Source organism: Rhipicephalus microplus, chromosome 3, assembly GCF_043290135.1.
Source record: "Rhipicephalus microplus isolate Deutch F79 chromosome 3, USDA_Rmic, whole genome shotgun sequence".
In the NCBI taxonomy this organism is placed as follows: domain Eukaryota; kingdom Metazoa; phylum Arthropoda; class Arachnida; order Ixodida; family Ixodidae; genus Rhipicephalus; species Rhipicephalus microplus.
Window position 1 is genome coordinate 127,432,805 of NC_134702.1, and position 144,179 is coordinate 127,576,983.

At 46.1% G+C, this 144,179-nt stretch overlaps 1 protein-coding gene across 1 annotated transcript; it reads right to left on the reverse strand.

The window, feature by feature from the left end:
- Window positions 1–15,739: 15,739 nt before the first annotated feature.
- On the reverse strand, window positions 15,740–93,828 carry LOC142802642 (uncharacterized). Its single transcript, XM_075887627.1, has 9 exons — window positions 93,685–93,828; window positions 90,974–91,111; window positions 82,945–83,124; window positions 78,131–78,290; window positions 68,320–68,415; window positions 55,836–56,120; window positions 31,216–31,442; window positions 22,229–22,357; window positions 15,740–17,105 (listed from the first exon to the last, which is right to left on the reverse strand). Exons 1-9 carry the CDS (start codon window positions 93,826–93,828, stop codon window positions 16,770–16,772), a joined length of 1,695 nt encoding a protein of 564 aa, XP_075743742.1. The 3' UTR covers window positions 15,740–16,769.
- Window positions 93,829–144,179: the final 50,351 nt, after the last annotated feature.

Consider the following 144,179-nt stretch of genomic DNA (forward strand, 5'->3'; position numbering starts at 1 on the left):
AGATTTTTTCTCTCTCCACGATATTCACCTCGGGCTAAAGCACCCGCAAACGCAGGGCTAGGCCTAGGCCTACCCGCGCTGCCTCGCCGGGGTAAGGTATACCGCGATAGGTTTAGCTGTGCCTTGGCGTGGTCCGAACTTCACACACACTCGTACAACGTGAAAAAAGTCAACCACCGTGAAAAGTTCAGTGAACATGATCAAAATCGGTGCGTTTCCACCTTCCATGAGCACTCTAAATAGCAGAATTAGGCACGAACAACTTTTACTGCTAACCCCTTGACACTAAACGAAAATGACCTGAAAAAACCTCAAAACCGGGCTAAACCACTTGTCCTCTAGCGAAATACCTTTTACGGGGTTTTTTTTTACCCTCAACCAGCCGAAGTAAACATTTACTCTCGTGTTGATTTTTTGATTGCAGGAAGGATAGTAATTATTTACCCACTGAAGTTTTGAGCGAGTATAGAGAGAGTACATTTTTACTGCCTTAACAAAGTTTTTCATGTGATTTTTGGGATTTATTTAGGGTGGTAAAAAAATTAAAGTTGACGGGTGCATTCGCCAGAAGAGTCGACAAGTTTATCAATTATCAAATGACGGTAGAATTGATGACACATAGATTAACATACAGACAAACACACACATACAACAAATGCAAAATATAACACCACTTCAACAGACTGCACTCGTTATTTTTTTTTCTTTATTTCCGGTAAACTTCACAAACGGATTACTAAGATATATTACAATTCACTACATACAATACAAAAAAAAACTTAAAACTGCACGCGTTACTCGACTGTACTTCGACAATCCGGTATATGTAGGCATGCCTTTTTTGACCTGCCATGTAGTGTCGGTAGGAAAGCTGTTTTTTGCATGGATTATCAATAAAGGCTAAACGTGCAAGCATACACTTCTGGTGGGCTGCAGGTCGCTAGGAGTCACACTGACCTTTTATTTAAATCCACCCAATCTCACCTTCTTTAATATCTAATTCTTAGCTCGCACACCGCCCTATAGGCCCCACCCGTGTTAACACTGCTGATGCACAAGTCCATAAAATATACCTATGTACACACAAACCACGTCAGCTCAATGGTTTTCATTGAGTGGCGGTGCACAACACAGTAGCAGCACGTATTCATGACAACGAGCGTAAAAGAGCGGTGCACGCCTGTATAAAAGCTTGTTACCGACGGCATACTATGCCTTTTCGAGGAGCACGGCTATGCGATGAACGACAGCTGGCGATCACAGAACACATCTCTTATCCGAATTTCGTCGTCATTTCGTGCTGCACGATTCGGGCTGCACTTCACTCCAGCAGACATCGTCTTCTGTGGAACATAACATATGCGATGCTTCTTTTACCTGCCCCGGCGACGCACTCACACTGGCAGGCTTCGTGTCGACGGCGTAGCGAAGCCTTTCGCTTATCGCTTCGGTAACTGGTCGCTATTCAGGAATCAATCACAGACAATGACACCAGCTTGATTTTGTTACCGCTGGCAGCTCTTCGCGTATCAGCACGAAAGCGAGGTATCCACGACGTACAGGTTCGGAGGCTCGCGCTCAGAAGGTCACGGTCGCTAGTTGATGCAAGAAACACGTGAGAATCATCAGCTTAACCAGACATACAGCTCCCGAGCTTCTTCCAACGCCTGTCTCCAGGACCGCCGCACAGCAAAAGTCAACGATTTGCGAAAACGTGCAGGACAACTTTCCAGCAGGCTTTTTTTTTCTTGGAGTGCCAGCCCCACCCTTTTTTTTTCGTTCACAGAATGCTTTCCTCGCTCGTCGTGCTCATGCTGCTCCCAGTTTCAGTGAAAGTGCGTTGACTCGCGGTCAGTCATTAGGCGCAACAATGCCATACCAAACTTTAAAAAAACATCTGTGGTCCTAGCTTACATTCACGATTCAGTGAGAGCGTCAGTGAGGGGGTTTGGGCCAAAAGCCACCGAAGCAGCAGCAGCTTGCCGTCTTGTGGTAATAAACTCTGAAACGTAGGTTACAAATCACGTGATAGAAAAGTCCCCACGAGGTGATTGATTGATTGATTGATTGATATGTGGGGTTTAACGTCCCAAAACCACTATATGATTATGAGAGACGCCGTAGTGGAGGGCTCCGGAAATTTAGACCACCTGGGGTTCTTTAACGTGCACCCAAATCTGAGCACACGGGCCTACAGCCCCACGAGGTGAAACTGGATTTTGACATCCTTTGACTACGCACCTCGGAGCTGGTGGTTGAACCATGTCATGTACCACCTTTTACTCCAACATGAGGTAGTAATTTTAAACGCGAGAGAGTTTTGAGAGGTCATGAGCCATGAAAACCCCAAAATCGGATAGTTTTTGCTTACAGCGTATACATAAGTTAGTTTTATATCATTTTTATGTCCCAAAGTGTATTTAGGCACTAAGTTGTGTTCGTAAACGTTTGAAGCCCACAGATAATTTATATATGAGCGTAAATTGTGGTAGTTTTATTATATGCGTTGACATATTGACAATGTTCTATATAATATACATTGGGTCGCAATGACCACAAGTACGCGACAGTACCCTTGTGCGCTTCTTTACTGCTCTACAAGAAGTAATATGTTTTTGTTGCTGCAGTGTAAATTTTACGTCTTGCTGCATATAAAGTTTACGTTTTATTTTTATTTTTAAGTAATTGGCCCTGAGAGAGTATTGCCACGGCTCAGAAAATTTGCCGATTCCTTTTCATTGCCTTTATGAGTTCAAGGTGACAGAGATATGCGGTCTCCAGTGCATTCTCTGAAATGGATAGTGTGATTTAAACCACAAGTTATTTTACACGTGAATTGTTTTCGAACTTGCTATGCACCCTCCACGAGGTCTTCAGGAAATAAACACCATAATACTTGTCCCTCTTGTAGAGGGGTCAGCTTTAAACCAGGAGGTAGTTATTATCACTTGTTTTGACGACCGATGGCGATGTATGCTTGTACCAAGCAATATTACTGCAGTATTAAATGTTATATCTTGCAGCCTTTACACATGACGCCTGTGTTCGGAAATCATGGAGATTACTTTCGCTGCATTGCTCAACAGAGAGATTTCTTTTCACTGTAATTTTAAGAAGGCACTTATTCGTTCTTTTGTGTGTGTTTGCCACATGAACGGCCCACTTGCGACGCAAACAGAACAGGTTTGATCCTCACTTGGACCAGAAACTTTTATCGTTTGTCTTGCTTAGATCTTTCTCGAATTTCGTTGATAGACAGGATGCTTTTACGATCACAACCAATAACGCCGACGTCTAATTGTATTATAAACAAGCTTTCTACACTAATATTACTATTATAATTGTATTCTTGGTTTTAAAACACTATATAAAAGAACATTTGTCCTGCAAATATTCGAAATAGGTCCTGCGGGTACGCAGCAGGGCTTCGTCGTGTCGCCTATGTTGCTTAAACTCGTCCTCCTTGGCCTACCCGATAAATTAGCGACAATATAGGCTATGTATGACAGCGTTTACGCAGACATCACCCTCTGGGTCCCCGGAGGAGGATGTGATGACCACGTGGAGCGAACGCTGCAGATAAGCATGGACGCGGTGCAGGTATTCTTGAGAGATATGGGCCTCGAATGTACGGTGAAATCGAGCTATTGATATACAGAACCACCAGAAGTGGCCGCAAAACCGTTCTTTCCAGTGGAGGGAGATCAGAAATCGGAGTAGTAACAGCGGACGGCGTTCCCACAGCGAGCGTAGAGAACATGAGGATATGGGGACTACATCTACAGGACACAATGGTGAGACAATTCGAAGACTTAAACGTTCGGTAGACGACACGATTCGACTCTTACCCCACATAACGAACAGGTGCAGCGGTATGCGGAAAAGATGTTCGATCCGCCTCGTACAGGCGTACGCGATGAGTCGCATAACGTTCGTCGCCCCTTAACTAAAATGGCTGGCGTCCGAACGGAACAAGGTCAACTGCATGATTCGCTAGGCGTTCAAGAGAGCGGTTGGAATACATGTCAACACGAGCACCAACATGTTCTTCGAGCTGGGCCTGCACAACACCCTGCACGAACTGATAGAAGCGCACAGCTTTGCGCAAAACAAGTGATTGTCCAAGTCCCAGATGGGTAGGCGCATCCTCGAATCTCTAGGTATAGCATACCACACGCAATGCGGGGAGAAGACTCTGGTTCCTATCGTGGTCAGCGACCATCTCATCGTCTCACCGCTCCCCAGGAACATGCACCCCACACACCACGTCGGGTGCCGCAACGAAGGAGTGAGTGACCTTGAAAGAATTTATGGCAACGGCGACGAAGCGGTGTACGTGGACGCCGCGCGACACCCAAAGGAAAGGCGTGCTCACGTTATCACCGTTGTGAATCGCACAGGCAAATGCCTCGCGAGCGCCATGGTGCGTAGGCAACACACAGAGGTGGCCGAAGAGGCAGCGATTGCTCTTGCACTGGTCGCAGCACCGGAGGCTGCGGTCGTGATCAGCGACTCGCAAGCTGCCATCCGTGCCTTCGCGCGTGGTCGCATCTCGTGTCTGGCGGCCCGGATACTACAATCAAGTAATGGCAACAAGGACGGCGGCGAGCTTCGAGGAGCAATGGCTTCAGCGTCATCGTCCTCGTATCTCCAAACTGAAAGTGCGAATGTCTTTCTCCTGTGGACCCCGGCTCACACAAGCTTCCTGCTCGCAGGTAACCAGGCGGGCCACACCACGGCTCAAGATCCCATTCACCGAGCTGCAGCCGATTCGGTGGCCGCCTTCACCTCCGAAAGAGGGGCGATGGCACTATCCACACAACAACAACAACAACATGAATGGTCGTAGGGTGATCGCCTGACCACATTCGATGACATTACGCAAAATTACAGACTAAACAGACGCAAATATCCACCACCACACAACAAATTGGACAAAAAACAGGCTGTAACTCTGAGGTTAATACAAACAAATACGTACCCCAGCCCGGTGATCCTACGCCTGTGTTATCCTCATCTATACCCAACGGACGCGCGTAAAGCGTGCGGGGAAAGGGCCACGCTTAAGCACATGCTTTGGGAGAGTGCTGAAAAAGTAAACGTCACTGCCGCTGCTACCTTCGCGACGCATGTTAGGCAGGGACAAAATCCGAGGCCAATTGCTGCTGCCACCACCACGCGATGGCAGGGTCCAACCTCCGCTGCGTCTGCGGTCACTGTTGCCGATCGGCAGCGTCAGCTGCGCTGCCGCCGGGAGGTGGCACTCACAAGCGCCGAGCTGGCCGGCCAGCTTTGGGCCGTCCGGCAAGCTGAAGATGCCGCCCGAGTGCAAGGATTCGAGCGGTCACCTGAGGTTCCGCCATCATAATCAACGGAGAGTGGGAAAAGAAAAGGGGTTTATTACCTTCCCCCATTTCGCCCGGTGAAACACCTGGACTTTAAATAAAGTCTATTCATTTATCCATTTCTGCAAAATGTCATTTTTGTCACTGGGCTAAACTACGCCCTGCTCTCTGTTCCCCGAAAAGTCCCTCTAGAATGCCAATGTCTAATATATTGGATGGCGTGCTGCGGCTGAGTAGCATGATATATTAAAACGTCGTGGTACTTTTCACCTTTTCCTCAGAAGAAGCGGCTGTGAAAGATCAACAAAGATCCATGACCCTAAATTCACTCTGCGACTTTCGAGCTTAAAGGAAACGAGAAGAGAGCGAAGACGCCAATCGACACACAAAGGCCCCGTGTTCACGATGACACGTGTTCCTTCCCACTTATGTCCCTTCATAGCTTCGTTCCGTATTTATTTTCTTTGCGTCTTAAGAGTTTTTCGTATAGTAGGTAAGATGTTCCGTGAGCTTTTCTCGCGCAACACTCACCCATCATACTTGCTGTATTGTATGCAGTGCATGCAGGACACCAGCATTCATTGAAACACTGCGCGATGAGCGCGTCGAGGAAGGATAGATAAACATGCCAGAAGAAATCTACAGAGGATCAACTGCCACCAGAGTGCTCCATAAAGAAATCGACAAAATATCCATAAAGAAGAGTGTAAAACAATGCGAAACGATCTCCCAAGTGCCATTTACAGCGTGCTTACAGGAGTTCTTTCAGAGGCCTAAAACTGGAAGACTTAGTAATAAGAATTAATGGAGAGCACATAAGTAACCTGCGCTTCACTGATGCCTTTGCATGGCTGAGTACCTCAGGGAAGGAATAGCAATTCACTATTACTGAATCAGACAAGGAGAGCAGAAACGCAGGTCCTAAAATTATTCTGCAGAACACGAAAGTAATGTACACCGACCTCAGAAAAGAACAGCGCTTTGAGATCGGTGCCAGTGCACTTATGACTGGTATTAACCATGGAGCTGGACCACAATATATTTATAAATAACTAGAATGACAAGAATGATGTGGATCAAACTCTGCAAGCATTCTCATATCATGACTGGTAGATTACAACTATCTCTGCAGAGGGAGAAATAGAACAGCTGCATCTTGCTTGTACTCACCCTACGGAGCAGAAACCTGGAGGCTTACAAAGAGTGGTCATCGTAAATAGAAGACGACGCCGAGAGCTATGGAAAGGAAAGTGGTCGGCGTAACCTTAAAAGATAAGAAAAGAGCATAGTGGGTCAGGGCATATCATAATGAAATCTACAAACATAAATGGACATGGGCCGGGCACGTAGCGCGTAGGCAGGATCACTGCTCGTCATTAAGGGTCACTGACTCGAGTGCCAGAGAAGTCAAGCGGGTGAGGGGAGAGAGAAAATTGGGTAGGCAGATGAGAATAGAAAGTTTGTGGATTTATAGTGGCAGCAGCAAATTTTGTCAACCAAGAAGTCTTGAACTTGCAATCACTATACTGCGTTGTCAGACTCCATATCCTAAACTTTATATGCACAGAGCTGGTCTGGCGGCTTCTATTAACTTTTATTATTACGGCGTACATGAGACAACGGAACATTATCAAATTTCCTGCAAAAGATGTTCTACGTTGCGTAATAATACTTTAGGTACCATTTTCCAACTGCCTAGACAAGATCTTAATGTACCGAATGTGCTTTAGTTTGGGGCCTTGTCCGTGGGCCACAGTGACGAGAAGGTTGCCGATGCCCGGGCGGAGTTTATAAATGTTCAAGGAGAGTTATATTGTTGGGCAAACTCACTCTATTTTCTAAATTGCGTTTATTCTGCTTATTCTATTCTGCTTATTTATTATTTATTCTGCTTATTTATATTATAAATTTCTGCTTATTATGGTAGTATTATTCATTTAACTGGACGACATTTAATCATATACTTAAAATTTTTTATCAAAGCTACCCGGTTCTTGGCCAATCTTCAGCATGGGTGTGTGCTACTGTGCAACTTTTTACTCTTCTCTAAATGCTGCTTTACAAGTGGTGGAGAACGCTACTCGGTCTCTTTGTCCTTTTTCTCCAGTAATTCTTCGTCAGCCACAACTACAAATGATTCCTGAAACTTCAATAGGGTTACCATCTAAACAATCAACCCACGGTCATGTCCCAAGACGAGCACTACAACACGTCTCCACCCACGCGGCCTGCTCCCGTGGTCAAAACTTCTTGCACTGTCACCACCCCTCAAAAAGATCCCTCTGCGTTCACCGGCCTTCGCGGTAAAGACGATAGAGACTTGTTGGAGGAGTACAACTACATGAGTTCGCCTAATCATTGACATGATTCTGTGAAACTGTCACGCGTGTCACTCCATCTGACAGGGGTTGCCAAGACTTTGTTTTTCAACCATCAGCTGGATTCCGCTGCTCCGTCGGATCTTTGTGAACCCTTCTGTTTGCGCGAATAGCAAAACTGAAGCTTCCTTAGCGGGTCCAGCATTCCGGCGAGTCCTACGTTTTATACATTGAAGATGTCTTTGCCCTATGCTGCTGCGTCGACCGCTCGATGGTGAAGCATGACCACGTTCACATCCTGCTCAAGGGCATATTAGGCGCCATAGCATTCAACGCTCTAGGGGAGAATAATTTCACCATAGTCGCGGATATCACCAGTATGTGTCAACGACTCAATAGCCGTCAGCTTAATTGTTTGTAACCTGACGCAGCTAATCTCAGCCCAATGCATGACAGTGAGCTGTGTGCGTTTATATGGTTTATTATCCGCGAGAAGCTGCATCTACCAGCTATCTCGTCTTATTTTGAGCGCCTTCCGACGCCTTCTGCAGGTACAATCCGCAACATTATGAGAAAGGAACTAGCATACATGATCTGTGAGCAAGTCCTGAGCCTTCATACCATTCCAGTGCCCACGTACTCCCAGGTTGCTGCACCAGCATCACCTTCACAGCAATCACCGCTGCATTGGTCAACAATGCAGCCTTCACTGAATGTTCTTGCCCCCTGGGCAACGCCTCTCTCTTTGAATGCCTGGCGTTCACCTTGACTGATTTGCTAATACTGCCAAATTCGTGGCCACATATAAAGATTATACCATCAACGCTAACAATATGAAAGGCGCAGCTATATTGAGTTTGGCTGTGTTCCATAACATAGCTGTTCATACTAAGTTTACCAGCGTAGCTCACTATATCCACAGCATTTCGATGCAGCTGGTACTTTCCGTTCTTCGCGCAGTGACTTCATATTGTCTATGTGCCATTCCTCGTTGCCCAGTGCGGCTTCAGAATGAAAGCTTCATTTTCCGGACTGCATCAAACTTCTCCGTAACGCCCACCGATCTACTTTCGCCGTGCTAATGCGGTTTTTGTGCTGGCATCTGGTGTTTTCACCGCACGAGTCTTTATTGAGGGCCTACTTCACCACATACAGTTCCTCGTTCTGTCTTTGTGTACTACTGCACTCATTTTAAGATGGAACATTTACGCCTCAGCTTCGCCCCGCCGCGGTGGTCTAGTGGCTAAGGTACTCGGCTGCTGACCCGCAGGGCGCGGGTTCGAATTCCGGCTGCGGCGGCTGCATTTCCGATGGAGGCGGAAATGTTGTAGGTCCGTGTGCTCAGATTTGGGTGCACGTTAAAGAACCCCAGGTGGTCGAAATTTTCGGAGCCCTCCACTACGGCGTCTCTCATAATCATATAGTGGTTTTGGGACGTTAAACCCCACATATCAATCAAATTATTACGCCTCAGCTTCAGCCATGAATTATTTCCGTTAAAGGGTCATTCGCATGGCCAATACGGTGCATTCGTCTGATAACATTGTTCGTAGCCAGCGCATCATCACTGCTGATGACTGTTTTATTCCATCAAAAAATGACAATATTTCGACCCTGACATCGGACAAGATAATTACTGGTGATATGTTCCTAGGACCGTGTGGACGCTACATCTATGGAGGAACTACTAGTCCTCCTAGCCCGGTGCACTTTCATTAGGACAATATTAGTTACGGCCGTTGGTTGTCTATACAGATACCAAACCACTTTTTGGTGCCCTTTGAAACAGACTCGCCATCTTCCTTTATAAGTAATGATGACTATGTTAAAATGGCTGCTTTAGCAGGCGCAATAAATTCAAATCTCAAAGATGCGCAAAAGCAAAAACACTTGGGTATACTTAAGGAACACAGCGCTTCATTTCATGTCAATTCCAGGCTTTTCGGCCATAGTTCTCTCACCGTGCATCGCATTGAAAGTGAAGGCAATACAACTGTGTGTCACCACCCATATCGACTGTCTTCACTAACCTTGTCAAGGACAACGTTAGTGATATGTTTAAATGAGATGTTATCCGGCCTTTGTACAGCTCATGGTTATCACCAATAGTGCTGGTCCGGAAGAAGGGCTGTTCAGTGCGATTCTGCGTTAATTATTGAGCACTTACTGCCACACACTAAGACGTGTACCCGATGCCACGAATCGCCGACGCACTTGCCTCTCTACAAGGCGCTGAATTTCAGGGGCGAAACTCATTATGCCGTGTGTCAAACGTCTCATGTCGTCATAGAAATCCCCACTCGTTTAGTCTTTAGAGTGTCCTCTGAATGACGGTGCTTGTATATGATGAATACGTGATGAAAAGATGCGAGATGGCAGTACATGAAGTATTCACTAGATGGACGGATGGACAGACAGATGGACGATTGGACGGACGGAAAGGCAGACAGACGCATGAACGAACGGCCGCATGGATGGACAGGTGACTGGACGCATAGACGCACGCACGCACGGCTGGCTGGTCGGACGGATGGATGAAAACAAGGATGGACGCAATGACGCGTCGCTCCACTCATCATCCTTCACTCTGTGGATATGCTGTCATTTTTCCCCAGTTTTAACTTACAGTCTGGTTATTCGCAAATACTAAGAGTTACTTGTGAGTGCCTTTTCTAGTATAAAGGCAGACATTGATAACATCGAAGCGTTCTTGTGGCACTTCAGATAGGCACAAGAATTGCTTTTTTAATTGACAATCGCACAAACAGACAGACAGACACACAGACAGACAGACAGAGAGACAGGCAGGCAGACAGACAGACAGACAGACAGACAGACCAATTTTTTTTTTCCGTCGAAGGTCCCCAAGAAACACTATCGTCTTTAATACTTCCTTTGCAACGTCAGATGAGCCCGTTATTTGTTATGCCCCGCCGCGGTGGTCTAGTGGCTAAGGTACTGTGCTGCTGACCCGCAGGTTGCGGGTTTGAATCCCGGCTGTGGTGGCTGCATTTCCGATGGAGGCGGAAATGAATGAGGCCCGTGTGGTCAGATTTGGGTGCACGTTCAAGAACCCCAGGTGGTCTAAATTTCCGGAGCCTTCCACCATGGCGTCTCTCATAAACATATGGTGGTTTCGGGACGTTAAACCCCACATATCAATCAATCAATAAATTCAACATCAGATGAGCCGTATGAATTCAACGTCATATCGTTTGGTTTATGTAATGCTCCTACCACGTTCGAACGCATGATAGACACAGTTATAGGTGGCCTTAGGTGACAAAGATGGCTCTGTTATCTAGATGACATCGTTATTTTCTCCTCTTCTGTTCTTCGGCATCTCGATGGTTTGCACAAATTTAAGACGTGCAACGCAGGAATCCAGCTAAACTATAATAAATACCATTTTGCCCACAAGCACTTGAAGGTGTTGCGCTACCTTTTCGGCAAAAATGGCTTTTGTTCGGATCCTGGCAAGCTTGCTTCCGTTATGTGTTTCCCTTGAGCAGAAAATCGGAAACACGAAGTTTTCTGGGCCTGGCCACTATACCTCCACCGCTTTATCAGTCATTTTGCTACCATGGCGTCGCTACTGCACAAGCTGCTGACATCAGGATGTGCCTTCGCTTGAACGACGACTGCGAGGATTCCTTTAAAGCACTGAAGCATGTTTTAACATATTCGACCCTGTTCTGTGTCACTTCGCCGAGAACGCATTGACATGTCTGCACACCGACGCGAGGGGCCATGAAATAGGTGCAGTTCTTCCACAGCGCGATGCCACTTCACGAGAGAGAGTTATTGCGTACGCAAGTCATGTTCTCACTGCTGCTAAACAAAACTACTCGGTAACTGAGCAGAAGTGTCACGCTGTGTTTCGGGTCATACAGAAACTTCGACCACATCTTTACGGACGCCACAGCACAATTGTAACAGACCATCAAACCTTATGCTTGCTAGCATCTCTGAAAAACTTTGTCTGGTCGCCTGAATCATTGGGTGCTCCCTCTGAAAGAGTAATATTTTGATGTCATATAAAAAATGGTGAAAAACACCAAAATGCAGGCGCTCTCTCTCGCTGCCTCCCTACCACTCTATTGCCGAGTACGTCTGGTGATTGCTCGTCACGATGGCAGGGCACTTCGTCACCCCACACATTATCCAACCTAGCGGCTACTGATGTATTGTATTGATGATGGTTGTATTGTGACTGCTTTCGATTACCTCACAAAGTACACAGAAACTGCTCCACTACGCACACGTTCTGCTTCAGGTGCAACCAGTTTTTAGCCAATGTCATTGTATTGCAAGACGGTGCACCTCGCGTCCTCCTGAGTGATCGTGGCAAGACGTTCTTGTCCAACATCATCAAAAACCTGCTCACAACCTATCCCGCAGTACGTAGTACGCCGTCATTCTACCACCTCCTATATAATGGCATGACTCAGAGACTTCATTGTACACTAACAGACATGCTTTTGATGTATATCGCACCGAACAACTGGCATTCAATATTGCCTTCAGTGGTGTTTGTCCGTAGCATCGCTGTTCAAGAAATTACAGGCAACTTTTAGATGCGGAAGCATCTTATACTCGCGCCTTGTAGTGCGCCGTCCGCGCCGTCCGCACCGCTTCTCGAACATTCGACAGCTGACGCGCGCGCATGCGCCGTCGCGCCGTCGCCCACCATCTGTGCCGCGCGCGCTTCTCCTTCGAGAACATTCGACAGCTGACAGCGCATGCGCCGTCGCGACGTCGCCATCTGTGCCGCGCGCGCGCTTCTCCTTCGAGAACATTCAACAGCTGACAGTGCATGCGCCGTCACGCTGTATCGCTGTATATATACTCAAGGTCGGCGCTCGCTCGCTCAGTTGCCGCTCGTCGGTTGGTTTGTACGGCGCGTCGACGTCCAAGGTCGCGGTGAAATGAATTCCAACGAATCCACAAACACAATGATCGACGTCCCTTCGACCAGCGCCGTCCTTTCGCATACGTGTGTACGTGTTCACTCATTTAACACCCCCTCCTACAACCACGTTAACCAATTTAGCCATCGACCCAAGTAAGTCGCAATTTAACACCCCATTTCACAACCACGTTAACCAATTTAGCCATCGACCCAAGTAAGTCGCACTTTAACACCCCGTTAACCAATTATATGCTCCGCATCCTCCTCAGTGTTCCCCTGAGGGAAGCTGCGGGCAATTTTTTTTCTAACTCGTGATGGCCGTTCCACGACACTCACCATCGACGTCTCAATCTTGAATGTTCTAACTGATATCTCGGCAGCCATATCAGATCATTTCATATCAGGGCTTGAGGAATGTCGGCAACAAGCTCGCCTTATTACAGACGTCAGTAAGGGAAGATCGCAAGCAAGGCTATGACAATCGTCATCGCGATGTATCCTTCAAACTTTGGGATAAACTGTTGCCCATTCGTAAGAATTGTGCGACAAGCTACGGTCTTTCTTCAATGTAGCCTATATAATCAATGAATAAACGTCAACTGTTAACTATCGTGTCACTCTCACCGAGCTTTGTTGCTTTCTTCGGATCGTCAATGTCGTGGTTAGGAGGTTGTCCGTGTAGCACGCATGAAGTATTTCGCTTGACGCTTTGTTTCCTAAAACGCGGCCGGGCTGGCCGCTCGCGTGAGGGGGGGGGGATTAGCATGTGCAATAGTCATAGCTGTCGTTTTCTCATATATATATATATGCTCATCATCACGAGCCTGACCGGTATTGTGGGGCAGAGTCTCGGCGAGTAAAGGAAGTGTCCCGTGGCCCAAACGCTGCTTTACAATATTATTAATAAATGCGAAGCATTTCATAGCGAGCTTCGACGACTTCGAGCGTATCTATCTATCCATCTATTTATCTAGCCCCCTACGACATTTGTCTCTCCTGGCCGTTTCGATAATGGCATATATATCACACTTAGTGTGGCATAACATGACTGTGTGCAGATCATATTTGATTAGTCATAACATGAAAATCATGACATGCATGTTATGTATATCATGATTTACATTTCGAGGTCTTGCAGCTCTCGCGGTGGTTTTGTTCACATGGCATGCTGCAAAACTGGTATGGTAGGGCATGATTGCATGGCGAACACAAGCGAGAGACCCTAACATGAAAATCATGAGATGCGTGTCATGTAACAATGTGACTAGATGCCACGTTCATTATGCGCTCGCGGCCGTTTCAATTGGGATACATATACCAAATTTGTTATTACAATACGTGAATGAATGACGAAGGTATGCGAAAGGTGCAAACTTGATAATAATGAGATGCGTGTCATGTAACAACATGAGTACAAGCCACGCTCATGATGCGCTGGCGGCCGTTTCACTTGCTTCACTTATACCAAATTTGGTATTACGGGACGTGAAAGATTGCCGAAGGTATGATAGTGGTGCAAACATAATAAACAAGAGATGCCTGTCATGTAACAAGAGTACATGCCACACTGATGATGCGATAGCGGCTGTTTCGCTAGCTTCACATATGCGAAATTCGGTATTACGTGACGCCAATGAACCACGAAAGTACGTGACTGGTGAAACGTGATAATCATGAGATGCGTGTCCTGTTAGAACATGACTACACGCCAAAGTCAAGGCGCTAATACACTTCGGCGTCACGTGGTGCGCTTGCTCGCAAGCGTTCATTGCGTCGCGTCACGCAGGCGCGTGCCACGTCAGACACCATGGTGTCTGCAGTCCTGCCATATACTCGCAGGCGCGTGCCACGCTGCGTTGCTTTGAAGCATGCGCATTTCAGCGCGCACGGCGTCCTTCCATCACGAAAAGAGGGAGACGCAGTGTTGTCTGGGTAACGAATCGGCGTGAAATGCAGCATGTCGCATTTCACGACGGTTGCCATCGGGCCGCGCCGACGGACGCTGGTCACGCCTGGCGTCTCGCGACGCTAAGTTAGCAAAACGCGAGCACGCCTGGCGTGCTCGCATTTTGCTAACTTAGCGTCGCTGTGCCCAGCGTGCGCGCGCGTCAACGCTACATTGGAGTATATTGGGCCGACGCCTGGGCCCTTCATGATGCGCTCCCGGTCATTTTGCAAGCTCCACATATACCAAATTCGGTGTTACGTGACGTCAATGAACGACGAAATACATGACTGGTGCAAAGATGATATTCCTGACACGCGTGTCGTGTAAGAACATGAAAGCATACCACGCACATGCGTGCTCGCGGCCGTTTCACTAGCTCAACATATACTAAATTTTGTATCACGTGACGTGAATAGATGAGGAAGGTAAACGGCACATCCCAACATGATAATCATAACACGGAAGTCATGTACGGCGTCATTTACCTCAACCTCGTAACGTTGTGCTGATTTTAAAGTGACATATCAATATTTCTCATTCGTGATTGGCATATCATCGATTCCGACTGCATGTGGGATCTGCCAATATTTTCTTATTTTTCTGATGGCGTTATGGACGCCAGGGGCGGTTCACAACTACGTACCTCGCTGTTGTTGTGATCAGATAATGGCTTTCGCTGCAAAACTCAGATAAACTACCTCAAACATAGTTACAAAGCTGTTGTGGTCAACTGTCATGGCAGCAAACACACTCTTTGCTAAAATAAATTACTCCATGGAGCATTCATAAAACGAAAAAAAAAGACCATCAACGATTTGAACACTTGAGCATAATATGTCACCATGACATCAGTCCACAGTCAATTTGGATAAAAAACAAAACTAAAGTGCACCTATGGACGAACGTTGTTTTTATCCCAGTTCTTCAATTTGTGCTCAGAAGTACGAGTTTCTTCTATTTCGAGAAATCCTGCATCTATAGCGTCTACGGTTTCAGTCAGGCCTCGACTTTATTCAAAACGCTGGTACGTTTGTGCACCATATCTGAATAACAAACCCTGTTTTATTTGGTGGTAAGCGGAGTATACTGTTTGAAGGGAGTTTAGTGGTATGAAGCTTTTAGCTGCATCTGCTATGACTAATGTAAAGAAGCACTAGGAGGGTATGATTGATTACAGCTAAACTAAAACGTCCATCCTACATACACCTATGGCTATCCGTTCAAGCGCTGATTGGCAAAAATGCTCCGGGCAATAACACACACTCATTTTCAAGATGTCAATTACTTTTCCAGTCTTATTTTATTATACAAACACAAGTCATCGACGCTCATTGTAAGCCGGTGACTTGGACTGCCTGCCACAGTAACTCGGAAATTGTGACATCTTCGTTAATCGGAAAATATCATTTCATCTAATAAAGAAGATCTATAATTGGTTTTATGCAAGACATTTACGCACAACGAGAAAGATTACATAGGCTGCAACAGAAAACATGAATCACAACTCTCCTTCGTAGATCCAGGGCAGATGCCCTCATGCTTGTGATACGCTGGAGGGTACCAACTAGCCCCCATTGCTACCTTATTGGCAGATGCCCTGCTGTTCTTTGGGGGGTGCGTATTTTTTTTCTAAGGCAGCAATGAGCAATTGCAGTTTTTAGAAGAAACAACTTTTTTTGCAAACTACTTCAATCACTGTACCACACATCCTGCTATTTTTCAGAGCTTCGTTGTAACCTAAAGTCATTATTAGTCTATTCGGCCTAAAACGTGGAAGAGAACCACATACAACTTGGCTAAACATCAAAATTCAAACGCGTTGTGCGCTACCGAAGCGTGTAATTTTCATCTGAATCCATCAGTGTTCCTGCCGCACAGCCCAATGCGCGCGAAAAGGTCTGTAAATTCAGGACATCCTGCATGGAGTATACGGTTTCGGTCAGCGTTTATTTTAATTCGAAAGGCTGGTACGTTTGTGTTATATATCTCAATAACAAGGCCTGTAATATGAGGAAACTGACGGGTCAGGCTATTTTGCCGGATTTTGGTTGAATGAAGAAAAGTATACAAATGCACGGATGATAACAACCCAAGCAAAAGCGTTGACTCCGCCCAGTCATGACGGTCCGTCCAAGAGCTGAAGTTCACAAATTCTTCACCCTTCATCACTTACTCATTCTCAGCATCTCAATTACTTTTCAAGTTTGATTTAATACATATAGACACATATCGTCGATGCTCATGCACTACCAAAAAGTACACCTGTTATTAGGATTCATCGGTGTCCCTGCATCACAGCCAAATGCACGGGCGAATTCAGGCATGTTCATCAGTGGCACTATACACCGTGAACGGTAGGGTGAGTAGCGCTTCGGTAGACTGGCATACCGGGCGCACCATCCCACGCAATAGTTCATGAAGAACAGCTGACCAGATGACGCAATAAAGCCAGCAAGCTTAACCCTCTTATCCTCTTCCGGCAACGAATCGTAGGCGGCATAAGCAAGCTTGGTTCCCACAAAGTCAGCTAGGTTCTCCGAGTCCAAAGTATTATTCAACGCTTCTTGGCCACCTGCAGTTAGCTGCGAAAACAGTCACATTGCATATTTATAAGGTTATTTAGTGAAGCGCTGCTCAACATACAACCAAGAAGGCGATTTGGCATGATCGACGTTATTCTAGAACTAAGTGCACCTTTATTCTGAATTAATACTGGCACAAGCAAGGAATTGAGTGCAAGAGCGGCTCTCCCCCTCGAAACGAAGATCGTGCACTGCTTCGCCACTCGATAGCATACCGCGACGGACGCACTTTTCGAGAGCTGCCTGCACCATGATAAAAAAACACTCCTGCACTGATGAAGTCTCGTGAAAGTATTTTTGCCTTGCGCTGTCGCGGAGTCGAGAAATCTGGCAGGTATGTAATTCCTTTGCACATCCGCACATGCTTGTTCTGTTCATGAGACGGATGTTGAAGCACCATTTTGAATGCCTTCTCTGGATGCTTCAGTTGAAAAAAAAAAATCCACAACCCGTCGTTTCCGCAAAACAAACGGAATCTCTATTAGCATTGTCATGGTCGAATAACATTCCTCGTGAGAATCTCAGCAGTGGACCTACGGAAGTCGTCCTACTTCTTGAAACATTCGCACGTTCAGATATATGCCTCTTACGCTAACGCCATGACGCACTGGGCTTCCGGACACTCCAAAAGCCAGTGACAAGGCACTCTAGAGAAAGCCATAAAACGCATAGAAATTTGTCACAAGTACCAGACTTCAGGTACTACTAGATAACTTTACATCCGACCAGCTAGAATAAAGTAGGGCACATTATCTTCAGCACACAAAGCAGCTTCCAAGTTAGCTTCGAACACTCGTACTTCGGGCTTCGCAAGCTGCACGCCCTGTGACTCGGCTGCAACACAAGTTACACACATGCTTCACGGCATCACCAATCGTAGGAGAGGTATCTGTAAGAAGGATGTCCTCCGTTTGGTACAAGCACTAATGTGTTTTCGGCTCACTTATCCCGTTCCTTACATAATTTTACACCAGCCCGAACCGAAAATATGAGCATCCTTTTATAGATGGAGTTTAGGGTGGTTATTGGCTTACTTCCAGGGGCACCTGCGCAATACTTCCTTCAACATATGTCCACAATGCTTTAATTAAACTAACAACTCGAGGCCCAGCAAAACTCAGCTCCAGTGCCCGAAGCAGACGCATCAGGGATGGGTCATTCTTTTTTGTCTTGGCAACGCAATTCTTGGAAAACCTAATGAGGCATCATGACATAAACTTGCTGCTCGTCTTGGCGCTGTAATTAAAGTGGCTCCGATTCAACGCAACATGAATCCCCACAGCCATGCAGGTCATCGATGTACCCGTATTCAGATTATGACATACATTTTGTTGATGACACCACAGGCGTGCAAGTCTTCTACACTGCAGTGCTATGATACTCAGAGAAGCCAGTGATGTGTTTACAGGTGACCGAAAACACAGGTGCCTTTTTGGCATCCGTCACCCTTCGAATGACGTGTAGTGATTAGGCATAAGCCATACCTCCCATAATGGCAATTGCACGCTCTACGACATTGTCACCTGATGATTCTGTAGCAATATTGATAGACTCACAGGTCGCTTGCTGTGTCATCACTGAGACTTGTGGCAGCGCATACGAAAAATATCATGTCTCCTGTGTCGCTTCAAGCACAAAGTTCAGTGTATATCGTCTGCACACCTGGACGTGAATCTAAACTTGGAAATCACCCCGTTCATGCAGTTGCCTGAAAAATGACCCCAAGGGCACCAATTGAAGAAATATCCTACCCACACGACACACCAACACTAAGCTACTGCGCTACGACCTACTACTACTGACCATGCCGTTAGACATATGCTCGTGATCTTGCATTGTACATATCAGATATTTTCGTTTGACGGTAAGTGCAAACTAACTCATTTGCTTGCGCCTACATGCTAAATATCGATCATCTAACACAATGAGCCTCCTCTAGAAACTTTATTGACCTGCATCAAATCGTACTATTGGACGAGGGAATGAATGCCCTGACGCACAGGGCGTCAATTCCATCCACAACCTCTGCCTTCTTCTAGAGAGTCGGCACTGGTCAGCTTATGCGGACAGGGACAGCAGCAGCTTGTCCAGCACACGCGAAGTGTCGTACAAGGCCAAAGAGGCCTGGATGGAGCGTTCCACCAAACTGAAGTTTGCTGCACGTTAACAAATATACGGACAGTATCTTTCTCTATTGACTGTATAACAGCTTATCGCTTGATACACTGCCGAAAACCTCGTGCTTTTGAAGCTCTGACACTGGAATGCCTTCGTAAATCGTGCCCGTATGTTCCGGTGCACAGCCTGGCGTATCCCCATTTGCTTCCAAGCATTGAATATTCAGGTGATTTTCGAGTTGTCTTGTAAATCTCGTTGTCTTATACGTGCGGCCAGCGAAATTGCGAAAAAAAAGAAGGAAAGTATTGTGTAGTGTCACCGAGGCCATCAAAATCAGATGCTCTGATAACACGCCCTTTAATTCACCGATTTGTAGCGCTAGCGTGGGATTGTATACTATTAGCTGCTTTCAAGCGGCAATCTGACGTTTCGTCGATGTACCACATTTCATGTTGCCGCACATCATGGTTTCCTGAAAATGAACGCACGACACTCTCTCTTGCCAACACGAATCTAAGTGTTCTGGTACAAATCTGTGTATGACCCTTCAACTTCTGAAATGTAGCAACCACACTGTCAGTAGGGGCTATGTTCGATCCGCTAAATCCTTTTACTGCTGAGTGTCAAGAATTAAAAACTTCGAGCAAGCCAGAAACGAAATGAGTGCCGCATTTATTAGCAGCTCCGAAGTGCTCACAGGGAAGGTGGCTTTCAGCATGAAAAATGTGGCACCGTCTAGTGGAAGGTATCCTATGGTATAACCCTTTTTGTTTGTAGCTGATGGCAAAGAACGTGAAGCACGTGCAACAGCTTTCACTTCGTCCTGTGTGTAATCGGTAACGTAAGTAGTACAACAAAGAATTTTGTCTGTTTGTTGTGTAAACACCCAAGATGGACCAGAGGACTCGTTCCGTAGTTTTCTAGCACGTCTTCTGTTCCAGGGCCCTCGCTTCTGTCTGATATGGGGAATTTGCTACATGTTTAAATGTATGCATTAAAGTAGAATTTTAGATAAAGTAAGTGCAGTATCAAGGGAAGGTTGCTTTTGAAGTTCGTAAAACAAAGACAATTTTTATTTTGCTCCGCTTTTTCAAAATTCCACCATCAAACTAACAAAGAAAGATGAAAACACTTTGCTCATAATGTTTTCAATAAAGCACGACCTCGTAAACTTTTAATTAACAATTGAGCTATTCGAACTCGATCATTTACTGCGCGGTGCACACCATTTTTTTTTTCACTTTCTGCCTCACATTGAGCATGTTTGAGGCCGCTTCTTCTTGACGCGTAGTGATTCCTAAATATTTGCAAGATAATGAGACATCTCATGAAATATGAAGTAAATAAAGGTGACTAGATTCGAGGGCGCATCAAGAAACAACGTCCGAAACTATGCTCACTGGGAGGTAGCCTGTATGAAGGAATGTGAAAAAATGATTCACCCACTGTACCACTCGCCAGCATAAGAAACACGTCTTTTTGTTCTTTTAATGCCACCTGTAATAAGGACAGTGACTTGGTTACATTATCAATGGCAACAGTTGGCCTGGAGGTGTGGATATCAATAGTGCAGTACAACAGAGTGGGAAGACTTCGTGTAAAATGCTATGCATGTTGTTGCGTCTGGTTCCGTTTTTTTTTTTTGTGAAGAGTGCAACAATATCACTGGCAACGGAAGCGCGCAAAGTTCTTGCTAGCGGTAAGCTCACTTCAGCGTGATGCTCTTTTTTGTAGGTTGGAAGCAGTTACATGCATTTGTCAGATTTCGCGAGCCTACTTTCTCAACGGGGAAAAAAATAAGCACGACACGCAATCCTGAAATAAAATCATCAATATTAATAAACGTTTTTAGTCACTCCAGCCCACCACTACACAAAAAATACTGAGCGTGTACCGAGTGTTTTTTTTTTCCTGTAAGACATGGGTGCGCCGCTGAAATCGATTGCTTTCGACCTCGAATCTATCGAGTGGCCTTCGCGCGCTTTGTAGCTCGATAGCTTCCAGTAGATGCTTTCACTTGCTTGAGATTCATCACCTTATCCCCGTATTCACAAACTGTCCTCGACTCCACTTTCTTCCTTCACTTGACAGAGTTGACTACTGCGCCAGCACTCAGCTGAAAATGACGTGCGGATCCTGAGGAATCGCAGCAGGTTATCTCTGATATGCAGTGAATTGCCGTGCCTAGAGATGGCGCTTCCACTGGTTTTCTCAAGTGAAGGTGAAGCTTGAGTGAAGGGATGTTCTAGAAAACAGGGGTTAGTCTTCGACAGTGAAGTATTTGTGTCGATTTGGCAATGTTTTCAAGAAATTTACTGAAGCAACCATTGTTGTAGGCTTAGTCAGTTATGCTCCCGGAATCTCAGAGGTGTGAAACCACGTGTTTATTAGTTGTCTCCTTTCATCTATACAGGGCGCTGCATGGCGTGGTGGCAGCTACGGGACACGCTATACAGTAATACGTCCATCCTTTGCGTTACCGGAATACCGGACAGACAAAAAACCTCTAATGTCACCCTGTTACGTTTCTTCTCGCGTCGACCATAATTTCGAAGTCTGGGTGTCGTTCTGCCAGACCAACATATCGAACACTCACTATTGCGTACCGATGACATCACCAGCTACCACCCTGCTGTCATCGTCACAAACTCTAATCATTCATTATCCAACACTACCGTTTTCGTATAGAGGGTATCTGAATAAATAAAACTAAATATTTGTTGCATTAATAAAACAGCGCAGTTAGGTGTCATTTGAATATGCCTACATATGACTCAATGACATTATAATATTTAGACAAGTATTCATGCAAGTACATGCATAATAACGACTAATTATTGAAACACCCTTGGCAAAAACTTTGTAGTAGGTACAGTGCGGTATGTTCCATGCTTTCTCTGCGTAACCCCGTTACATTGTTTTCAGATCGCGCTGCGCGATAGTTGGAACATCCTATGTTTGCGTATGATGGTGTAAAAGCATATAAAAGAGGTAAAAATGCTTACAACTGATCTATGCGATCTCCGCAAGCAGAGCGCTCTCCTCGTGTATTCGTTTTTCACCTCTTTAGACTCCCAGAAATCTTTGCGCAAGTGTCCCACGTCAAATGCGTGCATGAACTCGTGGCCTAATGTCTGCAATGTAAAAATATAGAGGTAATTAAAAGTCGCAGTTAAGCCCGACATGGTATCGTTATAGCAATTCATCAATGCCCAATGAAAATATCCCTCCAGTCATCAGTGCTGCGAACTGCAATAACATTCATGTAGTTTGTACTTAAAAAAAAGAACACCCTGCCCCGCCGTGGTGATCTAGTGGCTAAGGTACTCGGCTGCTGACCCGCAGGTCGCGGGTTCGAATCCCGGCTGCGGCGGCTGCATTTCCGATGGAGGCGGAAATGTTGTACGCCCGTGTGCTCAGATTTGGGTGCACGTTAAAGAACCCCAGGTGGTCGAAATTCCTGGAGCCCTCCACTACGGCGTCTCTCATAATCATATAGTGGTTTTGGGACGTTAAACCGCACATATCAATCAATAAAAAGAACACCCTGTGCGCTTAGAGCAAACGGGGGCACTTCTGAGTGCATGGCTTCAAGCACTGGATTTCAGAACGCTTAGCGTCTTCAGTAGCCGTGCTTAGCGACTACAGAAGCTGCAGCGTAGCGTGTCAGTTCAAAAAGATACTAGTGTGAAATCGAAGCGGAGACAACCACTCCGATAGATAAACTCGGTACCCGTGTCACTGAAGCCCTGGTATCGCGTGATAACAGTCAGAAGATAGAACGGTGGTTGTGGTTGACGTCCGCTGTGCTACACATGGACGCCTTTTATCAGAACTTTCAGCTGTGCAGACGTAATAATTACAAGACGGAGGCACGATCCTTCCTTGTGGTGCTCTCCCGCCCTGCCCTTCTTATTCTGTTTTTTTTTTTACTGGGCACGCTCCGGATTTCTCTGTTTCCTGTGTTCGTGTTGAAAATTTGCTCTCATTCATGCCCCTAGAGGGTTCTTCAGCACGCTGCATTATAGCATGATAGCATCATGCGTACAATATTCCTTGTGTGAACTAGGACTTTGATGCGTCCCTAAATTTCAGTGTGATATCATTTTGTTCTCGCAATTCAAAAAAGGATTTACGTATAACTAGGGATCTGTGTTTGCGAGGTTTATTTTTCTTGAAAATTGCGGGGTGTTCTTCAGATTTCACTTATGAAGAGGAGATTCAGCGCTTTCTAAGTTGTAAACTTTGTAAGTTTAGCGCTTTCTAAGTTGTAAACTTTCTGAGTTGTAAACTTTGCACTTATTATTCTATTTCAATGAAAAAACATTCCAATGCTGCCGATTATTCCCTTTTTTGTGATTTATCTCGTACTTGTAATTTATAATACTCTTAACAAGGCTGTATTTTACTCATGAAACACTGCTCGTAGCTGCTGTGAACTCCACCAAGTATACATTTTGGGGGCAAGAGCTAAAAAAGCTGCTTTTCTTTCCTCATCTTGATAAATAATAAAGCACCCGTTAATATTTATGTGTTCCATAAGGAAGAAACTAAGGCTTTTCGTGCAAAAAAAATGGAAAAGCGGCTACTTTATTGCCTGGGCCAAAGTTACGATGCTTCCAAATCTCGCCGCCAGTCTCATCATTGTTCTTTTCGTCTACTATTTTGAAGATTCCATACGACCAAATAGTATATAAAATTGTATCAAAATATGACAACATGACAACACACTTAATAGATATTTTAAATGGCTAGAAGGTTTCAACACACAAAAACATGTACAGAAGCACACATACTTGAATACAAAACACCTACGTTTGTTAGCCTCTTTTAATGGACGCTACGATATTTTACAAGGTTGCTGCCACTGATGGATGTTTGCTATATTCAACCGATGAACATCAGATTGGAAAATGCTGTTTGTAATTAGAAAACATTATTTTAAAATCAGAGCTTACCACATTATTCCGAATGCTGACAAATTTTACTGGCGAGTGTTCATTGGACATTCTTTTAACTCTTCCGGAAAGGCGAGGTCCTACGTTAGACGAAGCAAGACGGGTAGAACTTTCAAGTAATCTAAGAGAGACGGTTGTATTTCTTTGCGTGCAATAGACATTCTAGTTGATTTTTTTTTAATAAAAGAAGATGCTTGAGAGTTTCTGATGATAAGGAATGGTGCATGCCTTCACTTTCTCGTTCTCACACACACTCACCACACAATGCGTTTATATGTAAATCAAAACGTAACACGGCCCTTATAAAACCCTGCCATTGCATCACAAAGGTTATAACACTAAAAAAATGCATTATATGTTTCTCGCCTTCAAATATTGAGAGCCAAGCTAAATTACACGCTGCCAGACTGACGACATTGGTTAATTTTTTTGAATTATTGTGGATAAATTACATCCAAATGGTTGCCTTTCTTCACTTCAGGTTTTGAATAATGTATCCGATTTATTTATCCAAGAATATTGTTACACAAAGTAAGGTAACTTAATGGGAAGGTTTTTATGGGCCCTGAGTCCGCGATCGCAGTATAATGATGATGATCTCCACCGCCATGGCTCGTACCCACTCAGGGGAATCGCAGTTGAGGCAACGTCGTCTTCCTTTTCTATCCGCGCTTCCCTTGTTTTTCCTGGTAGTGATACTCCGTATCATTCCTCCCGTCTCAGACGAAGCCCTCTGGGCGAGTCATTCTTGCATCCTTCGTGTAAACGGCTTCAGGTGGGCAACATGCGTCACCTCCATCTTGCATGAACGTCGGCCACTAGTGGTGACGCGTGCAATTTCATATTTGACCTCGCTGACACGACGGAGTATCACAAAAGGACCGGCATAGTGTGCCAGTAGCTTTTGGCTCAAGCCTCGTCTGCGTATTGGGGTCCACACCCACACTAGATCACCGGGGGCATAGGTTACATGCCTGTGTTGACTGTCGTAGCGAGTTTTGAAGGACTCTTGCGCTGCCAGTGTACGTAAGCAGGCAAGTCGACGTGTCTCTTCCGCACGACACAAAGTTTCCGCAATTGTTAAATCGTCATGGACGACAAAAGGAAAGATAATGTCCAGCGTATGTCGAGGTGAGCGAGCGTAGAGCAGATAGAAAGGGCAGTAGCCTGTCGTTTCGTGTTTCGACGTGTTGAAGGCATACGTGACGAATGGTAATACTTCATCCCACGTTTTGTGGTCGGAGGTGACGTACATTGACAACATGTTGATCAACGTTCGGTTTGTGCGCTCAGTGAGGCCGTTAGTTTGTGGATGATATGCAGATGAGTGTCGGAACTTGGAGGCACACGAACGAAGTAATGATTCGACAATATCAGCGGTAAATTGTCGTCCACGGTCACTTATTATCACGCGAGGAGGTCCGTGTCGGAGGATGACTGAATGCAGCAGGAACTCCGAAACCTGGAATGCCGTGGCGGAACGTAAGGCAGCCGTTTCGCAGTACCGCGTCAGGTAGTCGGCGCATACAATTATCCACCGGTTACCTTTTGAGGAGCGTGGAAATGGTCCCATCAGGTCAATGCCAACCTTTTCAAAAGGGGAACCGGGAGACTTTACCGGTTGCAGGTGACCAACTGGACCCGAGGAGGGCCGCTTGTGGCTCTGGCACTGCGTACAGCTGGCCACGTACTTCTGAATTGTTTTGCTCATTTTCGGCCAATAGAACCGCTCTTTCGTGCGACTAAGTGTTCGTGCGGTGCCTAGATGGCCAGAGGTGGGGTCATCATGCATGAGACGCAGAACAGACGTTTGGAGGGACGCAGGAACAACCAGCAGAAAGCGGGCGCCCGTCGTGGACAAGTTTCTCTGGTAAAGAAGACCATTTCGGACGCAGAATCGGCCTTCGCCTAATGAATTTCTTGCTCCAGGAAAGAGAGCTTTTAAGCTTGGGTCATTACGCTGCTCAGCGGCGAAAGTCACGGCATCGTGAAAACCAGACGACAGAGAAGCGATAAGGTGGTCAAAATTATCGGCTTCACAATCTGTTGATGGTAGCGGCATCCTGGAGAGGCAATCCGCATCAGCATGTAGACGGCCAGTCTTGTATGAGATGGTGAAGACATGTTCTTGCAAACGAATGGCCCATCATGCGAGGCGGCCGGATGGATCACGAAGGTTGATCAGCCAACACAGGGAATGGTGATCTGTGACGATAGTGAACGGGCGACCATAGATGTATGAGCGAAACCATTGCACGGCAAAGACTACCGCTAGGCATTCCTGTTCGGTCACTGTGTAGTTGCGTTCAGGCTTGCTTAAATACCGACTTGCGTACGCCACAACGTGTTCCTTCTTACCAGAACGCTGAACGAGAACGGCACCGATACCAATGACACTTGCATCTGTGTGAATTTCCGTGGGCGACGAAGGATTGAAGGGCCGAAGTATTGGCTGCGAAGTTAACAAACACTTCAGCTTGTGAAAAGCGGCATCACACTCGGAGGTCCACTGAAACAGGCTGTTCTTGCGTAGAAGGCTCGTCAGGGGGTGAACCACATCCGCAAACTTGGGTGCGAACCGGCGGAAATACGAGCAGAGCCCGATGAAGCTACGCAGTTGTTTCACAGATTTAGGACGCTCGAACGATTCAACGGCCGCTGTCTTTTGTGGGTCAGGTCTAATGTCATCTTTGTCGACGAGATGTCCTAACACCAATGTCTGTCGCTCGCCAAAGTGGCACTTTTTTGAATTCAATACAAGGCCAGCTTTTTCAATGCAGCTTAGCACGATGTCTAGGCGAGTGTTGTGCTCGTCAAACGTACTTCCAAAAATTATGACATCATCAAGGTAACACATGCATATATGCCATTTTAAACCACGCAATATAGAGTCCATAAATCTTTCGAATGTCGCAGGAGCATTGCATAATCCGAATGGCATAACGTTGAACTCGTAAAGTCCGTCGGTCGTAACGAATGCCGCCTTTTCTTTGTCAGCTGCGTGCATCGGAATTTGCCAGTAACCTGATCTCAGGTCGACTAATGAAAAGTAGGACGCGGAATGCAGGCAGTCTAGAGCGTCATCGATGCGCGGCAGTGGATAAACGTCTTTCTTGGTAACAGAATTCAGTCGGCGGTAGTCAACGCAAAATCTCCACATACCATCTTTTTTCCTCACTAGAATGACCGGAGCAGCCAACTGACTTGCCGATTCCTGTATTATTCCCTTTTCCAGCATTTCTTGGACTTGCTCGTTGATGATCTTGCGCTCCGATGGTGCCACTCGATAAGGTTTCTGCCTAATGGGATGCGCCGACTCGGTGTGGATCTGGTGGCGTATTCGGGACGCTGGGATTAAGAGCCTTTGCGTGTTTTTAGAAAAATCGAACACTTTCGAGTGCTTGGATAGAACGTCGAGCAGTGTATGACGTTCGCTTTGGTCAAGTGACTTGCTGACCATTTGTAGCAATAGGGAATCTTCTGATCCTTCTAAGCCTAGATGTTCATTTTGGCTTGTAGCATCAAGAAGCGCAACTAGCGTCGTACATGATTTGGGTCTAAATACTGCAAGTTTCATGCCGCCTGGCAGAATTGCAGGCTCCATGGACCTGTTCATTGTCCACACACCGGCCCGTCCATCAACGACTCGTCCTATACAATGGGGAATGAGAATGTTCTTTTTCAGGCATGCCAAGGGAATCGGTTCGAGCGTCGCGTCAAACGTGCCACAGTTGTTGCTGGAACATGTCACGGGAACACACACAGCAGAAAATGCAGGAACGACTGTGTCCATGGAGACGAAACAGATGCATTCCTCCGGACGGGAATTTTCCAAGAGCGTCGTTGGGAAAGTACCATGTATAGAAAGATGCCCACTTCTGCAGTCTACAGTTGCCCCACGCTCACACAAGAAGTCAATACCTAAGATAATGTCATGAGTAGACCGCGGAATAACCGCAAACTCTGTGCAAAACACCTTGCCACACAGCGAGACGTCCACAGTACAATTTCCCACCGGACACAACACCTCACAACTTACACCACGAAATGTCACCCCACGGTTCAGGCAAAACATCACTTTTGGTCCCAGCAGGTTTTTAAAATTTACACTCATCACCGAGACTGTCGCGCCTGTATCCACAAGTGCCACAGTAGCCACTCCATCGACAACTACATGAACTTTGTTCTTCAACATAAATGCTGACGGGGGTATACCTGTAGATAGCACCTGTGATCTCGCGGCCTCACCCCCACTGGCCGCACCGACTAGTTTTCCGGCGGCGGTGTACGTGCGCGTCGCCGTGGCGATGGCGATCGTGGAGCACGGGGAGCTGGTGGTGGTGTCAAACTTCGATCAGAGGCCGGTGAGGGGTAGCGTGATCCGGTAGGTGCGCGTGGTTTCCATGACGTGGAGAGCGGATGGTCGAAAGGTTGGTGAGACATGTGCCAAGACTGTCGCTGATATGGGCCGTGGTCACAAAAACGTGCGATGTGACCCGGGACACCACAGTTGTAGCATGGATATATTTCAAGTGTCTTAGATGAAGGAGTGAAGGGGAGAAGGCAGGTGAACTCCTATTTGGTATATTTGTGCGCTGTGTGTGTACACACATACTGTGGTGGTGATCTAATAAAAAAAGTCAATATGGGTCCATGGGTCATCAGGCTCTGAAACACATAACTAGTAATATCCGTGAATCATTTTGCTATCTTTAAGGCAAGTCCAGCCCAAAGGACGTTTACCCGAGAGTAAGACGCTGCGAATTCGTGTGCTGGAAGTAAGTGCACTGAGGAGCGGGCCAAATAATGGGGACCAATGCAGCAGACGACGCACTTCTCCACCCTCGACAGAGCAGGGGCGATTGAGTGCATCTATGCACTTTATTAGACAGTAATGTCACTATATATTTTGTTGGAAAGTGCCGTCATTTTTTTAACCGAGCCGCCACGCCATGCACCTCGTCTCCTGCATCTCGCTTCTCAGGCCGCCACTCGAGAAAGGTCACGGACATTACACGTGTTATAAGCATGACATTGCATTCTTCTTAGGAAAGTGGCGCGAGATGGGTTACAAGGTCGGCGTCCACATGGTGGCCGTTAAGGAGAGGATAAGAATACGTCTGGGACACTAGGATACTTTGCTGAAGTTATGAAGGAAAGTGTCACTACTTTCTATATACTAGGAAACATTATCTTACAATGCAGTGCAGCGGCACTAGCGGTCTCCACTCATACCACAACATGCGGAGGAGTGGAGTGAGCGCTCTACCGACGAGCCACCTAGAAGGAGTAAGAACTTTCATTATACCTAGCAGCGAGGCACCGCTAGTGGTCTCCACTTATACCAGACCACGCGGTGGAATGGAACGAGCGCTCTACAGCAGAGACACCAACGAGGCGTGAATACCTTTATGATACAGTGCAGAGCAGTACCGCTGACGGTCTCCGCTCATGCTAGAGGATGCGCCCGAGTGGACGTGCTCTGGTAGAGTTCTACCGCAGAGTCATTTAACGAACACTCCGAGGTTCGGGTACACGTTAAAGAACCCCAGGTGGTCGAAACTTCCGGAGCCCTCCACTACGGTGTCTCTCATAATGATAGCGTGGTTTTGGGACGTTAAACCCCAAAAATCAACCAACGAACACTCCGAGTACAAACGTGGGTGCGACGACGGATAAGAAACAAGCCCTGACTATCAGCTGCTTTGATTTAAAAAATTAGGTGGACGAGGCATGTCCGCAGTGCTATCTCTTGGCTGTGGTCCGGAGTCATCGTAGGCGTAGTTCGCTCACACTCGGTATTGTCCCGGCACACGCACTCATCTGCGTTTACTGGAGCCTTAAAGGGCCATTTACCGGGCCCCATACAGAATTTTAGTTAGACAGAGAAAGCTGTTAGGTGCCCGATGAGGAACGTTTTGCCACAAAAACTTTTTGAATCGGTTCATTACCAGCGGAGAAAACAGGTTTTTTGAAGTGGCGCGAAACGAGGGTGAGAGGAGGCGAGCTCGAAATCCTTGGTGCTACACCGCTTAGCCTTCGCAAGCCAAATTTCTTCCCCACCCTCTCCGGCATCCGACCAAGAGGTGACGTGCGCATGACGTGCCGAACAAGCCCAGCCCCCGAGCACGCGAGCAGCGTTGCTTTGTTGACCAGTGTTGTTTTGTGGCCTTCTGCCTGTTTCTGCGGGATGATTTGGAAACGCTGGCTTAGACGCGGTAGAGTACATGAGCACAATGAGTGCGTGAACGCGTAGGAGCGTTCCACGGCGGACGTCTGCTCAATGCGCTGACCGCGGGGAAACGAACGCATGCGCAACGGTGGCACATTAGCCCCGCATCTCGTAGCATTTCACGGGAAAAAATTGAAAGAAAAACGCGCACAGTTTTTACTGCGTCTCATTATTCATTTCAAGTTTTATTTATCTCTTCAAGCAGCAAATACATAAACTACGCGTGTTGTGTTAAATAATTTTTGACGTGCCACGTGGTATACTGTTGATAACGTCAGAGCAGACTCGTCTACGTAGAGGACCAACGTCCCTGCATTGCCGTGTACGTAGGGCCATTCCTACGCCTACGTCATGCCCTCATTCTCTACGCGTGCGCCGGCAGAAGGGAGGGGGGCAGCTTTCATCTTGCTATTTGACCCATTTCCGTGGCGCGTAGCGTTGCAAAGTTTGGCAGACGTGATCATGAACGCCTCGTCTACGCATTGCACTTGTCAGCTCAAAATTGTCAAACCTGGTGAGTGGCCCTTTAACCATAACCGATAGCTGCACGTTCCTGATGGCTGGAAGGTGCACTTAGGCGTCAAAATATATCCGCGCAAAGCGAGGTTTACTCCGAGAACGAACACTGAAGAGATTTTTCAGGAATGAAAAGCGGTCCTTCTTAACAATTTGTTTTTTGTGAATGTAAAAACCAGCAGTTGATTTATCCCTAGTATACGGTAGCACTGGTTAGTAAAGTGAGAGGAATGAGCCAGAAGTTCAGCATGCTTGATGCCTAATAGAAAAGAAAATGAGTGCTTACCATCCCTATGCCAGCATAGTTGAGTGCGGGTGGTCCGTACTCGTAAAAGATTGGTTGATGCACATGTCCCGTTGGAATTACAACCGTACTCCCCGTGTAAAAGGCACGGGCGCTCTGCTCGTTATAAAGCCAACTTTTCTGTTCTTTCCACTGATAGTGAGTGTTAAGACGACGACCTTGTATCCATGAGGGGAAGAGTCGGTCGACTGGTACGTCGTGAAGGGGTTCTGCGCATACAAATGACAACACATTGTTATGTGAAACACTCTTAATGCATGGAAGCTTCAGGAAAACTACCTACGAGTGATTCATGATAAAAAGTATAACATTGTAGCAAGACAACTAACGTCAGCATGTGTCATGGGGTATGCACAAGTTTGCCTACAATGGGATGAATATTGTGGACGTGCGTGGGCAGGATCTCTATGACGGATGGCGAATTAGCTAAGGAAACAGATCAGGGAATGATTCATAGTACATTTTTTTGTTTCCGGAAAACTGGAACAATATTACGAACTTTTATTTTCACCCGAAACATATTACCCGTACAATTGTTTTACCCGAAACATAACAAATGACCTTTGAACACTTGATTGATTTGTGGGGTTTAACGTCCCAACACCACCGTATGATTATGAGAGACGCCGTAGTGGAGGGCTCCGGAAATTTTGACCACCTGGGGTTCTTTAACGTGCACCCGAATCTGGACCTTTGAACACTGCATACGCGTACTGAAAAAGAGTAGTTTGACACAGCGGGAGCAATATCACCTAAATGACCAACGAAGTATTAAGGTAAAATGATTATGTGTTTAATGAAATGCGACAGGCTGCCTTTAAGTTTGTTGTTAATCATAGTGCAAATTTATGTATGGGTTTAACTGTCTTGTAAATAAGTTTATATTCTCTGTACAGTCTTTGAGTTTAGGTGTACTCATTCTGTATGACACTTAATAATAAAAATTTAGAAAACACCTTTTTATGTTTCTTTTATGGAAACCCCATCGTATGTCATCAATTCCTAATCAAAAATAGCAAAACGTAAGAGCCTACACGCCTCTCATATTATCTCAAAGGACATTGAATGGAAATTACGCTCGTATATTAAACCTCTGTTGCACGAAAGATTAGTGGCACATTATTCTTATTTCACAGTGGTTCGCAAGCTACATTGCACCACTAGTGTTCATCATGCAGCTGCGTAAAACACGTGTGGAAATTGCGAGAAAATCGGAGTCCAAAAATAAAGAGAATATGATCAGATTGAAATGTTAGTGCTACTTTTCACACACAAAAAATCAATTTGTCAGTACTCGCTTGAGTACGACGCCGCAGAAAGCCCCGCCGTGGTGGTCTAGTGGCTAAGGTACTCGGCTGTTGACCCGCTGGTCACGGTTTCGAATCCCGACTGTGGCGGCTGCATTTCCGATGGAGGCAGAAATGTTGTAGGCCCGTGTGCTTAGATTTGCGTGCACGTTAAAGAACCTCAGGTGGTCGAAATTTCCGGAGCCCTCCACTACGGCGTCTCTCATAATCATATAGTGGCATTGGGACGTTAAACCCCCACATATCAATCAATCAACGACGCCGAAGGAAGCAAATATTCCGCCTTCTATATTTAAACACCTGTTTCAATATCTGATGCCGTGAGGTAGATGATCAGATGTGTCCGATTTGCGTCTCTAGGCATAGCGGATGGTAGCTTGTGGAAACTAAAAGCTTAGTTCTTTTCTGATAAGAACGACTGAGTTGACTGTTTACGCTTAATAAATGCAAAACGTTCACACGCTTCCATGAAACCGCACGTTCGCGATTATACACGAATTTATCAAGAAGCTTGCGGCAATGATCTATTCTACTACATCATACTGCATTGTATATTTCTTATTGTGAGCTTTGTGAAGTGTATTACTACGCTCAGTTATTTCAGTGACTGCATTGAATGCCCAGAATTGTGACGCGCAGAATCACCTCGGAAACTTGCCATATGAGTATTCGGTGCCACAAACACTTTTACCTTGCCTATTCCGTTCAACTTATTTGTCCTTCATATGGTAATTTCCATGTTTTATGTCACTTTGCTCACTAGGAGTAATTTTAACGGTGGATGTTTAACGTCTAGAGAGCTGATGACAAAACATAGAGTGTACTGACCGTAAATTCTTTCGACGAACTCGGGTTTTATTCGATCTCCTGGGCTTCCTATTAAAACCTTGATTCCGTCCAGCGTGTTCTTGAAACGTGTTCGAAAAGTGGAAGTCAGCCAGCTTGAGGAGTTGAGGGCCTCGGAGAAGACTGCCTTGACTCGAAACACCATGTGCCTCACCTCGTCTAGCATCGCTGGTCGTACTGTTTAGTAGATAAATACGCAAAAGGCATTCTTCCTAAATGTGCAGGCATAATAGCAGTACAAGGGTCAATTACATTCAGCTGACTTATAATAGGGTGAACATTAATCAAGTGAAGGTTAACACTTTACACCGGCTATATTCATCTTTAGTTAACAAGTTGATTTCTTTACAAGTGACCTAATTCTTGGGTAATGTTCAACAAAAATGAACGCAGTTAATTTACTTTCAACAAAATGGTCAGAAAGAACGAAGACCCTGTAGCTCGTATGGTTTTTATGTGCAAGTTGGTCAAATGAACAATATATAAGAAATAACAAAAAATCACAGCATATCCACACAGGAAACGATAATGAGTGAGGCAAAGCGTCAGTCAGTCCAGCCCATTGATCTCTACTAAGGGGAGCTAGATGGGGCATCGAGCACGGGTGGTTGAAGCCACCGGAAGACTCCATCGGTGTCCCGAAACCCACCACCATGAGCAGTCGCCTGCTGGAGGCGCGAGGGCTTTTATTGCGACAACAATATAGTCCCTCTTGGCTGGATTTTGCCCCTGGCGTCGGCGTCGACGTCGGCGTGGGCATCAGCGTCAATGTCACGCACCGTATATGTATACGTATTTATATATAAGAAAACTTATGAAAGGAAAGAAAAACACATCGGCGCGCGATGTCGAACGTGGGACCTGTGCGTCGTGAAAGCGAGGTGATAACCACTTAGCCACCCCGGACCACATCCTTCACCATTTAAATGGCAAGCTACTTATACCTTCCACGTACCGCTGCTCACGAGCATCTCGGGGGAAATTGTGTTTTCAGCATCACCCGCGAGATGGCGCGATGAGCGCGCGTCGCGATAAAGTTCCTCTACAATGATTGATATTTGGGGTTTAACGTCCCAAAGCCACCATAGATTATGAGAGACGCCGTAGTGGAGGGCTCCGGAAATTTGGACCACCTGGGGTTCTTTACCGTGCTCCCAAATCTGAGCACACGGGCCTACAACATTTCCAGCTCCATCGCAAATGCAGCCGCCACAGCCAGGATTCGATCCCGCGACCTGCGGGTCAGCAGCCGAGTCCCTGAGCCACTAGACCACCGCGACGGGGTAAAGTTCCCTTATAGAGAAAGTAGCAACACTGTCCTCCATATCCTCTCAAAAGTGTCCAAACCTCCTCTCGAAAGTGTTCATCCCTCTTCTCCCAAGTGTCCAAACCATATTAGTATCCTCTCCCAAACGGCCACCGTGCGGGCGCCAGCCTTATAACCCAGCCCACGCTACTTTCCTATCGAGAATGCCTTGTGATGCTGATAACGCACGCACCGTCACGCACAGCACGTTCATTATCAGTGTGACACGACATTCTTGATAGAATAGTGGCGAGAGCCGGTTACAACGAAAAAAAACATAAAAAAGAAAGAGTTTCGTGCGTATTTCCCGGGCGACAGCGCGTGTAGCGGAGAGGTGGAAGGTGGGAGAGGACGGTGCTCAGCGTGGCGGCTCCAGTTAAAAGAAACACGGTACTTTCCCAAAAATATCCAGAGCTTTAGCGTCGCTACATTGCGCGGCGGTGCCCGATTTAATCTCTTACGCACACTTTTCCCGGCTTAGAGAAGAACGGAGCTCCGTCACGCGCTCTTATCTAGCTGTGGCGAGGAGGGGAAAGTCGTAGGCCTTGGACGGCCTTGGGCTTTACCTGGAATGATTATGCTGTAGTTACTTGGTGTACAAAGGTCACTCCAATCATTGCTGTCTCCGTTCAAGAAAGCACGTGTTTTCAGAGTCAGCGAAGTAAGAAATGAGACGCTTATTCGCGTGCATCCGTACCTGTCAGTTTTGTCCGTCATTTGTGTGTGAGGAACGTGGGGCATGCTTCGGTTTGCTTTCCATTCTGCGCGTGACCTTTCAATTTGTTGCTATCGCGTTCATTGCTTCATCTTTCCGGTAAAGCTGTGAATTTTGAATGAAATGCTGGCCTGTAGATTCCTGTGATCTTTGAAAATCGGCCGGAATCGTCAACACGAAGACATTTTACACATAAGTACATCAAAACTATATTCAATACATTGTGCGAGCATTTGGTGGTATTTTACCGCCTATTTTTTATGGAGGTGCATTGAAGTGGTTCACCCAAATCACGGATTGTGTGACGAGTCACTCACAAAAGACAAAGCTTTGCGTGCCTGGCTACCATTGCACTCATTCCTTTTTTTAAAAAAAAGAAAGCCGTGACAATTTCTTTCTCTGACACCTGACTAATGAGTGTAACGTTGTACGTAACAGCACTGAGTCATTATCAAGCGGCGTCGCTACGGCGTCTATCGTTTCTTCTGTCGCGTTAGTCAGCGTTCCAGGTGAAGCCTAATCGTAGGGTTCGTTGCATGGACTAGTTGTAGATCACAGCACACCACCATTTTGGACGGCGTCGCTACGGCGTGCGTTTTTTTGTGTAGCGCTGGATGACCACGTGATTATCATGTTTGGATGTGTCGTTTACCTTCGCCATCTATTCACATCATGTGATACCAAATTTAGTATATGTGGAGCTAGCAAAACGACCGCGAGCCACGCTATGAGCGTGGTATGTTGTCATGTTCTTACAAGACACGCGTGTCGGGATTATCATGTTCGCACCAGTCATATACTTTTGTCATCCATTGAGGTCACTTAACACTAAATTTGGTAAATGTCGAGCTATCAAAACGGCCGCGAGCCCATAAAGAATGGCTCATTATACTCCAATGTACCAATGACGCGCGCGCACGCTTGGTACAGTGACGCTACGTTATCAAAACGCGAGCACTCAATAGACTAGAGCACGCCTATCTTACACCTAGGCGTTTCGGTGGTATACCCTCGCTCCCAGAGACGCCATAATTTGTTGCAACTGCCAAGGCGCGCCTCGCTGGCCTAGAATGCAGTGGCTCTTAGAGCTTAAAATGCAAAAGAGCACCTGTTCACGCTGCGCCACCATTCACGCTTCGCATCACGCTTCGTCAACGCTTCGCATCATCTGATGCGAAAAAATCAGCGCAAGTGGAAAAGATTGCTGAGCACCGCCTGTGAAGCTCACAGCGCATCGGTTGAATTGTGCCAGTAGGGTATTTTGCGATGACACAGATTTCCATCCACAACGAAAAACGTCGAGTTCCGCCTCCTTAGGATATATTCCCCATCAGCAGGAAAAACTACGAGCTCAGTGAAGTGTACAAGTTAGTACACTAATTGCGTTTATTCAAGCGTTGCTCCAGCTGTTTCACTTTAGAGCAGCGATTTGCGTGCAGTATGAAGGTAGTACGAGGTACAAAACTATTACCGTACTCTTTCGCACGCCGCATGTCAATAATATATGATATACTTATTGCGACTCACGCGTAGATGCAAGCACCCCACATGCTTGATACAACCGTAACGGCCAACTATCACGATGAAAAGAAATGTGAACGGTGCGGAAAACATGACTTTCGACTCGGTTGAAATACGACATGCCTTGACTGTCACTAGGCGAATTTACACGAGCTTTCGGCTGGCGTCACAGTAGCATTCTAAAACCTTGTACTGGCTGGCACTTTTGCAGCACGTGTGTGTTCCGAGTGCCCCGCGGGCCTGGCAATAGGTGACCGGTAATATGGGCAATCGCAAGGAACTGTGGAATAGGACGGCTTCTGGTACGACGCAAAACGTGGGTTAGCAGTGGCACACACGCATTTTTGTACGGCTCTGTTAAAGAAAAGCACCTCTCCGTGCAATGTTAGTGTTTTAGAAGTAGTTTTTTTTTGTTTTTGCTAACCCTGACTGTGACTATGTCAAGCTACGAAAGCCATGAACGGTAAAGAAACCTATTTATCGCAGCGAAATGATCTGGAGTGCTTTTCTGCTCCTCGGGGCTGCTGTCAGTTTTGCTAGCAGATCAGTTGATATAGAAAACAGTTTCCATTTTATGACACGTTACTGCATATATAAAATCACCATTTCAAAGATCTCAGTGAATGGCGATCACTGTAGCAGTGTGCTACGAATTTATTTTGGGACCGCTGCTTCGGCCGACATCGTCGGTCGATCGGCATGAAGCGCAGGAATTATTGAGCGCGTTGAGATATTTTTTTATGGCGAAGCTCCTCAGAGCGGCCCCCGTTCGTCCCTCGTAGTCGTAGTCGTAGTCGCAATGTGGAACCAGTGTTACATTTTAACCTGTAAGGTGGTGTCGGTGGGAGATTTCTCCTGTGCTTTGTTGAACAATAAAAATTTCGTGGCGTCTGCGTTAACTAAAAGCCGAATGCTCCTGTCTCTTATTCCTGATTAGCAGCCATTGGCATGTACATTAAGCACTATCTGACAAGAAAGGGTTGCTACGTTATACTCACTGGGTGTAACCTCCTTAGATTTAGAAAGGTTTAGCGAGCGTTGAGACGCAGTGTCATGATTACAATGAACTAGTATATACCATGAACTCGATCTGGGTAAAGGTGGGAAGTACACAAGAGGCGCAAGCCGTATAAAGAAAGTAAGCGTGTGCCACCTCTAGTTTAGTTCTTGGATTGTCCACTGGATGGCGGTGCATATGCGGAATATATGATGAAAAGATGCGAGATGGTGGTACTTGGAGTGTTGAATAGATGGATGAACGGACACACAGACAGATGCATGGACGGGCTCACGGATGGGTGCACCGACGTATGGACGCATGGATGTGCGTACGCATGAACAGACGCACGCATGGACGGGCGAATGGACGCACGGACGGTCACACAGACGGACGCATGGATGGACGGATGCTTCGCCCCACTCTCCATCATTTACTCCGTGGATATGCTGCCATTTTTTAAAAACTTTTTCGTTACCACGTATCACGAGAACGTTGTTTTGGAGACACTCGCGATGCTCCGCGTCACCCTAATATCATCACTGAAGGGATGGTGTATTTTTAGGTGCAGAGCTTTTTAAGCCATGGGTCGTGCATCCCCGATGTGTGTATGCATTATCTGTAGTAGTAGTAGTAGTAGCATTCACAGTAGTGGTAGTGCGGTAGTAGTAATAGCAGTAGAAGGTGGCCACCTCTCGTATAGTCCTTGGAATGTCCGCTGTATGGCGGTACTTCTATATAATGAATACATGTTGAAAAGATGCGAGATGGTGGTTCTTTGAGTGTTCATTTTACGGGCAGACAGTCAGACACATGGACGTAGGGACGGACAGAAAGACGGATAGACAGACGCACAAGTGGACGGATGGACGAACAGACAGCGGGACGCACGCATGGAAGAGAGACGTGTGGATGGACGAATGTGTGGTTGGACAGGCGGACGTACGGATGGACGGAGGCATAGACGACCAGCAGCACGGACGTACTGACGGATGCTTCGCCACACTTCTCACTATTAACTCTGTGGACATGCTGTCAGTTAATGCATGCGGTGCGATTTTTTATTGTTCAACAGCGTACAAGACAAATGTCCTACTGGCACTGCCTTGGAGGTCCACATACAGTGGCTATAAGTACGGAGTGGCCAGTAAACAGTTGTGCAGCGCGAGCTGTCGGTTTCAAGGGTGAAGCTTCATTAGGCCGTGTCTCGAGCGTTACCGATATATGTAGTAGCTGTAGTAGTAGTATTAGTAGGTAGCCATCTCTCGTTCAGTCCTTAGAATGTCCGCTGGATGGCGGTACATGTATATGATGAACATATGAAAGAAATATGTGAGATGACGGTTCTCGGGGAGTTCAATAGATGGAAGGACGGCCGAAGAGACGTGCAGACAGATAGACGGATGGACGCACAGAAGAAAGCACGAAGGAATGGACAGAAGCATGGACACTCGGACGGCCGCACGGATGAACGGAAGCAAGAACGAATGGATGGATGGGAGCACGGATGGTCGAATTCACTGACGGTTGTTTCACCCCACTTATCATCATTCACTCCGTAAATAAGCTGTGCATTTTTTTTCAATCAAAAAGCTCGCTAACAGACGCTGCCAGCGTCGTCTTTGCGAGACGCTGTGAGGAGGAATGACTAGAGGAGAGGGAGAGCGAGCGTAGGTTAACAGACACTCCCTGCATCGGCGTGGCGAGGTAGGAGAGGGGAGCCTAGAAGAGAAGAAAGGAGGGATCGCATGCGCATTGGCGTTGGTAACGGCACTGCGAGGAATGCCTAAGAAAAGGTGTAGCGAGCGCAAGCAGGTGAGGCATAGAGTTTATTAAAATCAACTAGAGCAGGGGGTCGAAATTTCCGGAGCCCTCCACAACGGCGTCTCTCATAATCATATGGTGGTTTTTGGACGTTAAACCCCACATATCAGTCAAAATCAACTAGAGGGGACTCTGGCGCTGCAGTCGTTCAGAGACAATAGTACTGTAGGGTCTTACATGACTTTGCCCTGTCTCCGTAACTGTGGACGGCGAATGGCACTTGTGGCTTCGTCTATCGCTGTGTTTCGTTTTTTTGTTTTGAAGGAAAGGACGAACCCTATTGAACTTCATGACCCGATTTAAAACAGTAAATCTACAATATTAAGGTCGTGAAGTGCAACCGCTGAACATTTGCCGATTTTTGTTTTGTGCGAAAAGAGCTCCCAGCCACACGATAGAACACGGAGCCAGAGTGAGTGAGTAAAAACTTTATTGAACATGTCCGGCGTCATTGAACGGGCTGGGGCTACAAGCACCCCGGCCTAGGTGACGGCCTCGAGTCCTTGGACCCGGGCGGCATCCTGTGCTTGCGGGACGGCCCACAGTTAATCGGCAAGTACGTGGCTGAGAAGAGCCGCCTCCCATCGCGCCTCGCGGTTCGAGACTGCCATGTCTACCGGGTTCGTAGGGGACTACTACGCGTTACCGGTACACTTCCACAGCATGTGCTGCAGCGTCGCTCTGGCTCCGCATGCCTTACACGCGTCGGACGTATAAATGCCTGGTTAGCAGAGGCGAAGGATCACCGGATTCGGATACGTGTGTGTCTGTAGTTGTCTCCAGGCAACCTGCTGTTTCTTGTTTAGTTTCGCGTGGGTTGGTGGATATTTGCATCTGTTCAGTCTGTAGTGTTGCGTGATGGCTCTGAAAGTGGTTATGCGATCCCCCCGCGTCCATTCCCGCATCGCTGTCGAAGTGTGCGAGACATCGGGACTGTCAGCAGGCGTCGCAGCTCGGCGTGTAAGTCATCGAGCCGCGGCGTGGGCAGTCGCGTTGCCCGCAAGCGGAGGGTCCGTGTGGGCGGGGGTCCATACGAGGAAACTCGTTTTTGCTGGAGATGTTGCGTTCGTGAATTTGGAGAATGCGGGCCGCTTCGCGGGAGATCCGGCCGCTGGCGTAGTTGCGCATCGCCGCCTGCGAGTCGCCTAGTATCACCTCGGCGTCCGTGGTGGCTATCGCGAGGGCTATGGCAGCTTCTTCGGCCGCCTCCGTCTCTTCCGTGCCTATCGTCGCACTCGTGACGCAAGTTCCTACATGATCCGTGATCGCGACCGCGAAGCCGCGGTGGCAGTCGTAACGGGCCGCGTCCACGTAAACTGTGTCTTTGCTATTGCCGAATTTCTTTTCAAGGTCTTGGGCGCGCCTGTTGCGCCGAACGATGTGATGTGTCGGGTGCATGTTCTTAGGCAACGGCAGAACGACGATGCGCTCGCGAATACGTCTGTTTATCCCGACCTTTTCGCCGCGCTGCGTATGGTAGTTGATACCCAGTGTCTCGAGGATGTGTCGACCAGTTCTGGTCTTCGCCAGACGTTCGTACTGGGCGATGTTGTGTGCTTCGATTATCTCATCTAGAGTATTGTGCAACCCCAGCTCGAGAAATTTTTCCGTGCTGGTATTGACCGGTAATCCGATTGCGCATTTGGACGCCTTGCGGATGAGACAATCTAAATTGGTGCGTTCAGTCGCCTGCCACTTGAGGTAGGAGGCGACGTACGTTATATGGTTCATAACGAAAGCATGTACCAGGCAAATGGTATTGCTTTCCTTCATTCCGCTATGCCAATTTGGTATTCGTTTCAGCAACCGGATTGTTTCATTGACCGTGCCCTCTAGTCTGCGAATGGTTTCGCCGTTGTGGCCGTTGGCAGACAGGCGCAAGCCCAGTACCCTAATGGTCTTAACTTGTGGGATGACAGCACCGTCTGATGTGCGTACATTAATTTCTCTATATGCGCACTCAAATGCGCCATCGGCGTTCTTGGGTTTACGGCCCCTGCGCGAGGGTCTATAGAGCAGGAGCTCCGATTTAGCGGCGGAACATTCGAGGCCAGTGTCGCGAAGGTAGTCCTGCACCACGTCGACGGCTTCCTGCCGCGTTTGCTCTACGTGGCCGTCATTTCCCTCGGCAACCCAGAGGGTGATATCATCGGCATACAAGCTACGACGGAGGCCTTCTATTTCAGCCAGTTTTCGTGGTAATCCGACAAGCACGAGGTCAACCCATGTATATGTCTTGCGATTCTAGTCCGCCGATCGCTAATCGGGCCCGGTGGCCCGTAAGAAAATTCCGTACATAGTGGTACGTTCTCTCGCCCAGTCCCAACGCTCGTATACTTTCAAGTATCGCAGCATGGCTAACGTTGTCGAACGCCTTTTTGAGGTCGAGCCCGAGTATCGCTTTGGTGGATCGTGTGGGATTGTCTACGATATCGTGCTTGAGTTGAAGCATAACGTCCTGCGTGGAAAGTTTACGACGGAACCTCAGCATCGTGTGTGGGAGCCTGTTTCGGTCCTCGAGGTAGTTGGTAAGGCGAGCGAGAACCACATGTTCCATGACCTTACCAACGCAGGACGTCAGGGATATCGGTCGAAGGTTGTCATTCTGTACTCGTTTGCCCGGTTTGAAGATCATAATTATGCGCGCCGTTTTCCACGAGTTCGGTATAGCGCCCGCTGTCCAGCACTCGTTCATGTAAGCCGTCAGTTGTTCTATCGATTCGTCGTCCAAGTTACGTAGCGCTTTGTTGGTTATCCCGTCCGGGCCTGGCACCGACTTTGTGTTGAGCCTGTGCAGCACCACCCTCACCTCTGCAACGCTGAAGTCCTCGTCTAGCTCCGCGTTACCCTCACCCTCCCAGGCGTATGCCGAGTGCGCGAGGGGGCTAGGTGACTTAAAGAAACGGCTTCGCACGTCATCTAGAAAGTCCGCGTGGGTGCCTTTGTAGTCGTGCAGCAAGTTGTTAAGTTTATGTGCGTGCGATGTTTTCGTCTCCTCCGGATCCAAGAGGTGCCGGAGGAGATGCCAGGTCTTCTTGGCCCGCCCCAGCTGATTCTCCATCCCATAGCAGATTTCTTCCCATTGCGTTTTGCATACCAGTAACGCGTGCTCTTCCATGTCCCTGCTTAGCCGTGCTATGCGTCTGCGCAGCGTTCGATTGTGGCGTTGGCGCTTCCACCTGTCTTGCAGGCTGCGCTTGGCTTCCCACATTTGTAGGAGTTTGCTGTCTACCACTTCGAGCTGTGCTCTGGCGGAACTTCCCGCGTCGCCGTTTCTAAATCCCCCTTGAGCGTCACAGTCTAGCTATCTATATCCTGAATAGCCGCACTGCCACGATTCTGCTCTTTCCGGACTTTGCGAAACGCGTCCCAATCCACCAGCCGGTGGTTCTTGCCCTTGGTACCTTCCCGATGAACGCGGTGGTGAGGTTCAGCGTCGACCTGGATCTCGATCACTGAGTGATCGCTACCCAGGTCTTCCTGTGTATTGTGCCATCGCGCGCTAGCAACGTTCTTGGTAAATGTGAGGTCGGGTGAGGTGTCTGCGCATACGCTGTTGCCCCTGCGCGTACGCTGTTGCCCCTGCGCGTAGGCGCGGAAGGGTCTGTGATGAGCTCGAGGCCCTCATTCTGCGCATCGTCCCAAAGGCGCTTACCTTTTGGCGTTTCGTAGCCGTACCCCCACGCCGCGTGCGGCACGTTGAAGTCGCCCGCGATGAGCAAGGGCCCGTCGGCAGCTGCCTTGCGCGCCTCTCGCAGTAACGTGCTAAAGCGGTGTCTGGCTTTGGGTCTGCTATACACGTTCAGCACAAACAGGCCGGGGCCGCACCCTTTCGTCGGGATGAGCTCTATGAGTACATGCGGTATGCTAACGTTCATAAGTTCGCGTTGCACCACGGTGAGGTTGCGTCGCACTAGCGTTGCAGCAGCCGGTGGGGCTCCCGCGGTCACAGCTTCGTCTATAGATTTGTACCCCGCCAGCTTGACCGGGTCATTTGTTTCCTGCAATAGTATTACGTCCGGTCGTTGCCGGCTCCGTAAGAATTGTTGGAGAGGCACCCGTTTCCTCCTGTACCCCCTGCAGTTCCACTGCCAGATAGTAAACATGTTTCGTGTGTTATGCTGTTGTGGGCGTTGTGTTTGTGTGGTTTCGTGTCGAGCCATGCTGACTGTACATGTTTTGATTTGCCGTCCGGCTGATCCTGCGCCTCTTCGTCGGGCAATGGCCTAAAGCACGGTTTCCCAGTCGTTCGTACTGGGCGACCCATTGCGCCCGGAAGTCGCATTTCGATATTGTCTATGCGCGTTTGCAGCGTCGCGACCATTTTTGTGAGCTGAGATATTGCAATGCTCAACTGTTCGGTTTGTGCGGTTTGCTGAGCAATTGCGTTGTTAAGTTGCGCGGTTTGCTGCGCGTATTGAGTCATCATCGCGTCTACCTTGTCGTGGAGTCTATCGACTCGTTCGCGGAGTTTCTCCTCGCGTTTCTGCGATTTGACGTCGAATTGTTCCGGGTGAAGTGCCTTACGTTTAGTGCGTGCGGGGTGCGCGTCTTGAGCCTCCATGACTCCCTCCACACTCTCGGCTGTACTAGCAGCCGCGTCGGCTGCGACGGGTTTAATTGGAGGAGGAGGAGGAGGAAAGGGAACTGTCGGAGCCTCCCCCTTCAACGTGGCAATTTCGTTTCTTAACTTTGCATTATCCTGCTGTAGTTTTTGGATTATTGATTCGAATTGATCCGATCGTTTTTGCATTAGACTTTTTGGGTCGCTGTTGCGTTTGTAAGCAGAGCTGCCGCGTCTGTCTACATCTGGGTTTCTATCAATGGCAGTCTCGGTTCGCGTTAGCGGTGCGCTGGGCGCGCGTCCGGAGGCGACGTCCACCCACCTCAATTTATGGGGGTCAACCTCTCCTCCGCCTTTGGCTGCAGCTGTGTGGTTGGCTCGGGCCGTCGACGTGCTGCGAGGCTTCGCTGAACGGGGTCGGGAGACGCTGCGAGAGCGGCTCGAGAACGAGTACGGGAGCGAGTGCGGCTCCACGCGCGGGTCTCCCTCGAGGCCGATCGACTGTTGCCGCTACGTCGTCTCGGTGCGTGGCGTCGTCCGCAGTCCTCCTGCCCCCTCCTGCCCGTCGTTGACGGTGCTGCTACTGCTGTAGGTGGCCTCAGTCTCCTCGCGCATTCTGCGTTCCCACTGTCGGCGCTTGACAAGGGGGGGGGGGGGTTATGTACTTGGCGTTGCACTCGCGGTCTCCGGTGAGGCGATACTTGCCACACAGCAGGCACGTGGGCTCGCACCGACGATCATTGGGCGGGTTGCCGCATTCGCATCTACGGCACTTCTTGTCGTTCGGCTTGGGGCACACGTCGGCTCTGTGTCCAAGACGACCACACTGGTAGCACATGTCAAAATGTTTTTTGTACAGAGTGCACCTTAGCAGCATTCCTCCATAGTTCACGTACCGGGGCCCGTAGTATCCGTCGAACAGGATTATAACGTTCGTCATGCTTCTATTGCGCTTGACATGCAGGACGTTCGGGTTACGGTAGTTCACTAGACTTCTGTCACAGAACGAGCGCTAAAAAGAGAGCGCGCCGCCAAATCCTTGCGACAACGGGCGGTAGAAACGCCGCGAGGTAAAAAGAAAAAAAAAAGAAAGCAAACATCCAAGGCTCCCGGGCGCGCGCTCTCCCCGCAGAAGCACGGCTTCGCAGACGAACCTCCTCACCCCACAGCGGCGGCCGGGCAAGCGCTAGAAATTTCCAGAACGAAGGAGGCGTGGCTACGCCGAGCTGAGTCACCCGACGCGGAGGGCTGACAAACCGTCTCGCCTCTCTCCAGCCTTCGCTGCGTATCGCGCCGACGAAAGGACGAGAAAATTCTGGAAAGTGGCGCGGAAGGTATTTAATCGAGCGGCCGAGACGAGAAAGCAGGTGGTGACGGAAGTTAACGCCAGAGCGCGTAGGAATTCCGCCGTGGAGTCGGCGAAGGTTCTGCCCGTAGTGACAGAACAGGAGGTGACGGAAGTTAACGCCAGAGCGCGTAGGAATTCCGCCGTGGAGTCGGCGAAGGTTCTGCCCGTAGTGACAGAACAGGAGGAGACGGAAGTGAGCGCCAGAGTGCGTAGAGAGTCCGCCGTGTAGTCGGCGAAGTTTTGGTCCGTAGGGACGGCTCGAGCTACAGGCAAGAGCGTGAGTTTACCGCTATCGAGCGAAGACGCGGGCAACAGCTGCGTGTGTGAAGCCGACGGATTTCCGGCGAAGAAGTTGAAGTTTGAAGAGTGGCCAATTGAAGACGGGAGGTTTCCTGGAAGAGAAACTTCAGGGCTGCGGAACGACAACAACGCTGGACTTTGAGTGAGTGATTCTCGGAAGAGTATCATTCAGACTTTTGTTCCAAGGACTTTGGACTGAATAGGTTTTCTATCTCTTTAGTCCTTAAGTGTCTTGGTTGTTCAATGCATGTGACTGCATTGTAGTGCGTATTGTTGTCTGTGTCCGTTGTTTCAAGTGTGGTTGATTGTACTGTGTAGTACATTGTCTGTTTGATGACGTATTGTATGTAACTATTGTGGAGTGTGCATACGTGTGTATTGTTTTTGATCTGCCGTTAATGAGAATATAATTTTGTTTGTTTATCAACTCTCGGCTCTGTCTTGCTCTTTGGGCCACAGCCGGCGTCCGCTGGCGCACCAATAAGGACCACTTCTAAATTGTCCACGCTTTCGTGGTGCGGTTCGGGGGGCCGATACTTCGGCTCTTGGAATTAGCCCGGCGATCGCCTCCCTAATAAACGGGACAGGTGTGACAATTAATCTGGCGTCCGCGACAGGACCTTTTGGTGCACAGTGTGTCCAAAGTAGTGAGAAAGAGCCTCGAGTGGTTGATAGTGCTATCGGAACGACTTGGTGTGTTGTTCAGTGTTCTCGTTAACGAGTGCAGGGGAGTGCTCCGATAGACTGATCTAGGCAGATACTTTTTGCACGCGGCAAGGTTTTATTTGCGAGACACCATGGATCTCGAAAAGTTAGTTGCTCTTGGTGAAAAGATGGGTCTTTCTGGCGCCGAACTACGGAAGTGGGTCACCCAGAGGGAAAAAGAAGAAAAAGCAGCCGAGCTGGAAAAAGAGAGGTTGGCGGTCGAAAGAGCCAAAGCGGAAAAAGAAGCTGAGTTGGAGAGAGAAAAGCTGGCAGCTGAAAGGGCGAGAGAAGAAAAAGAAGCAAAGGAGCGACAGCTGAAAGAAGAAAGAGAGGCAAAAGAGCGACAGCTGAAGGAAGAAAGAGAGCAGCAATTGAAGTTGGAGCTGGAGAGAGAGAGGTTGGCAGCTGAAAGGGCGAAAGAAGAAAGAGAGGAAAGGGAACGGCAGCGACAGCACGAGATAGAACTCGAGCGGCTCCGTTTGCAACAGCGAAGTGAAACTCCGGTCCAAGCTAGAGTGGAAAGCAGCGAACGAGAGGATCACGGCTTCCGCTTGAACCCAAGCAAGCTGCTCGTAGCGTTTGATGAAAGGAAGGACGACCTAGACGCGTACCTCCACCGATTTGAGACGATTGCGAAGAGCCAGAATTGGCCGGAACATCAATGGGCAACTGCTTTGAGTACTTGCTTGAGTGGTGAAGCGCTCAGTGTGTACGGTAGGCTGACGCCGACCGATGCAGCCAACTATGCAAAGGTGAAAGCTGCTTTGCTGAAGCGATTTAGATTCACTGTGGAAGGATTCCGGGACAGATTTCGGACAGGAAAGCCAGCTGATGGTGAGACGGCTACGCAGTATGCCGCCCGACTTTGTCATTATTTCGACAGATGGATAGAACTTTCAGGGACAGCCCAGGAGTACAATGAACTTAGAGAGCTCCTAATTAGAGAACAATTTCTTACTAGTTGCCACCCAAGCCTGTCGCTTTATCTGAAAGAGAGGAGAGCTAAGTCATTTGAAGGAATGCTTGAATTGGCTGATCAATTCTTAGAAGCGCAAGGAGGAACTAATTTGGCCAAGGTCAAGAAGGATTGTCCCGATGATTCGAAGAAATTGGCTCCTGAAGAAAAGAAGCGTGCACCAGAGAGCATGCAGCGATGTTTTCTGTGCAACCGAGTGGGTCATCGCGCGAAAAACTGTCGAACGATCTTTACGAGCCCTACGGTAGTAAAATGTTTTAAGTGTGGTCAGACTGGGCACAAAGCAGACGCTTGTCGGAACGGAGTGAGTCAAACTCACCAGGTATCTTGTGTGCAAGCGGCACCGAAATCTGATAATAATGCCGTCACCGATGGATTCGTAGAGTTGAAGAATGGGGAGAAAATTCCTATTGTGGGGGCTGTAATGTCAAAACAGCCAACCGGTGTTACGAAGGGAATGCCGACGCTTCCTGGAAAGATTGCAGGCAAGAAGATTACGGTTCTAAGAGACACCGGTAGCTCCACGGTTATCGTGAGGAGAAATTTGGTACGGGAAAGAGAGTTGACAGGCAGAACGAAACCGGTTTGCCTAATTGACCGTACGGTCCGGATGCTTCCCGAAGCAGAAATTGAGGTTGAAACCCCGTACTTCAGCGGGAAGGTTACTGCGTTATGCATGACGACCCCCCTTTACGACCTTGTCATCGGAAACATCGACGGGGCGCGAGGGCCGAATGATCCAGAATGTTTGGGAGAAGACCCGAAGATAGAGCCCTCGCCAACACAACGGCCGCGAGATACAGTGGAGGAGCATCCCGTGACGGATCTCACTAGAGCACAAGGTGAAGCTGCGGCGCAAGAGACAGCGAAGGAGAAGCCGATCGTGTCGAATAAGTTCGCGGGCCGAGCAACCGGACTTACGTCGGCACGACCTCAACCGACCGACAGTGTAAAGGAGACGGAGTTGGCCAGCCGGGCAAAATGTAGAGGCATTATCAAGCGGGTAAATAAACAGACAGGACCCGTCGAATGTAATGACGCGTTAACGGTGTCGGAAGAGACAACGATGGCTGAGACGACGCCTCAGATATCGTCGTGGGAAAGGGCTCGCCGAAAAAGAACGTGGAAACACAAGAATAGATCGAGCGAGCACCGCAAAAAGGGGCGCAAGCGCTGTTCGAAGTACTCAAGATAGGTGCTGAGGTGGAATCAGAATGTGTTCGGCAGGGCTGAGTGACATATGTTGAGTTAATGTTCTTGTTATCCTGTGTCTCAAGTGTATGTCGAGTGAGTCAGTGTTCTGTGCGATGGTGTGATGTATAGTGTTGTATAATTGTTGGATAGACAGAACTTTGTACGTTTGTATTGTTTAGAATGTGTGATGAAGTGTTGTAGGCATGTACCTGTGGCTATATTTCATGTGTTGTGGAATTGAACTACAATGTAAGATTGTATTGCGTGATCTATTGTGAATGTGAAGTGTTATGAGCGACTGATGGTGTTACAGTCTGTGAGAGTGTGTGGTGACTTTCGCGCTCGTTTGTGTGGTTTTGAATATTATGAGATAATATTCTTAAAGTGGGGGGCAGTGTCACAGAACGAGCGCTAAAAAGAGAGCGCGCCGCCAAATCCTTGCGACAACGGGCGGTAGAAACGCCGCGAGGTAAAAAGAAAAAAAAAGAAAGCAAACATCCAAGGCTCCCGGGCGCGCGCTCTCCCCGCAGAAGCACGGCTTCGCAGACGAACCTCCTCACCCCACAGCGGCGGCCGGGCAAGCGCTAGAAATTTCCAGAACGAAGGAGGCGTGGCTACGCCGAGCTGAGTCACCCGACGCGGAGGGCTGACAAACCGTCTCGCCTCTCTCCAGCCTTCGCTGCGTATCGCGCCGACGAAAGGACGAGAAAATTCTGGAAAGTGGCGCGGAAGGTATTTAATCGAGCGGCCGAGACGAGAAAGCAGGTGGTGACGGAAGTTAACGCCAGAGCGCGTAGGAATTCCGCCGTGGAGTCGGCGAAGGTTCTGCCCGTAGTGACAGAACAGGAGGTGACGGAAGTTAACGCCAGAGCGCGTAGGAATTCCGCCGTGGAGTCGGCGAAGGTTCTGCCCGTAGTGACAGAACAGGAGGAGACGGAAGTGAGCGCCAGAGTGCGTAGAGAGTCCGCCGTGTAGTCGGCGAAGTTTTGGTCCGTAGGGACGGCTCGAGCTACAGGCAAGAGCGTGAGTTTACCGCTATCGAGCGAAGACGCGGGCAACAGCTGCGTGTGTGAAGCCGACGGATTTCCGGCGAAGTTGAAGTTTGAAGAGTGGCCAATTGAAGACGGGAGGTTTCCTGGAAGAGAAACTTCAGGGCTGCGGAACGACAACAACGCTGGACTTTGAGTGAGTGATTCTCGGAAGAGTATCATTCAGACTTTTGTTCCAAGGACTTTGGACTGAATAGGTTTTCTATCTCTTTAGTCCTTAAGTGTCTTGGTTGTTCAATGCATGTGACTGCATTGTAGTGCGTATTGTTGTCTGTGTCCGTTGTTTCAAGTGTGGTTGATTGTACTGTGTAGTACATTGTCTGTTTGATGACGTATTGTATGTAACTATTGTGGAGTGTGCATACGTGTGTATTGTTTTTGATCTGCCGTTAATGAGAATATAATTTTGTTTGTTTATCAACTCTCGGCTCTGTCTTGCTCTTTGGGCCACAGCCGGCGTCCGCTGGCGCACCAATAAGGACCACTTCTAAATTGTCCACGCTTTCGTGGTGCGGTTCGGGGGGCCGATACTTCGGCTCTTGGAATTAGCCCGGCGATCGCCTCCCTAATAAACGGGACAGGTGTGACAACTTCGCACCACGTCCACTGGCTTTTCGTCAGGTGGTACGCCCTCGAAAACGCCCTTAGATTTGTTCTCCGGCGCCGGTCTGTAGGCATTTACTTCCAACCCGCGATCACCAATACGCAGCTTGCAAATGCCACCGTAACATTTCGCACGATCTTCTCACGGCGTGTTTACCACAATCAAGTTTTGAAGCTTGTTCACACAAACGCTGTCCTCCTCGACGTCGCGCCCACCCCTGCCGCATTGCGTATGCAGCAGTGGACGTGGGCCTTCTGGTACTGCGATACGTTGAAGCAACCCGGGGTCGTATGATGATCTTGTCATCCGTCGGCAGGTTGGGCGTTCGGTTGGTCTTGCTGAGTTTCCTCACATGCTGCATCGCTCTCAGCATGAACGTGGCCTTCTTAGAACTTTCTCGCGTTGCTCATGGTCCGTCGCTGGGTCGGCGTCTCCAGCCACTTTTTTTTAGTTCTAGCAACGCCTTGGTTTTACGCTTCATTTCCCACCATCATTGCTCTTTCACGAACTCCGTAGCTGATAGCTCCTCTCCATCGACTTGCACGACGTATATTTTAGAAGCCATCACAGCGGATGGGTAGCACGAGTTTGCGACGCCGCCACGTCATGCCTACCGTGCCCGTGTACTGGCTTGTCGGGAATGCGTAGTGGCACAAAAAATCTTGCCGCAGTAGCCGAATTACGGGCTCACCAGCCCAAAGCTGGTATTGGGAGAGTCCGCAAAACTTTCCCAGTCACTTGGAAATATTTCAACAGAATAGCAGGCAAGCCTTGCGTTGTAGAAGAATAAAAATTGCAGCGTGCAGGTTAACTGAAGTCGGCTGTAGGTTTCAATGTTTAATCGAAGTCTTCTGTCTCCCTAATGTCCCATTCCCTACGATTGACATATTGTATTTTAACAGGAAAACACCTGTCCATTACTTCATGCTTGGCGCCTCCCCAGACTTCTCTTCTGCGCAATGACGCGATGACCGCCAGCGTAAATGTCACCGTCAAATTAAGCGTTAGCGCCCGCTGCTTCACAACTATACATGGTTTTCTTTAGCGGAAGTTGGTGTTATAGTGCGACGTGAAACGATCAAGAATGGGTTGAATAATGATCAACAAGTTGTTCACGTACCACAATTAGTCGATAGAAACCCATTTTCAAACTGTGTAATACGACATTGCTTGACAAGCTTTTAGTAACTGGGTACCCTTACGTGTTTCTCTATTACCAGAGGTGCCGCCTCGCATGGTGTACGAGACGAAGCGCATGGTGACTCGAATCCGCCACACATTCGTGAAAGCCATTGAATCATCGACTTGGATCAGCCCCAACGTTCGACATTATGCCATCGAATTATTGTACGAAATAACGGCACACGCGGGAAGTCCTGGACGCCGACTAGATCCAGAGTTCATCGCAGATATTAAGTGTGAATACACTTTATAAGCGACCTCAAACCATCCACCGCCGTCGGCGGCGTCCGCAGTCTTCTCTATATCTTTAAAAGAAAGAGGACTTGGCGGGCCGCAGCGCGACACTCTACCGAATAAGCCACGAACGCGACGCTGATATCGGTGTCAGTAACGCGCCTTATATCTTTAACGCCGCTGCGCGCGTCCCCCTCCCCCTTCGCTTGCTCCTCCGCTCACCTCGCTCGCCGCAGCGGCGCGCGCACCCCTCTCTCTCGCGCGCCCGCCTTCTCTCTCAGTTTCCCGTTGAGAGCGGGTCGTGCGATGAATGTTCGGAGGCAACGCTACCATCAACAACGAATGCAGTACAACCGAATGCCAGCACTGCACCCGTCGTTGGAGGTGACGGTACCGCGGTGGTTTCACCGACGTTGGAAGACAAGGCGGCGCTGCGAAGGGCTCGTGAGACCGCACGTAAGCGGGCGAAGCGTGCAGCGAATGCCGAACTGCGTGCTCGCGAGGCCGAGTGCAAGTGGGCGAAGCGTGCAGTGGATGCCGAACTGCGTGTTCGCGAGGCCGAGGACTCCCCGATCTGAACCCGGTGGAAGAGCGCCTCATCTCGCCTCGACTCCCCTTCATGAGCATCAGGCGGCTCACGCGGGGCAACGGTCAGTACGGCATTAAGGGACAGATCGTGAACGTGCCCATCGACGTTCCGAGTGTGGTGGAGTGTCTTCCGCGGCTGGTTCCCGAGGACGTTGTGATAGACGTGCATGTGAAGCGGAGGCTGGTGAGTCCGGCTACGTACAGGCGCGGACTGGTGAAGCGCGGTAACATCTTGGCGTGGTTGAAGCACCTGGAGCATGCGCCGTTGTATGTCAGTTGGAACTGTACAGTCCGCTCCGTCTTGCCGGATCCGCTCACCGTACATTTCTCGGATCACAAAGCGCTGGTACTAACTGTGAGCTACAACGATAACACGAATAGGTGCTAATCTGCAGTGTAGTTTGTGTGTGTGTGTGGACGCGCTCGCGATGTGTGCATTCAATGCATCGTACGAAAATTGTGAAGTGTAAATAAATAATACTTCGTATATAATGTATCTGTGTACAAATGCTTCATGACAAACAACACTTAAATTCATTATTACACTTTAATCATCATCATCAGTAATAAAACTCCCAAGCATTTCCCCGAGGGTGAACATGGTCAAGTGCGAATGCACGGGTTGATGCTATGAGGTGGAGTAAAGTTAAAATCCGTTGGCATTTGCCAATGAGTTAACGTAAACTTCCCCGTGTGATCAAATTGCGATTCCTAGGAACCATTACACCATAAAGGCACCATGGTGGAATTAATAAATATAATAGTGCGAATTAATAAATACCCCTCATAGCATCACCCCGTGCATTCGCACTTAACCATGTTCTTCCTCGGAGAAATGCTTGGGAGTTTTTTACAGTCAGTGCTCACGACTCTCTTTATATGCCGTATCAAAAGTAGGCACAGAAAGTGTGTAATTTTTTTTTTACACAAGACGCCCAGCGCTGTGAATCAAGAACCAATGATAACTATAAGTAATCTTTTCCGAGCGTACACGTGCTGCCCACTAAGCTAAACTCCAACTCTGGAAGCAGGTTTAATGTACTAGTCCTGTTCAAAAATAAGTGTAATCTGTTAATATTCAAGTATCTGTGTGTCAAAACAAAGATTTACTTGCGCAGTGCCATCTCTTCATCCTTCTGTAAGTGCTAAAGTTATTGTTGTGGATCAGTAGTAGTCTGCTTGACAGGCAACGGAGGTGGAACTGTGTGCGAGAATTGGGTTGGGAAGGGCAAGCTGTAAACCGATTTCCGAAGGGAAAAGAGTCCTCCACTTCTCCAAATTATGAGGAGAGCATGCTTATTTTATGAACTTACAGTAAAAATGAAGGAAAGGTCATGAATTGGTGCCAATCAATGCTTTACAAACGGCCTGACAATTTGCATGACCAAGGGTGGACGGCTGGGCTAACTATCAAGACCAAGTAAGCTGTTCCACAAACAGACCAAAATTTGCAATTATGTTGACGACTAACACTAAGTAGTTTGTCGAATAGATTCCCTTTTGTTGTTGACCGCTCTACAAGTTATACAGTAACTCAAGAAGTTCGTAAATTGCAAAGTGTGTGCAATCTGGATATCGAGAATTCTTTACCGACCAACTTGAACGGAAGAAAATTACCAGGTGACGAACTATTTGCAGAGAAACTAATGAAACATATGCAGGGAAACGAGAATTGCTAAGAGTGTCGCTGTGCTTATTGAGGAAACTAATTGAGACTGTGCGAAACTAAACACTCTCCTATAAACTTTTATTAAGGAATACTTGATTGTCGGATACTAAGTGGTTCTCACTTTGCGTGTTTGTGTCGTTTGTCTCGTTTGGTTTCGCTACCAAGTTGCCGTAATGAATCCATGCCAACTAGCCAGTCTATCAACTCTTAGGCTCTTACATATATACACACTATAAAGCCGAGTCAGTCCTCGTGCATCAGTGGCTACAGTACTCGTCTGGTGACCCGAAGGTCGTGAGTGCGATCCCTGCCGCAGCACTCGCACTTCAATGCGACTTCCGATGCGAGAACGTTGTACAGTGCGACGTTAGTGCACGTTACAGATCACCAGATGGGAAAATTTCCCGAGCCATGTATTGCAGAATTTGTAATTTAATAGCTTATTGTGCGACGTAAAACCTGACCCAGTTATTTTATACGCCCTAAAGGTACATACTACGGACACCAAGTCCAAGCAGCATGGGTGCGAAGCTAAGTACAAGACACGGAGCCAGAAGTACGAAGAATAATAAATCCGTGTACGGCATTTATTCCCATGACTGCTGAAGTGCCCTGCTTGGCACCTCCCACAGACCCTAACACCAGAGTTCCCTCTAGTGTATATTTAGGAACCTCTATAGGTTGTAGTATAGATGTGGAGAGAGTAGCGCGTTCCTTTTAGAGAGCGGAAAAGAAGAGTCGCGCAAGCATATATTGTGAGTGCGGACGGTGGTTGATGTGTGAGATACACGAGAGAAAGAGATTTTCCGCATCTAAAACTGTTGGAAGCTGGAGGGTGAGCCCCCAGTAGAGAGCCAAACACGCCTCAGGTGCCCGCCATGCCTGGTCAAGGAGTGCCACATGGGCATTGTTTCACTCAAGGACGAGTATGGTTTCCCACTGCTCCGTCCTGATTGCTACATTAGAGTACAATGGCCCCTTCATGATTTACTCGCGGTCGTTTTGATAACTCCACATATTTCAAACTTGGTGTTACGTGACGTCAGTGGATGACGAAAATTATGACTGGTGCAAATATGATAATCCTGACACGCGTGTAATGTAAGAACATGACAACCTATCACGCTCATAGCATGCTCGCGACCGTTTTTCTAGCTTCACATATACCAAATTTAGTATCCCGTGAAGTAAATAGATGACGAAGGTAAACGACACATCCAAACATGATAATGATGACACAGAACTCATGTACAGCATCATTCACCTTTACCTCGTAACGTTGTACTGATTTTAAAGTGGCATATCAACATTTCTCATTCGTGCTTCGCATGTCATCAATTCCCGCTGTACGTGTGATCTGCCAATTTCATTTTTCACGCTGACGCGATGATTCTACCAAAAAAGACTATCACGAGAACGGCTGCCAGAACTACCAGTTTGTAGTCTGCTCATTCTCTCTATTGGGGTTCTCCTGACGTCAGCTTGGCTGTCTGACAGTTTATAGACATTCGGGTTTCATCTGCTGCACGCTCTCGCGATCTTAAGTGATCACAACTACTTTAGTTATGAAAAAGATGCCACCTCGCTGCATTTATGGTGTTTGCTGCACAGCTGAACGCATTTTCGGAATGACGAAGATGATTTCGTGAAAGATTGGCAGTGCATGTACTTACCAAACTCGAAGAAGTTGCTGAGAATAGCAAAATTCATGACATTCTTGACGTGCACGAGGCAAGCTTCATCGACCTTCCTTGCGCCGAGGAATATGTATGGGTCGGTGAATTCGGCCAGCTGCCTATAGATGCTCCAGGCGACCAGGTATTGCAGACCGGTTTTGCCAACATATTTGTCATCGAAGAGCTTCTTGATGATACTAGTACTGCGTAGGAAGTTATAAATGGGCTGGGGACCCGTATATATACCGTCGGTGTACTTGGTAAAGAGACTGGTCCATTCCTCTGTTAAGACATGAATCAATATGGTAAACAATGATATAGTCACATCAATACTTTATCGGTGGAACTAAAATGCTGTATATCTGTTATAACTTCACATACTAAACAATCATTTTGCTTAATATGATGAAGTTTTCACCGACAACATTATTGACTGCCTATTACTACAATGTAGTGAATTTCATCGCACAAAGAAAAAAACATCGTGCACGAAAAATGCCCGGTGAATGTGAACAATTGTATTACGAAAACCTAATTTTAGCTATCAAGAGTGATGGTGCCACGATGAAGAAAATGCGGCTCTTGCGCTGCAGAAAATTATTGTACTTTTTGTGAACTACTGTGGTAAAACATTGACCTGGAGACTCTGTCTCACCCGTATCTGTATTGGTTATTTGTGTGCAGGATCGATTCTCTGCTTGTTATCGGTGTGCGGTGGCGATTTAACGTACGCTGGAATCACCGGGATGGCGATAATGAACAGAAGAAGAGCGACTACGTGCGCGTTCGTGCGGTGGTCTCAAGGCAAGTTTTCGGGCGACGGGGTCGCACAGCTTACGGCAGAGAAGCGTTGGTGTTCGGGGTTCGGGCCTCGCCTCGATTGCTCGTCAACGACCCTGTGGTTTTTTCATGGCCTGGGTGTTGCCCCATCTGCTTCTGGGTTTGGTTTGGAGCGACGTCCCGCGCAGCGGGCCGGTGTTGCTGATGCGAAGCGAGGCTCTTTCCAAGGGGCTGTCCAGTATCTGCTCGCGCCGGCCGTTAAACAGCTATTCCCATCGTGGCACCAGGCGTGAGACTAGGCGGTGACTACCGAGCGGCGATGTCTCTGGCAGTTACTTGCTAGGCCGGGCAATGGACGCGGGAACCACGACGCGCACCACCTCCTGATGTCGAAAGAACCCCGGTCGACCGCGAATTTCCCGCTCTAAGGGTTAACATTAGGGTTAACGAACGTTAACACTAACCTAATCCCTCCCACATATGACCGAGAACGCGTATACTTATGAGTGAGTTTAGGTGGTGTGTATTCCCGTGTTCGTCTTCGTGTACATAAAAGTCTTGATTTGATCTATGCACTTTCATTTGAAAAACTGCGCGAATCCTGTCTGTGTTTCAGATTTGGGCGCACGTTAAAGAACCTCAGGTGGTCAAAATTTCCGGAGCCCTCCACTACGGCGTCTCTCATAATCATATGGTGGTTTTGGGACGTTAAACCCCACAAATCAATCAATCAATCCTGTCTGTGTTTTCATAAACCACCATAACAGATGCAATTTTCGGTGAGCATGCCACCGCATTAGAAATCTGGCATTTGTATTTGCCGCATAACGTGCTCAGTGCTTCATCCTTATTTTTTACCATCACTATTGAGATACCCAACGATATTGTCACATTTACAAATAACATTTCTTCTCCCCCACCACTATTATATAAGTGTTATGGGGAAATAAGTTATGACAGTGTATTATTACCACAAAAAATGTTTTTAGCGCCCTTTACTTGAGTAATTATTATTCGGTGCAGCCATTGCACTAGAGTGAAAGGCACGCTAGTAAAATGCGTCTGCGATAACACACCCCCTCGCCTGTTTAAGTGTTCCGCACTGGCTTATGCTCCGTGCTGTGCGTGAACTTGTGAGGTGCTTTTTTTTTTTCTTTTTGCTGGTCAACGTCTTCACTGCAGTATCCGATGGGCAGTGGAACGTGGACGATTACATTTAACGCCGAACGCTTGCGTCTGTACCTGCAAAAACTGTGTGCTGTACGAGGATTCAGCCACGACAAATGTATGCCTAGCGACCAATGTCTTCTAGATAAGCAACAAGGGCATTGGTGCGCAATAGAGTGCTCACTGGGTTTGCATGACTCAGTATTCGTGCTGCCCAGTTTCTTTACTTGACTCCCAGTGTCTGCTCTTATCGCGTTATTTGTGAGCTGATCGCCAAGATATCTATCACGCTACAAGTCGCATGCCTGCATTCGCTTACATGTAACGTTTAATTTATAGGAGCATAATGCAAAACAAAGCACATATATGGCCTTCAGACTTTTGTGCTTCTTACTATTGCGTGCAGTGTGATAAATTTGAGGACATATTGCGACCATTGAATAAGTCGAAGTGTCATAGAACTGAAGTACACAAGTGCTGTACTCGCTAAAAAAGTACGTATGTGAGACAGACATGCAGACAGAAAAAGTTTATTAGCAAATGTGTTTGACATCTCCGGGGTCCCTGGACCACCGCATGGTCGCAGATCACGTCAACACGCAATGGGCAAGGCGGATGGTACAAGTACACCGTTGATTGCTTTTATAAATCTGCGAAAATGCCATGAACGCTCAATGAAAAGTCCAAGACGTGGTGTCACTGTGAAACTGAAGCAAAATTAACGGTAGTAAACTTAACCATCACTATCGAGTTATCAGTAGATATTGGATTAGCTGAAGTTGACCTAAAGCGCACTCGTGTAGAACTCGCCGGCTGTCACCTCAGCTCGAACTCTTAACTAACCGGTGCCTACGACAAGTACTTTGAGATCGATTTTTGCGCTTGTGACAACCAACTGACGTCCCTTGTTTATCAACATTGCGTCACACCCGCTTTGGTTTTTTGTTCTACCGGAAATGTTCTCTCCTCAAAGAGATGGTACTAAGCCCAATGAGCTTGATCAGCTGCCATTTTCTGCTACGTATGGGCTTTTACTGAACCTTCGCTACCAGTTACATTTACCTTGGGCGCTTCACACCAGTTTAATACAAAATACGCATTAGGCTTTGAATTCCTTACAAAGGAGACTATAAGTAATCGAGACGAGGAATTTATTACTTATCCTAATGATCTCTTTCATTCATGTTGCTTTACAGTACGTTTATCTTCACAACAAAAAGCCGCCGAGAAGATTCTTATCCCCCAAACAGGGGAAGCCAGTTAACATCAACCACTTGAGATTCATCTCTAACTTCATGCGTGCTCAAACTTATAAAACAGGCCTGTTTAACCCGACTAACGGAATACGTTAATGACAAGCACATTCTCCCATGCACCACGTTAGGTTTTCGAAGGCACCTTCAAGTTAGCACACCATGCATGCTCCAATAGAAGCACCAAGTCAGAGATGCCACACACGATAGATAGATAGATAGATAGATAGATAGATAGATAGATAGATAGATAGATAGATAGATAGATAGATAGATATGTGGGATTTAACGTCCCGAAACCACCATATGATTATGAGAGACGCCGTAGTGGAGGGCTCCGGAAGTTCCGAACACCTGGGGTTCTTTAACGTGCACCCAAATCTGAGCACACGGGCCTACAACATTTCCGCCTCCATCGGAAATGCAGCTGCCGCAGCCGGGATTCCAGCAGAGAGATGCCACACACCCAGCCGAACCTATAGTAGGTTCAGATCTACAGGAAGCGTTGGATAACGTTGCACGTAGTACAATACTCTAACGAGTTTGTGACGTAAATCTGGGATTGATATTTGGGAATTAACATCCAAAAAACAGCGTATGATTATGAGAGACGCCGTAGTGGAGGGCTCCGGAAATTTCGACCACCTGGGGTTTTTTAACGTGCACCCAAATCTGAGTACACGGGCCTACAACACTTTGACCTCCATCAGAAATGCAGCCGCCGCAGCCGTGATTCAATTGCGCGCGTAAATCTGGGAACGGAAACGCATAGGTGCATTTGCAACTTTCCCACGAAACGACAAGATTTATTCGAAGTGGCCTATCTAACATAACCTACGATACCCCCATGAATCGCGGGAACACCGCAGAGCTCCGTGATAATTCCTATGCTATAACTTCGATCTTCTTGGTTTTTCCTCCAAGGTGTTCGTGAAATCACACAGGTTTTTGTTAAGAATTGTGTATAAATATCTGTCTCATTTGAATTCCCTGAGTTAAAATTGAACGGTTGTTGTTTAAAAAGACTAGGTATCTCTACACATTTCTTGTTTTGTGTCTGAAAAAAAAATACTACACATGCAGTTATACTGTAAATTATGTCTTACAAAGAGGTCTCGAAGCATCAATATTTCTAATGATGTTTTATGAACTGTTATGAAAAGTGTGAAGCTGTCGCTTCTTCTTTCATCTTCAGTGTTTTAACACATGTACAGGCAGGTGCACTGTTAAAAGAAGCACTTGCGTGCATGGTATGTTTGGACTTCACTCTAAGCGAAAATACAGCAGCTTAGATTTGCGTAAAGCTAGCGCTGATTGAGAGTTCTGACTTCCTTTGACAGACTATTGTCATGCATGAACACTGTTTGCTCTTGCACTTGCTGTTAGAGGGCCGGTAATATCAATGGTGCTCATTGCAGTGTTCCCCTTAAAAGTGGACCGTACTGTACATCGAATAACTCACGTACGTCGAATAACGTCGTACGTGAATAACTCACGGCCCTCAGTCCCCAGCAGCTGCGAAGCAACTGACCACGGCGGCGGTCAGATCTGCAACGCAGCAGAGGGTGCTAAGAATCTCTGGATCCGGACAGGCCGCCATCGGAACCTGAACTTGGCAACGTTTAATGCTAGAACCTTATCTAGTGAGGGAAGTCTAGCTGTACTATTCGAGGAGCAATAGGGTGTTAAATGGGATATAATAGGGCTCAGTGAGGTTAGGAGGACAGATGAGGCCTATACGGGGCTACAGAATGGGCACGTCCTTTGCTACAGGGGCTTGGCAGACAGAAGAGAACTAGGAGTGGGGTTCCTAATTCACAGAAACATAGCTGGCAACATAGAGGAATACTATAGCAATAATGAAATGGTGGTAGATATCGTAATTAAGCTGAATAAAAGATGAAGGTAATAAAAGGAATAAAGATGAAGGAATAAAAGATGAAGGTTCAAAAGATGAAGGTAGTACAGGCTTTCGGGCCTACATCCAGCCATGATGACGCTTCAGTTGAAAGCTTCTATAAAGACGTGGAATCGGCAATGAATAAGGAAAAAAACACAGTATACTATAGTGATGGGCGACTTTAATGCAAAGGTAGGGAAGAAGCATGCTGGAGACCAGGCAGTAGGAGATTATGGCATCGGTACTAGAAACGCCAGAGGAGAGCTACTAGTAGAATTCGCAGAACGCAATAATTTACGGATTTTGAATACCTTCTACCGAAAACGAGAAAACCGCAAGTGGACATGGAGGAGCCCTAATGGCGAAAATAAGAACGAAATAGACTTTATAATGAGTGCACACCCTAGAATCGTGCAGGATGTGGAAGTGATTGGCAAGGTACGATGCAGTGACCATAGAATTGTACGGTCTCGAATTCGCCTAGACCTGAAGAAGGAACGACAGAAACTGATACGCAAGAAGCCAATCAATCAGCTAGCACTGAGAGGGAAAGTACAGGAATTCAGAGTGTCGCTGCAGAACAGGTACTCGGCTCTTAGTGAGGAAACCAACCTTAGCGTAGATACAATGAATGATAATCTTACGAGTATCGTTACGGCGTGTGCAGTGGAAGTTGGAGGCAGGGTAGTTAGACAGGACACTGGCAAGCTTTCTCAGGAAACGAAGAACCTAATTAAGAAGCGTCGAACCATGAAAGTGTCAAGTACAACAGACAAAATAGAACTGGCAGAGCTTTCGAAGTTGATTAATAGACGTAAGGTATGCGATGTAAGAAGGTATAACATGGAGAGAATTGAACACGCTCTGAAAAACGGAGGAAGTGTCAAAGCATTGAAGAGGAAACTTGGGATAGGCAAAAGTCGGATGTATGCACTAAGGGACAAAGAAGGCAAAATAACTACCAATATTGATAGGATAGTTAAAATAGCGGAGGAGTTTTACAGAGATCTGTACAGTAGCCGAGACAACCACGACCTTAATACTATAAGAACTAGCAGTAACCCAGATTACACCCCACCAGTAATGATAGAAGAAGTCAGAAAAGCTTTGGAGAGCATGCAAAGGGGCAAAGCTGCTGGTGAGGATCAGGTAACATCAGATCTGCTGAAAGATGGAGGACAGATTGTGTTAGAAAAACTAGCCACCCTGTTTACGAGGTGTCTCCTGACGGGAAGAGTACCAGAGTCTTGGAAGAACGCTATTATCATCTTAATACATAAGAAAGGAGATGACAAGGACTTGAAGAATTACAGGCCGATCAGCTTGCTCTCTGTAGTATACAAGCTATTTACAAAGGTAATTACTAACAGAGTAAAGAAAACATTAGAATTCAATCAACCAAAGGAACAAGCAGGATTTCGAACAGGCTACTCAACAATTGACCACATTCATACTATCAATCAGGTAATAGAGAAATGCTCAGAGTATAACCAACCCCTATACATAGCCTTCATAGATTACGAGAAGGCGTTTGATTCAGTAGAAATATCAGCCGTCATGCAAACACTGCGGAATCAGGGCGTAGATGAAGTATAAATAAACATTCTGGAAGAAATCTACAGGGGATCAACTGCTACCATAGTGCTTCATAAAGAAAGCAACAGAATACCAATCAAGAAGTGTGTAAGGCAGGGGGACACAATTTTCCCAATGCTATTTACCGCGTGCTTACAGGAGGTTTTCAGAAGCCTAGAATGGGAACAGTTAGGGATAAGAGTCAATGAAGAATACCTTAGTAACCTGCGCTTCGCCGATGACATTGCATTGCTGAGTAACTCGGGGGACGAATTGCAACTGATGATTACGGAGTTAGACAAGGAGAGCAGAAAGGTGGGTCTTATAATTAATCTGCAGAAAACGAAAGTAATGTACAACAACCTCGGCAAGGAGCAGCGCTTCGAGATAGGTAATAGTGCACTTGAAGTTGTAAAAGACTATGTCTACTTAGGGCAGGTAATAACCGCAGAGCCGAACCACGAAATTGAAGTAACTAGAAGAATAAGAATGGGGTGGAGCACATTCGGCAAGCACTCTCAAATTATGACAGGTAGATTGCCACTATCCCTTAAGAGGAAGGTATATAACAGCTGTATTTTGCCGGTACTTAGCTACGGAGCAGAAACCTGGAGACTCACAAAGAGGGTTCTGCTTAAATTGAGGACGACGCAGCGAGCAATGGAAAGAAAAATGGTAGGTGTAACCTTAAGAGACAAGAAGAGAGCAGAGTGGATTAGGGAACAAACGGGGGTTAAGGATACCATAGCTGAAATCAAGAAGAAGAAATGGACATGGGCAGGGCATGTAGCGCGTAGACAGGATAACCGCTGGTCATTAAGGGTAACTGACTAGATTCCCAGAGAAGGGAAGTGGGTTAGGGGGAGACAGAAGGTTAGGTGGGCAGATGAGATTAAGAAGTTTGCGGGTATAAATTGGCAGCAGCAAGCACAGGACCGGGTTAACTGGCGGAACATGGGAGAGGCCTTTGTCCTGCAGTGGACGTAGTCAGGTTGATGATGATGATGATGATGTACTGTACATCGCTTCGCTTCGTGTGCCTCATTGACTGGAACGGGTAGCCGCACCTTGCCATGCATTATTTGCCTATTCGCCTACACTGTGCCTTGCATGTCGGTGTGTACGGTTTGATTTATGATTGCATTAAAAAAGTTTTTTTTGGTAGAGAGAGAGAGAGTGACAAAGAAAAAAATATCAGAAAGGTAGGGAGGTTAGACTAAGGCCAGTTTGCTACTCTACACGGGGGAGAGGAGAATGAGGGAAAAAGAGATTGAGAGAGGTGATACACATTGCACATAACATACACACACACCACACACACAGTTGCTTCGGTAGAAGCTTACAAAGTTTCCATGACAGCCGGGCTTCATCGCAGCATCTATGCCAATATTGCCCTCGAGACAGGTTACGGCAGCGACGACTCTAAGGAAGAACAACTAAAGGAAGCGGTTGACGTGTGGGAACAATGATTACGTGGAAGAGTACTTTCTTGTTCGACAGAAAAGGCCAAACTCTTTCTTTACAACTTTACACTCAAAGGCAGACACCAAAAAAAATGATGTTCAACATGCTTCTATCGAGACATTACCCTGACGACGGCTGACGGGTGTATTATACCAACCGTAGATAAAATACGGGGTTTAGAACTTCTTATTGAAAGCAAAAGTACAAGTAGTGGCACAAAGCGCAAATTGGAAGCCAAGATTGCGTAGACGATGTGACTCAATAATATATTCACTAACATCAGGCAACGAAGGAATTGAGTATTCTTTAGCTTATCCACTCCTTTCTGCCAAGTCATTTTACCTATGTCGTTACCCACCACCGATGGTCCGCGGCAGAAGAAAAACTACTGAACAAACCAATTAGAAGAGTTTATAAACCAGCGCTAGTCCTTCGGCCCAATAAAAGCATAGAACTCATTGAACTAAGCCTTCAGGACATGCTTGACGAAATAATTGAAGCGTCATAGCAATACTAAAGTTGCGAAATTCTCGGAATTCTCGGCATTTGTTATCACTCTCAACTTGGTATAATTATGACAAACCACGTGAAATCCGCGGTAAGCTCTTCATACTACTAGGGCCAAGCAACATGTATCGTGAGAGCAGTGAAGGCAGAAGAATTAGTAGAGCCAGAGCTTTGCTCCAATTTTTAGGATGGTATGAGGAGGCGGTCTTCGATCAGCGCTTCGATCAACATATATCTCGTACAAACGGTGGATGAGGTCGTATTCGCGCTGGCCATTGCTCACACCAATGCACGAGATATTATCAGTGACTCAACAGCAGTTCTAAATTAAGGAAATAATAGACATTGAAAAACCTTGCTAAATACAAAACCCAGTGGAGCGACCGAAATGCATACATCTTCAGGTTTCCCACCCACACAGTCATCGACAACACGCAGACAAGTTTTAACGAGTTGGCTCATGACCAGTCTCAAGGTCTAACGTTCCGATCTGCGTCTGCTGTACACACCATGGCAGTAGGTACTTTCCTGTGGAGGAGTTGAAGGGGGATAGACTGATCAAGCTCCGCAATGTCGTATATTACTCTGAATTTCAGCAAAGTGAATACTTCCCATCTCACCTTAAACTAAGCAAGACCTAGCATGTTCAGTGGCAACTGTTACAAATAGGCATTTACGTAATACCGCAATTATGAAATACATTTACCCCGATTGTACATGACTGACTCGTGCAAGTATGGCAGTAGCAGGGCCACACTAGAGCAAATACTCTGGGAGTGTTCAGCAATAAGGGAAAGTTAAGCTTCCGGCACTCAATGAGTAGTTTGGGGTGCGTTGTCAGAATACGCTGCTCAGCTCAGAACTTGATAACTCTGTGCAATCAAGCAGACCAAAAAATTTGCTGAGAGACACAGCCTCTCGGCCAACAACTAGGTCGAAACACAACCGGGTAACCTGCAGGAACACAATTAAGTTAATCACTCACTGACTCTTTCACGCACCATCTGTTGCTAGCTGCGGAAAGAAAAAAAGCGATAAATTATGAAGCCTTGAGGAGAGTACCTGTAGCTAATCTTTTCTGAGGATGAACGCTATATTTGTACTTGTAATAAAACGTTATTTCGAATGGAGCATGTGATTCGACCTACCGTTGTCACTGTGAGGGCTAACAGATGCTACTGTGAGGGCTAACAGTGGTCCGATGAGGCGTAAATATGAGGAATAAATGTTAGTATTTTGAGGCAATACGTGGTAACTAATTGTGAGATCCAGTGCCGTTAGTCTTCAAAGGGTGTAAAGGTTTTGGTAGACCCATTAGTCTTCAATGAGTGAACCAAACACTGTTTAACGCATGTGGCTAAAGTGGCCAAGTCAGTGTCATGCTATTGAGAAGAGCAGTTGTTGTTTGGCTTAGAGGATGCAGTGCTTCAGAGTTTGTGGAGTGGCTGTCGATCTGGCTAACAACCTGGCAAGGCTTCTGAGCCTCATGACAGCTTCGTTTGAGTGGATTCTAGGGAGCCTAAATTTCTACGCTTTTGACGATCAAACGCGAGTGACTCGCGCGAAAATTCACAGGAGCCTCATTGTGCTTCGGGCCAGGATGTCACTTGGAAGAAGTCGGAGAGTGTTACGGTAAACAACCTCAAAGTTTGAATGGCTGATGTTGCGGTGAAGAGGGCAGCTGCGGGAAGAGGATCGCCAAGGAGCTTCATAAGTCTTCAACGAAGAATGGATCACGTCGAGGCAACCAACCCCGCAACAAGACTTTTTGGAATGTCCTTAAGACAACCTACCACGGAGAAAAGACGCATTGGAGGGGCCTGGCTTGCTAAACCGGATATACGCATTACATTTTTAGAGTACTTGAAAGTGGTGCCCTTGTAGATAGCTTCCAGAACAATTACGTGCTTCACTTATTACATCGTGTTGTACATGTAATTCATTATTGATGTATTAGGAGAAGCAGGAGTACAGCTAGTTAGTTGGCGCTATTACATGCGTCTGCCTGTGTACTTTTCATTTCATGTTTGTTTTATTCAAAAGAAGCAATGTTTTATTCGCTACAGTAATGTTTTGTTTCAAAAGAGCCGCCTCACACCTCTCTGTGCCCGCGCAAGTAGTCTCGAGACTCGCGATGGCCCACATATGCCAGCAGTTGCTCTGCTGGCGTTGTGTAGTGCAGTTAACTAACTAGTGGTGGGTTAGTGCGCGTCCAATGTGTGACGCGGATTATATATTCTAGGGTGCTAAGGGACATACATCAATGCTACGGCAAACCACCGCTACAAGACACCCAAATGCAAGAGTCACGCCTTTAAGCCTTTTTTCAAGGCAATGTTTGCATGATACGTATAATCGTTCCATCGTAAAACTGGCAAAGTTGCTCGAGTATTCGCTGTAGGCTGCTTGGAAGAGAAGAATATGCAGTCTGGTTTCTTTATAGGGCTCGTTATATTGCGTGACCACTTCTGTATATATTTCATTATATAAAGCAAATGCACGAATCAGGAGGCCGACGGACGCCTGGCGCAGTGAAGTGATTTTTTCTGAACCTGACGAAATTGTTCTAGCATAGACATGAAAGCGTTTCGCCTCAATTTTTTAGTAGACATAAAAGCTTAATATTGTGTGGCACTGGATGCTGTCTTAAAGAGAAGAATAATCTTGATCTATCTTACTTATTCATCTATCTAAGTGTTTCCTGTTAAATTTTAGAGGCGAAGCTCCTTGTGACGACACCTGGCAAGTGTTCGAGTGGGGCTGGTCATCGACCATCATTTGTACCCGTTAGGGCTGTACGCGTTGCATTCCATTTCTCGTCTCGTTTCTAAGAGGACGCTGTGAGTTATTTTAAATGGAAAAAAGAGAAACGTGAGCCCCGTAACCTTCTATCAGGGGGAGGACACCTCAACAGTAGCTCACGAGGGGTGGGGGTAAAGGAAGTATTAAAAGGACAAAATTACAAGGTAACGAGTTAGAGAGGAAGGAGAGAGCTAGGTGCAGGGACAGCGAACGACAGAAAACGACCGAAGTAAAGAGGAGATAAGAAAGATGGACACGGTCGCAGAAGTCCGAGGACGGGGCACCACTGGTCGAGAGCACTTGTCGGCGTCGGGAGATGGCGTAGGGCGAGCCCAGTTGACCAGAGCTGCGTTGTCCTCGGAGATCACGGGGGCGCAGCCGGTCAGCACGAAGTCTAAAAAGCGAGTCCTGCACGCTGCGCTATAGACATGCGTACAATATGACTGTGCGGCGAAGATACACTAGATTGCGTTGGCGGGGCAGCTGCTCTGCAATTGGCTGCCGCGAGGGGCTCCGATGGAGCACCCGTTATCTCTTATTCTTCTGGATTGTCACCGTACGAGTAAGCCTGCAGCATCGTGCAGCTTGGCGAACCATGGACTAGAATGAGAGTCGGGTGTGGAAGCCAACTGTCACTCGTTCTCGTCGGTCGGATTCAGAGGTGCGAATGGACGTTTCCATGGACGGGCGCACGGATGGACGCACGTACGAACGAAGCAAGGGACGCTTCGCCCATCCATAATCAGTCACTCGTTGTATACTTTGTAATTTTTTCTGGTTTTATGCTAAGGTATTGTTCGAGTACTAAAATGACACCTAAAAAATCGTGACACATGACAATAGTCTGTATGCTAAATTGATGAGACTCCCGTGTTGTGATATATGCATGTAATATAAACACCACATAAAATAATCTATGTGCAAGAAAGAAAACCACAGTGACAACTTTTTCATGCCTACTCTCAGAATGGTTGAGCCGAAGAAAAGAAACTGCTGCATAAGTACAGTGAAAGTACTCAAATATTTCACCTACTTGCAGTCACGTATGGATCCGTGCGTCGGCCCAGACCATAAATGCGAACGAACTCGTTCTGGGTCACGTTGGCTGTTTCTTTCTCTATCTGTCGTACTACAGAAAGATGAAAAAGATAATTAGTGATCATCCCCGTAAGAACATCTGGGTATTTTACATGCCGAATAATGACAAGACTGAGAAGCACACCTTAGTGAAGGGCTCAGAAAATTTAGGCCGCTTGAAGAATATTGCCTTCATACAAATGCGACTACCACCACCACCTTTCAACGCACGGCTTTCTGGTAACCAGCCGTACATCAAACCAATACACAAGAACCCAGTAAAAGAAAATTCACTTCATTGCTTCGAGCTCTACACAAGTTTCACGTCGCATTCTGCAGTGTTTGGATTGACGTCACATTTCGATCAACGCGTCCAACATGTACACACGTTATGCATAACATAAGAAACACTTGTTTAAGCTATCCAGCGAATATGCTTGCCATGAAGCCAGACTTTTTTCGCTAAGTTTTGGAGAGTGAGGATATGATGAAATGTGTACGCTTCCATCAACACAAAAAATAAGACGATCAGTGATGCACAACTATTGAAAGTGCTATCAACACTACCAGTAGATAAGTTACTACCGAACTGTCAGCGCTAACAATCAAAGTATAAATAGTGCTATTCATAGTTGATTCGGCAGCACTCCAGAATATATGAAACTTACCACGCGAATTTATTCAAGCGTAATCTCTGGTGCTGGAGTGTTTGGTAAATGGTGGAGAAGGAACAGAGGACTGAAGGGCAAGAAATTCGACAACCTCGTGTTTCTGCGTGAGGCCTGATACATAATCAAGGTGACATATTGAGCTGTATTGGGATGGAAGCTGTTTAAAAATCGGAACGGCACGGCTTCAAATTGGTGTTATATTTTATGATTTCGAAATTGAAATATGAACGTTTATGCTTGTTATTAGCAAAGGAGGAGTGGTTGCTTTTGAATATTTGTTGCATGAATACCAAATCCATCATTTTCACTCCAGGCAAATTTATCTCAGGAGAAAAATTGCACAAGAACTAAGCGAATAGGCTACTGCAGATATCAGGCTATTTCATATGTGCTTTTTAATATTAACGTTCAGCAATGGCATAATTTTGAATTACGCGATAAGATAATTGCCGTTACTAATATTAGGGACTGACTTTCTGACTGCCCTACGCATATTTATGGATACAAGTATACTTTAGCGGCACAGGTAAGATCAGCAGTTTCCTACTCAATCGAGAGCTCTAATAGAGCCACTGATGCCAACAGTAGTGAATTTGCCACTGTTTACAACATTCATGAAGCTTCGTTTCGTGTTCGTGTTATCTCACGCGAATTACGTAAGGCGTGTGATGTGGAGCATGGTGTGAAATACACAAACTGCATTATTGTACTATGGTCAGTATCCAGCTGCAATGTCGCAACGCACATGACCATTCCTTTTTTACGGTGATGTGGATCAATTCTGGCAAACAGAAGATGCAGTGCACAGTGGGCAAAATCAATATCTTTGTGGATGTGGCTGAGTCGGAGAATTCTCTCAGGCTACAAATCCCAGTGACCAAGGCACCCTGATGGTATCTTTAGGAGAGTGCAGAAAGTATAGCGGGTGGTGCTTCGTGATTTAAGAAACTGGGCAATCTATATTAGTAAGGTGTGAATATTGTAACCGACAAAACGATAGCAATGAAATCGCGCTCTGCCATGGAAATACTACGTTCGTGGGCAGATAAACTACGGGTGGCGCATGCAGTAACGAAATCATGGCAACGTTGTCGTAAAGCTAGCACTTCGCCGATGTCATGACCATTTGCATCTATGCAGATCTTAGTAGGGACAGCAGGGTCACAATGAGCCAAAATCAGTGGAGTTGTGTGTGATGGGAATCAAGAACACGAGTCGTCTCCTGAACCTCATGAAAAAAAAAGACGTCTTCCTTGAGGAGCTCCGTAAGAGGCCTCGCTATTTTCGCAAAATTTTACATGAATTGTTGGAAGTAAGAAGATATTCGGAGAACGGAGCCAACGTTCCTTGAAATATTGTATAATAGTAAAAGAGGTTGTTAAGGTCGGTTTCAGGACATTCTTACCTTCCGTTTTCCCATCCACTGTGTACGCACTGCAACGTTTCCAAGATTTTCCTTTGCAGAATATGGCATAAGAAAGTTCTTGACTGCATTGATCTTTTTCTGGATGTGGTTGTACATCGAAAGTTTCTACCTAATGGCCTAGAATAGTTATTTGATGGCGTCTGCCATGACATTCCGATCAGTCAACTGCTAGCCAACGCGGCGGAAGGTGTATATCATGGCAACAGAAGTTCTATGTGAGTTTGAGAAAAAGGAAAATGATGGAATCGTTCGTGTACAATAGACAACAAACCACTTAGAGCCACTGCGCGGGATCTATCATGTGTTCAAAAGTGGCTGCAGTATTACAAATCCTCATTGGCGTTACATTGAATTGATATAGCCAAACTAAAGCTACAAATCCCGTATATTTACGGTCTATATGACAAATTTCGATGTGCCAGTAGCCGGAACGTAAGTCTTTCAAATAGAAATAGCTGACACCTTAATGGCAACCAACAACATTAGTTTATTTATGTCAGAGGGTAAACATCTTTTTAGTGATTCTTTTAAGGTGTGCATAGCCAACGCAGAAACGCCGTGAGCCATTTTTTTAGGAGCTAACACATCTGATACCGAAGAACTACACGACGGCAGAATTACGTGCTTGGGGACTATATTGTTGACCACACTTTAGATGTATTGACGCTGTGTCGCTGACGCGCGATACGGGTGCTTATTAATGTGAGGCCCATCAGCGGTGTTGATGCCGTGGGCCACGTTAATGGTTTTCCTCCACATGCAACCCGTGATATAAAAACTGTTCATGTATACATACGACCACAGAACCCGGTGGAGTTCGCCAATCTGCTGCGGTGTTAAACTGGGAGTGATAATTGAACTAATAGTGCTGTCAGGGCAAGTATTCGCCTGGTGCTGAGCATTAAGAATAAAATAAGCAGCCACCGTAAAAGCATCCTCTGTATTGTCTTTTGAGTTGCAAAGCAATACCACAGAGATGCCTTGAGATGGCGCTGGTGGTCTCGAGCTAAAACTCTGTATCGGGAGAGAAGTTTAGTTCCCTGGGAAAAACGGAAGGATATGTGGCAACGTAACACCATGGCTAATGAGAACATCCGTGGAAGGTTTCAGTAAACAGCCATCCTCGGGAACTGGTTGATTTGTGGGGTTTAACGTCCCAAAACGACCATATGATTATGACAGACGCCGTAGTGGAGGACTCCGGAAATTTTGACCACCTGGGGTTCTTTAACGTGCACCCAAATCTGAGCACACGGGCCTACGACATTTCCGCTTCCATCAGAAATGCAGCCACCGCAGTCGGGATTTGAACCCGCGACCTGCGGGTCAGCAGCCGAGTACCTTAGCCACTAGACTACCGCGGCGGGGCCTCGGGAACTGGTGGTTTCGATGCAAACTCAACGTAGGTCAGTGTTTTGGTCGGAAGGCGCTCATATCCGGCAGTGCAGAGGAGACTAGGCGGTGGTGCGAAAAGGTTGGTGTTGGACAAAAGAACACGGTGCTTGCTCGCAGAGTAGTCAATACGTGCAGAATTCACGGACAGGAAGTCAGTGCCTAGGAATAAGTAATGTGGACACATCTAGAGGACAGCGAAGAGACCAGCTGTGTGGTTTTTAGCGGTGTTTACATGAGTGGAGCTGATTTCAACAGATTCTGTTGTTGAAATGAGTAGGTATGAGAGAGTTTTAGTCGGTAAAGGTTATCCAGCGCCCCCTCAAGCGGCTGCAACACTTACTTGGAAATATATGAGCGCATAAAGTAGAAGGAAGGAAGCACTTGACGCGAAGGACGCTGACGGAAAAAACAAGTCTCTATGTCACTGACACGCAGTATGAATGCCCATAAATGTTAGCCCATCAGCAGTGTTGATGCCGTGGACCACATTGATTGCTTTTCCCAATCGACGATCGCTGGTACAAAAAAACGTCGATGCATACGAATGCAGAGCCCGGTGTAGTTCGCCAATCTGCTGCGGTGTTAAACTCGGAGCAATATTCGGCCTAATAGCATAACTAGGGAAAGTATTCGGCGGATGCTGAACACAGGATTAAAAGAAGGAGCCACCAATAAAGCATCCACTGCATTTTCTTCTGAGTTACGAAGCAATGCCACAGAGATGCCTTGCGACGGCCATGGCAGTGTCGAGCTATCCAGTCAAGTGCCTCCTTTCTTCTACCTTCTGCGCTCATATACGTCCACATTATATTGTACCAACTGGCTCGGCATTACACTTTGTTGAATTGCAACACTTAGTTCTCTGAAGGTAGACGTCGTCAGAAGGCGGGAGGAAAGTGGCTGGTGGGCCTGGGGTGGTGACGTTGGTATTGCGGAGAAATGCAATATCGGGGATCACTCAAGGTTTCTGGTGGGCGTACTGGTCTGGGCCGGTCTCATTGCGGCAAACAGGGTGAGCAGTGAAGGAACGCAAGAAATTTAGTATGGTTGGACGCCAGTGACTCCTGCAATGACAAGAAATGTGCTCGATACGGTGCCAGGAGAAGCATACTGGTCTGTCATTATGTGTTTTCTAAGGGGCGAGAAGACTCGCCCCTTCAAAAAACACTCCGTTTGCTGGCAGCTCTACTCGAAATAACAAACATGGCTACGTGAAACAAGGTCAACGCCAAAAGCGTATGTTAGGGGGCTAGTTGGTGAGAGATTATTACAAAACTCGTATGCCAGCTTCCTGAAGCTAACCATGACGCCGTTGACACGACAGAAATAGGCGTTATCGCGGGTGCTGGAAGAACGGTTTTAATCGACACTCGGTGTTACCTTTACTTGAGTGAACCACAAAGACACAGGGGTAGGGGTGGGTTTCGTCTAAATTTCATTGTAGACAAACGAGCCAAAAAAGTGTTTCGACTTGATGTGCGCTCGAGCATAGCGAGTAGTGGAGAGGGTGACGTGATAGAAAAGTGTGTTGCGAGCGGGCGGAGGAGCAAGACCACCCCGATGTGTTGGGAGTAGCCGTCAGCTCCTGTGGGTGAGGGAGAGAGTGTCGTCAACTCGCAGCTGCGACTCCACCGACTTGGCATCGTTACGACTGCGGGGGGGGGGGGGGGAGGGGTGGTACGCGGTGTGGTGCGTTGGCATGGGGAAACGGAAGGAGAGCATTATACAGGCTGGTCAAAGAGGTACTTTGCATCTAAAAAGAAAGCCACAACTTTGCCGTAAAGGCGAAACAATGAACGCGACAGCAACAAATTGGAAAGGCACGTGCAAAATCACAAGCAAATCTAAACGTACCTGGCGTTTCTTACGTCTAAATGATGCACAAAACGCACTCACAGGTACAGATGAACGTGAATCAGCGTCTCAGTTCCGACTTCTCCGTGTCTGAAAAGCGCGCCCTTTTTGCAAACGGAGGCTGTGCGACGATGACAGGAACATTTAGGCCCCCAGTAAATACAACAGAATCGTTCGGCGAAGCCCCCAAGGCTAGCCAAGACATACGATCCTCCCCACTACAAAATAAGGGCGCGCGATCAAGCGTACATCCCCTTATTCTCTACGCGGGCAAAAGTACGCGTGAGAAATGAGGGCCGCCGCGCGCTCACTGCGCCATCTTGCTGATAATGCTAGAAGCACGATAGTCCCCCCCCCCCCCCTCCCCGAGATGCTTGCAACAGCAGTAAGTCATAGATACAAATACCTTACCGTTTGGAAGTTCAAGGAGCTACTCATGTGGTTGCTCAGTGGTTGACGACTCGCATTCACCACGCAGAGGTCTAACGTTCGATACCGCGCGTCGGAGTCTTTTTTTTTCTTAATTTTATCTTTCTTGCGTTTTCATATATACAGATACGTATACGTATACGGTACATGACATCGACGTCGATGCTGACGCCAGCGCGAAATCCAGCTGCGAGTGTCCATATGAATGCTATTGCAATAAAATATGACTGCGCTAAAAACAAGACACAAGAATTGAAGTAAACAGGGTGATTATAGACCTGTACACGTCGATCTGCGCTCGCCCTGTGATCGTTCTGTCCCCTTCGTTTCTAGTGTCTTGTATGTAGTGCAGTTATATATTTTTGAAATAATGTGAATGCGGCCCTGTGCATTGGCGCTGTGCTCAAGATTTTTTATTTTTGATTTCGGAAGGCGAAAGGGTGCTGGCAGCTAACTGGCTTGTTTTCATCAGCCTGATTAATCGCACTGGCATAACAGCGAAAGTAATTGCGCTGTGCTTGCAAACATTGAGCTTCTTCAGCGAAGCGCGTCAGACTTTGTTTTAGGTCGAGAACCGGTTCAGCGAAGCCAAAGTTGAAGAAGGCAACTGCTCATGTGTAGCGGGCCTCTCCGAAAGGTTGAAGCACTTGTGCGCTGCATTGCTGCACTTCTACATGCAAGGCTTAAACAGTTTTTAGAGTAACTCTGCGCTGCGACTCATGTTTCCGATTGCTTGTACCCTATTGAGTTGCATCGTCCCACCAAAAGCTAACTGTGGATGGCGTTCGTCACCTTAAAAAACAGAGTTATATTTGGGTCTCTGTACATTGATATAGGGCAATATTGTAGTTTTTATTGTAACAGGAACACCGCTATTTTTTCTTTCACTGATGGTTATGATAAAGTTTCCAATAAATAAGCCCTTGTGCTTCCGAACACTGCCTTCTTTGTGTTCCCAGTACTTGATAGTGAAAGGAGATACATGCACGCAGGCTACGCACGCACGGAGATGCACAAGTGTGTTAGACCCCGCAAAGCCCACAAAAATGTCAGCCATAAAACCCCGGTGAAAGTATTATTGTTTATAACAGTAAGCGTAATAATAAATAACACAAATTCATAACCAATCAAAGTAAAATATTTTATGTGTCACGTAACGTTTATGGAAACTAGCAATTGGTGATGCAGCGGAATGGTGATAATACATCACTCATAAACAAGCCTGTCTTATCATAAATTGTGCTGGACGGTGTCGGAAACAGAACAAGTGATACGCCCATGAGTAATTGCTGCACAAGCTGGAATGATAGTTTTTCGCAGTTTATCTTTCTCTTAGTGTGAGCTGACAAGGCTAAACTTTCAGCGCACCCCTTTTCAAGAGAACATAGCAGAGTCTGTAAGTATTTTAAGCTAAACACAGGCCTGAGCACCGAACGTTTGGTCATGATCAATATTTTCAGGTTTCACTGCTACAGTTCACGTGGAAGAAGCACGCGTCTGTGACAGGGGCCCAGTAATTTTTTTCTGTGAGGTAAATTCATTCTTTATGGATACTCCCGCATGCGCTTGTGCTTGTGTGTACAGACACGCTAAAATAAAAACTTAAAGGGAAATATGACATCGACCTAACTCTAAAATAGGCAGCACTACGACTGGACTTTAGAAGAATCATACGCGAAAAATAGGCTCACACATACAAGGCAATGAATTCCGTAAAGCGCTTAGCTAAATAAACGAAACTGTATTTTCTCCTCTTTGGGAAACCCACCTATCGACAGGATTGTACACGCTATAAATAATAAGTACTCCCCAGCCAGAATTATTCGTCACGATCCAATCGATTAAAATAAGCTACCATATATTGTCTGTTACCTTCTTTACAAAGCGTAAGTTTATTATCTACGCCATTCTCCATAGCACGTCTTCTGCATCTTTCGGGAAGTCATAGAACGACACGTTGCCGTCTTTCCCCCGAAATGCCATTCATTGCGGCACACAGCAATAGTCTGTGAGCATCGCTTTCTTCTTTTTCGGATTCGCAAGTGCGGCAAGGCCTAAATAAAAGAACTATGTGGTCATTTATGAACGAACAACATAGTAGAATCTACTCTCAAGATTGGCCTTGATAGCACCGTTCTCAGGCGCGGCTACGAAGAGGCGAACGCTCAGTTGAAATGCTGGATTGCGGATAGCTGATGGAGAGCATGACAGAGGTCGACTAGTAGGGGTGAATTGTGGTTGGAAGTTGGCGCGGGGAAGCGTCGAAATAAAGCAAATACCTACGCTGGAGATTTTTTGTCGTACTACCTCTTGAATAACCTGCAAGCGGAATCTATGAGAAGGGCAGAGTATGTGTCCTATTGTAGCTGGGGCGGCCGCTTCAAGATCACGCCTGAGGAGTGGTGCTAAATAATTGCAAGTGTGTGGTTGACGATACGTGTCGAGTCACAATAAGATGGCCGCCGTATGCGGAAGGTGCTACAAATGCTGTGAGATGCGCTTGGTTTTAGCATGTTAAAGGCGGCGGCATTCTTGAATTATGGCATCAACAGACGTGGATGATGATGATGGAAAACGTTCAATTTTCAAGTTATGTACAGGCAGTGTGGGGGGTGGCCCTTAATGGGTCGGCCCGCGCAAACACTAGGTGGGCAATCCTTTACAGGAGCCCACTTGCCTCGCTGAACCAAGGACCGTCTGGTCAGAGCAGCCAAGCAGGGCTGTCTCCCAGTTCTTCCGAAAATATTTGATGGAGGGGCGAGGTTGAGAGTTCTTTGACACACCCACATCATGTGAGAAGTCTCACAGGAATTTCGTCGCAGTTTGGGCACTTCCCCCTGCAAGCGGGGTGGAAGTGTTGAGGATTGCCAGGAACAATAAAGTTTTGGGTAGAGGCGATTGAAGGCTCTCTCATCCACATTTGTGAGCCTTGACGGGTTTGAGTCAAATCGCATAGCGGAAGTGATAAAATGGACGAAGCTTGTTTAACGCGTCATCGGGAATACGCTTGAGGATGTGCCTAGCCTTTTCTGGCTGGGACATGTTCTCGACGGCTTTGTGGCAGTGGGCTTGGACATTCTGACCATTACTGGTGTAGGACTCAGTGGAAGCTTGAGCACGACTACGCAATTCATTTTTTGCAGCTTGTCGACGGCAAAGCCGCGAAGAAAAAGGTTTGCGAAAAGCTCACAAAGCTTTTCCTCGAAGTTTTCCCAGCTTGTAATGTCATGCTCGTTGGTGTCATGCGAAGTACGAGCAATTACGTCGAAGTAAATTGTGACGTTAGCCACCGAGAGAGTGGATACCCACCTACAAATAGTCCTGACGCGTTCGTAAAGGAGCAGCCACCGGTGAACGTCGCAACCCTCGAGGCGTGAGAGAACACTGTGATCCTTCAAGGAGGAAAACGAGAGGAAAGTTTTTGCAGCTGGAGCATGGGCAGGCAGGGTAGGCGGGTAGATCAACTAGTTCACTGGCGTACTAACGCACAGACATGTAGAGGGACAAACGGGCAGGCCACAGCGTATAAGCAGGATGACGTTCTGGGAGTTTCTACCGAATCCTCGGCGAAATGCGTCCGCTTAGGAGGAACAATGATTATGGTGCTCGGTACCCAAGTCCGCGGGTTCAATCCTGGTGGTGGCGGTCGCATTTTCATTGAGGTAAAATAGTGAAGTCTCGTGTATTATGAGATTTCAGTGCTCGTCAAAGAATTGGAAAACGTCAAATTTACAAGATATTATTTTTTTTTCAGGAAGGCACATTTCTTGTACAAAAGCCAACGTTAATATATGACATCAAAAGTCTGTGGAAAACTCACAGCATCAACTTGAGAACAATTATCCATGAATACGAATTTTCGGGGAAAATGCAGCTAACGTTAAAGCCATATAGCAAACAATACTACAGCGCAGTCTCCCTCGCAGCCACGTGATCATCTGTTTTGAATCTGTGCACTTAAAAAGATAATTAACAAAACTAGCTATACTTACATTGTTCCTCGTAGGCGAGTATTTTTTCAGCGTATGGGTAGACTTCTTCAAAGGGTATTCCATACATAAGGAACAGCCTAACGTAGTAGTCTGTGTTCATCCATGCCGGTTGCTGGCTCCTCCGCTTTAGCCAGCTTTCTTGTTCGTTGCTGTACTTCATCTACGATTAATAGAAAAAGAATATTTGTCGTGCATTTGTCGTTCCCTGTGGCGATAAAGATGGCAATGCCCTTGTCGAATTTCGCAGTGGAAACTAACAACAAAATGTACCTCCTGAGAAAGCAAATTGGTAAAGTGCGAACAAAATAATAAGCATCTTTTTCACTATTTGGTGGTGATATAACAGACCCAGGTTTACATGGGACACACAGTTCAAAATAGTGTCTTTTTCTGCACAATTCCTCGGGCGTGGCATTCAAATGATCTTGAATAGCGTTTGAGACTCTGGAAAAAAAAGTGCAAGCACGTTGGAAGGAGCAAATACAGAGTGACTGCTATATTTATACTTCATTCACTCCTCAAAAACCTTCTTTTTGTTTTAAATGTGTTCTGATGGTGTGCCGCCGTTGGAGGTGTCGCACCCCCCTCCCTTTATGTGACGTGCTTCGTCGCGTTAAGGCCTGTGCAATTGCCGCATCGGCATTGTACACCAGCATTCAATCGCGGTATTTAGGTTACAATTATTTTGGTTTCCTACACGTAACAAGCTGCCAAATATATCTTTAAAAAATACGCCTATGTGGGAGCGGCCCGTGGTTTCACCCTGCGGGCTGGCATTTCTTCAGATCTTTAAATGAACTGCGTCGTACTCTATGCCGACGTTGTATGTCACACCTGCACCAATTATATGTCGTTGATTATTGCATGAATTGCAATTATTATTGCGCTCTGCTCATTTTCTTGATTACTGAAGACCAATGATTTCCGTTTCAAGCAGGAGAGCGTGCCCGAATTTTTTTACCAATAGACGGTTTATTTGAAAGCAAAACTTCATTTAGGCGGTTTTTGCTTTCATACTTTTGGTGTCTGCTTTCTGACTTCGCTTGTTGATAGGGCTGTCTTTTTTTTTTCTTCGCCAGTGTCATTTCTACTATACAGCTTGAAAAATTCAAAGTGCAGGAAGTTTACAGCTGACCCGTATCTCTTGCGAAGGCATCGCAATTATAAATGCCTCAATAAGGGTGGCCTAAGTCTACAGCAAAAAGAAAAAAAAGTTAATGTGAGAATGTAAGCGCCAAGCATTGGCTTTACCTTTTGTACAACTTGGACCGGCAATCGAAAATGAGCGCGAAGCTACATAAAAGCGCAAACCCATTTTTTTTCTCGCCTTATGCAAGCTTCACAAACAGCGCGGCAGCCTTTTGAATCCTACGAAGAAGCGCCGTGGTGTGGAGAAACGAGGGAAAGACGCCCACCTCGGCGAACTCGTTCTCTTCGTGAGATTGGGATGGCTGGACAGAAACCCACCACGCACCCGCTATCTCAGAGGCTATTGTCCCCTTGAAGTTAGTGGTCCAGAGACGAAGAATATTTCTTAAGCACCGACCACAACTCGCGTAGTTCATCGTCGACAGACAATTCATGGGCCTCTGCTGGGATTGCTTCGGAAGTTCTGAAGGAAAGCTCCTCATCTGTTTACTTCCTCGTTAGAGCCCCGCCGCGGTGGTCTAGTGGCTAAGGTACTCGGAGGCTGACCAGCAGGTCACGTGATCGAATCCAGGCTGCGGCGGCTGCATTTCCGATGGAGGCCGAAATGTTGTAGGCCCGTTTGCTCAGATTTAGGTGCAAGTTAAGGAACCCCAGGTGGTCGAAATTTCCGGAGCCCTCCACTACGGCGTCTCTCATAATCATATGGTAGTTTTGGGACGTTAAACCCCACATATCAATCAATACTTCCTCGTTAGAGGCCCAGTTGACTCTGAACCGAAGCACCTTGACGCCGAGTTCGCGGCACACCCCCGGCGTAGCCCCCTGAATACAGTGACGCCCATCAAGGGCACCGCTGGGATCAGGTTTTCATGGCGACCGCTAGAAGTGCTTTCGGCGCGTGATTGCTGACCCTGTACCACTTCGACGATGCAAGCTGTGTAACTTACCACTAACAAACACGACGATTGAAATCAAGCATTGAAGGCTCGCAAAGCCGAAGTGGTGCGAAGGCATCTGCAACCAAAGCTGCAGTTCAGAGATCGCGAATTCGCAGCATAACGACAACAAAGCAAGCAGAACCGGACGCAGTGAGAGCGCTGAAATCTGTAGCGCATCGGCAATGAATGCAAGTGGAACGAGAGGCGGTGAGAACGTTTTAAGCAGGGGGAAAGTGACAGCGAAGGCCAGTGGACCCGGAGGTGAGAGCTCGATCATCTGAGGCCAAACGTATGAGCGCACGGTACGCTACGTGAATGACGCTGACGCCCACTTAAAGCATAATTTCTTCGGCCACAGCTTCAGATACTGTCGCAAAGTGTACGATCATTTGTGATTTGATAACAACTTCACTAATGTCGCAAATATTCTCGCTGAGTATATGAAGTAGAGCGGGTAGTGTAAAGGATACACTGTTACCCGATGATCCTCAGTGCTTCACCCACTTGTCATCATGCCCTTCCTGGATATGCAGTGATTTTATTTTCTGTTGGTGTGGGCTTGCTGCGGGTTTCATAGCAAGAGATGCCATCGGCGCGCAGAGCCAATTTTGGTGTGCGCTGTAGCCTGAATCAATAGCTATGTTAGATATAGAGTATCGTACTAGGCGGTTCTTTTTACCATTGAAAGCATACAAAAGAGGATGATATGATCGTTGCTCATCGTTCTCCAAATATATTTTTATAATTGGTAGTGTTATATGTTGACTGTATCTTCACATATGAGGGAGTGGTGTCATGCAGATCCATATAGTACCTTTATTCCCTTTGTACGGATGTGTAGTATCTGTACATACGAAAATTTGCACTGTGGTAGCATTGTGGCTTTGAAACTATTTTGAAATTAAAGAATTGAACATAAGGCTAGAAATCATGTAACTTAGTTGATTGCGCTCCTTAATTTACTAGATTTGGCTGTGACTACAGTTACATAATCTAAGGATGGTTACAAAGACTTTATAAGCACTCTCAGGCGTTTTTATAGCTAAAATTCTATAATCTGTCACCCAATAAAATCAGCCAAAAATTTACGGCACATTTTTACACAATGTTTTTCATTATTACGTAATTAGGCAGGGTGTATAAAACATATTTCACTTTTAGTCCGTGCTCGGATCTTGGGCAGTTTGAGGTATTACTTGCCAAATAATGACAGCGATTCTACCAGTGTTTTGCCCTTACTTCTTCAATGTATGCCATCTTAATTGCCAAACCTTTTTTTTTGGACTTAGCATTTTAAATTGCTATTAATTGCGGTTTTACATCACAAAACCATGATGTCATTATAAGAGACGCCACAGTTGAGAGCGCTGAAAATTTTGACCATCTGATGTTCATTAATGCGCACCGTTATCACACAGTAGACGGGTCTCTACCGTTTACACTTCATTGAAAGGCAACCGCCATAGCTGGATTCAAACCAGGTGACCTTTGGGCTAGCAGCGGAGCACCGTAACGCCTGTTCCACGGAGGTGAACAAAGTGACCAAATCAATACGTCAACACAGTTTGCACTTATCTCGTCTAGAACTAGGACGTACAAACATTATTGTATTTCTCTTTCGTCCATGCTTCACAGCTCAAAGCGACAGTGCATGTAGAGTATAAGACAAGCATTAGTTTGTTACAACAGTCGTTGCTACTACTGTGGGTCATAAAATATATCCTTGTATGTTTTAATTACACAAATCCCACACCATAATCTCTTTTTAAAAGAAAGTGTTCCAAGTGGATGTAGTGAAAAGCAAAAATATTTTAAATTGCCACTTCACTAATATGTCTGCAAACACTGTTCAATAAGAAAGCCATAGCTCTATGAACTATAGAGAAAATACTGGTCCCTAAGCCCATAATCTCGTACTCTCAGGCATATGCTATGGAGAAGCTTTGCGCCATCAAAAAGCATTATCTTAGTCTTGAATGTGATCCAGTTCGAAACTATTCCAAGCGTAAGAAATAACAAAGAAAAAACCTGAACTTCAAGTAGGTAACCATATTTTATCTAGGAGAGCGGCTAAGCTGTGTTAATGTGACAGGGTTCGTGTGCTGAAGCCTACGTGTGTTTCATTTCCACTGACAGATTCGCAGTGTTTCTTCTCTTGTGTGTTATCAATACTTCTTCAAACAGACAAAAGTGTGGTCCACTATGCCCGAAGCTATCAGTTTATCCTCAATTCTTCAATTTTTTAGCAATTTCTTCCCAAAAGTTCCACACAGAAAAAAAAATAAAGGTGCGTCCGTCGTGCTTGTACATAGTGCAACCAGCAAAAAAAATCAATTTTTATAGTGAAATATCCTTGAGACACAAAATACACGTAAACCATTAATATTACGGCAGAATTAGTGAACGCACTGCGCATAGATTGACCGCGAACTAAATTTAAGCACTTCATAGGCCCCAGCCACGCTGTTCACCACCTGTACTGACAGCACTGAAGCACACATGGACTGCTTTATGACTCGATTCCACACACTCTGTTCAAGCACTTTTACTAAACCTTTATCCCAACTAACCAACGCCACGAAGCCCAAGTTGCTCCATTTGAATCCTAAATACCATCATGCACATTCATCATATTAGTACGTACTACTTATATGTATGTTATGTGACGCACACTCTCATCTGACCTTGTTATCTGAACTTATAGGCAGCGCGAATTCATTGACGCACCTCAACCACTCTCCTCCCGTAGTCGAATCGTTTGCCGGATACTATAATAGAGATGATGACATACACTCCCAAGTCAAGGGAGCCACGAACCATTATCTCAACCGGGTCGACACTTTGAAGTCTTGTCTTGTTCAGAAAATCCAGGTTCATCACGTTCATCCACTTCACCAGCTCTGCGGTCTGTGGTAGAAATGCGTCAAACTTTGTAACATTGTTAAGTGATTGAATTCTGTAAATTTCAGGGTATAACAATGCATTATAATACTGAAAACAATCGAAAGAGAATATAAAAAAAGTGGGGAATCCGTAAGCTTCGCCTTGAAGAGTTGAACGCGGTAGCGATATTTAGCCTTTAGTAGGCCCTTCAACCGCTAAGTACATACTTATTAATATGCTTTGTTGCCTCTCTCCATCTCTCTCACACACACACACAAACACACACGCGCACGCGCGTGACGTATTTATAGTAATTCAGAGCAGTGTGGCAACTTCGCTTTGCTAAAACGGCGCTCTGCTGTAGTCAAGACACGTTTTTCACAATGTGTGACAGATGGTAAACAAACTCACACAGACATGCGCGTGCATAAAGGTTTTTGCATAAAGGCGAATGGTGCATAGAGGTTTTTGATTTAAAGCAAGAGTCACATTGCCTCCAAGATTCACGCCGTGCGCTTGCCATCTGAGAGGCCACGGCCACCTGGATCGGGCGTGCGCGGCGGTGTGCGCACCAGATTCAGGCGGCCGGGGAAAGGCCGTAAAGAGCATCACAGTGCCTCTCAGATTGCAGCACATTTTCTAGCACTTGCTGTTTGCTTGATCAACGACTCTGGAGAGGCATGATATGCTTTCCGAAAATGGACATAGTTGTCCATTTTAAAAGCTGTTTGAAAGTTCCTGTGTGTTTTTAGCGGCGATAGCTGCACTACCCCGTCCTTTCCCGACGTAATTTATTGGCCTCCCGAATGCGCCTACAAATCTCCGAATGGACTTGTTTTCTCGTGACGCCTGTCGAAAAAATGCGTTAAGGAGACTCCTTTCTCTACATGCAATTTATGTAGTGTTTTTTTTCTTAAGCAGCTGCAAGCAAAATGGTAACTTTGTGGTAAGATATCGGCTTGCCACGCGAATGGGTCTGGTTCAATGCTTAATAGGAGCAAAAAAGAACTGTTTATTTTATTCGCTTTTTGATTTTCGCTCACAAACATTTTTTCGCTCACACCAAACGGCAGAATTTCCGCGACATGAGCTCTGTATCACTATCACGTTAAAAGAAATTAAGACAGATTCGCATGAGTGAGGCCCAGTCTGAAAGAACAGTGGAGCTGGAAAGTCTTCTTTGCTTCTGTTTGGATTCACTTTTCTGCCCTCTTGAGTTAATTTTTCTCTCCTGATTTATAGTTTCTTTATGAACCCGAGTTCAAATTGCGTTGTATTCCAGAATAATTTAGTTCCTTGTTTTTGTTTTCTTTTTTTCGCAAGATAGTAGTTACGCAAACAAGCAGCAGTGACGGAAGCTGTGGCACACAACTACGGTGCGAAAAACTACCCTTGTTTGTGATTGTGTTTGTGACTTGGTGACCAAGGATGAGCTGGCTGCTGTGGGCAATAAATCGGCCGCCAGGAACAAGCTGACATACTTGAACTTATACTTAACCAACGTTTCAAAAACTTTGGTACAAGAATCACCGGAACGATTACACCACTTGATAGAATTTCACGACAACGTTCACGGGGGTATGTTTACTCTGCTGTACACTGGCTTCGAGCTGAATAGCGCTTGCGTGAAATAATCTATAGACAGAGCGAAACGTTAACGAGTTTCATTGAGAATGGCTCTATCTGGCAATTCGTAGACTCATTCCTGGAAAAAACGGGAAAGATCTACACATACTGAGAGGCATTCGTCATGATGCAATTCAGGTGAATCTAGCAAAAAGCCCTCAAATGGTCTCTGATGTCATCCCCCACTGTCAGAGTTACGATGAGTTGCGCAGGCGGCGTACTTTCAAACATGGCGCTGCTCAAGATACTGCAGATCTTTCATCTTTGAGCTTGCGCCGTGACAGCACTGATCCAGAAATAACCTTTTGCTTCCACAGATAAAGCAGTTCATTCGTGAGAAAGCCGCATGGCAACTCTCTATCATCACGATCAGATCGGAGTCGATGTCGTCCTTGATGTCTTGTCTTTGTCAATTTATCAATATCAATTTGCCGAAGGATCGCCCTCTAGTTCCATTGCAATGTCTGTTCTTGGCCCACTGACCTACGCTGCCGTTGCTGCTTCAGCGTGGTTTCCGCTGCCCCCTGCTGCCGACGAAGCCACTGGCATAGCTTACACGTCTTAGCCAATACCGGCACTACTGCCTTCAGTTCCTCATTTAGCGAACAGTGCCCTGTTTTCAGCCCATGGTGTACACAGGACAGTCAGCCCATATTTTTCTTCTGTGTCATTCAAGGCCACGCCACTCGCCACTGCCGCCGTCGCAGCTTCCCTCTTGGTCACAGTGCAGAGGCCTCAAACTACGTTCAGCCTCAACCGCCGTATGCCGCGGCCTCCAACTGAGTTTGCGTTAAACATCTCCATATCGTTCCTGCTGATCCTCCTTAGAGGGTTACTGCCAAGTCACCGAATATGCGACGAACACTGGTCAACTTCTCCTCGTCACCCATCCATCTCCCCAATATTAAGTCACCGCAGCCCACGGCGAGAGAAAAGCTGACAGCCGCAGTTTTGAATTCAATATCTGCGTTACTGGAGAACATTTGAAGACCTGATCAATGGCCTCCAAACAAAAGTGAACTACCTGTAGATGGCGTCAATTTGTGCCTCCTTGTCGACACTGGTGCTGCTACATATGTCGTTAGCGAAAAGCTCTGCCGCAACTTGCACAACAGGACCACTATACCCTTACCAATATCTCTTTGCGAATGGCTACGTCACACACCATTCAAACGTCAGCATTGTGCCTCGCGCGAGCCGCCATTCAGGGTGTCATATATGTTGTCAGATTCGTCATCCTGTTCTGTTCCTCGCTCGACATTATTAGATATAATGATCACATTCTGCTCTAGAGGATTGTGCTTATTCTGAACTAACATTATCTATGGCGTGCTTTGACTCATAAGACCGCCAATCTAGTAAAGTGTTTTCAGCATCGGGCGTCACCACTGCTCCGTTCTCCGCCACGGTCATCCCGGTCGCATGTTTCCCTGTTGCGACCACACCTGTTCTGTTTACGCAATCAGCTGTTCCACGCGCCGTCCAATTTTTTTTCCATTGTCGGTTTGCCATTGTCGGTTTCCCATTATCGGTTTTCCCATTGTCGGTTTTCCCATTGTCGATTTATTTCCCATTGTCGGTTTCTAGAACAGTTACTATGAGGTGGACGCGTGTAATCTTGTGGCTAGCGCCTCATTATAACCCCGTGGAGAATGTAGCTGAGGCTACAAAGATTTCGACTGCATTAGCCTCGATGCTATGCCCAACCCTTCGGTGTCTGTCTCGATTTGAGTATCAAACCACTTATTGCGACCGGTGACCACTTAGACGTTTTTTTCCACCGCTATTGATCCTGAGCTGAAAATCGTTAGCCGGCGTCTTCGCGATTGATTCATTTTCGAACCGCCATTTTTAGACGGAACATGAACAGTCGTTCAAACTGCACTGGCCAGCAAGCCCCTCAACTACAGCGTCCATACCATGTGTCATCTGCTGAACGCCGTGTTAGCAACCAATCAGTGCACGACATGTTGAAACGTACATTGTACAGTCATTCATTCACCCCTGAGCTTCCCCTGCAGTCCCCGTTAAAGAAAAGACGGGTCCTTCAGGCTCTGCGTCGACTACCGCACAATTAACAACATTCTGCATAAAGACCTGTCCCATCTACCTTGTATTGATGAGGGAAAGAACTAGCTGCAGGGATCACAGTACTTTCCTTCATTGGATATGCCTTCCGGCTATTCGCAGGTGCCAATGGCAGAGTCCGATCACCCGAAGACTGCCTTTGTTACACCTAGTGGGCTCTATGAATTCACCGTTATGCCCTTCGGCTTCTACATTGTCTCAGCCACAAAATAAAAAATGGTGGACGCTACTTTTCGTGGTCTGAAAATGGAACACATATCTTTGCTACTTCGACGGCAGTATAGTATTTTGAATCGACTTTGCATCCAATCTTATTCACCTCGAGCAAGACTATACGTGCCGTTCAACGGAAGGTCTTCAGCCTAATTAACGAATAACACGATATTGGTCGGTCCGCAAGCTTGCCATTCTTGGCCGTGTAGTTTAGAAAGATGGTTTCATTCCGGACCCTGCAAAAATTTTGCCGTTACCAGGTTTTCGAAACCGACCAACGTTACAGAGCTTCGAAGCTTCATCGATTTGTTCTCCTTTTTATGACACATTATCAATGATCTTGCTTCAGTCAAGGCCCCTTTGACCAACTTTCCAGCTGGCAATTGTGATATCTCAGCTTGGTCGGTGGCGTTTTAGGTTGCTTTTCAATGACTTCGGTGTCTCCTAACTTAGCCGCCAGAAGCGCAAAATTTCGATCCGTTAGCGTTATAGAGCTTCACACTGACACTAGTGGTGGCCGGCTGGGAGCCGTACTTGCCCAGCACAAAGGTGGCTTTGAACTGTACGTCGTTGCTTACGCCCGCCACACGCTTACGTAAGCTGAGAAAAACTACTCAGTAGTCACAGAAAAAAAGTCTCGCTATTGTAGATGTGATTGGGAATTTCATTTATGCCTTATTATAAGAGTGATTGGGAATTTTATTTATGCCTGTACGTACATCCATTTGATGTTGTGATTGATAATCATGCACTGCGCTAGCTACCTTCACTAAAACATCTGAATGATCGGCTCACTCGCCGGACGTTGCGCCCGCATGAATTCGACATCCGGGATGTTTACCATTCCGCTAAGAAGCATTCTGATGCGATTGCCTCATCCCACTCACCTTTGCTTGCTAAGCCTATCTGCTCGTTGTGGTGCCTTAACCATCAATATTTTCGACATGCCTTCCGAGCAACGTAAAGATTCTTGGCTCTCATTACTTTGGGTTTCTCTCGAGAAAAACACCTTCCAAGGTGTATCGGGTACTTGCACGCCAAACACAACACTTCACCGTTCGAGATAATCTGCTCTATCAACAAAGCTACAATTAGAGTGGCCGAAAGTGGCTTTTTCTTATTCCCCAACTACTCCCCTCCGACATCTGTGCTACTGGTCACGATTATCCGCAATGCGGTCACGCTATTGTCTTAAATACGTACACACACCTGTATTTTTGGTACTAGTGGAGCGGTATGTACTATTTCGTTCACTCTACGGTCGAGCCCTACGTTTCAACGACGCAAGACGCCATCTCAGCATATCACCCGCACGTTACAACCTCTACCATGCTTCAGACCGACCTTGCGAGCGCGTGGAAATGGACTCATACGGTCCGCTTACTTACAATCCAAGTGTAAAGTACTGGGTTAAAAGGCGGGCATCAACCACGTGATGTGGTATGGAGAACATCAATGCTATTTCCTGCTACCGCAAAAGACGTTGCTAACTTTACACTACTCAATCTTCTCTTAAGTCATGGAGGACCCCGAAAATGCTCAGCAACAGCGACCATGTTTTTTTTTTTTTGCACGACGACATTACAGCATTGCTGAAAGAGTGCCACATCATCCACCCCATTACCATGGCATGCCATACCCAAACTAATGGGACAATGGAGCGTTTCATTTGCAGCTTTGGTGATATTTTGTCCATGTACGCTCATCATGACTATACTATCTGAGACTGCATACTTCATTCCGTCAGGTGTGCATACAACAGGGCAACACAGTGACACCACTGGATTCGCACGTTTCTTTCTTCTTTATGAATATGAACTTACTTCCATATTAGATACGGTTCTTCCGTACTTGCCTAATTCTTCAAAGTTCTCAGCCATTTCAAGAGCAGCTTGATATGCCGAAGAATGTCGTCCGCTTGCTTGTACATTCACATCACACAACCGAAGTCATCATAAATATCGCCACGATGAATCGACTACTGCCACATATTTTGATTCCAGCATACACTGCTATGCATGTGAGTTTTATATACTCCTGCAGGCTTTACCACAAGCTATCTCAGAAGTGCTGCGGACCTTATCGGTTATCGCAACAAAGGTCTGCGGTCAATTACCTCGTGGAGCCGGGCCAGGTGTCTTTTCAGAAGCGTCCCCACGAACGAGAAACTGTCCACGTTTTCAGACTCTTGAAGTACTGTGATTCCTCTGTGTTCCATCCCTTGGGGTACCACGATTGTTCCCTTATTTCCCGGGAGTGATTGTATTGAAGGTATGGGACATGTGGCTTGACAAAAAAAGAAAAAAAAACTATGACGAGCTTTCGCTACCCAGGCTGCTACTTAAAGCTTGTGGTAGAAAAAGCGGTGTCCAGTTATCGCGACTCTTGCTTTTAAGATACCATCCCTCGAAAATAAATCTACTGCATGCCACTGCACAAGTATAATGCTAACAACTGGACCATCAGTCATGCCATGCGCTGGTAAAAGTTTGCACAACTTTTACCTACCTGCCCGCTTATGTAAACAGCCAAGTCCGCCTCGCTGGACCAGGGGCTAGGATTCTTGGCTGCTGTTCCGAAGATCGCGGGTTAGATCTTGGTCGCAGTTGTTGCATCTTAATGAAGGCTAACTGGCCAATAGCGTGTGCTTTACCATGTCATCACACTTTAAAAAAATCACCGCCCAAGCACTCCGTATAAATTTTTAACCAGCGAAAGCTGAAACGGGTGGCACCGGTATATAGCAGTGGGTTAAACGCGACATGGCACTTGAGCCTTGCACATTTATTGGCTACATATTCGTGCTTTTTAATGAGGTTAGACAAACGTGTTTATTTCACAGTGTTTATTTCACATGCCGCACGCTCTTCCTCGCGTGATCAGGATCATGAAGGAGTGTACTGAGTGGTGAAATGCATTTCGTAATGCGTTAATCCCACTGGTAGTTCTCGAACCACAGGCTGTCACAGACGTCGCAGCTGAAGTCAATGTGCCCCTTGGGAAACTCACTTTGAACGCGGGCGTTCAGCGACTAACTAATTAAATCATCACGTTGACGCCGCAACGCCACTTGTTAGGCGTAGGCACTGTGCAGTGTCGCCTATAGGCAGAAAAAAATCAAGTGCCATTTTCCCACTTCTTCTACCACCACGCATTTCATTCATTGTTTGGCACGGCGTTGTTCGAAGCATTGGACAACGCGAGCTCAGTGGCGTGGTTTGCAGTATCCGCAGAGCGTGGTTAACTGGCATGGTCTGGCGTAGATTGCAGGGCGTGGTTAACTTGGGTATTGTGCAGAATTATCTCACCAACGGCACTTGCATTGCCGTTCGTGCTTTAGTGCGGCTTGAAAGGCTGGCGAATGATTGTTACGCAATCGCGGCTGGCACTCGCCCTCTGGGTCTTTTTTTTCGGCCAGGACAGCATCATTGAACCGAAGAATGCAAGCTCTCACGTCTCTACTGTCAGCGCTCTTCTAGAGTTGTCCGTAGCATACTCATGTGGAAGCTTTCAAGAGAAACTGATGTGTGTGCGCTTCACGCCATGGCTGCGACGAGATGGACGTCACTACAAACGAAGCCAATGACGCACCTGCTTGTTGGATACGACGCTGAGATTGACGCAAGCAATGGGGCAGCCAATGTAGGCCACTCCCAACACCACTGCCGCACAGTTTTGCGCTTCTCCTAGCCATATAAAGCTTTAGTTGTAAAAAACCAGATGGCCAAAATTTCTAGAGCCCTCCACTACGGCATCCCTTACGATCTTCGGATGTAATAGTTGTATTATCTGAGGTGAAACCTCAGGTATTGTTATATTACCGGTCAACACGCATTCGCCGAACTGGTTAATACCTCTTATATTTTGGTAGTATTGACAACGTGCTGCGATGCCGTCCTCTCGAAGAGAGCGATTTTATGACACATTAGCTGGTATTTCTAGTTACCTCTGATTGGTGTGATGAGACAAAAAACACACAGGCTTGGTACATTGCAGCTGCCTTCTGAAACGCACTTTGGTTGGAAGGTGGTGCTTCCGCATATTTGAGGCCCAGATTTATCCCCATACGTATGGATTCTTTAACCTGTAATGAAAACAAAACATGAGTCTGTGTGCACAGGGCTGAGTAAAACGCTTCATGAATATTTTACACAATAATGATTCATATACGCAATTGTTCGAAGTAACAATACCATGTCACATCGACTGTGTAGTCTAAAGATAATGTTCGCTACGATCTACGCGTTCAATTCAAAGTTCGCTCACGCGAACCGAAGTTTAAACAGGGGAAAAGAAAACGACTGTGTTACTTAGCTTTGAATTGTCCTTTGTCAATCTCCGTGAACTGTAGATAATGCGCCTTCTCTTACGAGCCGCACGCTGCGAATTATCATTGGTTAGTTGTGTGCGGAAGTTCTATTCATTAGGTACGCCAAAATATTTAGCCCTCCTTCACAACAATTTATTTATAAAGGAATAAATAAAAATAAATAAAATTTACCAGCCGATCTTTGGCAAATCAACTTAGGCAGTTTAGGGAATATTGAAACAATAGCTGCTGCTGAGCTATAGTTCACCAAACCGTGATTGACAGATACCGTCATAGACGAGGCGCCGAAATAAAACCCGTGTAACCGGTTTTGTGAGGTCACAAGTCTGCCCAAATACTATAATGCAGCCACATTATACACGCCCGCAGATATCTGTCGAGCTATCGCACACAGGATTTTCGTATATACCCTTTCATGCTTAGTGAAAAGACACACAGCCGAAAGCCAACATGTTTCTTATCAGCTTAGCCAACCCATCAAGTCATGTGTGATAGAGTTCACAAGTGGCGCACAAAGTTGACACTTACACAAGGGCCTTTTCCTAATAGAGAGAGCCGTCGACTCTGTTCATAGTGCTGCCCTACTACAGATTGCTCGGTAGACTAACAGCTTGCGTAAAGCATGAGTGATGTTTCTGTCGCATGCTTTGCGTTCGGCGAGTATTTTCCACGTGCCGGGTGCCACGATGTAGTAGTTTGTGCTGACGTTTTGGGGGGGGGGGGGCAACACCACCCTGCACCGAAACTGCAGAGGGAGAGTGGGGACACGTTTTATTACGTGCACGTGACGTAGATTCTTTTCCCGGTGTCATTCTTTGCTGTGTATATAGCTTCTAGTTAACTCGACAGAACTAAAAAAGCACTTCAACAATTGCGCAGTGACTACTCCTCAGACGATCTCCCTGCTGGCGCATCCAATCAACAGACGGGGAACTAGCGTACGCAAGCACACACAACTGTAGGAATACAGCATTCATAATATTCCGAGAGCACAGTCGCGTTATTCTTGACCACTGGTTTTGCGCTGGCTGCCAGTAGACCTGTTTAAGAGTGTACATTATTAATGAGGCCGATGCCAAACAATGCCCACCTTCCCAAACATTCATCTGACCCGTAATCTGTTTATGTGCAAATCAAGCAGCAAGTTAGAAAGGATTGATGAGTAGGGGGCTCCATATACGAAGAGCTGCCTGAGGCTGACCTTTCTTCTTTCACTTGTTGGACTCCGTATACAAAAAGAGGATCCAGTCAAGAGCCGATCTATATCAGCATTTTTGCAGGAGAACTGCTATGCTTGAAGTTTGCCGTGTGTTGTACGTATTAAGTATATGATCATGAACAGATATTTGCATAAATATGTCACACAATCTGAAAGCTACTCGGCTAACCAGCACGCTAGCACAGCATAGCATAACTATGTATGGTATAGTAAGTGCAGGTTTAAGACGACACTACAAGCATTTTGCCTAGTTCTGCTCTGAACATGCCTGCTGATGGCTTTCATTTTACCATGCACTTACTGTGCGCCACGAGGAAACTCGTGCTGGCTTTCCACACCCGGAATTGCACCTTGACACCAGCGCCACGCGAATTCCCCAGATACATTTCATACATCACATGAAGACACTTTCTTTGTAGAGAGCGTAGGGTGCACACGTATGTTTCGTTCCCGAATACCGTCTCCTTCGTTTGGTATTCACTCAGACGGAGTTCGACAATGGTGTCTGGTGCCAACAACAAGCGCTTACCTTGCGTTTACACTCCCGAGCGCATGGCCGAAGAGTGGTGCAGTATATTCGCGTTAGTCATACTACGCCTTGACGCAATTAGCGAAGGACAACGCGAACGAACCTGCCCTCTCTTAATAGATGGGGTACAGTGGTCACTGAACGGGTTACTACGCAACACGATCGCGAAATGCCATTTAACGCATAAGTGTTTTACGTGGGGACCCAGCACGATTCCACTGACTTATTTCCACCATGGATATGACGTCGTCAACTATTTAAGAAACGAGAAACATTTCATCACTATCTACGACCCCTCAATAGCAGCGTTCAGCGCGAAACGTCTCAACCACAGAGAGCATGTTGTTCACAACGCTAACGGTGAAATATCATTTCCAGTTAGTGGTACTCAGAGATCGGCAGTTTCAGCGCGTCTTCATAACTATCAAGATGGCTGGACGGGCTCGAACGGCATGCTTGAACGCTGATAACCTGATAAGTGTGGTTTGTACGTGCGGTGCTGTCAGCACAAGTTTGCGTTGGAGTTCCAAAGCACACTCACGGCAGTGGCTGCTTTTGCGGAACAAGCCCGGCGCTTACTAACAATACGCGACGTAGCATTTCTTCTGAGTCCCAATTCTTAAAGGCGGCCAATAGGCCATACGCCTCCATCCAGGTCTCCTGTTCTTCAAATGATGATCCATGAAAGATCGGTGGCTCCTTTCGCTGCTGCATTACGGCCATGGCGGGCGTTGGTAAAAGGTATGTCATAGTAGTCGCAATAGTGGTGGTGGACTTTGGCTTGCGAGTGTTATCGTCTAGAGCCCCGTAATCCTGAGGTAGCCCGTGGTGCCTGCGACTTGCTCGCAAGCCGAGGTTGGCTTCACGGTTGGGGCTTGGCTCTCGACTGAAGGGAGGCATTCGGTACGTAGATAAGAAGTCCCCCCCCCCCACATATATGTTACGGGGTCGTGACGTGGACGAAGAGAGCAGACTGCAGGTCATAATACATAACTGTTTATTTCGGCCGCACTTGTGGACACGTAAAATAGAAGTCATATTACAGCAAGACACTGGCATTGATAGCGGCTAGCAACGGAGTTGACAAAGAGACAAAAGTACAGACATACAGACAAAAATTTTTACGTCGAAGGTCCCCAAGAAAAACTATTGTCTTGAAAAAATGAGGGCAGCGTCATGCCACCTCCTCCCACATCCTCGCGCTCACATTAGAAGAGGCTCCTCGGCGACGCTCCGCTCCCCCATGGCGCACTCGCCAACTCTTCCCTCTCCTCGCACTGACGTGAGGAGAGAAGGCAGTGTTGGCACATGCTCATAATTCGTGGCACCGCAAACCCGATTTTGATGCTTCACAACTAAAAATTGTGGCCAACAGTAACGCTTGCTGCGTTGTTTTTATTTCGATAACAATTTTATGGACACTCTCGGCTGGATTTCCCGCCGGCATCGTAGTGAGCGTCGATGTCATGCATCGTATATTGTCACGGGGTCGTAACGTGGCCAAAGACAGGAGACTTTATGTTGGGATTTAACTGATTATTTGGGCGAACCTGTGCCCGGTAAACGGAAAAGTTCGATTACAGTAGAAGTCTTGCACAGATAGCAGTGAACGGAGCGTCGGCCGTCGATCAACTACTGACAAGCGGCGAAGTGCGTCGGCATTTATACTCTTGCCATCGAATATTCTAGCGTTATTGCTGGCGGTGACGTAGGTTCCAGAATAATCTGTACAGTTCGCAGAGTAGGCGTGATCTTATCGAAATGATCTACCACAGTCCCGAAGCTTCTCGAAATCTGCAGGTGCGGTTTGCGCTGAGAATTGTGTAGTGTATTGGGGCGATAACAAAACTTGAGGAATGAAACATGACAATATGTATACGTATCTTTATATATGGAAACGCAAGAAAGAAACAAAATCCCGGTAAAAACTCCGGCGTGTGGATTCGAACATGAGACCTCAGCGTCGTGAATGCGATGTATTAACCACCGAGCCACAGAGATGTTTTTTCTTTATTATTTACTTCTGCACATCATACAATATTGTTACAGTGCATAAAGAGTACGTACAGCGGTAACAAACGGAATGGCTATGTAGTGACTAGAAATACTTTATACGAATAAGTGGCTCAATAAGTGGCCACTCTGGAATTGAGTCTACATTTATCCTACATTGCTGATATCAGATGTCACTGTTTAGTTTTCTTTTCTCGTAGTTTATTTTTACTATCTTTCGTCATGGTAATTATCAGAAAACTTCTTAGGAGAGTTGAATTATGTCTATTTTTATGTTGTCTCATTTCAGTTTTTGTTGCTGCTTTCTAACAATGTTTTTCTTAAGTAGAACTCCTTTTTCGTTTTTTTACCTGTTTTCTGTACCACTGTTTGCTGCATCAATTATTTTTTTTATATTAACTACTGTAGGAGGTACCGATTCAGTCTCTGACAATGGGACCTCCTTTTGTATACACAAAATTTTGTAAATGATTCGATGACAAATAAAATAAAACCATTTCTGAAATTTCATTTCTGAAATTCCGAGTCTTTAGTTTTACACTCTTGAATAAACTTCGTGATCTTTTGGCGGAAATATTCACGAATGGGCAGTGTATTGATGTCGGCAAGGTGGACTGCCCTGTACGTTTTCCAATACTCTGAAAGCCGAGCAACATAACAGTTTCAGAGGACTCCATCTTCTTCATCAATGACTGGTAAAAACCTGATTCTGCAGGCATCATTCGGTAAATCTGATTTGATAGTTCTCGGCAGAATGTCCCAGTAGACCTCTTCCCAGCAATTTCGACAGACATGTTCGATGGTTTCAGGTTTACGACAGAGAAAAGAGTGCGTTTTCTATGGTACAAACAGTCTCCGTTCTTGCATCCAACGTTTTAACTTCTAGATTACCTGTAAGAAGCTCAATGAAAAATGATTTTGAACTAGATGGCAGGGCCACTTTTCTTACTCGGGCCAGTACATTTCCTCGTTCAACGTATAAACGGCAAGCTATTCTAATGTACCATTTACCCCTGTTGGCAGGCATCTCGGGTAAGGGATATCGTGTTTTCAGCATTATAAGCAAGATGGCACAGTGAGCGTGCGGCGGCTCTCATGTCTCCCGCGTACTTTGTCCAGCGTAAAGAATAAGGGGGTGTACGCTCGATCATGCGCCCTTGTCTTGCAGTGGAGGGAATCGTACCTTCTGGCTAGCCTTTGTATTTCATCGGGACGATTTGTTCTAGTTAGCGGACGCACAAATGTCACCATAATCATTGCCCAGTCTCTGTTTGCGAAAAGAGCGTGCTATTCAGACAAAGCGAAGTAACAACTGAGACTCTAATTCGCGTTCATCTGTGCCTGTGAGTACGTTTCGTGCGTCATTTGTGCGTGAGAAACGCGGAGCACATTTCGATATGCTTGCTATTCTGCGCGTGACCTTCCAAATTGTTGCTGTCGCGTTCATTGCTTCGCCTTTGCGGCAAAGCTTTGATTTTTTTCCATCTTGCCTACCAAAGTTGATTTCTGCACTTTGAGGTCATACACGTTCATCCCCTCCTCTGTGGTGTAAACAAGCCTACAGAAAGCTGAACGAGTGGCCAGGGCTTCAAATGTAAAACGCAGTGTGTTACAGATAACATCTTCCACCACACGATGTTTGACGACCTAACAACTCCTCAGTGCTTGTTAGCGCAGTACGCAAAAACGTCCCAGGTTCAAAATCTAGCAGTGAAGAGAAATCAATGATAGGTAAGACAAAAGAGCTGTTCATCAATTTTATATAGCCATATCAAAACAGTAGGAGACCTTGCGAACAACAGCTCAAAAGGTTAAAATTCTAGATTTTCAGTCAGGTGCACTACTTGTGATGTCGAAGGGGAATAGTTAAAACGAACTATGGCAAATAAACAGTCACTAAAGATGGGGTTTGGTCTCCACCCCATCTGTGGCAAATCGTCTTATGCGCACTTCCTTCGTTCTCTCCGCATCTTTCTTAACACGACATTGCTTTATGCAGGTGAAGACCAAGACGAAATTGGCGTATTTTCGTCACAAACAAGTAGTCAAGCAAATACGCAAGTTCACAAGAAAAACAAGTTCCACCCACGAGAGTCGAACCCATGATATCTGCGCCCACGACAACATACGCCGGGTACCTTATCTGCTGAGCCATCACTACATGCTTAGTAAACATTAAAAGTACGCTTTTTACATCAACCACTAATATTTCACAATATTCTTCGTAAAGTGCAGTAATACATTATGACTGTGACATTCGCAATTAGCCCCTTCAACTCTTTGTCTCTAAGTATCCCTCTCATTGGGCACGTTTCCAGTAGAATATTTCCAATCTGGCCAACGCCTTAACACATCCCCAGGTAGCGACCATGGATGCCCCAAGAACCGGCGAAGTATCTGTAACGCACGACATCTTCACATGGATTCTACTTCGTGTGTCACTCCCCCAGCAAATGATTGCGGCTGGCGGAAGAGAAGACACGTCACACTTTCTTCTTGTCGCGCAGTGGTGTTTACTGACTCAAATATGCAGCTAGTACGTGATCTCAACTCGAATTCTACGTCCAGTCAGTCAGTAACAATCTTCTGGATGTGATTCATTTTTCTGTGCATGTTACGCTCTCGCCCTTAATTATTACAGCTACCAAAAGCGCTTAGGACCACAAGGGTCTTTGTTTAATTGTTAATGATAGAGTTTAGTCATCAGGATTGAGGTGTGGGACCAAGCAAAAAAGTGAATACTACATCTCATAGCTGTCAAATCGTAAGAGACATTGCAAAAACTCTCTATAACGATGCAAGCAAGCATTTACCATTTCTGTAGAGATATGTTTTACTTTCTTGCTTAGAGATTCATACGACAGAAAGATCAACCTCGTCCTTTTTTACACTTTGAAATCACTAAACAATAATATGAAATATGCAAGCAGTGCAAGGCCAGAATTTAGTAAATGGCTCTTCTCTCTGACCTGTAGTGTGACGCTCGTCCCCCTGTATTTCCTGCACACGTACTTGTAGAAGTCATTGCACGGGTCAACACCGAAGTCGAGTTGGGAGCGCAGTGTAATGGCCGCGTATCGGCAAAGCAGGCTGACACATTCACCTTTCTCAATGTGAGATGACGGAACAAGTTGTCTTTGTTCGGGCGGCATAGTCACTGAGGTGTTTATAGGTAGCGTTGAAGACTCTTCCGTTGTCCGTGTTGCTCTTGGCACCTGAGCTACCAGTACATGTAGGACCGGTAATGTGTCCACCTGTGTGAGGCGAAACACAAAGCAGAATATGTAGAAACAATTGCTCTAACTTACGAATATGCAGTACACCTCCAACACTCAAAATAACATCTGAACTAAGTACTGCCGTACCGCAACAAACGCGCCTGTCCTCTTACCATATCAGAAGATTCCAAACAATGCGTCTACCTTATAGGGTTGAAGTTTCACGTGAGCATGCGCTGATGTGGTGTTTGTAGTTACCAATAATCACAAAAACGTTTTCGCCAAGTGTTAGTTTTTTTTTACCTTTGAAACGATTATGCACTTATTATTAGATGTGGTATAAGTACAAGTTTTCCTATATGGCCTTACTTACCTAAACTTCATTACCAAATTTTCGTAGCCATAATCCGTTGCCATGTATTTGTATAAGATATCAAGAATATTATATTCATGCCATGATTCACAACAACAATATTTTGAGAACTGACGGAGCATGCAATATCCTTTTTAGCGATTTGAGAATAACAGATTTAAAACAAGCACAAAATTTAATACATGCAGCTACAAAACATAAGCGATAAATACGTTCACTATAAATGTGTGGGTGAATTGTCATGATACGCCTACAAAAATAAGGAAGTCACGTGCGCAGATTCCGTAGAACCCGGTAACTTGAAACCTTAGTAAGAAACTGATGCAGCTTTCGCGCACTCTGTAATTATCCAATGCAAATTTCAATACGTCGTTTTTCACAACCGTCAGTAACTTTCAGTATTCTAAATGCCCTAGGTGCTGAGTATTGCAATATTGGGCGGCTAATAAGTGTGTACATTTAAACTTCACTGAAATTGGTTAATATGAGGAAGAAAAAATTGTTAGAACACTAACTGAATAAAAACGGGTAAATAAACACCAAAATACACATAACTGAACAGGCATCACTGAGGCATAGTATTTTATTACGACTTAAGGGCACAAAAACGCGTGGCAGAGCAAAAGATAATGAACTCTCGCCAACGAGACATGAAGTTGAAAAATTTCTAAGCGAGGCTAGGAAATTAAAGTGGCAATTAACAAGAACATCGCATAGACAAGTGAGTAATAAATAAAGAGGTTGGATGTGGCCATAAAGAAGCCAGACCAGTTTTTGTGAGCTATCCCTACCTGCTGCTGCGAATAGCGAAAAGTTACCGCTTAGCTGCAAACACGAACAATTAGTAGGATAGCAACGAAGCGAATTCTTACATGAGGGCACACTAGGAGATGACTAGTATATGAACTGGCGTAACTATACATTGCGCCACAGTAATGTAAGTAAAGGAAGCACTCTTCTTTCACTCCAGCGTGCACACTCTTTCTCGCATCAAGGTAAAGTAAGCGGTGAGAGCGAACTAAGTATCAGGTTACCATAATTGCCAAATTCGCCTATAATAAGCAGATTGGGGCTTCTCTTTGTGCGGAGTCGGTTATAGAATTTTCGACGGGCTTGTTGCGTTTGTGGGTTGATCTGCGTTTCTGCAGCAATACACCAGAAATCTTAGCGATCATTCTGCAATGCACGTCTCTTGTTTACTAATAGTGTGTTTGTAACCCACCGAGTAGTTGATTGCATAGGTGTTCTCAGAATTCTTGATTAAGATGGGCAATGGTTCTTATCACAAGATTCCTTCTCCATCCTACTAAATAAAAATATAGAACAAATTTGTCAAGCTACCCCTCTTAAGGTGAGCAGAAGAGCATAGCCCCCTCCCTCCAAGCCGCTCCACGAGCACGCATCTAAGGTTGACCGTGAAAATATACCTTCAGAGAAATTCAATTAAACATTCAATTTTACACACTTTGAGGAAAACTACAAGTAACGTTATTTACGTTTTAGTAAAGATGATTTTAGTCGAATGAAAAACCCACCTTAGAGGTTTGTGCTCTCCTTCTTAGTTGCACTTTTTTCGTTGTACAAAGCAAGAAAGAATTTTTACATTCACCTTCGTATTTTAGTGGCAACATTTTAGTCAAAATAAATATATTACAAAGAATGGTAAAATTCGTTATGTTTCTCTTTTTGCCTTCGGCTTCCCTGTGATCATTATTCACTCAAATTCTCGGTAGCATCTGGCACCACTTCAAAGTACGATTCGCCTTCTAATCTTCAACTGAGCCCTATCAAGGGAGCTGTTATGGTCGCTGTTTGTCTAGTTCATGGTGCAGACAAAACATTACACCACCTGCCGCTAAATGGAACTATATGTGGATGCGAAGGAGCGGGGGTATGGTGAGCCGCACCGACAGAATCTCCTCTACGTCATTTTAAGCAGGTGCACGACCAACCAAAACATTTACCTGACCAATGCGGCCGGTGACCTTAAATATAGCACTGTTATAGAACCATTCCTTCAAAGCACGCGCTAGATACATAGAACGTGATTTCGCGCAAACAAATGCTGACGAGCTTTGTCTCACTAATATGTAGAACGCCGAGTCTGACGGCGAACGGCTATAAGCAAATAAGAAGCGCTCTCGCTCTCACCGAAACGTGGAATGTGTTTTCGCGACGAGCGTAGGATGGTGGAGTGTAGGAGAGGAGGGAGAGGAAGAGGTGACGCACATGCACTATAACGGTGGTCGCGCCGCACACCGGTTGAACTCCACCATAAGCTGCTTCGTATCTAGGAACAATCAGCATTGTGGTGGCACGTTTGTGTTCCGATTCACTCCCCGAACACGTGCGCCCGGCACACGCTCTCCCGTTGCCCATATCCGGCGTGGGTTACAATAAGTTAGGCAGGCGGGAGAAGAAGTAGAGAAAGAATTATAAAAAAATGCGGTTGAGATAAAGAAACACTGAGAGATATACAGAAAAAAAGATACAATATTAGAAGGACGTTTGAAAGGATAAGGAAGCAACATTTGCAGAAAAAGATCGAAAGTACCACAGAAAAATGTGGAAAGCCAGAAAGGAATTGACAGGCTGAAAACATGAAAAAGTAGGCTTCTTGAATCCAGGTACATCTGTGAATATAATGTAATCAATACGAACCCTGAAATATGCAAACCTGATTGCTTCATTTGACCAGATTAGTTCTTTTAAACAAACTACTGGTGTGGGTATTGATAAGTGATGCCGCTTTGATATCTAGCCTCGTAATTTACAATCTGATCATGTGACCAGGTTACGAACCATAGTTTAAATTCACGTGCGTCTATTCAAATAGACTATTAAAACGACTCTCAAAATTCACACAAGGCGTCATGTTCATACATACTCGAAAAAATTGTTAAAGAGGGCATGCCCTTGAAGCCACTGTGAATACATGTCAGCTTCTCTTGACCAAGGCACTTGTCATAGTGGGGACTCATGGGGCGTTGACATTTAAAAATTTTCCATCACTAAAATTGCAGCAAAAATCAAAACAGATCTGTTCGGCAGTTTTCAGAACAACATTGTTTCATTAGGTACGTGATGTCTACGTCCCAACTCAAGAGCTACACATTCCACACCAACCACAATATAAAGGACGTCCTTTCTTTCCACGTCTCCACCCCAACAACGATTCGAAGGTCTACGTCACTGCAGTTGTTCTAACACTAAACATGTCATATCAGAATGTCACTAGCAACGTGTTACTTTGGTTGTTCCACCAGCGCACGCCAACGGTTCTTCTTCAGGCCCACCTCTGGAAAAGCTCCCCTTAATATTTCATTTCAGTGAAGACCCCAAGGAAAGCTTGGCTCTGAAATCAAATAGTCATGCTTCTTCAGCAGGTGCAGTAGAAAACTCCTGAACAAAATCCTGCTAACTATTTACAACTGGCTAATATAGTGTCGCTTTGGTGAGCACTGCTTTTACCTCGCCACTGTGAAAACCTGTTCCCCCGGTTTTCAAGCCTTTTCCATGAACTGCAGCGCACTGGCGTAGTAAGGGGCTAACTCGGCCCCTCCCCCTCCCGATTCCCCCAAAATGTTTTTCACCACGGATACAAAGAGCAGAATGATAATTTGCCTGCCCCGCCCCACTACACAACGAAGAGGTAACCTCGCACCACCCCTTGAAAAAAATATTCGCAATGCCTCTGATGGAAGGCTTACGGCATTGCGCTGTTCCATCATTCCTTATTTTGGTAACATACGTCGCCAACACACTCTTTGTGCCGATGCGTACTATTAATGTTAAATTTCTCGTTTGTCGCGGAACATGCACCGAGCTTCTGACTTAATAATTGTTGACGAATCAGTTAGAACACAACCTTACAAAGCGGGGAACAGCGCCCAGAACTAGAACGCATTGTCGGTTCTTTGGTATTGCCCGTTCAAATATAGAAACTGATTTGTTTTTCAGCAGTGTGTATGTGTGCTTGTTTTCGTATATGGGTCTGTCTCCGTGCACTGTTCCAAGGTTTTGACTTTCTTCTATGCGAACTAGAGACGCGGGAGAAGGAGCATGATAATAGCAAGAAACGTCACGTAATAACAAAAGACACGAGGGACTTGGAGGTGTAATGATGGCTGCATATCATATTCTGAAGCAAATACAATAAGAAACACACTCTCATTTACATTGTAGCCTGCACCTTATGTGTTAGGATTCTCACCGTCGTGTCATCTTTCATTGGTGGCTGCTCGGTGACCAGGTATACAAGTACAAGTGTGCAGCACAGCAGTACTAAGAGCAGCAGAACCAGGACGGTTAGGAACATGACGATCCAACGGCGCATGCCATCGTCTTTAATATGAACCTGCGCAAATCAGCAACAGCTGAGGATACGGTCCTGTGTTTTCTCAGCATCCATGTAACTATTGGAAACTGTGGATTTATAAGCCATAGGGTATAATTTATTGGTATTTACACTTTCGAATTATCTCTAATTGAAAAAAGTTTGCCTCGTATCTGCATGTTACGCTGCTAAAGACGATAGTCTTGCATCTGGAGAGAGTGAACAAAATTTTTCTTTGATGTTCTGCACAAGAAAATTGGTGAATGGCATTCTGCATGCAGGCGCTACGTTAGAGTGCCTCGAGCCTGCAGCGGAGGCGAACGAGCACATTGAGTCACGTCAGACGTGAGAAATGAGCGCTATCAGGCAGTTGTCTTCGAAAACGAAGCGCATGAGCCCTGCGCGCCTGTCTCGGAAGGGCTAATGTGTAGAACGCAAAAAGACAGGTAGGTGCCACCACCGTGTCGTCTTAGCAAAACCCTGCAAACACTTGCCTTTTCGTGCAAGCGTTGCATGGTCAGCGCAACTTGATAAACGCTACGATCCTTAAAATTACTTTCGTATGCCTTTTTCAGTAACAGACACACACAGAGATTATTGACGTGTTCTTATGGTGCCTCAGATATATGCAATAATTGCTTTTTAATTGACAATCGCACAAGTGTGAGCGCTGAACATTGAGCAATATTAGCGGGCGCCGTAAAGAGGGTTAGCCGTTTGGGGTATCATTTTGGTACTGTTTAAGGTACCGTTAAGGGTGGGCAAACAGACAAATGTACAGACAGACAGACAGACAGACAGACAGACAGACAGACAGACAGACAGACAGACAGACAGACAGACAGACAGACAGACAGATCAAAGTCTTTGCGTCGGAATTCCCCAAGAAAGACTATCGTCTTCAAAAACTTGCGCTGATGAACAATTGAAAATTTAATGAATCTTCTCATCACGATCAGTGCTTAAAAAGGAAAAAGAAACATAAGAAAGTGCACGGCACAAGTGGAATCGTCATCTATCTTGCGTTCTTTCCTTGCGCTATCGCCGCGCGCCTGGTACATTCCGGCCACAAATGACAAGTGCGTTATCAGCATTAGATATCATTTTTGTCAGGAAAGTGGCCGGCGCCAAGTTTTCAAGAAAGGGAGTGCACGCAAGCCTGATTACAGTTATTCTTGTGGGACAAAAACACACCCTTTTTACTTGATCTTTTTAGAGTTTCTATATACGAGTTATATTGAGCATATAGAGTCCTAATGTACATGAGAGGGAACTCTGGCACTGAAGGGAGCTGAAACGCACGGCGCTTCAACGAGCATGGAAATGATGGGTAGTACACACATTTGCCTAATCTTCGTATTTCATGCCTGCTTTTTGCTCCATGTGTGTTCATGTGGCTTGGAGCTGTTTTCTCAAAAAACAAAACTCAGCGAATGTTCAGCGGTTGCGTTTCAACACCCCATTCTTTTAGACTTATCTTTCCAAATCGGGTCACGACATTCAAAATGGTTTGTTCTTTCCTTTGAAACAAAACCGAAACATAGCAATAAACGAAGCCGCAAGTACGATTTGCCGCCCGCAAGTACAAAGACTAGGCAAATGTATGTACTACCAATCATTCGCATGGTCGCTGAACGATCACAGTGGCTGAGTCCCCTCTAGTTAAATTTTGGAAATGCTATGATATTCAGTACGGATCTGAAAAATAGCTATATATCTTGAAATATTTCAGAATATGTTCGGCAATAGCGACAAAGAAATTGTAGCGGTTATTGATCTATTAGAAAAGAACAGGCATTTTGGTTCCCTTCGCTGTTCCATTGTTACACGCAACTGATGAAACTCCGTTACAAACATGGCAGTGTGGGACACCCCTTACCTTATTAAATTTCGTGCTACATGGCTGCCTCGTGGTATTATGAACAACGTCGCTTGACGTTAGTGTTCATAAATAATCAAAGTTGCTCTTTCAGGTGTTGGATTTAGGAGAATGATATGACAATAACACAAGGAGGACGTTCGTACCTGCTTCCGTTCGTCTTTCGTATCACGTGTGTTTTTTGTGGACGTTTGACTAGACGAGTGAAAGAGAAAACACCAACTTACCATGCTCCAGCAGAATGCGCGGTGACCATACAGAAACAGAGCTGCTGGCGTTGGCTGACCTTGACCCTGAGGGAGACGTGACTATTCAGTCTGAAAACATTAGCGCTTCGTGCTGAATCAGTGTGAAAGACACTGTTAAGTGGTGATGATGATGCCTCAACCATGTCTGATACCCACTTAGGGGAGTAGCCAAGAATTAGTTACATGAAGTTTTAGGCCTTTGAAGTATTAAATCACTGCATAGGTGTGAACAACACTTTTCAGAGCGGATGATGATATTTCAACGTGCCTCATACCCATTCACTGGAAGGGGCCGAGAATTGGTTACACAAATTTCAAGGCCTTTCAATAATAAATAACCGCAATGAACGGAAGAAACAAGGAACCTATAAACAAAAAAGTTTGTTGTTTTTGTCATTCACGTCACACAGTATAGTCGCACCTTGAATATAAACTACAGTAATATGAAAGCATACTGACTGTTTTCTTCTCCACATCCATTATGGGGCATCAGACCCAGTACATACGTGACAAACGTAGTCACGATCAGGGACGAACGCTATAGGGGGACGCTGTTTGTGCGACATCTTTGGGTCTATTTCGTTGCTAAATCAGTATTCCAGCTGATCGTCATATACTCCATCTAACCACTGCCTCGTAGCACTTGCGAAGGCACGAAGAGTGCGCGAGCATTATTTTCCTCACCACGTAATATCATTTGTGTTTTAACATAAATTATTAACAATAAACAAAGGCTCAAACCATGCATTTGCAGTAAAACTGACATTCACATGTGAATTCCAGTTCCCGATAAGTTTGCAATGAATACCTAGGTTTCATCACCTTCTTCACCTCCGCACATGGTACACAGCCATTGGAGGGCATTGTTCAAGTACACGAAAATGCTTCTCATCTCTACAGTAATATGCGATTCCCTAACTTCATTTTTCATGACGTGTGTAGCCCTGAAATACATTTTGTCACTCTGTCTTCTTTGCTGTAGCCTGAGGGCCTAGCGTAGCCTAATGGCTCGGGCCACGGTTTGTTAAACTAAGAGTTCTTTCAAGAAGAAATTTTTAGTGTGATATACACATATGCAGATATAATAAGATGAAACAAATCTTGATCTTAAGGAACAACGCCTTTCAACTTACTAGGTTACCGACTTTAACTTCAGTATTGTAGACAGAAAGCGTGAGTGCTACCTGAGCACGTCAGGGAAAGCATAGCTATTGCCCTCATCGTAAGTTCATAACGACGAAATAGCAGTATTGCTCTCTTGTTGCAACCTAACAGAGAGCAAATTTCCTGGAAATATGATGACCATATACTTACCTTCAAAAGGGATGTGTTAAGGTAATACACCCTCAAGAATAGTGGTGAAGCTTTTCCTTGTATGAGACAGATGAACCGTTGGAACTACGGTGCTTCAAAAAACGCAACGTCCAATAACCTAAACGCACGTAGTGTACTGAATAAATGCAGCGTCATTAGAAGTAAGATTAGCATGTTTAGGCAGCTGGTGGATCTATCCTTGCATAATTTGAGGCAATTGTCCCGCCTGATTTTCTCTTTGCTAATTGTAACCAATAACATTTTGTTTAGTTTTTAAAGCACGGGCAGGCTCCTAAAGTGTTGCACGTAGCGCAAAGTAAGCCTGCATAGGCCGGCTGTCTTCGTGTAATTCCACAGACAGCATTGTGCTGCTACCGCAACTCACTGAACCCTACCCGAAACATAATTGTCACTCATTACCAGTTGCATACGCTGTCTGTAGCATTCAAAAATTTTTAGAGAAGTCGTGACACCTCCTTCGCGATGATTCAACGTCCATGAATTTTTATCACAAATACTTGAAACCAATCTGGTAGCACTCACTAAAACCTAGTTGTCAAATAGCAATAATGATCATAAAATGGGTATCCCACATTTCGCGATAACTCCAAATATTGTGTTTGAATATTCAGTACCTGAACAGCTAAAGCAATCACATTCGCCACATGCTTTCACGACATAATTAACAGATAAGTTAAGATGTCAATTTCTTTAAGTTTCAGCTTTGTAACCATATTTCCCCTGGAACCCAAATGCTTTGGTTTCCCCGAAGCTGCCCGCCGAGTCATTTGAGTAACTCAGGTGGATCGCTGGTTGGCATCGTTTATGGTCAGAACTAGGGCAGTATCTGAACGCCTTCGAACCTCTGACTGCTGCCATATTTTTCTATATGCAGGCTTCAATTCAGTTTCTCAGTAGAAGTGACCTCTAAATAGCTAACATATTCAACCTGTGGTATACCTTCTTGCCGATAAATAGGGAAACTTGAACAAGAGCGCTTAGAGAAAAAAAAATAATATTGCACTTTCATAGATACTCAACAATAAATTTGTTTTCTAACCACGTTTCTTGAGCATGAGCGAGACTCCGAGTACAAATTAGAAAAAGAATACATGAACTATAAAGAAGGTATAAAGTGCAGACTGAAACATATACAAAGAGAAATTATGATGGAAACGGGGGGTGCAGTTTGCGCTAGTGTTTGCCCTACCGAGCAAGGAGCTTCTCTTCTGAGCCCATGCTCGCTGCCAGGTCACACACCTTCCCGACGTATTATTCGCTTCATTTTTCGTCACGTGGCTAAATTTAGGTGAGGTTACGTCATACTTTGGCGAGCTATTTTGGCGAGGATATGTCATAGAATTTGTGTTACGTGATATTGTGGCAAACATGTCACGTTCTATACATCTTTTTTTCAAATGGGCATATATTTTCTACACGGTTCTTCATTGTTAGAAAGCCTTGACGATCACTACACAGATATTTCTACACTAGTGTTCAGGAGTTGCACAAAATACAAAGTGGTCGCGCTCTTCATGTCACTTCACTGAAGGTTAATGTAGTGCTTTTTTCACATCTACCACAAACAAATAGTTGTGAAATTTCATGAGCGTATGTATAATGTAGTCTTGGTGTAACCGGTACTCACACGAGCTTTTTCAAAAAAAAAATCAATACGGTTTAACAGAGCTTTGGCATTGGAAAGTTGGTAGGATATCTGGAAACTTGAAAATCAGCAAGCACGAGGGCTGAGGAAAGTTGAACACACCGAACCAGTGCTGACTTACAACGTGATGAGTCCTGAGCTGAGGTATATTAGAATTTCGCAGGTATGACATGTGAGGATGGTGCAAAACATAGGGCGATTTCCACAATGCCAGGTTAATTGGTAACGTTTTTATGCGAGGTGTAATCCACACACTGAAGATGACCTAGGTGGCCACCTGCTTGAGTCAAACCTTAAAGGTAGAGAAGCGTTCCTACAACACCGTTTCACCCTTGACATTACGCCACCCAAATTTTGCTGCAATTGTTGGTATTCCCTAAATCTAACTCGCGTCAAACAGATCACCGCGATTGGGTCATATAGAATGCCAATCATGGTGCCCAGTCAAATTTCGGAATCACTAACGGGTTGACAGGCTGCGTTTGTCAGTGCTAAGCTCAGTAAAACAAAATGTTTCAGTGCATGTTCTTCATTTCCCAAAAGCGTTATACTGTGAACGAGAGATTATTGATTGATATGTAGGGTTTAACGTCCCAAAACCATCATTAGACTATGAGAGACGCTGTAGTGGAGGACTCAGGGAACTTCGACCACCTGGGGTTCATTAACGTGCACCCAAATCTGAGCACACGGGCCTACAACATTTCCGCCTCCATCGGAAATGCAGCCGCTGCAGCCAGAACTCGATCCCGCGACCTGCGGGTCAGCAGCCGAGTACCTTAGCCACTAGACCACCACGGCGGGGCTGGTGAAGGAGAGCATACAAGATATGCGTGCAAGATGATACTCTCTCTATATACATATAAACTCATCGTGTATCGTAGTGCACCATCGGTCAAGCTTGGCCCGGTTGGCGGATTTTGTGCTCTCCTGCTGGTCTGGCGTTGTTCACTTACCTACTCCGAGACAATGAAACGGGTAAGTAAAAAAAGCATAACAAAATACACAACTAAAGCTAGGTAATTTTAAGAACCAGAATATGGGAATTCAACTACGCGGAGGTATTGATTCGGCTCCGAACATGTCTACGGCAACAGTGTGTTCTTGTACACTTACCTTTTTTCCGATTTACCTATTGGTCACAGCATTGCAGTCAAAGAGGACTAAAGGGCCAATAACGTGAATGAAGCTTCCCTTGGTCTAGTCGTGTGCTAAATTTATTTTATTGTGTATTATAAAAAACAGTCCTAAAAATATGACTTTTATTGTTACCTGGGAAGAAGTAACTGAGATTACAATGAGAAAAGTTTCCAATAGTATTGTTATATTACTTGTTTTTTCAGCCCAAAAATTTAACATAAGAGTATGACTGAGATATGATTAACCATCGAACATTTGTTACTGTTTGTTATTTTTATTTGTTACCAAAATGTGCACTTTTTACGAGGGTTCATGGGCGTTCCTGCCCCGCATGCGAACGCCCTCGAGAACTCGGGTAAGTTCATCAGGGGAACGAGGCAACGTGAGCGAAATGGTGCGTAGCGTCTGGTTGATTTGCTGAGGTGAGCGCACCACTTTGCACAGTGGCTGACGAAGAACAGTTGCTCTGAGGTCATGTTGAAGCCAGCCAGCTTCACACCCTTATATTTCTCTGGCAACGAAGCAAAGGCCGCGTATGCAATCTTTGTTCCCACGAGGTCTGCCAAATTCTCGGAGTCCACTGTGTCGTTCAAAGCCGGAAGGACATTTGCAAACAGCTGCAATTAAGTTCAAGCAAATAAATACTTCATCAGAGTGAACGCTGAATCTAATTGAGCAACTAAAAGGAAACAGTAGGTCAGTTTAGATCCTTTTGTATAGCACCCATTCAGTTATTCGCGTTTCGTTCGGTCACCTTGAAAGTAGCACTGCAGCACGAAGACAAAAAACTTGAACCAGCTCCTTCCCGGACACCGGTCAAACGACGAAACTGGTGTCGTTTCATTAATTTCATTAACTTGGCTAACACATTTATATGCTTTGAAACTAGTCTTTCATATATGCAATGGCATTGGTCTCAATTGAAGACTCCTTGCCAAGCTTTCAGGTGTTAATATAGTTTTTTTACCTTCACTGTACCACTAGAACACAAGTTTAAAAAAGCCTTCACTTGTGCTCTTTCGATATTATCTATCAAAGCTCTTTTTTAAGCGATTTGTGTTAAAGTTTCAGGCGATATTCTAGCCACCACCTTTCAGAGCCACAAAATATTTCGTGACTTGGGATTGTGGAAAAGGTCATGCTACTAATTGGGCTAACTGTTGTTTACCTACGTTTCAGTGGAAGCTATATGGGTGCCATCTGTGATGTGTTTTCGTCACATACACGTTTATGGTTATGAGACTTTTATGATAAGCCGCATGGCTTTTCGTTGCCCGTAGCAAATAAGTGGGTCATTTTTTGCCTTTCTCTCTAGTGGACCTGGGGCGAATTGTGGACTTTGACTAGGGCTGCGCGTTTTTAGTGAATCGTTTTTTTTTTTTGAAAATTGGAGGGTGTTTACCGGAGTTCATGATTGTGGCAGCGTTTAGAGGTTCATCGTAGTTTTTTTAGTAAATCTCGAATTCTGAGAAATTCAGAGTTTTAATTATTCCGGAAACGCAAAAATGCCAGATCAGTTTGTATCTAAATATTCAAATATTAAACCAATCAAAAAAGTTTTATTTTCCCGGAAAAAGTCTAGGAACAAAATTACATACGCACCAGCGAAATGCCTGAACACAAAATCCTTTCAGCCTTGCGTGTAACAGCCTTTTAATTTAAAACCGCAAGCATACTTTGCGAGGTGGCTGCCTGTGATCGAAGCGTGGTGCTCTCTATTAAAGTTTCTCAGTTTTGTAAACGCTTTTTCAACATTAGCGCCAGAAACGGAAAACGCCAAGAGATGCAGCACGCAGCGAGAAAACACTGGCCACTTGGCATTCCAATGTCTCCAAAACGACAGGTATTGAACAGTGTGACATACTTGATACCACTGATAATTGGCAATGCCACTCAGGATTCTGCTCAATTTGGCAATTTCAAAAAGCACTAATTGAAAGCAGACGCATGAGATTTCAACGCGCAGGGAAGCTCATGCCTCGCGTTTAGATTCAGAATTTGAACACACTACCAAAACGATTATTTCATGTACTGGTGCTCATCTCGAAGCTTTGTTTAAGATATCTACCTTCCCTTTGGGTGACCGAGGACAAGTTTCCGTCAAAGTGTGTGAAAGTTATTAAGCTTTGATTTTCGGCAAGGAGTTCCAACATGCTTGCGACATCTAATGAGAAGACCGGTTGGATCTCGCGATTGACTGATGAGTGTGCGCAACCAAACACTCATTGTGAGATAAATTTCGCTGATCAGGGTACTATCTGCCTCTAGTTTATTGATGATTGAGATCTCTGCATACGCATTTGTCTTCACAAAACTCCACTTAAGAAGCACGTCGTGCACAGTTTCATGCGATGGAACAAGAGTCATGAGCGTCTCACACTTCGTCCCTTATTTCTTCGCTTCTTGCCAAAGACAAAATTGCACACCAGTAGTCGAACATATATTTTACAGCTGCCTGGAAAAAGGACCACCTCCACCTAGGCACTGTTTTTTGTGACTTTGTCGTCATACCCATGGCCAAGCACAAAAGAACAAATTTACCGCAGAGCACCCGAAATAATTTTAACAGGAAAAGGAAGTGCACAACAAAATCGCAAACTATGTTGAACAAGTTTATCTCGATTCTACTTCCAAAGCGTTTTTAAGTAGTTGCTGTTATTCTCTGAAGTGGAGCGCCTTTATTTCGCGGTTAGAAAGTTTGAAGTACCTTTGAAGCTTCTTCATGTGGGAAACTGATAACATCGCCATACAGCTACGTCACCTGAGAGCCTTCCAACCTTCTGAATGGTGCTTCGTGTCAGCATACCAATAATACTGTGTGACATTGCTGCACCATATGCGAGTCGACTAAACGTCCAGGAAGCTCGTCAACGTGGAATTATGCAAGCACCTCAACGGGCACGCGTCCACAAAATTCTGGTGACTTGTCAATGGTGACTAAAATGAACTCGTCTTTGGTCAAAGAGCTTATGGTCGCTATGTCTTTGTCACTGACCTCGTGTAGATAATGAAGATGATATAGTTGATCACTACCTGGCATCGTGTGTGCCACTTGCTTCGAAAGAGCCTGCCAAGACGTACATCAGCCTGGTGCAGTGGAATCCTTGCATGGCAGAATGCATGAAAACTGCTACGGGATGTCATGAACATCTACTCTCTTTGAGCTGGTTCAGCTCACGCATTCTTCTAGCGATCCTTGCAGTGGCGAGTTGCCCTTGAGTTAGGAATACAAGAGTCCAGTGTAGCGGATTTGCCAGTCCGGCATTGGAATGATTCCGGATTATTCCACATTTTATCAATTGTGGAAAGAGATTAGGACAACACAAGAGGAATGTAATGGGAATCGAACTATTCTTTCGTGCCCGGAAATTGAATGGGAACGGAATTTGAAATTTTTCCAAAAAACAGAGCACATTTTCGTTCACGGGATGCTTTCCGAATTTCAAACAATAATTTCACCATCAGCAACTCGAACGCATACACGAAAAAAAAAAACGCATGTTGAAGTCTTGGTTTGCTATGACGCTGGCGCAATGTTTTTGTTCACTGCATGCTTTCATACACCAGCTTGCGCTGCATCTCACCTCATACTCCCTTTTCACTTTTTGCAATATGGTCCCCCTGTCTAGACACATAGCGCCTTCGCCCGAAACTTTGTCAGTGAAGGTCTGTAGGTCAGCGCAGCACTCAGTCATACACAATGAACTCTGTTAGCTCTGCCTCCACACAGACAGAGAGCAAAAGAGAGAATGATATTTTGAAAGCATTGGTTCCGGAAGCCGCCTGAAGCAGGAAAGCTGACATAACCATGGTCAAGGCGGCGCCTTTGCGAGCCCGAACGCAACGATGCTCCCCTAAGCAAACCCATGTTCGCCACCGCGCCTGCTGGCGGCTAGAAAAGCACTACAATAATGCACTACCACAGAAGTTCCTGCGTCCAACGGTTCACATGCGATCAGCTCATGTTTGTGAAGCGCAACACATAGGTTCATCGACGGCAATAGTTTTACCTAACGTTTTTAAAAACAAACATCTCAAAGAGCCATCATTCACACGAAATTCAGATTTTAAAACTGAACGGCGAAGCGCCCATTCTACTCCTAACATTTCGCTGCAAACGTTCAATGAATAAAACAAACAACAAAATTATTTTTGCACTTTGTACTGCTTGCGACCCTTTTTGCAGAACTTCAAAATCACGATAACGCTTAAGCAGTTTTTGAGCCGCCAATTTCGTGAGAAAAAACTTGTGTCGAATCACCAAACATGTTCGGAACATAGGTACTGAAGAGATTAACCCTACGAAGTCAGGGGTTCCTGAACCTTCGACAGAGAGCTGGTCATCTGGCAGTTTTAGTACTCCACGGAGGAAGATTTCTTTATCATTGTTATTTTTTGCTTCTTCGCTTCGTTCCTAGAACTTGGCACTTACTTGTGTTCGCATCACTTAGTAAAGAGACATGGAGAAGAAACGTAATCTGCTACACTATTATTAGCTAATACTGTACCAGCATGCTCAAACTAATCATCTTCGACTACATGTTCTATGGAAGTCGAAGGCCACAAAGCATTCTTCAAGTCCTCTTTTAGTTAGCCAAAGCCAAGAGTAGGCGTGCTCTAAATGTGTCAAAACTCAAGGTAGGTGCCACGTGTTTCTTGTGATTTTAGTTTCCGGGCTTCTGTGAAGCATGAGGTTGCAGCTTTTAGCCCCGAAATTCATTACAAATTTATTTGGAAAATAAATTTGAACTTAAACTCGAACCTGCCAAATTAGAAAAAACTGCTACCTAAGTTACCATATAAAGAAATGCATTATCACAGTAGACACTGAAGGGAGAAACCAATTATCCCTGCACGTTGGTTTTCATTGATACTCCCTCACGAAAGCGCCGAATTCTTTATGCTATGCACAGCCTTATCTTTATTTCGCGAGTAGTTTAGCATCTTACACACGTAAATAACCTTTGCAAAAAGAAAGACATTGCATTCTTGTGCACAGGTGAACATAAAGTTCTCCTCACCCTATCCATGCTTGTGAGGCACACTTGACAAGCCTGACTGCTGACAAGCAGCGAGGCCCAGTGTTCTTTAATGAATGCATATGCACAAAGTACCCGACTGGCGCTGCACTGTTTCACTGCACAGCAGCAGGTGTACAGTGTTTTGTTTATCATTAACTAAACTTAGTTTACTCCATATTCTTTCTTCATACGTATGGCAAAACTACTTAGTCTTCTTGAAAACTGCTTTTGTCAACATAAAAACACACTGTGTCGTCAGCTTAGCATTACGAAGTATAAGCTAAGCTGACGTCTTAACAGCTTAAACAATTGACACCTCTACATTTGTTCAAGCATGCTGACCACGTAAATACTACATGTATCGGGAAAACTGCTCCTATGGAAATCAGTCAAGTGGTTTTACTGCAACAGATATTTCAGCAAGCTACTATTCCTTGACCGTGGTAACGTTTTTGCGTAATTGTTCAGTTACTTAGCATCTCATGACATCATCTTTAAGGGGACGCTCATTTTTAATCCATTAAAGCTATCAAGATACACTTCGAATATTAAGAAATTGCAAGAATGGAATTCAACTGCACTGCAATTCCCGTAGTCCAAATGTCCTGTGTTTTTTTTTCAATCCGAGGAATTAAAAGGAATAGAATTTCGACAAGTGCTAATTTCCTTGAATAGAATTAAAATAAAATAGAGGCACTATTTGCGCAGCAGTGAACAAGACGATGTGAACAATTCGGACTCCAATCATGCAAGTCTGTCTAGACGGTCACATAGAAGTGAGCGTGCCCGACGAAACCTCGTGAATCTTGTACGAAGCATGCGGCTTTCACTTTCACGTAGCCGTTATTTCAAATCTCCAACACTTCAGCAATACCTCATCTGTGACGGCATGGCACTTCTTCATATAAATGTGGCGCTGCGATCTGCAGTGCTTCGGAATACTTACTGCACCTTTGCCGTTCCCAAAGCTACCTGTAACATGACAAAGCTCACAAACAATGACTCTTTCCGAGGACGTCGAGCTTTCGGAACCACTACACTACTTTACGTAGTCGCCACGAAGCCTACGTTTTGTTCCCATTCATGCTCGCGTGAGTTATCTCTTGAGGCGCCACAGAAATAAAATGCCTCATGTGAGCATCCTAAGGCTTTTGTCAGCAGCCTTTCAACACTTCACTCTCAATATTGTGGCTGTCCGAAATTGTTCTCTCCGATAAGCATGTGCTACAGAGAGCAGATCATTTACACATACTAAAAACTCTGCTTGGCTGCAATCCACTCTAATGCCATCTCTTGAGCAGTGCAGTGAAACCTAGGGCTCGTATATTAGATGTTTTCTAGGAGCCCCAACGCCGCTGTTGCCTGGCGCCCTTGATAATTGCCAGGGGAGCGCATATGAAGATGCCGTCGTGCGCATCTGGTGCGCCGACGTTAGTTGATATATTGATGTCTCTCACATTGTGTGCGATAATGCCTTTATAAACTGTGAGATAGGAAAAAATATTTTGTCAAAGGAGAAGTTGCATAAATGAGGGATTACTACTTGTTCTTGATAAAGAATGAAGCAAGACCATATCGTGCCCCGATGTTGAAATTAATGCGTAAATGCAAATTTTCGATCTAAATTATCTCATGCCATAACTATTTATCATCGACAGTAGCCACCTGTTCGGTAAGTATTTTAGAATCTCCCTCTGTTGTAATATTCACAAATATCTATTTATTTTGACGTTGTGAATCATCATATGAATAGTGAAGCTTCACTTTAGCCTGACTAGCTGTTGCCCCACCAGCAGGAATTCATGTAGTGATGATCAACATATAAGGAGAAAGTGTAGCGTATGCATAAATCTCAAAATATATCTTATATACTGAAGGTTAAACTACTTACAACAGATTGATGGGACCTCCGCAGACAGAGTGCCCGTTCAGTATATCCCTTTATAATTTCGGGCCACCATTTATGACGTTTTATGTTTCTTACATCAAAGGCGTGCATGAGCTCGTGGCCTATAATCTGCAATGGGAACGAAAAGCGCCAGTGCAAAAAAACCTGTAATACACTTTCAGTCGGGTGCCGTATAAAGAACGGCGTATAGGCAGCGTGCTCTTGCGTACTGACTAGACTCCTGTCTAGAGAAAGACCAACAATAACAAAAATACCCGTGACAGCCACGCGGCGCGGAGGTAACGCCTACAGCAGGTAAGAGCAGGCGGAAGAAGGAAAAAAAACAAAGAGCCGCTGTCCCTGTCATGCCAGCGTGGCGCCAGAAGCCAGCATCAACTTACGGAGAACCGTTCAGCGACAACAAGTGTGAGCGCATGAAAAAAGAGAAAGAAACTCCCCCTCCCCTGCCGCCACTTCACAAGCTCGGCGAACGGCGCCGGCATCACGTTCACCGTCGTCTTCATGCCGTGGCGTTTGTGCATCGCCGTTTCGTCTCACTGTCTTGCGATGGTAAATATTCTACAAGGTGGTCTGGGACGGAAACATTTCGCAGTGCCTTACGGCGCACTTTATTCAAGATATCATACATCTCCCTGCATTTGGGCAAACACTGGGATGTGTAGTCCCAGTGTAACTCTATTGATTTCAATAAAAGATTACAAACAACATTCCGTTTATCAGTTGTCAAGTTATGACATTGTGTCATGCACTAAATAAAAGAGTGGTAGGGCATGCACGACAGCTTACTTGTTGATGCTCGTGTTCTATATTGATGCTCGACAGCTTACTATGTTGATGCTCGTGTTCTATATAACAAGTTGAACTGATGATTTTAGGAAAGGATGGCAATAAAGAAACAAACCGAAGGCAGTGAGCCAGCTAAAGATTTAAATTGAAAATCGATCGGTTGATGTTTGATAAGTGGTTGCGTAGTTTGTTTATGACCATCAAGTACAAAAGTCAAGCGCAGAAGTCGGCAGAAGAGCGTATGTCATCGACATTTGCTCACTCTTTTGAATATTTGGCACAGTTCTCATACTCCAGCATGGATTTGTAACAGTGAGCCACGATCAAGACAACCAGTGTACTACTGCTGTGGAGATAATATACCAGCTATAAAAATCCTCATTTTCTAAATAGCAACTGCGTGCAGTAACAACAAAGATTTTGAGGTTAATTCTGTACCATTTGTTGACCCCAACTGCACGCGGACGTTTGCGAAAGAAATGTGCAGAAGCAGTATTTATTTGAAGGGAGAGCGACCTGTCCGCCCGTAATATGTGTACGTCATACCGGACCTTGGCGCACGTTTCAGCATTTACTTGAATAGCGGTGTGATGCTAAATGAAGGCAACAGTAGCCACTTCCTATAAGTACCTTCTAAAGCAAAATTACCAAAAAAAGGAGTAACGGAGCCCAATGGGCGCACGATTAATGGATAGACAGTTGAGGAGCAACCACAGAGGAAAGCGTGGCGCGTAAAACAAAGGGATGAACTGCCCGGGCAGTGCAGGCAGCGCGAAAAGCGTTGCCAAGGTGACCAGGCCTTCCTCTCCTCCTCTGATGGCTCAGTCTTTCCCCGTATTTTGCCGGCGATGGTTTGCGTTGCACGCGCTCGCAGTGCTCGACCACGGCCGCCTAGATTCGACGATCTAAGACTTACTACGTGGTGCTTGTGTGTACACTTGGATGAGTGTTGGCTGCTGCTTTTGCGTTTCGCTGCACCCATGAAGTCTAGAGCAAGTCTCGACAAGTCACCAGGCCGTGCTGTATATCTCTGGCTTTAAGATAGTGAGGACCAACACATGACAGCAACAGTTGGGAAGGCCAATATGCCAGCCGAGAAAACAACAGGCCTATCGTATATATACTTCAGTCCGACTCAGAGCAGAAAACAGCACTGGATTCTAAGGCAAGTAGGTTATCATTCTTTATTCTACTCTACATGTCGCGTGTGCGATACGGATCGCACTTGCCGGCAACGGGCTCAGTCGTGTTGTATATCGCACGCACGAAATGCATCGAGAAGGTCAGTTTCGGCGTCGAAAGGTCGCCTGTGTTTTGCGACCGCTTAGAAATTGGCCGCCATTGCTGCCGGCTTCCTTTACGCTCGCTTATCGAGTGCTCGCCTGTCTCCGCCGCCGCGATGAGCTCCGGGTTGATGATATTGAGCTGAGACCTCGTCGCTGTGTTGGGAGTCGTCGAAAACACGTGGCGGGTTCTCATAAAGAGCTTAGTTGTAGTATGTCGCGCGCTGTAAGTGCACCTGCAGGGGCTGGCAGGGCTTTCGCTATCGTTGGAAGTCACTATGAGTTGGTCGCCATTACAGTTGGCTTTCCAGTCATTCGGTCGCAAGAAGCTTCGCGCCATCCGTTGGCCGCGGTAGCGGACTCGCATTTGCGCGCTGCACTCGCTCTAGTTTGTGGAAAAGGGCCACATTACCGTCGATTTCTTCGGCGCTAGCTCTTAACCAGCTCGACGCTGTTCGTGGCGGCGGCCAAGCGTACGCTCGCTCTCCCGTTCGAAGTTCGCTGGCGGCAGACCCTCCGCGTGCAGCGCCGTGTTGTGTCTCGCATTCGCTTGCTCGAGCTGAACAATGTCGCTCACTTAGAAATCGCCGACTTGTTTGCGGGATGGTGGTTCGCGGAGTTGTGGCTGCAGCCTACGCTCCTAAGCTGCCGCACTACGGGAATCGAAATGAGTCTTTGACGATGTGTGACATCACGGTGACATTATTAGCATGTCATATCTCACGTACGTTTTCCTTTCACCTTTCACGTATTTCTCATATGCATTTGTATTCATCCTCTGTCACGTGTGACTCACTATTTTACATATTCATTGTGCAGCCGTGGGCACACACTGTGCTGGAAACTGTGTCGCTGGCCTTTGCGATGCCTGTCATGCACATCTTTCGTCAGAGCAGCTTCAGAAGGACTGTGCGAGAAGGGAAGGTAAAGTTATTTGTGTGTCAATTTTAACGCTTGTTTTTACAATAACGTGCACGCACTTGCCATATGCGTGCATCTTCATCTTCTGTCACATGTGTCTAACTATTTTTTGCTATATTATTTTACGTGCAGCCGTCGGAACACAACAGGCAGAAGGCTACATGCGCTGGCGTCTGCAATGCCTGTCTATTACTTCCGTCGGAGGAGCTCCACAAGGAGTGAACAAGATTTGGCAACGAGACTGGACTTGTACACTTCACCATGAATTCACTTAAAAGAATGGAAAAACTTCATGTGTATGTAGAAAAATAAAATATTTCCATGTCTCACTTTTGTCTTTTGTTGTTGCAATGACTGCGAAAGCAGTTACACACAGGTGGCTAACTACTTTTTCGCGTATTTTTTCCTGCGCAATTCGTTGCTCACTGCGTAGAAAAACCGGCGAAAAAAGTATTAAGCCTTGCGGAAAATAAACAAAGAACAATGTGTGAACTGGGGACAAAAAGTCCACCCGATTGGAATATTTGAGTAGGTCAACTGTTCGTCCGGCAAGGTGCAACTGTGAGGACTAACGGTTGCCCGGTAAGGTGTAAATCTGGGGATAAACAGTTGTTCACTAAGGTGCAAATGTGAATACTAAATGTTATTCCTTTGAGGTGAATTGTGGGACTAACGGTTACTCACTAAGGTGTATATGTGAGGACTAATTGTTAGTCTCATGAGTTCGTCTGTGTGGACTAACTGTTAGACCTAGTGCCGTTAGTGCTTAACGGGATTAATGGTTGTGTCAGCCCCATTAGTCCCTAAAAGGACGAACCACACACCCTTTTAACACCCTTTTGCTTTAGAGTGTAAGATCAGTTAAAGACTGGAAATGAGTAAAAACCACTCCAAATCACGAAATAATGCATGTAAATTCTAATTGCAGAAATAAGTAATCGTCGAAAGGCTAAAAAGACGCTGCGGCCCCAGTGGGTTGCTCGCGGCAGTTCGCGCGTACGAAAAGCAAATGTTACAGTAGGCACGCTAAAATACCTATGCAAAGTTTACGTGCGAAAACCCATTGTCTTCAAACAGCTGAGAATAGGCTGCTGTCACTGACACGCGTGTAACTTCCGACACAAATCTGCAAAATTGCTCACAGCACACGCACGCACGAGAAACATACGTAGATTTCGACAGCCGAATACAGCCTCGTCCGTGAATTTCGGTGAGCGGAACACCCATGGTTCGCAGGGAAGCACTAAAACGACGCACAAACAAACGTTAATTGTTGTTGCGGAACAGCGCTCAACGAACCGAAGCCGGAGCCGAAAGCGCTTACCGTGTTTGTCTCGAGTTTATGAAGCCCTACAAACTATTCTCTGATGAAATGCATGTGCATCGCACAAAAACAGTTCAACGTTCCACCGACGGTTCGCCAAAAGCCACTTGGTAGATTAATACCCCCGCAAAAAGACTCGCGTATACATGCGGTGGCGCTGTGGTACGGCAGATAAGACATGATCTTCACGTGCATGCGGTCCAGAGTTCAATTCACTGGCTGTGTGCACTTATCATGTTAATCTTGCAGAAGTAGATAATTTTATACTAATGATTTTCTAATTACCTGAAGTCATAATAGTCACCGCATTATCGGGGAGAAACTGCCCTGAAAAGTGCAAAATGTTGATTTTTTTTCCACCACCACTCCGGGCCTGGCCGACTACAGAAATGTCACTCGTAACCGCAGGCCGTATCTAGATAGGTTAAATTTGCCGTAAAATCCCGGCTAATCCTCTTCCCGGCTGTTCTAAAGGCCACTTCGAATCTAGCCAGTTTCTTGGGACGCTGCAACGGAGCCGCGTAGAAGTGGCGATAATTTGACTTGATTTCCTGCCTACAGGCGTGTACTGTAGCCAGGATTTGACTAAGAGTGTATTGCACGCACTCTAACAACAAATTGTACGAAGGTTCATCTGCAAACATTTATCTATGGCAAACTATATGATATAAAGCGAAGCCTTTCGAAGCGAAAGAAAGCACGGGTAATGTGCGTGGCTTCAGTTTATTTCCACGAGTAATGCGCGAAACGCGGGCTTCAGGTTGAACGTTGACCACACTCGGACATCTGAATAAGTAGTATGCTTCAGAATGTTTGCGCTAGGTTTGCTGTAGAGAGAGCAAAGCTCCAGCGAACTTCCTTTCCGTCAGGCTTACATAAAGTAAAAACATTTCGTGTATTCCTTGCCAATAGATGACACGCAAAGTTTCTTGCATTTTTATAAAAATAAGCCGCTACCAGTACGGGACTGTAGCCTATGTAGCACTGGTTATACCAAGGCCAACAACATCATCTGGCAGTTAGCCATTAGTCAGAGTGTAAAACTGATCGACTGCGAGCGTTATTTCATTCAAAGTGACCTTTCAGGAAGGCTATAGCAAATAATGGACAGCTATCAGCCACAGAACATACAGTCAACAACAAAAGTGCGCGGGCCACGTGACCACGTGCCACCCAGCGGTACGCCATTTGTCTTCACCACAGTGCAGTGCTAGAAAGGGGTCTTATTATATTCACTGGCTGTAAAACTTAATACGGTTAAGCTGGATATTGTCAGATCACAGTTTTTACGTATTGGGTTAATCTGTAGTATGACCGTCACAAGTTCACTTTGATAGTAGCGTCAAAGATGTCACGGTGTGCCTCTAATTGCGTGTCATTGGGTTGTAAAAAAGATTGTTACTGATAAGGGTTATGCTGACTAGCTGCACTCAAATCAGAAGCTGCGGCTGCCAAAGAGCGCGTCAAGTAAAAGGAGATAGATGCAAATTATTTGTGTCAAGTCAGAGAACGGGCCGGGTGTCGAATAAAGGAAGGATGCCTCTTTGGCGCTCTGCTCCTGTCGATCGCAACTGACTTTGCGGAAATTTTATGGAGAGCCTCATGGCGTTGTACACACGTGGGCCGGAAAGCCTGTGGTTGGGTGTACTTTATTATTAACACGCTAAATTTTCCACGCACAAGCAAACATTAGTTGTGAGACAAGAGTTAGAAGCACCGCAAGCATAGGTTAACTGACACTATATACTCAACTTTAGTAAACAGCTAGTCTTTATTCGACATTATTGGCAAGCATGTCTTTGGATGCTGCCTATGTTACCAGTGATACTCAACGTTTCACCAATACTAAAATAACAGTGTGCAACACTTGCGGCTCACCAATGGGTACTTGTTATAAGCGAGTAAATACGCTGACGGGTTAAGGATACAAAGATAATAGTGCTACCTCGTCATGGACTATAGGTTCATGATGACTCATGACATTTTTTCCATGATCTGTCCTTCAGTTTCGCAAGTTTTTTATGCATGAACTATCGACGCCCGAAACAAGCAGCCCCCAACAGTCGACTAGGGTGCACGGTTAGTGCAAACAGGACCCTCCACCACCCCGCTTCTTCAAAATGGTCCGCTTCTGAGCATATTCTTTGTTCACTTGTTGTACAAAAATCAGAAGGTATGCGTAGTGAACCGCGCACTTGTTGACGTCTTTTGCTAGTGCATTTGGCCCACTCATAGAATCGCACGTGTGACGCCATTTTGGTGCAATTTCTTCAGGTTGTGCAAGCTTATTGAATCCTAGAGACAATTTCAATGTGAGCTTATTGGGGACAAGAATAGCTAGGAAAGTTCTAATAACACACGAGCATCATTTAAACTTGGATTTATGAGCACGGGTGCGTGAGTGCGAACTCATTTCCGTCACCTACCCACTAAGGTAGAGGATTTGCGCACTTGAGGATAAGTGTGTGTTGCATATGAATTCCAAGCAACGAGAATGTGGATTACCAGTGCGACAAACTTGAGGAACGTAAAGAGATATTCCTTGCCTCACATAGGGAAAAAAAACAGTGCTTACCATCCCGAGGCCGCCATAGTTCAGTCCGACTGGCCCGTAAAGATATAGGAATGGACGATGCATAATAGCACTCGTTACTACTACAGTTTTGTCAATAACATCGTAATAAGCATTGACTACTTCCTCGTCGTACAAAACAGTCGTTTTGTCAATCAACAAGTAGCGAGCCGAAAGAGAGAGCGCCTCTATCCAGGTGGGAAAGAATTCATCCACTGGTGCATCTGGGTATGGTTCTGCGGCAGGCGAAAAACAATTATTGAAATGGAAACACACGGAAATAGGTTATTAGTGTCACGCAAAGCAGATCAGGCAAAGAAAATTGAGATGACAATTTCACAGCAATAAATTGAATGTAGGCGACAGTTACCTAGTTAACGTGTAAAAAGTACACATTAGCGTAGGTGAAAAATGGGCTTTTTCAATTTGAAGCATTTCTTAGCATACTTCGGTGACTTTGGGCATATCTATCTATCTATCTATCTATCTATCTATCTATCTATCTATCTATCTATCTATCTATCTATCTATCTATCTATCTATCTATCTATCTATCTATCTATCTATCTATCTATCTATCTATCTATCTATCTATCTATCTATCTATCTATCTATCTATCTATCTATCTATCTATCTGTCTGTCTAGCCGCCTAGGACATTTAGCTGTCTTGGCCTTCTCAATTATGATATTGATACCCAAATTGTTATGGCATAACAAGACTGTATGACGAGCATAATTGATCAGTCACAACATGAAAACCATGGCATTCTTTTTATGAATGTCATGATTTATATTTCATAATTTAGCTGCTCTTGCGATAGTTTTGTTCCCATCACATTTGGAAAACTGGTATGGTATGACATGACAGCTTAGCAAACAAAAGTGACAGACGCTAAGGTGGAAATCATGACACGCATGTCATCATTTTCATGTTACGGCTAGTCATGACTACACGCACACTCATGATGCGCCCGCGATCGTTTCGCTAGCTTCAAGCATACCAAATTTGGTGTTACGTGCCGTGAATGAATGACGAAGGTATATGACTGGTGCAAACATGATAATCATGAGATGTGCGACTATTAAGAACATGACTACACGCCTCGCCCTTGACGCATTCATGGCCATTTCAATAGCTTCACATTAAGCAAATTTTGTGTTACGTGACGTCTATGGAAGACGAATGTATATGACTGGTGCAAACATTATTATCTTGACATGAGGGCCATGAAACATACCAAGCTCATGATGCACTTGTGGCCTTTTCACTGGCTTAAAATATACCAAATTTGGTGTTACGTGACTTGAAAGGATGAAGAAGGTATTTGACATGTGCAAACATGAAAATCATAACATGCTTGTCATGAAAACCATGGATACATGCTACTACGCTATTAGCGCGCTCGCAGCCGTTTTGCTAGGGGCACATATATGAAATTTTATATCACGTGACGTGAATAGACGATGGTAAACTACATGTCTAAACATAACCATTATTATATGCTTATATGCGTATAATGTGGAACATGATTACAGGATTCGCTCATACTGTGTTCACGGCCGTTTTGCTAGCTTCACATTTAGGAAATTTGATATCAGGTGACGTGAACAGATAATAAAGTTAAATGACAATTACAAACATGATAATTAGGATATGCGTGTCGTGTAAAACATGGCTACATGCTACGCTCATGCTGTTATTGTGGCCGTTTCGCTAGCTTCACTTAAGTTAAATTTGGTGTTACGTGACGTGAATAGACAACGAAGGAAAATAACACGTTCAAACATGACAATCTTGATATGCGTGTCATGTGAAACAAGATTACAAGCTACGCTCAAAGAGTGCTCGTCGCCGTGACGCTTGCTCCACATATACCAAATTTGGAATCAGGTGACGCGAATAGACGAAGAATATAAATGGCACGACCAAACATGATAATCTTGATATGCGTGTCATGTGAAACATCATCATTTGCTTCGTTCATAGTGTGCTCGCGCCCGTTTAGCTAGCTCCAGATATACAAACTTTGTATCACGTGACGTTAATAGTCGACGAAGGTAAATGATCGATATAAACATGATAATCATGTTACGCGTGTCATGTGAAACATGATTGCATGCTACGCTTATAGCGTGCTCGTGGCCGTTTCGCTAGCTTCACATATACGAAATTTTGTATTACATGACGTGAAGAGATGACGAAGGTAGACGACACATCCAAACGTATTATTCATGGAGGGGGAATGATGTACGGCATACTTTACGTCCATTACGTAACGTTGTGCTCATTATAGAGTGACATGTCAGCCTTCCTCATTCGTGCTTCGCATATCATCGATCTCCACATTACGTGAGACCTGGCTATTTTTCTACCACGTAGGAACAAAAAATTTACATTGGCTTAATCGGAAGCAAATACAGGTTCACTGCGTGGTGGCGGAGTGATCTTGTTATTGGAGGCTTTTCGTGCCTACGGAGACCCGATCTCTGTAATTGAAGTAGAACTACGTCAATATTAGGTTACTAATATGTACACAAGCGGGGCATTTGCCCTGAAGTACGATGAAGTGCCGGTTGCCCAGGAGGACGACTAAATTATGATGTCATTTAGGTGAGAGAAGCCGAAACAGGTAGCACACGTCCACCACAATGTTTACCAAATCCTCGATTGAAAAACTTAGTTTTTTATCCAATTAGAATAATTTAGTTTCCAGATACCCTTAAACCATTTTTATACCGTTGAGATTGAATAGAACGAAGTAAACGTCAATGTTTGAAAATTACCCCACTTCAAGTGAATCTGTATAGCTTGGTTGGTATACAAACAAAAAATAATCACGCTAACACCCGCAAAATGAGATGTGTTTCGAAAAACGGGTGTTTTTTTCGTATGTGGTGGAGACATGTAACTCCTGGAAGTCTTTATTACACCAAATGTTTTGGCTTTAGAGGTTTTATTAAATGTTTCCTTCGTTTTGTAAAACGATTTCCCTTCAAAAACACTTGCTTTGACGGCAATATCGCATTGCCCCCAATTTGCCGTTTGCATTAGCTACAGTAAGTTGATTGATTTGTGGGGTTTAACGTCCCAAAACCACCGTATGATTATGAGAGACGCCGTACTGGAGGGCTCCGGAAATTTCGACCACCTGGGGTTCTTCAACGTGCACCCAAACCTGAGTAGACGGATCTACGACATTTCCACCTCCATCGGAAATGCCGCCGCCGCAGCCGGGATTCGAGCCCGCGACCTGCGGGTGAGCAGCCGAGTACCTTAGCCACTAGACCACCGTGGTGGGGCAGTTACAGTAAGTCAGATAATTATCGTGTACCTTGCAAACTATTGATGACACAAACTTGAATGAGTTATATTGTGAAGGTCTTGTTGGGTGCCGAGCGTAACTGTTTAATTGAATGAAACCTTTAGTTTCGCAACAGCCAGACGCGTTCCCTCATAGGAGGCGATCTGATTTTCACCTACATGATCGTTTCAGCGTGAGAGACGTTTATAAGACTAGGAGGCACGTGCTTTTTCAGAGCGAGAAAACTGCACAAGGTGTCTGACTACTGATTTACCTTACAGGTAAATCAGTATTCAGTATGAGAGGTAGATGAGTATATAAGGCAAGGGTCTTGCCGCTCATGAACACATATCAAACTTGTATTCTTTGTAGATATTCAATACTTGGAATTTGGTGGCAGGATCAACAATAGCTTAAGATACTTTAATTTGTATTACAATATAACAATACTGCCATTGGCACTAGCATTGTTTAAGGCAGTTTCCCGGAAAACTGATTTTGCTCTCTGGTTTTATACTCAGAAGTGTTCGACATAAAAAAATTATTTCTGTTGACATGTTGCATTCTACCCACGCTGCTTGGACTTGGTGTCCGTAGAATGTACCTTTAGGGCGAATAAAATAACTGAATCAGGTTTTACGTCACAAAATAAGCTATTATATTACAAATTCCGCAATACATGGCTCGGGAAATTTTCCCATCTGTGATCTGTAGCGTGCACTAACGTCGCACTGTACGACGTCCTCGCATCGGAAGTCGCATTGAAGCGCGAGTGCTGCGGCAGGGATCGCATTCACGACCTTCGGGTCACCAGACGAGTACTGTAGCCACTGATGCACGAGGACTGGCTCGGCTTTATAGTGTGTATATATGTAAGGGCCTAAGAATTGATAGACTGGCTAGTTGGCATGGATTCATTACGCAACTTGGTAGCGAAACCAAACGAGACAAACGACACAAACACGCAAAGTGAGAGCCACTTAGTACCCGACAATTAGGTATTCCGTAATAAAAGTTTAGAGTAGAGTGTTTAGTTTCGCACAGTCCCAATTCGTTTCCTCAATAAGTACAGCGAGACTCTTAGCAATTCTCGTTTCCCTGCGTATGTTTCATTAGTTTCTCTGCAAAAAGTTCCTCACCTGGTAATTTTCTTTCGTTCAAGTTGGCCGGTAAAGAATTCTCGATATTCAGATTGCATACACTTCGTAATTTACGAACTTCTTGAGTTACAATTGTATAACTTGTAGAGCGGTCAACAACAAAAGGAAATCTATTCGACGAACTACTTAGTGTTAGTCGTCAACCTAATTGCAAATTTTGGTCTGTTTGTGGAACAGCTTACTTGGTCTTGATGGTTAGCCCAGCCGCCCACCCTTGGTCACGCAAATTGTCAGGCCGTTTGTAAAGCATGGATCGGCACCAATTCTTGACCTTTTCTTCATTTTTACTGTAAGCTCATAAAATAAGCATGCTCTCCTCCTAATTTGGAGAAGTGGAGGACTCTTTTTCCTTCGGAAATCGGTTTACAGCTTCCCCTTCCCAACCCAATTCTCGCACACAGTTCCACCTCTGTTGCCTGTCAAGCAGACTACTACTGATTTACAACAATAACTTTAGCACTTACTGAAGGATGAAGAGATGGCACCGCACAAGTAAATCTTCATTTTGACACATAGATACTTGAATATTAACAGATTACACCTATATTTGAAAAGGACTAGTACATTAAAGCTGCTTCCAGAGTTGGAGTTTAGGTTAGCGGGCAGCACGTGTACGCTCGGAAAAGATTACTTACAGTTATCATTGGTTCTTGATTCACCGCGCTGGGCGTCTTGTGTAAAAACAATTACACACTTTCTGTGCCTACTTTTGATACGGCATATAGAGAGAGTCGTGAGCACTGACTGTAAATATCTGCGATGAACTCTGGATCTAGTCGGCGTCCAGGACTTCCCGCGTGTGCCGTTATTTCGTACAATAATTCGATGGCATAATGTCGAGCGTTGGGGCTGATCCAACTCGACGATTCCATGGCTTTCACGAATGTGTGGCGGATTCGAGTCACCATGCGCTTCGTCTGGTACACCATGCGAGGCGGCACCTCTGGTAATAGAGAAACACGTCAGGGTACCCAGTTACCAAAAGCTTGTCAAGTAATGTCGTATTACACAGTTTGAAAATGGGTTTATATCGACTAATTGTGCTACGTGAACAACTTGTTGATCATTATTCAACCCATTCTTCATCGTTTCGCGTCGCACTATTCCACCAACTCCCGCTAAAGAAAACCATGTATAGTTGTGAAGCAGCGGGCGTTAACGCTTATTTTGACGGTGGAACTTACGCTGGCGGTCATCGCGTCGTTGCGCAAAAGAGAAGCCTGGGGAGGTGCCAAGCATGAAGTAATGGACCGGTGTTTTCCTGATGAAATATGTCAATCGTAGGTAAAGGGATATTAGGGAGACAGAAGACTTCGATTAAACATTGAAACCTACAGCCCATTTCAGTTAACCTGCACCCCAACGCAAGGCTTGCCTGCTATTCTGTTGAAATATTCCCAAGTGACTGGGAAAGTTTTGCGGACTCTCCCAGTACCAGCTTTGGGCAGGTGAGCCCATAATTCGGCTACTCCGGCAAGATTGTTTGTGCCACCACGCATTCCTGACAAGCCAGTAGACGGGCACGGTAGGCATGACGTGGCGGCGTCACAAACTCGTGCTACCCATCCGCTGTGATGGCTTCTGAAATATACGTCGTGCAAGTCGATGGACAGGAGCTATCAGCGACGGAGTTCGTGAAAGAGCAATGATGGTGGGAAATGAAGCGTAAAACCAAGGCGTTGCTAGAACTAAAAAAAAAGTGTCTGGAGACACCGACCCTGCGACGGACCGATAAGCAACGCGAGCAAGTTCTAAGAAGGCAGCGTTCATGCTGAGAGCGACGCAGCATGTGAGGAAAATCAGCAAGGCCAACCGAATGCCCAACCTGCTGACGGATGACAAGATCATCATACGACCCCGGAATGGCTTCAATGTATCGCAGTACGAGAAGGCCCGCGTCCACTGCTGCATACACAATGCGGCAGGGGTGGGACGCGAAGTCGAGGAGAACAGCGTTTGTGTGAACAAGCTTCAAAACTTGATTGTGGTAAACAATACGTGAGAAGATCGTGCGAAATGGTACGGTGGCATTTGCAAGCTGCGTATTGGTGACCGCGGGTTGGAAGCAAATGCCTACAGACCGGCGCCGGAGAACACATCCAAGGGCGTTGTCGAGGGCATACGACTTGACGAAAAGCCAGCGAACGTGGTGCGATGTCTAGATAACTACCGTAACCCGAACGTCCTGCATGCCAAGCGCAATGGAAACATGACGAACGTTATCATACTGTTCGACGGACACTACGGGCCCCGTTACGTGAACTACGGAGGAATGCTGCTAAGGTGCACTCTGTACAAAAAAAAAAACATTTAGACATGTGCTACCAGTGTGGTCGTCTCGGACATAGGGCCGAAGGTGTGCCCCAAGCCGAACGACAAGAAGTGCTGTAGGTGCGAATGCGGCAACCCACCCAATGATCGTCGGTGCGAGCACATGTGCCTGCTGTGCGGAAAGGATCGCCTCACCGGAGACCGCAAGTGCAACGCCAAGTATATAACCCCCCCCCCCCCTTGTCAAGCAACCACAATGGTAACGCAGAATGCGCGAGGAGGATGAGGCAACCTATAGCAGCAGCAGCAGCACCATCAACGACGGAAGGTAGGGCTCCCGTCAACGCCACGCATCAAGACGACGCAGCGGCGACAGGCGATCGGCATCGAGAGAAAGCCGTGCGCGGAGTCGCACTCGCTCCGGTGCTCGTTCTCGGGCACACTTCCGCAGCTTCTCCCAGCCCCGTTCAGCCAGAAATTTCAGCAAGTTGACGACCCAAGCCACCTGCGCCGCTGCAGCCAAAAGCGGAAAAGTATTCGACCCCCACAACGTCGGGTGGGTGGACGTCGCCTGTGGTCGCACGCCTCGCGTGCTGCAAATGCGAATTGAGGCTACCATTATTAGAATCCCTGATGTAGACTGACGCGAAAGTTCTGCTAACAGTATCAACTGCGTCCCTGAAAGCTCAATACAGAAACGACTGAATGAATATGCGTCCTTAATAAAAAAAATACGTCAGAAAAATGATGAGTTAGCGAAAAGAAGTGGCCACGTTCAAGGGGGAGGCCCTTTACCTTCCACTTTTCCGAAATCCGTCACCACCAACGCGGCTGCTAATACCGTCCAGAGCGCGCAAGAAGCTATGGACGTGTAAGATGTGCACTCCGCACCCTCTAAACGTAAGGTGCCAGACCCGGAGCTGGCTGAGCTCGTCCAATCACAGAAACGCGAGGAGAAACACTGCGAGGGAGTTGACAGACTCGACTACAAGGTAGACGCGATAATGGCCGAACAATTGCAGAACCGCGCAACTTAACAGCGCAATGGCCCAACAAATCGCGCAAACTGAACAGTTTGTTTAGCGTTGAGATATCTCGACTCACACAAATGCTCGCGACGCTGCAAGCGTGCATGGACGATATCGAAATGCGTCTTCCAGGGGGAGTGGGTCGCCCCGTGCGGAATACCAGGAAACCTTACTGTATGTCGTTACCTGATGACGAGGCGCAGGATCACTTGGGCGGCAAGTAAAAACACGTACAGTCACCATGCATCTACACGAAACCACAAAAACACAACGCTCAGGATAGCGTAACTCACGGAACACGCTCACGATCTGGCAGTGGAACTGCACGGGGTTTAGGAGGAAACGAGCGCATTTTCAACAATGTCTACGAATCCAGGAACAACCAGATGTAATCCTTTTGCAGACAACAAACGACCCGGTCAAGCTGGCGATGTACAAAGCTATAGATGAGGCTGTGAACGTGGGAGAACCGCCAGTCGCTGGCAACGCTATTGGACGCAACGTCACCGTAGCGCAACGTGAACTTAGAAACGTCAGCGTACCACACGTACTTATGGAGCTCATTCCAACAAAAAGGCGTGGCGTTGGCATGTTAAATGCGAAGCATTTCTTAGCAAATTTCGGCGACATTGAGCGTATCTATCTATCTATCTATCTATCTATCTATCTATCTATCTATCTATCTATCTATCTATCTATCTATCTATCTATCTATCTATCTATCTATCTATCTATCTATCTATCTATCTATCTATCTATCTATCTAGACGCCTACGGCTTTTAGCTCTCCTGGCCGTTTCGGTAATGGTCTAGTTGGTATGACAAAACATGACTGTATGAAGAACATATTTGACTAGTCTTAACATGAAAATCATGATACGTATGTCATGAATGTCATGATTTCTATTTCATGGACCTACAGCTCTAGCAGTAGTTTCGTTCGCATGGCGTGTTGAAAAATTGATCTGGTATAACATGATTGCATGCGAAACACAATAGACCAACCCTAACATCAAAATTATGATATGCGTATCATGTAACAACATGACTACATGCCACGCTCAAGATGCGCTCACGGTGGTTTCGCTAGCTTCACTAATGCTAAATTTGGTATTACGCGACGTTAATGGATGACGAAGTTATTATACTGGTGCAAACATGATAAACATGAGATGCGGGTCATGTAACAACATGACTACATGCTACGCTCATGATGCGCTCGTGGCCGTTTCGCTAGTTTCACATGTACCAAACTCGGTATAACACGATGCGAACGAACCGCATAGGTAAATGACACATCCAAACACAATATTACGACATGCGTGTCAAGTAACAACATGACTACATGCCACACTCATGATGCGCTCGCAGCCGTTTTGTTAGCTTCACATATGCCAAATTTTGCATTACGTGACGTCAATGAATGGCGAAGGTATGTGACTCGTTTAAACATGATAATCATGAGACACATGACTTCATACCACAGTCAAGGCGCCAATACATTTCGACGCGGTGCATGTGCTCGCCGGCGTTCATTTCGTCGCGTCATGCCGGCGTCGCCATGCCAGGCGCAGGTCTGGCCACATATTCACAGGCGCGCGTCACGCTGCGATGCTTTGACGTATGCGCGTTTCAGTGCGTCCAACGTCCCCTCGTCACGAAAAGAGGGAGACAGAGTGTTGTCTGGGTAACGCATCGGCACGAAATGCAGCATGTCGCATTTCGCACCTGTTGCCGTTGGGCCACGCCAACGGACGCTGAGCACGCCGGTCGCGCCTGGCGTCAGACTATAGAGTGCTCGCGTTTTGCTAAGTTAGCGTTGCTGTGCCCAGCGTGCGTGCGCGTCAACGCTACATTGGAGTATATGGGTCTCTTCAAGATGTGCTCGCGGCCGTTTTGCTAATTCCACATATACCAAATTTGGTGTTACGTGACGTCAATAAATGACGAAAGTATACGACTGGTGCAAACATGATAATGCTGACAAGCGTGTCATTTAGGAAAATGACACCATACTGTTACACGACATCGGCAACGAAAGAGCATCATAGACGACGAAGACAATGAGAGCGACCGTGCTCGTGTTGTTGTTGCTGCTGTTCTTCAATCTTGGCTGCAGCTGCCGCTGACTCTCCCTGTATATTTTGTAAGTATATATATTTCATTTATTCTCTCACCCCCGTAACATTTGGTGGTGGTGCTGGGTACAACACGATATAACAGAGCTCCGCAGTGGCTGCTGCTTGGATTTTTCCACCATGGCAAACCAGGGACTGGCTCCCACCGAGGCGACTACAACAAGAACTGTTGTGCTTCTGCAGCTAAAAGATCCTGGCACGTTCTGTGGAACGAATGATGTCAACATCAAATAATGCTTGCCGTTGTACGAACGTACAAGTAAGAATTACCGCTGGGATGAAACTCTTATGTTAGCCAATATCCTGTTCTACTTGAAAGGAACAGAAAAAGTGTGGTTCGAGAACCACGAAGATGAAATTGGAAGCTAGGATGCGTGCAAAGAAAATATGCGAGCCCTTTTCAGCAAGTCTGTGGGTAGAAAGGCAGCGGCCAAGAATGAGTTGGCATCTCGTACGCAAACGTCATCAGAGTACGACGTGACTTACATACAGGACGTGCTTGCCTTTTGCCGAAAAGCAGACAACGGTATGGAAGAAACCAAAAAAGTACCTCACATATTGAAAAGAATTGCAGATGATGCATTCAACCTTCTCGTATGCAAGGACTGCGACACGGTCGATGCCATCATCAAAGAGTGCCAGCGTTTTGAGGCCGCAAAAAGTCGACGTATCGCCCATAATTTCACTCGACTACCAAACACAGCAGCAACCAGGTCGTGCAAAGACAGGCCTGTGCTTCAAACGCCGTTAACTGCTGAGCACGTGACCAAGGTCATCAGACGTGAACTTGAAGCTCTGTCTCCTGCGTTCACGTGCTCCCATGCCTGTGACTCTAGCCCTAAGATGGGGCCACTGGTACATGCCATTGTGCGACAAGAGCTTTCCAATGCTGGACTGGCCTCCGAGTGCACTACAGCTCCCTCTCAGCCGATCAACCGTCATCGACCCCATGTTTCGTATGCCCAAAGCCAAAACCTTCCGGCGCGCCCTCGCTATCCAGCCGAGTGGAGGACTGCTGACGATCGCCCGATTTGTTTCAACTGCCACCGTATCGGACACGTGGCCCGCCATTGTAACACTCGGTGGTATCGGCATCAGGCATCCTATGGGTACCCCCGTAAGCCAGAGAGGGATCATGGACGCCTTCAAACTTACCAAGAGTCACCTCAGGCCACCAGTGAAGACGTTTCTTCTATGCCACCATATCGTCGTCGCTCTCCATCTCCGCACGCTCACCAGTCCCGTTCACCGCTATCCCGTCGCCCATCGTCTCGCTCGCCATAATTTCTCTGACCAACGTCACCGGCTAACCACCTGCCGCGGGAAGACTAGATGATGCAGCTCCCGGAGGTGATTCTGCATCGACCACTTGCCCGCCAAATCCTCGGACCATGCTGCCAACTCGACGCAACTTTATTGACGTTGAAGTAGATGACACACCCGTTGTTGCACTGGTGGACACAGGGGCTCACATATCAGTGACGAATTCAGAACTTCGTTACCGCCTTAGGAAAGTTTTAACGCCACCAAAGTGCCACTCATTCAGGTCACCGACGGCGGCACGTTTCTCGTACTTGGAATGTGCTCCGCGCGTATAAGTGTGGCTGATGACTCCACAACAGTGCTACTTGCTGTGCTCGAGAAATGTTCCCATAAACTTATCCTCAGCATGGACTTTTTATCCACCCACTCTGCCTTTATTGATTGTGGAACCGGCATGCTTCAACTTGATTTACCGTGTTACCATGACGACCCAACACCAGCTCAACCCCATCTGTGTTCTGCAGATCACGTTCGCCTAGCACCTCAAGCCGTTACTTACGTGAACCTGAGATCTGTCCCTCCTGTTCCCGATGGTGACCACATGTTGACACCTATTGCTGACGTTCTGCTGGCCGAAAATTTTGCCATGCCTCACACACTTTTGACAGTCACTGAAAATACAGCATCTCTTCCAATCCTAAACTTCAGCTGGTGCGCTCAAGTTATCCCAGATGGTATGACTTTGGCAAAAGTTCTTTTCTGTAGATGCGGCCATTTTGGCGTTTGTTGCCAAATCTTCTTCGCCCTCTGCTCCATTTTCATCCTCGAAGAGCGCAGCGGATGCCACCATCGACAAGATGATCGCTCCGCACCTTCTTTCAGCACAGACAGCTGACATCCGGCACCTGCTGAAATTCTACCACGACATCTTTGATTTTGATGACCACCCTTTGCGTCAGACATCCTTTGTAACTCATAGGATTAACACTGGAGACGCCAGCCCCATTCGACGACGTCCTTATCGCGTGTCTATTGCTGAGCGACAAGTTATCCAGCACGAAGTTGAAGAAATGCTCACAAAAGACGTTATCGAACCTACCTGCAGTCCATGGGCGTCACCGGTCGTGCTAGTCAAGAAGAAGGATGGCAGCTGCCGCTTCTGCGTAGACTACCGTCACCTAAAGAAAGTAACACGTAAGGACGTGTATTCACTGCCACGGATTGACGATGCTCTCGACTGACTACATGGGTCCGCCTAATTTCATCTATCGACTTACGATCAGGATACTGGCAGATTTCTGTCGATCATCGAGACCGTGAGAAAACCGCATTCAACAAACCGGATGGACTTTTCCAGTTCAAGGTTATGCCATACGGATTGTGTAATGTGCCAGCTACATTTGAAAGAATGATGGACTCTCTCCTGCGAGGATACAAATGGACCACGTGCCTGTGCTATCTCGATGACGTCATCGTATTTTCACCTACATTCGGAAGTCACCTTAGCCGCCTAATGGCTGTTCTTGAGGTTTTTCGGTAAACAGGACTTTAGCTCAACTCTTCCACATGTCGCTTTGGCCATCGAAAAATCAATGTGCTGGGCCACCTTGTCAGTGCTCGAGGCGTGCAACCTGATCCTGACGAAATTCGAGCTGTCAAAGATTTTCCTATACCACGTTCCGCAAGAGATGTACGGAGCTTTATCGGCCTTTGTTCTTACTTTCGACGTTTCGTGAAGAATTTTGCTGACATTGCCCGACCACTTACGGAGCTACTGAAGAAGGACACGCCTTTTTATTGGGGTACTGACCAAGCAACTGCTTTCAGCAAACTTACTACATTACTTACTTCCCCACCCATCTTGGCCCATTTCGACCCGTCAGCCCATACTGAAGTTCGTACCGATTCCAGTGGACATGGAATTAGTGCCGTTCTCGCCCAGCGGCAACGAGGAGAAGATCGCATCAATGCTTATGCCAGTCGCCTCCTTTCTCCTTTGGAGAGCAAGTTTTCCATTACAGAGCGTGAGTGACTCGCACTAGTCTGGGCAGTCAGAAAATTTCGACCATACTTGTTTGACCGCACCTTTTCGGTAATTACAGATCACCATGCCTTGTGCTGGCTGTCATCCCTTAAAGATCCAACAGGATGACTTGGCCGTTGTGCCTTGAAACTACAAAAATACAGCTTTGGCGTGGCACACAAATCTGGCCTAATGCACCGGGATGCCGACTGTGTATCCCGTCACTCTGTGGATCCACCTGACCTTTCAGCACATGACTATGATCCTTGTGTCTTAGCCATGTCAGCTTTCACCGACATACGCAAGGAACAGCTCAGCGATGCCCACTTGTGGTCTATCATGCAGAGTCTATGTTTGCCCCACGTAGACCCGTCGCTACACTTGTTCGTTCTACGAGATGGCATTCTTTACCGACGCAACACCAACGCCGAAGAACCAGAGCTACTACTCATAGTTCCTGCGACACTCCGTTCCGCTGTACTTGAACAGCTTCACGACGCCCCAACTGCAGGACATCTCGGCGTCACGCGCACGTACGATCGCGTGCGGCGTAGATTCTTCAGGCCAGGTCTTTACCGTTCTGTGCACCAATACGTTGCTGCATGTGTGTCCTACTAGCGCTCCAAACATTCCACCTTGCCACCATCTGGTGCGCTCAAACCAATAGACATACCCACCGTTCTGTTCTACCGCGTCGGTCTTGATCTCGTTGGACCATTTTCTACTTCTCTCATTAAAAAGAAGTGAATAGCCGCAGCCACTGATTACGCCACAAGATACGCTATCACACAAGCGCTACCGACAAGCTGTGCCACTGAAGTCGCGGACTTCTTGCTTCATGACGTAATTCTTCACCATGGCGCTCCTCGACAGCTGCTGACCGATCGTGGTCGCTCATTTCTTTCAAAAGTAGTAAGTGACATCCTTCGCTCGTGTTCGACGCGTCACAAGCTCACTACGGCCTATCACCCACAAACAAATGGTCTTACCGAGCGCCTAAATTGGAAATTGACAACAATGCTCCTCATGTACGTTTCCAAAGATCACTTTGATTGGGATAGGACTTTGCCTTATGTGACATTCGCATACAATTCGACACGCCACGACACCACTGGCTTCTCCCCCTTCTATGAGTTGTTCGGCCGCCATCCAGAGCTACCCTTTGAGACTCTTCTCCCATCAACTACGCAAACGGTTACAGAGTACGCCCTGGATGCCACTGCTCGGGCTCAAGTGGCCATCCAAATAGCACGGGAACGTCTTCTTGGCTCGCAGCTCTCTCAGCAGGCTCGCTACAATAGCCATCACAGAGTAGTTTTCTACTCTCCAGGTACATTGGTTCTCCTCTGGACACCATGCCGCCACGTTGGCCTCTCTTGGAAGCTCCTGTCTCGCTACTCGGGGCCTTACAAGGTTTTACGCTGGCTTACCGAGGTCACATACGAGATTGCTCCGTTGACAGTCAGTCGTCGTCCGCACCCGCCACTCACGTCATCCACGTGACCCGCCTTAAACCATATATATCCGCATATGATCCTACTCTCCTTTAGGCGCCGATACGGCCCTGCCAGCGGCTGGGGGTTATACGTTACACGACATCGGCAACGAAAGTGCATCATAGACGACGAAGACGATGAAAGCGACCGTGCTCGTGTTGTTGTTGCTGCTGTTCTTTCATCTTGGCTGCAGCTGCCGCTGACTCTCTCTTTATAATTTGTGAATATATTTATTTATTTCATTCTTTCACCCCCGTAACAATACCATGCTGATAGCGTGTCCGCGACCATTTTGCTAGCTCCACATATACTAAATTTAATATGACGCGACGCGAAAAGATGACGAAGGTGAATGACACATCCAAACTTGATAATCATGACACGTTAGTCATGTACTGCATAATTCACCTCCACTTCATAACATTGTGCTAACTTAGAGTGACATATCAACCTTCCTTATTCGTGCTTCGCATATCATCGATTCCCACTCTACGTGGGATCTGCCATTCTTTATATTGAACTCATATAGCCAACCTAAAGCCAAACATCGTGTTTTTAGCACGTTACTGTGCACGAAGCAGCTCGTGACGGGCCCTTGCTTAACGCGGGTGAGTTCAACGAGCCCCACGTGGCATGGTGGTACGTGGCATGGTGGTACAAGCGCCTTTGGAAAAATGTGCAGAATGAGGGGCTCGAGCATATAACAGGCCAATCTTTCCTTCGCGCAATAGCAACAGCGTATGTGCGGATACATCACCCTACCTTACGTTTATTAGGAACCTCGCTAGCACGCAATGCCAAATACGCCGGAGGTCCTGGATAGTGATCACTCAGTGATCGGGATCTAGGTCGACATTTGCCCTCAGTACCACCTTCATTGGTACGCCGCCGAGGGCATGCATTACCACCTAGTGGATTGGCACACGTTCCGCAAGGCCCGGAAAGAGCAGCAACGAGGCAACGCGGCTATAGTGGGCATCGGGAGACGGATTGCGACGCTCAGGGGCGATGTAAAAACGGCAATGCAGGAACTTTCAGCGAAACCAGTGCTAAAAGTAGTAGACAGCAAACTCCTACAGATGTGGTAAGCCAAGCACAGTCTGCAAGACAGGTGGAAGCGTCAACGTCACAATAGAATGCTACGAAGAAGCATTGCACGGCTAAGCGGGGTTATAGAAAAGTTGCCTTAAAAGTATGCAGAGCGCAATGGGAGGAGACGTGTAAAGGGACGGAGAACAAGCTGAACTTGGCCAAGACTTGGCATCTTCTCTGGCATCTCTTGGATCCGGAAGAGAGCAAAACAGCGCACAAAAATAAGCTAAATAAGCTACTGCACGAGTACGAAGGCACGTCCGCGGAGTTTTAAATGTAAAGCATTTCTTAGCCAACTTTGGCAATTTTGAACGTATCTATCTATCTATCTATCTATCTATCTATCTATCTATCTATCTATCTATCTATCTATCTATCTATCTATCTATCTATCTATCTATCTATCTATCTATCTATCTATCTATCTATCTATCTACCTATGTATCTATATATCTGTCCATCTATCAATGTATCTATCTATCTATCTGTTTATCTATCTATTTATCTATCTATCTATTTATTATATCTATCTATGTATCTAGCAGCCTACAACATTTAGCTCTCCTGGCCACTTCGACAATGGTATCAATACCAAACCTGGTATGGCATAACATGACTGTATGAAGAACGTTTTGACTAGCCATAACACAAAAATCATGACATGTCTGTCATGAATGTTATGATTTACAATTCATGGCCCTGCAGCACTTGCGGTGACTCCATTCGCATGGCATGTTGCAAATCTGATATAGTATGACAGAATCACATGGCGAACACAAGCTACAGACCCTAACATGAAAATTACGACATGCGTGTCAAGTAACAACATGACTATATGCCACGCTCATGATGCGCTCGCGGTCGTTTCGCTAGAGTCACATATACCAAATTTGGTATTATAGTAGGTGAATAGATTTCGAATGTATGTGACTGGTGCAAACCTGATAATCATGAGATGCGTGTCATGTAACAACATACTACATGGCACGCTCATGACGTGCTGGCGGTCGTTTCGCTAGCTGCACCTATACTAAACTTGGTAATACAGGACGTGAATGGATGACTAAGATATGGAAGTGGTACCAACATGATAATCACGACATGGATGTCATGTAACAACATGATTACATGGCACACTCATGATGCGATCGCTGCCATTTCATTAGCTTCACATATGCGAAATTCGGTATTACGTGACGCCAATGGATGACGAAGTTATGTGATTGTTGCAAACATAATTCTCATGAAATACGTGTCATGTGAGAACAGGACCACATGCCACAATCAAGGCGCCAATACATTTCGACTTGATGTGGTGCGCGTGCTCGCTGGCGTTCGTTTCGTCGCGTCACGCTGGTGTTGCCACGCCAGGCGCTGGTCTTGCCATTTACTCGCAGGTGCGCGCCGCGCTGCGTTGCTTTGATGCATGCAGGTTTCAGCACGTGCGGCGTCCCTCCATCACGAAAAGAACAGACGCAGTCCTGACTGGGTTACGCATCAGAATAGAGTATTGTTAGTCTACAGCATCGACGCGAAATGCAGCATGTCGCAATTCGCGGTTGTTGCCGTCGGGCCGCGCCTATGAATGCGCGTTGCGCCTGGCGTCAGACTATAAAGTGCTCGCGTTTTGCTAACGTAGCGTCGCTATGCCCAGCGTGTGCGCGCGTCAACGCTACAGTGGAGTATATTGAGCCCTTCATGATGCGCTGACGGCCGTTTTGCTAGCTCCGCATATACCAAATTTAGTGTTACGTGACTTCAATAGATAACGAAGTATATAACTGGTCCAAACTAGATAATCCTGACACACGTGTCATGTAAGAACATGACAACATACCACGCTCATAGCATGCTCGCGGCCATTTCGCTAGCTCCACATATTCTAAATTTGGTATCACGTGACGTCAACAGATGACGAAAGTAAACGACACATCCAAACATGATAATCGAGACACGGAAGTCATGTACGGCATCATTTACCTCCACCTCGTAATGCTGTGCTGATTTTAATGTGACATAACAACATTTCAATTCGTGCTTCGCATATCATCGATTCCCACTGTACGGGGGGATGCCAGTTTGATTTGGACGACATGCGTTGCCGTTGCTTCATGTCCCCAAGCCCCATCACGGACCCGGCTAATGGACAGGATAGTGAGTGTAATGTGGAGCTAGATGATGACTTCAGTGTGGCAGAGGTGAGGGCAGTACTGCGCAAGCTCCACACAAAATCGTCACCAGGCCCGGATGGAATAACAAACAAAACACTGCGTAACTTGGACGATGACTCAATAGATAAATTGAGATCTTACATGAACGAGTGCTGGAAAACAGGCACTATGCTGAGCTCGTGGTAAACTGCGCGCATAATTATGATCCCCAAACCAGGCAAGCGGGTAGAGATTGACAATGGTCGACCGATATATCTGACTTCCTGCGTCGGTAAGGTCATGGAACACGTGGTTCTCACTCGTCTTACCAACTACGTCGAGGACCGAGACATGTTGCCCCACTCAATGCTGGGGTTCCGTTTTAATTGTTCCACGCAGGACGTTATGCTTCAACCTGAACATGATTACATAGACAATGCCACGCGATCTACAAAAGCAATACTCGGGCTTGACCTCAAGAAAACGTTCGACAACGTTAAACATGCCGCAATCTTCAAAGCATACGAGTGTTGGAACTGGGCGAAAGAATTTACCACTACGTACAAGATTTTCTTACAGGTCGCCGTGGCCGCGTAGCGATCGGCGAAGTAGAATCGCAAGATATAGACATGGGTTGCACGGGCACGCTGCAGGGTTCCGTAATTTCCCCCATTCTTTTTAACCTCGTCCGTGTCGGGTTACCGTCGAAATTGGCCGATATGGAAGGCCTTCACCAGAGCTTAGACGACGGTGATATCACCCTCTTGGTTGCCTGGAGGAATGACGGACATATCGAGCAAACGTTGAAGGGGGTGGTCGAAGTGGTACAGGACTACCTTCGCGACACGGGCCTCGAATGTTCGGCTTAATCGGAGCTCCTTCTCTACATACCCACATGCAGGGGCCGTAAACCCAAGAACGCTGATTCTTCCAGCGAGCATGCAGACGGAGTTATTAAAGTAGCAACATCGGATGGCACCGTCATCCCACAAGTTACCAACATTCGAGTATTGGGCTTGTACCTGTGGGCCAATGGCTACAACAGCAAAACCATACGAAGATTAAACGATGCTGTCAATGAAACGCTCAGGCTACTGCAACGAATAACAAATCACCATAGTGGAATGAAAGAAAGCAATACCATCCGTTTGGTACAAGCTTTCGTAATCAGTCACATAACGTACGTCGCGTCCTACCTTAAGTGGCAGGCGACTGAACGAACCAAACTCGACCAACTCATCCGCAAGGCGTACAAACGCGCAATAGGCTTACCAATATTAACTAGCAAGGAAAAATTTCTTGACCTGGGGTTGCACAATACTCTAGATGATCTAATCGAAGCGCACAAATCACCCAGTGCGAACGTCTGGCGAAATCCAGAACCAGTCAACACATCCTTGAGAGATTGGGCATACACTGCCATACGCAGCATGGCAAAAAAGTTGGAATAGCAAGACATATTCGCAAGCGCATCGTCGTTCTGCCGTTACCCAGGAATATGCATCCCGCTCATCACATCGGTCGGCGCAACACACGCGCGCAAGATCTGGAAAAGAAATCCAGCAACAGTAAAGACACTGTTTACGAAGACACGACCCGTTACGAGCGGCAACGCGGTTTCATCGTAGCGATCACAAATTACGCAAGAACTTGCATCGCGAGCACTATAATACGCACGGAAGAAACAAAGGTGGCCAAAGAAGCGGCGATAGACCTCGCGATAGCTACCACGCACGCCGAAGTGATAATAGGCAACTCTCAAGCGGCCTTACGCACCTTCGCAACTATATTCTCAAACATTACGAAGGCAATATTTGCCACAAAAACGACAGTTTCCTTGTATGGACCCCCGCCCACACAGATCCTCCAGTGCGTGCAACGCGACTGCCCAAGCCGCGGCTCAAGGCCTTGCACGCCGAGCTGTGGCGCTGCCGGAGGCCCCGATGTCTCGCAGACATCGAGAACAGCGCTGGAGTGGAAGTTGGGGGATCGCATTACAACATCCCCCAACACTGCAGACTGAACAGATGAAAATATCCACCACTACACTAAAAACTAAAGAAAAAAGTGGGCAGATCTCACGTACAGTGGGAATCGATAGTGTGCGAAGCACGAATGAGAAATGTTGATTTGGCACTTTAAAATCAGCCCAACGTTAAGAGGTGGAGAAAAATTCCACCGCACATTACTTCCATGTCATGATTACCATGTTTGGATGTGTCCTTTACCTCCGTCACCAATTCAAGTCACGTGATAGCAAATTTAGTATATATGGAGCTAGCGAAACAGCCGCGAGCACGCAATGAGCGTGGTATGTTGTCATGTTCTTACACGACACGCGTGTTAGGATTATCATGTTTGCACCAATCATATATTTCGCCGTCCATTGACGTCACGTAACAACAAATTTGGTATATGGGGAGCTAGAAAAATGGCAGCAATTCCACGGAGTGAATGATGGAGAGTGGGGTGAAGAATTCGTCCGTCCATTCGTTCTTGCTTCCGTCCGTCCATGCGTCCGTCAGTGTGACCGTGCATCCGTCCATCAGCCCGTCCATGCGTGAGTCTGTTCGTGCGTCCGTCCCTGCGTTCGTCCATGCAGCCGCCCCTGCGTCCGTTCATGCGTCCATCCATGCATCTGTCTATGTGTCCGTTCGTGCATCTATTCAACACTCCAAGTACCACCATGTCGAATCTTTTCATCATATATTCCTCATATAGAAGCACCGCCATCCAGCGGACATTTCAAGGACTAAACGAGAGGTGGCACACGCACACTTTCTTACGGCTTGCGCTTCGGGTCCACTTCCCACCTCTAACCACCTCGAGTTTATGGTATATACTAGTTCACTGTATTCATGGCACTGCGGCCGAACGCTCGCTAAACCTTTCGAAAACCAAGGAGGTTACGCCCAGCGAGTATAAAGTAGCAAACTTTTTCAGTCAGATAGTGCTCAATGTACATGCCAATGGCTGCTAATTGGAAATGAGAGGCGGAGAATTCGGCTTTACTTTCTTACGGCTTGCGCTTCGTATCTACTTCCCATTTTTAACCACCTCGAGTTCATTCAAGGTATATACAAGTTCATTGTAATCATGGCACTGCGGCTCAACGCTCGCTAAACCTTTCTAAAGCTAAGGAGGTT

Excerpts from the sequence above, each read along its gene's own strand:
- LOC142802642 (XM_075887627.1), bottom strand. The coding sequence starts at position 93,828 with ATGGCCGTAATGCAGCAGCGAAAGGAGCCACCGATCTTTCATGGATCA. Across the intron at positions 91,112-93,684 it reads TGCTACGTCGCGTATTGTTA|GTTAAAGAATCCATACGTAT; the intron begins GTAAGCGCCGGG and ends TTTTCATTACAG. Across the intron at positions 17,106-22,228 it reads GGAGATCGCATAGATCAGTT|CTAACTGCAGGTGGCCAAGA; the intron begins GTAAGCATTTTT and ends CTGTTTTCGCAG.